Raw genomic sequence first — 144,179 nt, 5'->3', positions numbered from 1 at the left:
CCAGTCTGAACTATTGACACATGGCAGGCATGATGTCATGACAGCAGATGTGAACCCGATGTGCTACAATACTACTGTTTTGGCTTAGAGCTCGATCCGAGGCTGCATCAGGGATTCCCTGGTATTCATGCTGTGACCCACCAATCAGGATCTGGTCTTCACTGCAGGAAACCCTAGACTGTTACCCCAGAAGTTATCTCAATTATGTGATAGCTGAAGTAAACTGCTCATGGTTACCATAATATGGTAGAGGAGGAGCAGACAGAGACATGGTGATATAACAGCCGAGGTCAGGACAAGTAGAATCCTTACACAACAATGAATCAGACCAGGGCTCAGGGAAGGCATAAGAGTAAAGCTGGTCAATAAACAAGCCAAGGTCAGAAAAAGAGAAGTTGGGAGAGTTAAGTGGTACAGACGCGGATCAAAACCAGGAAATAATAAGAATAATATAGTACTTTTGCACAATAGATAGACTAATTGCTTAGGCACCCTCTAGATGGAGAAGGAGTTTTAAGTGGACAAAAACCTGTCAGGATTGGCAAGGGATGGGAAAGCTCAGTGTATGCACACTCTACCAGCACCATGATAAATGCCCTGTGTCAGAGAAGAATCAACATCTGCTGCCAGTGACAGCACAGGAGCCTTGACCACCAGGGGGAGGAGGTTAAGGCAGGCAGTAGCCATGGTACTGACACATAAAAAGTTTATAAAGTCATGTTGCTTCTGCCGAATTCTTACCTTCCCATCAGTACGGTGCAAGAAAAATCTGGATTTATGTGAGGAGGTGATGATTTTCCACTGCTCAGTCACCCAATTTTAGCAAGCTTTTGCCCACTGGAGACTTGCCCTTTGATTTCTCTTTGACAGCAATGGCACTTGAACTAGTTATATGCCATTAGAGCCCATCAGTGCTAAGGTATAGTAAATTATTCACATTCACAGGATCCCATTTCTCTGGAAATCACATCATTCTCAATATACTCTCAACATAGCTGCAACAGAAAACCCCACAAGGTTGGCAGTAAAATCCTGATCCCGGCTAGTCTAGCACTGATGACTAGGCCTTGCTAGAAGTCATTCAGATTGCTTGATTTTTTTCCCATGCTAATATGGATTCATGCTGATACTCATAGAGTTAGGTCTGCTACCCGTGTCTACTGCCCTCTTGCTGTTTCGGCGGACTCGAATGTCACTCTGTTCCTTCTGTATAAGTGTATTTGTTTCTTCTACTTTCTATTAGCACTGCATTAGTTAACCCTGCTCAGTGCTCACAGCACAACTGCAGCTTAACTTGCAATCACCTTTCTATTTAAGGGCCTCATTATTGATGTGTGTTTGCTTCAGACACCCAGCACATCTTCATCGCCATTCTGTATGTTCTTTGCCTTGTGCTTTTGCCTGTAGGTGGTTGACCATTTCCTTTCAGTCTGTGCATACTCCCTGCGGTAAGTCAGTCCTGTTTTGTGTGCCCTATACTCAGTACTTGTGTTCTGTCAGGGATAGTTAGCCCCAAGGTTCCAAAGCGGGGCCATCCTTAATGGGACAATCACCCTGCTTACAGGCAGGGGTCTTCCCATCTTCCTGAGTAGATAAGGGCAAGTTTCCCATCTGAGATTTCCTTGCAGCGGTACATCTGACCACTGGGGTCAGCTGCCAGCCACACCAGTTCTGGTCCAAAAACCAGGCTAGTTGGTGAGCAGTGGGTCCACACTCAGAGTCCCTAAGATATACAAAACTTGCTGACTTGACTTTAGCTGCACTCCGGGGTCACGTATTCGATTTCCATACAAGTAGGCTCCAATTGTGAAATTATAGGTGTTGCTAACAAGGTGGCCATTCAGAGTAGAACTGCCATGATTTCTTTCACTCTGGACTGGTGTCACAACTCATTTATTTGTTGCCTTCCTGTCAATAATATGAAAAATCTAATCAATTAGGTTCCACTGTAAATATGACTTATGTCAATTTTCAAATCTCTAGGGGACACATGTGATTCCGCTGCTGACATCTGTACTTTATGACAAGGAGCATTTTTTGAAAGCCATGTATAATACGATAATGTTAGAAAAATATATGTCACCGCGCTACAAGGTACTTTGTATTATATGAAGACCACTTCTCCTTTAGCGATGAGCATAAAGGTAAGCGATAGCATTAGAAAGACACTTACTGGGGAGGAGGGGGGTGTGTAGGAATAGAAACCCCCTCCTTGAAGTGTAGACTCCAATCACAGAAGATGGTACACGCCGGTGTACTGGGTGAATCCAAGGTCTTTATTATTAATAATCCATCCACCGATTGTGGATAACGTGTTATACAGGCAACGTGTTTCGGTGTCTCAATGACACCTTTCTCAAGCCATATGATACATAAAACATTAAACATGTACTCACATAGTAAAAACGAAAATGAAAGTGTTCATTGCGTCTGCGGGTGGTGCCATTTTGTGGGCGGGGTTTGCTGTAAAGATGCATGACGTAGTGATGGAGGAGGAGGCCAAATGAAAGTAATTGGAGAGTAAAACAAAAAGTAAAATCTAGACATATACAGATGAAAAATGTGCAAATAAGGGGTATGGAGAAGACTCACTCCACTGCAAGCTAAAACGAGCATCTAAATAGTGAGAAAATGAAGTTTTAGTACAGGGGTACGGTGCTGGGGGCGTGTGTAGCGGCACGTTGTGGTCACATGGGGACCGCGTACCGCGTCATAGTAAGGGAGGGGCCGGCGAGTGACGTCATCACGCTGGATCAGCGTGCCGCGTCATAAAGTGCGTCATCTCAGGTCGTAGTCTTCATCTCACATATTCTATCCCGTCCTGTTCTCCAACCCACTGGAGTTTTCTGCATGGACTACAGAAACCAGGATGGAATCAGTGCTGGCTTCACATAACCGTAACGTGAAACCAGACTCACACCAGATTCACAAGAGCGTATGCATATTTGGGCACGCATGAGCATAGCGTTTTTGTGGAATGAATTATGCTTTTTTGTGCCTGCATTGGCGTATTTTACTGTACTTCTTCCATGCGCAATGCATGTGCATTTGCATGCAGCAAAAAAAACATGCACTGATTAAAATGGCCTCGGTCAGACGGGCAATTTTTCACGCGATTTGCGCATGCGATCTGCACATATATACACCCAATGCTTCGCAATGGGATCGGTCACATGTCCGCTTTTTATGCGAATGTGTGATAAATTATAGAACGCAACGATTCGCAGAACGTGCCTATCTGCGTTCTGCGATTCCTTGTGTTCTATATATGCGCTCAATGGGGCCGGCGGCAGCAGTCAATGGAAGCCATCCGTTCTGCGGCCATTCTGCAATGGCTGCAGGAGCCACGTCATCGCCATTGCGACCTCGCGGCGTCCTCTCAATTTCACATGTACTGGTCGTCGCTCTATTCGCAGTAGAGAAGGCTGCGTCATCGCCATAGCGACGTCACGGCTTTGTCTCAACTGCGCATGTGCTGGCTGGTGCTCCATTCATAGCAGAGAAGGCCGTGTCATTGCCATAACGACTGCATGGCATCCTCTGCACTGTGTATGTGCCGAACGGCTCTCCGGTAGGCACATTCACTGTAGAGCAGAACACCGACGGAGCGAAAAGCTGGGGTCACTGGCCAGGGATCGGGTGAAACTTCCCTGCGGGAATCCCGTGTGCGAACGGCCTAAAAAGGGAATGATGATGAGTATATGTTCAGTCGCATCCGACCTTCGGTCACTCTATGGATCAATGTTCTCCACGCATTCCTGTCTTTCACGGCTTCTTTCAGTTCAGCGATTGACATGTTGGTGGTGGCCTTGATTGTATCTAGCCATCTTGTTGGGGAGAGAAGGGAGAGAAAAAAAAAGCTCGGCACCTGGCCGGTCCAATACAAAAATGCTCGAGTCTCCCATTGACTTCAATGGGGTTCGTTACTCGAATAGAACTCTCGAATATTACGAAAAGCTTGACTCGAATAACGAGGACCCGAGTATTTTAGTACTCGCTCATCTCTATTAAAAACACTACGTTTTAACGCTTGTCTGTAAAGCCCCGTTGAAATTAATGGTAGTGATTGAGAGCATTTAGCGCTGCTTTAAAAACACAGCATTAAACGCAGAAAAAAACCTCCTGTGTGAGAGTGGCGTTAGGCCTCCCTCACACGTGCGACGCCGGCATTTAGCATTCCTCATTATTGATAAGAAGCGCTAAATGCTCAAAAATAGGACAGACTCCACTTGAAAATCGTGGTCCTGAAAAGCGAATGGCTGTGAGAGTCTCCATTGAAAACAATGGGAGCCTCTGACAGTGTTTAGAACAGAACGGAACAGGAAAACGGAACCACTGAACGCAGATGTGAAATCGGCTTCATAGCTCTAAGATCAATACAAGAGCAAGTCGCACAAATGCTTTTAGGCCTCATGTCCACAGGGAAAATCAGGCCCGCTACGGATTCTACATGTAGAATCCGTAGCGGGTCCCTCCTGCCCCGCGGACATGAGCGCTTAAAATAGGAATTTAAAAGAATTAACACACCCGCAGCGCCCCGGGAGGGTCTTCTCTTACTCACGGCCGGATCATCTTTTTCGGCCGGCGGATGAACTCGGCACGTCGGCGGCACGTCGTCGGTGTGCCACGCGCATGCGCCGGACACATCCGCCGAGCCGAAGCAAGAAAGAGGATGTGAGGAAGAGAAGACCCTCCCGGCCTGTTGCGGGTGAGTTAATTCTTATTTTAGGTCTCCCGCCGATCTGGACGGCTTCCATAGGCTTCAGTAGAAGTCCGTGGGAGCCGTCCCCGCGGGAGACCCGCCCGAAAATGGAGCATGGTCCAGATTTTTTCATGCTCCATTTTTTTTAAATTCCCTTTTATTGACCATCCGCGGGTATTTATCTACCCGCGGGTGGTCAATGCATCCCTATGGGGTGCGGATCCGCGTGCCGGAGAAGAGTTAAAATCCGCTGCGGATTTTAATTCTTCTTTTGCCCGTGGACATGAGGCCTTAGGCGCACACGTTGTCTGAAACTTGTTTATATGCGAGTCAAGTCACCTAGCAGCCCTAGTCGTAGGCAGGTGTCATGGGACATGAGCACGTTTGGACGCGCATTTGCACAATGGGAATGTTCGTGTTTTATTGTACTATTTGCGAATACACACCTTGCGCATTCATTGAAATGGGCAGTTACGTTAATCAGTTCAATAATTGCACAAATGCGCAGGAATATAGCGCACATGGCATGTTTTTTTGTGATTTTCTTTTTATGAAATGTGAACTTCTGTGAACTAACCTATTGAAATCAATGGGTACTATTCACTATTTTTCTGCGCCCACAAAAGCTGGGCGAATACATTGGTGTGACCCCACTATGCAGCTATCCCACCAGTATATATAAGTGGGCTAGTGCAAGGGTTCACATGAATGATACGGATTCCGCATCCGTCTGTGACAGCGGCTGCCCCCCCCCCCCCCCCCCCCCCCGTGTACCTGCTTGTTTAGGTGAAAATAGAAGATAATAATTAAACTGCCCCCGCATGTAAAAATGGTCTAGCCTCAGCTAATACTGGAATGATGCATGATGGGATTGATTCAAAGTGAAAGTAAAAAGTCTCACCATCAAGATGGTGTCTGATAAATGGTCTGCACGGCATGGAAGTGGCTAGAATACACAGAGGAGACCTCCAGGGTGCGGCAGACAATCAGGGGAGGGGGGCAGGGAGGGAAAAATGGGTTTTCTCTGGAGTGGCCTTTTTTTTAAAAAAACAAACAAACAAAAAAAAACCAGGCAATTTGCTATAATTCGATAGTTCACAGGCGCGTTGCAGTCATACAGGAATTACATTGTGGGTTACCATTACAAAGTCCCGTGTGACTTTCGACCTGTGATGAGAAATTTTACCTCAGCAGTGTAAGAAATAGCAACCAATCACAGCGCAGCTTTCGTTTTACCTCAACAGTATAAGACATGAAAGCTTCGCTGTGATTGGTTGCTATGGGTAACAAGGGCAGATTTTCTCTTAGATGGTTTTCATAACAGTGCGGTGCCAGCCTACTTTTCCGTGGCCGACTCTGTATAATACAAATGGTGATTGGTCCTTGTTGGGTGGCATGATAGGGGTTAGTCAGACATTTTGAACTCACACAGTCAGCTAATCAGAGCTAGGCATGTGGAAGGTAAGTAAAAAAGAAATGACTGGTACAGATTGCCTGAGACAGATCCGAGGCGGGACTGAGAGATTTACCTCACAGAGTGACCATATGAGAGTGACCTCAGAGAATCTCCCTAGAGAGTGACCTCAGAGAATCACCTCAGAGAGTCACCTCAGAGAGTCACCTCAGAGAGTCACCTCAGAGAGTCACCTCAGAGAGTCACCTCAGAGAATTAACTCAGAAAATCACCTCAGAGATTACCTCAGGGCAGTGAGTCAGCCCAGAGAGGGTGACTGGTAGAGATGAGTGAGCGTACTCGGTAAGAGAATCACCTCAGAGAGTCACCTCAGAGAGTCACCTCAGGGAGTCACCTCAGGGAGTCACCTCAGGGAGTCACCTCAGGGAGTCACCTCAGAGAGTCACCTCAGAGAATTAACTCAGAAAATCACCTCAGAGATTACCTCAGGGCAGTGAGTCAGCCCAGAGAGGGTGACTGGTAGAGATGAGTGAGCGTACTCGGTAAGAGAATCACCTCAGAGAGTCACCTCAGAGAGTCACCTCAGGGAGTCACCTCAGAGAGTCACCTCAGGGAGTCACCTCAGGGAGTCACCTCAGGGAGTCACCTCAGGGAGTCACCTCAGGGAGTCACCTCAGAGAGTCACCTCAGAGAATTAACTCAGAAAATCACCTCAGAGATTACCTCAGGGCAGTGAGTCAGCCCAGAGAGGGTGACTGGTAGAGATGAGTGAGCGTACTCGGTAAGAGAATCACCTCAGAGAATCACCTCAGAGAATCACCTCAGAGAGTTACCTCAGAGAATCACCTCAGAGAATCACCTCAGAGAATCACCTCAGAGAGTCACCTCAGAGAATCACCTCAGGGAGTCACCTCAGGGAGTCACCTCAGGGAGTCACCTCAGGGAGTCACCTCAGGGAGTCACCTCAGAGAATTAACTCAGAGATTACCTCAGGGCAGTGAGTCAGCCCAGAGAGGGTGACTGGTAGAGATGAGTGAGCGTACTCGGTAAGAGAATCACCTCAGAGAATCACCTCGGGGAGTCACCTCGGGGAGTCACCTCGGGGAGTCACCTCGGGGAGTCACCTCGGGGAGTCACCTCGGGGAGTCACCTCAGAGAGTCACCTCGGAGAGTTACCCCAGACAATCATCTCAGAGAATTACTTCAGAGATTACCTCAGGGCAGTGAGTCGGTCCAGAGAGGGTGACTGGTAGAGATGAGTGAGCGTACTCGGTAAGGACAGATACTCAAGTGAGTAGCGTCCTTACCGAGTACGCTTGCTCATCTCTAGTGACTGGGGTTGTTGTAGGAGAAGGGTATGGTGTCAGCAGATAAGAGAGGGTTAGTGGAGGTAGGAAGAGAGCAGGGATAACAATCCTCCCAGCGCAGTCTCCCCTCAGACACTGACTGAGTAAGGAGGACACACCGCCACTATCTGATGAACAGACTGCTTCAACTTTTGCTGCAAAGGAACCGGACCTCCATTTTGAATGTAACCACCAAGCGTATTGAACAAGGAAACTTAAGTCCAACCATTTTTCCTCGCTGTCTGAACTATTATTGGGTTTGGCCTGCACCATCATTACACAGCAGAGAACAGAATAGCTCAGCGCTCCTCATCATCACTCCACTTATATATAATATTGTGTGAGTGGAGGGACACTGTGAGGGGAGACAGCCGACACTGTGACTTGTACCGCAGCCCCTCATCTGTCACCCCCACTCCCAGTCACCACACACCATAGGTTTTTGCACATGGAGTATAGGACCAAAGAACATCCCTGCACAAAGCCTTAGGACCCCTGTTCACGGCCGAGGAACGATATCGCTAGCGATATACTGCCATGGGGGACGAGCGGGGAGAGCTGACAGGTCTCAGCGGTGAGCCTATCTAACAGATAGGCTCACTGCGGAGAATCATGACATGCCACGATTTAGATCCCGCAAGCGGAGAATCTCTATCGTTCTCCACTCATAGACGCCAATGCTGCGCTTTCAATAGCAATGCTATGGAAAGCTTCACACAGCCGACGGGTCATCACCCGTGGACATGCAGCCTTAGGGCTCCCACACACTTGTGTTTGCGTTTTTTGTTAATGCGATTGTCAATGGGACTTTCTAATGTTAAAAACGCAACGCAATGCACCAAAAACACAAGTTGCGCTGCGTTGCGTTTTTAACATTAGAAAGTCCCATTGACAACACGTTAACAAAAACGCAAACGCAAGTGTGTGGGAGCCCTTAGGGCTCCCACCCACTTGCGATTGCGTTTTTTGTTAACGCGATTGTCAATGGGACTTTCTAATGTTAAAAACGCAACGCAATGCACCAAAAACGCAGTTGCGTTTTTTACAATAGAAAGTCCCATTAACAATCGCGTTAACAAAAAACGCAATCACAAGTGGGTGGGAGCCCTAAGGCTGCATTCACACAAGTGCAAAACTCGCCCAAATATATGAACTCTATTCATTTGAATGGGGTCAAACACATGAGCAATTTTATTTATTTTTTCATACAGAGAACACACTGCAGCATAAGGGCGCCCACTCACTGGCGTTTGCGATTTTCGTGCGTGAAAAACGCAGCGTTTTTGCGGCGTTTTTCGCGCGTTTTCGCGGCTTTTCCATTAATTTCCATTGACTTTCATGGGTGCATTAGGAGAAAAATAAGGACACATATGCAACTGACAGTTCCTATGTTAAAAAACGCAACGCAACGCAACGCAAAACGCCAGTGGACAGGAGTACATTCAATTCTAATTGCTCTTGAGAAAAAACGCAAAACGCAAAGGAAAAAAAACCGCCAGTGGGTGGGCGCCCTAAGGCTGGCGGAATTGCCGCGGAATGTCAGTGCGGACTTTCTGCATGGAAATTCCGCCCGCGTTTTTAATCCCGGGATTAGCCAGCCAAGTGGACGAGATTTGCAAAAAACTTGTCCACACACTGCGGCCAGTCCGTTGCGGCCAAGCCGGGCTGAAATTGCCATGCAGTGCGCAAAGCAACAGCATGTCAATTATTTCTCTGTTTCTGCAGCAGTCTCTCTCCTCTCCATGGGGAGAGATTGCTGTAGCAGAATGCTAACGGCGAAGCTGCTCCAAAATCCTTGGGTTTTGAAGCTGCGCTTATCCCGTGAAAATCTTGCAGTTTTTCTTGGCAGTCATTCCGCGAGATCTCCACGAGACTTCGGTCCCGTGTGAACCTAGCCTAAATGACATGAAAACTTTTTATTCTTTGGTTCAATGCGACTACAACAATATCAAATTTATATAGTTTTTGGTTGTACTACTTAAAAAAAATAAAATATGTTTTAAAGAATTTACTTTCTGCCGTAATCTTCTCACCACCAATTTTTTGTTAATTTTTCCATTGATGATTATATGTGAGGTCTTCTTTTTTGAAAGTTGACCTGTGGTTTTTAAATATGTCTTTTTGATCCTTTTTATTATATTCTTGGAAGCGGGGTGACCAAAAAAAAATGCCATTCTGGCATTGTGCCTTTTTCATTATGCAGGTTAATTATTTTAAAGGGAATCATGCTATCAGAGTTGTAGGCAGCATGTTATAGCGCAGGAGATTTTTATGGGGAAAGATTCAGTACAACTTGTATTGCATTCACTTATACCTCATTCTGAGCTGAGCAGTCCATTGGGCGGTCCTATCAGTAATTGACAACTATGTGTATGACTGTACATAAAGAGGTAGCTGCCAATCACTGACAGTCCCCACAGGGGACTTGAACTTGCGATCATTTGATCTATATACTACAATGCTTCAGTATTGCAGTATATTGTATTCTCAAGGTATTCTTGCCACCGGCAGAAACACATGGCAGCTTTCACCTGAAAGAAACTCATCACATATGAGGGGCATTCTGGGCATTTAAATGCCTTTATCAGAATTGACAGCAGCACTTAAATGGTTAAGGGTTGTGATCGGAGTTCTATCCAGTCATGGCTGCTGTAGATGGGTTTGCAGCGGGCTCGGCTACTGAGACTTTTCTGTACAACTTGCACGCAGTTCGACTTTACATGTACGGTAGATGTTGCCAAGAGGATATTTGATACATCAAGAATTTTTCTTTTACACCTAGCTGCATTGTCTTGTTTTATATAAATGAAGATTAATTTTCATATAACTTAAAGGCCATTTACACGTAACGATTAGAGATGAGCGAACGTACTCGTTTAGAGTAATTACTCGATCGAGCACCGCGATTTTCGAGTACTTCAGTACTCGGGTGAAAAGATTCGGGGGGCGCCGGGGGGCGGGGGGAGGCGTGGCGGCGCGGGGAGTAGCAGCGGGGAACAGGGGGGAGCCCTCTCTCCCTCTCCCCCCCACTCCCCGCTGCAACCCCCCACTCACCCACGGCGCCCCCCAAATCTTTTCGCCCGAGTACGGAAGTACTCGAAAATCGCGGTACTCGGACGAAAAAGGGGCATGGCCGAGTACGCTTGCTCATTTCTAGTAACGATTCAAATGACCAAAAATGCGTGATAATCGTTATGTCTAAATGTAAAGACATCGTGCGATATTCGCTTACTTTTCGTTTGTTTCAACCAGCATAAAAATCTTTGATTGTGAATGACTGAAAGAATTACGAGCGAATGATTTATAAGGCCAGATTCACACGGGCGTATTTGCTTGTGCGATACGCAGTGAATAGAACCCATTGATTTTAATAGGTTTGCATATATTTCCTGTGAATTCCGGTCCCGCAAAAAGACTCCTCATATCAATCAATGGTGATGGGCAAATGTGCTTGCAATATCCTTGTAGATGCGTGAAACACTCCGTAATTGCGCAGGAAAAAACACCTCTGGAACGCATTAGACTAACTGTGCATTTTAATCAGTGCATTTTTTTTTTTTGACGCATGCAGATGCACATGCATTGTGCACGGAAAAGGTACAGTAAAATACGCCAATGCAGGCACAAAAAAGCATAATTCCTTCCACAAAAACGCTATGCTCATGCGTGCCCAAGTACGCGGACGCTCGTGTGAATCTGGCCTAAGGCTGGTTTCACGTTACGTTTATGTGAAGCCAGCACTGATTCCATCCTGGTTTCTGAAGTCCATGCAGAAAACTCCATTGGGTTGGAGGATAGGATGGGATCACAGAGTTTTACGCATGGAGGACTGCCAAATGCCACATCCCACAACGTCCTCAGGCTCTTCTCTATGGCAGCTGCCACTGTCCATCCAGCTCCCTGTGTCTTCATTCCTTCCACCCAGCTTTTCCATCACCAACCAATCTGGACACTTCTCTGGTTATTTAAGGCATTCTGCCCCATTGCAGGGTGCCTGAGCAATAGATTCTGCAAATGTGCTGTTTGTTCTGTTTGATTTATGAATTGACCCCTGCCTGTATACCCAGTTTTCATGACTTTTGTCCAATCTCAGCTTCTACCTTGACCACAATTTATGTGATTTCCATCTGCCTGGCCCTCTGCCAGTGTCTCCCTTTATGCATGAACTCGGTCAGCCCTGACTTTAACCTGTGATATCGACTACATCTCTGCCTCTTCAAACAATACTGTGCTACAATGCCTCTGAGCTGCCCATGTTAGCTGCCACTGCACCAAGACTACATTTGTGGTAACAGCCTGAGGGCCCCTGCAGCAAAGACCAAATCCCTCAGAGTCTACCTCACCCATACGCATGCATTAGTCCCCACTTATAACTCCTTGTTGCTAGTTCTTTTCATCTGCCGCCCCACGTCGCTCTTTCCTCTTACAGAATATAAATACCACCACGAAAGCTGGCCATACACATTAGACAGAAGTAGGTCGCTAATTGAACAACCATTGAATGAATGATCATCTAGTGTACGTTACTCAGACTCAACTGTATGATTTTAGTCCATATGGGCTGTAACAGTAGTTGTTCAAGCCGGCCATGCATGTTCTACGGCACCAAACGACTATGAAAGATCTTTCTGGGAAAGTTAACGAAAAATAGTTGGTGCATGAAAGATCTTTTCTTGAACAAAAGATTTTTGGACAAAAATTTCAGGTGCCACAAACTTTCCAGACGATGACAGTTTGTCATTGGTTTGTCATTAGCTAAAAAGATTGTTCATTGTTAAGTTTCATGATCGATCGTTTTGATTAAAAGTATCCATTTTCAACAATATGAGGACTCTTTCACTCGAGCGTATATCGACCGCCGTTTTCACGGCCGGCTGATATATGCTGCAATCTGATGCATTGGATTCCAATGCATCAGATAACATGGCTGCATTCCCGCGGCGTAAAAGCACCCAGCTGGGCCAATATAGCGCCGGGTGCTTTTTTTACGCTGGGCCAGAAAAATAGTACTGGAACTATCTTTCCGGCTGGAATACGTTGGCCGCTGCATGGGCTACTATGGGAGACCATCACAGCGGCCGGAGAAGGGGGGTTGGAGGGAATTTAGCAGCGTGAATGCTAAACTCTCTTCCTCTTCTCTCCTCCCCTCCGTCTGTTTTCAGTGGGAAGGGGTGGGATGGGTGCTGCAAACAAGGGGCGGGGTGGGTACTTAGCTCTGCCCTGCCCCACCCACTCCCATTGCAAACAGCCAGAGGGAAAGAGAGAGGAGGTGAGGGGAAGTGGAGGCAACGGCATTGCGGCCTCAGTGTATAAGCCATATAAACGGCACACAAATGTTAGATTTGTGTGCCTACTCATGCGTTCTTACGGCACCGGCAGGCGCGCGTAAAAACGTGTACGCTCGTGGGAAAAAGCCCTTAGTCTGTGTTTGGACACCTTAACTGTTTTGCATTGTTAAGTCATACCACATGTTTCTGCATATTGTATATTATTAGGTCACTTTATACATATAGAATACATACTTTTAGGTGGACATAATGTGAACTGCTCACATCAACTATGTCCTCTGTAGGCAGTGTATAATAGATCAGGAGGAGCTGAGCAGAATGATATATAGTATTGTGGGAGGAGATTCAGTATATCTAGTAATCTAGTTATTTAAGTAGATTGGGGTTACAATGGGTATGTTTCTGAACACAGGACAAACAGGAGTATCTATTTTGGGGTGCAACTCTTTCATATGCATGCTGCAATACCCAGTACACCCCTAGATGAATTCAATTTAAGAGGTCTAGTTTTCTAAATGGGATCATTTGTGGGGGTTCTTCATCGGTTTGGCTGCTCAAGGGCTCTACAAGTGTGCACTGTTGCCTAAATCACCTTCAAGCAAAATGTCTGTTCTGAAAGCAACCAGCTGCTCCTTTTGGTTTGGGCCCCGTTGTGCATACAGACATAAGATTAGGGCCACATTGGGTATGTTTCTTAAACACAAGACATACAGGGCTATCCATTGTGTGGTGAAAGTCTTCATTCATATGTGTGCTATACCAAAAAAAACAGTTTTTAAAATGACACAATTGCCAAAAAAATGAAAATCGTAATTTTTTCCTTCTGTTTTGCTTATATTCATTCATAAACTGTGGGGTCAAAATATGCAGTACACTCCTAGATGAATTCGTTAAGGGGTCTAGTTGTAAAAATTGGTCACTTGTAGGGGTTCTCTGTCATTTTGGAAGCTCAAGGCCTCTATAAGTGGGCTATGGGGCCTAAATCGCCTTCAAGTAAAATGTCTGTTCTGAAAGCCACCGGCTGCTCCTTTCGGTTTGGTCCCCGTGTATTCTGGGACACTACAGCTTCTATTTATTTCTGCCATTTTAAATACCCCTCCCACTCACCGTTTTTGTTATACTTTCCTCCTCCTGCCCTATTTACTTATACCCGCACAGGTAAATACGTGTCCTCGCCTGCGGGCAGGGTGGGATTCAGCTGCAGGCTCCCTCATGCGAAATCCGACCCACCCATTGACATGAAGTCTTAGGCCGGGCTCACACTTGTGGACCGGTTTCCACATGCAGGAGGCCCACAGCAGATTCTGGTTGTGAGCCTGGCCGGTGACTCTGTGTACCGGTTATATTGCCGGATGACTGTGGTGGCTCATCGTTGGTCATGCGCAATACAGCCTTTTCTTTTTAATATTTGTATTTCCCTCGCTGTTGCTTAGCAATTTATTTGCGTATGGGCTGCGGGACGGATGGCCTCCAATGACTTCAATGGAGGCGGTCGCGCACAGTCTGCAGCAAAATCTCCTCCGCTCACAGAATACGCAATTTGTATGCGTGAATTTGAGCAAAAAAATGAATTCACGTTCCTTTGAATGGCTGCGTTTTGCTGCGGATCCTCCACACGGACGCCGATTGTGAATTCCGTAATTGGAATCCCCCCGTATGAGCCCGGCTTAAAGCTTTAGTAATGACAGCCAATAGTCTGAGGTTTGCATTTCTGAGAATGCAGCCTTACACAGGCAGATTTCCGGCCCATAATGAGGGATCAACGGTATAGCAAATCGATTGCCACTTGTGCCTGCAGCCATTATTGTGAATATGGAGATGAATAATTATTAATGCCATCATCCAGCCACATACCGTTTGAACTTTTTTGCAGTCCCTGTTTACAGGAGATTTGCTGCAAAAAAAAAAACAACGTGCTAGGTGGACGGATCTAGATCCCCCTTACTACACACCAGTTTGACTTAAGGCCATTCAAGGAAAGCAGCACATGGAAAGCCCCGGTGTTAATCATTGATCTCTCCAAGTGGGATATGGTTTGGCTGCAGGGTCCCCAAGCTGTTACAAGGATAGTTAGAGTAGTCCGGCTGCTGATGCTGCACTGGGCCAAGCTGCGGTACCTGATGATGTGAACAGGTGCATAGCCAAAGAACTGACTATGATCAGATCTGGTGGCACAGGTGCAATAATGAGGTCCAAGCATATCGTTAAGGCAGATAGTTTTTTTTTAAACAAAAAGTGCCTTGCATCAATGTGAAAAACCTATGTGAATGTGGCCTAAGTTCCCCCTTTGTTTGCTGTTTATCGATGCGGAAAAGGCTTTTGACCATGGGCACTGGGGTTTCCTCAGGGCCTAACTTGAACAAATTGGACTTGGCCCTGGTTTTATTGGTGAAATTTGAACTAACGGGATTACATCAACCTCATTCTCTATTGGCAACAGGATGAGACAGAGTTGCCCTTTTCTCCATTATTGTTTCCTGTGTTCATGGAGCACTTGGCAGTGGCCTTGCGACATTGTCACTGTATGCTGATGATCTTTTATTATATGTTTCTTAGTCACGTATGTCCTTTCCTTGTATTCTCCAGGACTTCTCCACCTCTGGCCACCTCAGTTACTTTAAGGTTAACCCTTTCCAATCCAATTTGTATCCTAGTTTTCCTTACTCTTTTTCTGCTTATACAACGGCGCCATATGCTGGCTAAAGCCAGTACTGCATGAGGTGGCAATATATAGTAACAGAACCCCGACGGACGTCTTCCAACATAGCTGTACAGCCTTAAATCATATTGTCTTTAGACATCAGACAGTGGATTGGAAAGGTTTAACCTCTCTGAAACAGAAGCCTTAGATATATCCTTACCAGGTGAAGAAGTCTCCCAGCTATCTCAGCAGGTGCAGTTGTAACATTAAATATTTATGTTTATTCATTCCTGCAGCCTTGTCCTCATTATATACCTTATATTACCTCCCATTACTACAACATATGGTTAAAGACTTGGATAGACATGATAAAAAATACCTCCTAACATATTAAAAGTGTATGTTTTACCTTATTTCCCGTCTCTAAACCAGGCCCTGCCTATCAAACCTCTTAGGATTTTCCTCAAGCAGCTGCAGTCAGTTTATAGCAAGCTTGTGTAATTGCAGCAGAATCAATTTTCGGACTCTATCACGCTTGAAACTATCTGGTGGTGCTGGTGTTTCTGACTCACTAGCTGTCTTATTGCACCTTCTTGATTGCCATTTTTATAGCGAATCCGAGCAGTGGGTCAGTCTTGAATCTGACATCATTAGCGCTTTTTTGAAATCTTAAGTCAGAGACATTATTAAGATGGGCTGTGACAGATGATGTCGGGGTTTTTCAGGTTTTCCATGGTTGTGCTGATTCCTCCTCTTTGGATTAAAGCAGTCTCACCTGGACATTCCCCTTTTCTGGTTCTCTTATATGCAGTTTGCCCATTTTCTGCTCTCTAATCTATCTAGCTCTAACTTCACGGCTCCACTAATACAGTTCTAATCTCTCTTTACTAATCTCCAGCTGAGGGGTGTAACTTGAAGTTTCTGGGCCCCAATACAAAACGTGTAACAGGGCCCCCAACTATAATGCTTTATTCATAGTACTGGGCTTCCTATATGGAGAAGAGAGGCCTTATGGGCCCCTTGAGGCTCCTGGGCCTGGGTGCAACCGCATCCCCTCTAGTTACACCCCTCCTCTAGCCCATATCCTCTCGCGGATCTACGGCTGGCTTCTGAACAAATCATTTTCATGCTCCTCAATTTGTGGATTCCCGGAAAAAAGACTTTCACATAAGAAGATTGGAACAAGGCCTTTTTTGTCTAACAAGCTGCTCTTGGCCAGTAAAGCTCAGGAAAAGCTTTTGTCCAGGTGGTATGGATGTCCAGCACTCTTACATCGCCTTTACCCCTCTAAATTGTCAGAATTGTGAAGGTCTGGTTTGGAAATTGGTACTATGTTACACTTGTGGTGGGACTGCCCTAAACTTAAGCTTTTCTGGAATGTAGTTTTTTCCATGTACATAAAGGTTAGCTGATGCTCTGTTACAACGACTGCTCAAATCACACTCCTCTCTATGTCAACTGGTCCTATAAAGGCTATTAAAAGGGACCTCCAGTGCCACTTTTTAGTGTTAGCACATGCCGTAATTCCAAGACAGTGGAAATCCAGTCAAATCCACTCAATTGTGGAATAGATGCAGGAGGTTAATAAAATTATGAAAGTGGAGGAGATTGTGCCTGAAGGTGCAAGGGTTTTTCTAACTGTCTGGAATCCTTGGATTTCCTTCCAAAAAAGAGAACTGCAAAGTAAAACCGGGTGAAGCTATCATTTTTTACCTAAAACTGGAATGGTGGACATAAACTTACAATTTGTTTGGCAGAGCTCTTACTGAGGAGTGTAGCCCATTCAAATATTTGCAAAAGAATCCTATTGATGAGTACACTTGTGCTGGCAATAGCGTGGCAGACAGTGGGGTGGTCTTGACAGTGGGACCTCACTAGCTATTCACTAGCAATTGACTATATAACAGCAATATTTAACCCCTTAACACAACTGGGCGCCTGGTACATAGTGCAACGGAACATAAACTTATGCCCTGTGTTTATAGTGTCGCCACAATGACAATGGCACCATGGTAGTGATGGCTACTAACATAGTTGGCAGCCTATCACTACTTGCCAGTGGGGGACCAGTCACAGCGGTCCTGCCCCAGCAATCACTGTGATTTACAACATGAGCTTTCTCTCCAACAAACACAGCATGTTATTAGTGGTTGTAGAGACAGAAAACTGAGGAGAAACTTGTGTGCAAAGAAGAAAAATTATAGCAATCGTCATTAGTGTAGTGTGATCAGTATATTAATGTAGTGAGTGAAGTATGATTAGTGTGCCTGTGTAGTTTTGGTGTTGTGTGATTTAGAGATTTAGTAGTTACTTTTTCACTACTAAATCTTTAACTCTGCTAGCTCTCCCAGAAACATGAACACAGCAGTCTTACACTGCTTCCCCTGCTGCATTGTCTTATAATCGCCTGTTGCTCTTCCACATCCCAAGACCAGAAAAGAGGCGTTTCCCATCATTTGAAGTACATACGCAACGACTTTTCCGTCAACTGCTACTTGCATGGACAGTGATCTACCTCCCCCCAGGTGCTCCCCACCTGTTTCTGGATCACTTTGCCGCCTGGCTTCCCCACTTCCTACCCTGCAAAATCCCAACTTTCATCTTAGGCGACTTTAACATTCCCATAAATGACCCCATCTCCCCATCTGCCTCTCAGCTTCTATCGCTCACCTCCTCCCTTGGTCTCTCACAACTCACAGCCATTCACAAGGATGGCAATACTCTTGATCTGGCCTTTCTCCATCTCTACTCTGCTTCCCACTTCATTAACTCCCCTTTCCTGCTCTTGGACGATAACCTCCTCTCATTCTCTGTCAAACTTCCTAGCATCTCTCCAGACCCACCTACGTATTGTAGATACAGAAAAATTCAGGCCGCTCACACCCAAAACTTTGCTGAGACTCTACAGTTTTCTCTTTCCCCTATCTCTCTCCTATCCTGCCCAACCTGGCTGCCACACATTACAACACCACTTTCAAACATGCTCTGGATGAAGCGGCACCCCTGTGACCCAAGCCATCTGATGCAGACCTTAGGAACCCTGGCTCATGCCTCAAACGCTCTTCATCCAGCTGTGCTCTAGGTGTGCTGAACGCCCGTGGAGAAAGTCACAAATGTCCGTAGACTTTCTCCACTTCAAATTCATGCTCAGAACCTACAACCTTGGCTTCCACCATGCCAAGCAGGTTTACTTCACCTCTCTCATCTCCTCACTATCTCACAATCCTAAATGACTCTGACCCTTTTCACTACCCTCTCAGCCCTAAACTGCAGCCCCCAGTGAAGGATCTCAGTTGTGAAGAACTGGCTGCTTATTAAAAAAATAAAAAAATCGAACACATCTGACAAGAAATAACCTCACAATCTCAGACAACCCTCATCCCTAGTCTCTTTAGTACTGCATCTAGCTCCTGCTCACTTTCTGTACTCTGACTGATAGAGGAAGAAGTCTCCAGATTGCTCTCCTCTGCTTGCCCCACCACCTGCACTAGCGGCCCTCTCCCCTCATACCTCCTCTGGTGCCTCTCCCCAGTAGTTATCTCCCATCTCACCACTATATTTAAGTTCCCTCTGACTTCTGGTATTTTCCCCTCCTCATTCAAACATACTATTATATCCCCGCTGCTAAAGAAACCAACTCTTGATCTGATTGATGCTGCCAACTACTGACCCATCTCCAACCTCCCCTTCATCTCTAAACTTTCAGAAAGCCTGGTTTACTCCCACCTTATAAGCTATCTATCAGAAAACTTTCTTCTTGATCTGCTACAGTTCAGATTCTGCCCTCTACACTTGACAGAAACCGCCCTTACAAAAGTGTCAAATGACCTCCTGACAGCCAAATCGAGAGATGATTACTCCCTACTGATCCTTCTCGATCTCTTTGCAACATTTGACACTGTTGACCATAAACTCCTCCTCAGTATGCTTCGCTCCATTGGAATAAAGGACACTGCTCACTCCTGGTTCTCCTTCTACCTGTCTGACTGCTCCTTCAGTATCTCCTTTGCTGGCTCTACCTCCCCTCCTCTTTCCCTTGCTGTCGGGGTTCCCCAGGGCTCGATCCTCGGCCCCCTCCTCTTCTCTATCTACACAGCCCCTTTTGGACAAACCATTAGGAGTTTTGGCTTTCAGTACCAACTCTATGCTGACGACACCTAGTTATACACCTCCTCCCATGACATCACAGCAACAGTCCTCCAGAACACCACCGACTGTCTGTCTGCTGTCTCTAACACTATGTAATCTCACTTTCTAAAACTAAACCTTTCAAAAACTGACTTGCTGGTGTTTCCGTCCTCTACCAACAAAGCTCATCCTGACATCTTCATTTCAGTGTGTGGCACCACCATAACTCTGAGACAGCACGCCCGATCTCTTCTTTACCCCCTATATCCAATCTCTTGCATGAACATGTCAGCTGCACCTCAAGAACATTGGAAGAATCCGCCCCTTTCTTACCGTGGACACACTAAAAATGCTCACTGTTGCGCTCATCCACTCTTGGCTCGATTATTGCAACTTGCTGCTGATTGGCCTCCCTCGCGCCAGCCTCTCCCCCATCCAATCAATCCTCCAGTCACTACTTGGACGCCTCTGCCCTGTGCCAGTCACCGTGAAATATCGAATTCTATTTAAACTCACTACCTTCATCCATAAGGCTCTCCATAGCACTGCATTGCCCTACATTGCCGCCCTCATCTCAATCCACTACCTAGCCCGTGCCCTCCACTTTGCTAACAAAATCAAATTAAGTGCCCCTTTAATACAAACCTCTCATTCCCGCCTCCAATAATTCTCCAGAGCAGCATTGGTCCACTGGAATATGCTACCCCAAACTATCTAGCAATCTCTGATACACAAAAATTCAGGCGTGCTCTAAAAACGTACCTCTTCAGGGAGGCATCCCCTAAACCAAACCCCTATGTACCCTGCCTGATAATATGCTCCCTGTCCTACTAATTGCAATCCCTGCTAGCCGCAATCAAACGCCCCCTACAGTCATACTGATTCAGCCAGCCCACGACTTGAGTCTGACAATTGTCTATGTGTATAGCAGCCAAACTCTCCACCTTGACATACCTTGCAGTTCTCCAGCCCTTTTACGTTCTGTATCACCCCATTATTTGTAGTAAGCTGGCTGGAGTAGGCCCCTCACTCCTACTGTTTCAATCAATTGACTATTGGATGTAACCAGGATTTTTGTATCTTTGGTTTTCGTATTTATTCTCCCCTGTTTGTAAGCACTGTGGAATACGGTGGCGCTATATATATATATATATATATATATATATATATATATATTAGCTGATATACCCGGCTTCGCCCAAGTTAATTTGGTACTGGTGTTTATCTGGTGTTCACACGGAAAATCTTATGAAGTCGTGGTTACTTTAGAGATACTGAGGAAAAACATATGTTCACCATTTTGCATAGTTCTCTGCGTTACCCAGGAAACACCACGTGGAGGCAACCATGCGACGTTTCTTTATATAAAATGACATCAGGAAGTTAGAGAATTAGATTACGTACATAAAATTTGCACACTAATTCTTTTGTGCTTAGAATGGAATAATCGAGTTGGGACTCATTAACTTTTCATAGTTATGACACAATCAATGCTTGTGCCAAATTTCCCGTTTCTATGACACCGGGAAGTGAGAGATTTAGATTATGTACATAAAATTTGGATGCTAATTCTTTTGCGCATAGAATTAAATAATGGAGTTGGGACCCATTAGCTTTTCCTATTTATGACATAATCAATGCTCTTGCCAAATTTCACATTTCTATGACACCGGAAAGTGAGAAAATTACATTCCGCACGTAAAATTTCAACGCCAATTCTTTTGCGCATAGAATTGAATAATCGAGTTGGGACCCATTAGCTTTTCCTATTTATGACATAATCAATGCTCTTGCCAAATTTCCTGTTTCTATGACACCGGAAAGTGAGAAAATTACATTCCACACATAAAATTTGGACGCAAACTCTTTTGCGCATACAATTGAATATTTGAGTTGGGACCCATTAGCGTTTCCTATTTATGACAATCAATGCTCGTGCGAAATTTCACGTTTCTATGACACCAGAAAGTGAAAAAATTACATTCTGCACGTAAAATTTCGATGCCAATTCTTTTGCGCTAGAATTGAATAATCAAGTTGAGATCTATGAACTTTTCCTATGTATGACATAATCAATGCTCGTGCCAAATTTCCTGTTTCTATGGCACCGGAAAGTGAGAAAATTACATTCCGCATGTAAAATTTGGACGCTAATTCTTTTGCGCATAGAATTGAATAATAGAGTTGGGACCAATTAGCTTTTCCTATTTATGACATAATCAATGCTCTTGCCAAATTTCATGTTTCTATGACATTGGGAAGTGAGAAGTTTGGATTATGTACGTAAAATTTGGACGCTAATTCTTTTGCACATAGAATTGAATAATGGAGTTGGGACCCATTAGCTTTCCCTATTTATGACATAATCAATGCTTGTGCCAAATTTCCCGTTTCTATGACACCGGAAAGTGAGAAAATTACATTCCGCACGTAAAATTTGGACGCTAATTCTTTTGCACATAGAATTGAATAATGGAGTTGGGACCCATTAGCTTTCCCTATTTATGACATAATCAATGCTCATGCGAAATTTCCCGTTTCCATGACACCGGAAAGTGAGAAAATTACATTCCGCACGTATAATTTGGACGCTAATTCTTTTGCGCATAGAATTGAATAATCGAGTTGGGACCCATTAGCTTTTCCTATTTATGACATAATCAATGCTCGTGCCAAATTTCCCATTTCTATGACACCGGAAAGTGAGAAAATTACATTCCGCACGTATAATTTGGACGCTAATTTTTTTGCGCATAGAATTGAATAATCGAGTTGGGACCCATTAGCTCTTCCTATTTTTGACATAATCAATGCTTGTGCCAAATTTCTTGTTTCTATGACACTGGAAAGTGAGAAAATTACATTCCGTACGTAAAATTTTGATGCCAATTCTTTTGCGCTAGAATTGAATAATGGAATTGGGACCTATTAACTTTTCCTATTTATGACATAATCAATGCTCGTGCCAAATTTCCCGTTTCCATGACACCGGAAAGTGAGAAAATTACATTCCGCACGTAAAATTTGGACGCTAATTCTTTTGCGCATAGAATTGAATAATGGAGTTGGGACCCATTAGCTTTTCCTACTTATGACATAATCAATGCTCGTGCCAAATTTCCCGTTTCTATGACACCGGAAAGTGAGAAAATTACATTCCGCACGTAAAATTTGGACACTAATTCTTTTGCGCATAGAATTGAATAATCGAGTTGGGACCCCATTAGCTTTTACTATTTATGACATAATCAATGCTCATGCCAAATTTCCCGTTTCATTGACACCGGAATGTGAGAAAATTAGATTCTGTACGTAAAATTTGGACGCTAATTCTTTTGCGCATAGAATTGAATAATCGAGTTGGGACCCGTTAGCTTTTCCTATTTATGACATAATCAATGCTCGTGCCAAATTTCCCGTTTCTATGACACTGGAAAGTGAGAAAATTAGATTCCGTACGTACAATTTCGACGCCAATTCTTTTGCGCTAGAATTGAATAATCAAGTTGGGATCTATTAACTTTCCTATTTATGACATAATCAATGCTCGTGCCAAATTTCATGTTTCTATGACACCAGAAAGTGAGAAAATTAGATTCCGTACGTAAAATTTGGACGCTAATTCTTTTGCGCATAGAATTGAATAATCGAGTTGGGACCCATTAGCTTTTCCTATTTATGACATAATAAATGCTCGTGCCAAATTTCACGTTTCTATGACACCGGAAAGTGAGAAAATTACATTCCACACGTAAAATTTGGACGCTAATTCTTTTGCGCATAGAATTGAATAATCGAATTGGGACCCATTAGCTTTTCCTTTTTATGACATAATCAATGCTCCTGCCAAATTTCCCGTTTCTATGACATTGGGAAGTAAGAGATTTAGCTTATGTATGTAAAATTTTGATGCCAATTCTTTTGCGCTAGAATTGAATAATCGAGTTGGGACCCAATTTCTTTTCCTATTTTGGAGATAATCTATGCTTGCGCCAAATTTCATGTTTCTACGACATTGGGAAGTTGGAGAACTTTTGGCGAGTCAGTCAGTCAGTGAGTCAGTGAGGGCTTTCAGCTTATATATATATATATATATATATATATATATATATATATATATATATATATATATATATATATATATATATATATATATATATATATATATATATATATATATATATATATGTTCAAATTATAAAAAAAGAATTTAAATAAAAAAAAAAAAGAAAATTCCTGATAAGTTTCTGTCTCCCTGTCTCAAAGTCACCCATTCCATCACCACTGAGTGCAGTGTCAGTGCATCCATTAGTGTAAAAAAAACCCAAACTGCTATGTTCCTATACTGTAATCAGCCATCCCGGGGTCAGTCAGTTCGAGCTGTGTTCCCGACCTCATCACACTGATCACCCAGTGTTCGGTGGTCACTCACCTAATAAAAATTTTTGAGCGCTTTTTTGGATGACTAATAAATGTATATACTAGAGAGGAGCGAGCACCAAAATGCTCGGGTGCTCGTTACTCGGGACGAAATTTCGCGATGCTCGAGGGTTCATTTCAAATAACGAACCCCATTGAAGTCAATGGGCGACTCGAGCATTTTTGTATATCGCCGATGCTCGCTAAGGTTTCCATTTGTGAAAATCTGGGCAATTCAAGAAAGTGATGGGAACGACACAGCAATGGATAGGGCAGGCGAGGGGCTACATGTTGGGCTGCATCTCAAGTTCCCAGGTCCCACTATTAAGCCACAATAGCGGCAAGAGTGGGCCCCCCCCCTCCCAACAATTTTTACTTCTGAAAAGCCCTCATTAGCAATGCATACCTTAGCTAAGCACCACACTACCTCCAACAAAGCACAATCACTGCCTGCATGACACTCCGCTGCCACTTCTCCTGGGTTACATGCTGCCCAACCCCCCCCCTGCACGACCCAGTGTCCACAGCGTACACCAAATTGTCCCTGCGCAGCCTTCAGCTGCCCTCATGCCACACCACCCTCATGTCTATTTATAAGTGCGTCTGCCATGAGGAGGAACCGCAGGCACACACTGCAGAGGGTTGGCACGGCTAGGCAGCGACCCTCTTTAAAAGGGGCGGGGCGATAGCCCACAATGCTGTACAGAAGCAATGAGAAATCCAATCCTGTGCCACCTCCCTCTGGAGCTGCACACGTGGGCATAGCAATGGGGAACCTATGTGCCACATACTATTTATTCTGTCAAGCTGTCTGCATGCCCCAGTCAGACCGTGTTTTTTTATAAATAGTCACAGGCAGGTACAACTCCGCAATGGAAATTCCGTGTACACCCACAGCATGGGTGGCTCCCTGGAACCCACCGGCGATACATAAATATATCCCATTGCATTGCCCATCACAGCTGAGGTAATGTCATGTTAAATGCAGGTGGGCTTCGGCCCACACTGCATGCCCCAGTCAGACTGGGGTTCTTTAGAAGTGGAAACATGCAGTTACAACTCCGTGTGGAGCGACAGCATGGGTGGGTGCCAGGAAGCCACCGGCGGTACATAAATATATCCCATTGCATTGCCCATCACAGCTGAGGTAATGTCATGTTAAATGCAGGTGGGCTTCGGCCCACACCGCATGCCCCAGTCAGACTGGGGTTCTTTAGAAGTAGACACATGCAGTTACAACTCCCTGTGGACCCACAGCATGGAACCCACCAGCGGTACATAAATATATCCCATTGCAGTGCCCAGCACAGCTGATGTAACGTCAGCTTTAATGCAGGTGGGCAAAAAATTAATTGGATTACACTGTAGGCGAGGGCCCCAAAAAATTGGTGTACCAACAGTACTAATGTACCTCAGAAAAATTGCCCATGCCCAACCAAGAGGGCAAGTGAAACCCATTAATCGCTTTGGTTAATGTGGCTTAATTTGTAACTAGGCCTGGAGGCAGCCCAGTTAAAATAAAAATTGGTTCAGGTGAAAGTTTCAGCGCTTTAATGAGCATTGAAACGTATAAAAATTGTTTACAAAAATGATGACTGAGCCTTGTGGGCCTAAGAAAAATTGCCCGTTCGGTGTGATTACGTGAGGTTTCAGGAGGAGCAGCAGGAGGAGGAGGATGAATACAATACACAGATTGATGAAGCTAAAAGGTCCCCGTTTTTGATGGTGATAGAGAACGATGCTTCCATCCGCGGGTGCAGCCTACGTATTGTTTAGGTATCGCTGCTGTCCGCTGGTGGAGAAGAAAAGTCTGGGGAAATCCTTTGTTCATCTTTATGAGTGTAAGCCTGTCGGCACTGTCGGTTGACAGGCGGGTATGCTTATCCGTGATGATTCCCCCAGCCGCACTAAACACCCTCTCTGACAAGACGCTAGCCGCAGGACAAGCAAGCACCTCCAGGGCATAGAGCGCGAGTTCAGGCCACGTGTCCAGCTTCGATACTCAGTAGTTGTAGGGGGCAGAGGCGTCACGGAGGATGGTCGTGCGATCGGCTACGTACTCCCTCACCATCCTTTTACAGTGCTCCCGCCGACTCAGCCTTGACTGGGGTGCGGTGACAGTCTTGCTGGGGAGCCAGAAAGCTGTCAAAGGCCTTAGAGAGTGTTCCCCTGCCTGTGCTGTACATGCTGCCTGATCTCCGCGCCTCCCCTGCCACCTGGCCCTCGGAACTGCGCCTTCTGCCACTAGCGCTGTCGGATGGGAATTTTACCATCAGTTTGTCCGCCAGGGTCCTGTGGTATAGCATCACTCTCGAACTCTCTTCTCCTTATACCGTGGGTCGAGCAGTGTGTACACCCAGTAATCCGTAGTGGCCAGAATGCGTGTAATGTGCGGGTCACGAGAAAGGCATCCTAACATGAAGTCAGCCATGTGTGCCAGGGTACCTGTACGCAACACATGGCTGTCGTCACTAGGAAGATCACTTTCAGGATCCTCCTCCTCCTCAGGCCATACACGCTTAAAGGATGACAGGCAAGCAGCATGGGTACCCTCAGCAGTGGGCCAAGCTGTCCCTTCCCCCTCCTCCTCATGCTCCTCCACCTCCTCCTCCTCAACGCGCTGAGATATAGACAGGAGGGTGCTCTGACTATCCAGCGACATACTGTCTTCCCCCGCCTCCGTTTCCGAGCGCAAAGCGTCTGCCTTTATGCTTTGCAGGGAACTTTTCAAGAGGCATAGCAGAGGAATGGTGACGCTAATGATTGCAGCATCGCCGCTCACCATCTGGGTAGACTCAACAAAGTTTCCAAGGACCTGGCAGATGTCTGCCAACCAGGCCCACTCTTCTGTAAAGAATTGAGGAGGCTGACTCCCACTGCGTCGCCCATGTTGGAGTTGGTATTCCACTATAGCTCTACGCTGCTCATAGAGCCTGGCCAACATGTGGAGCGTAGAGTTCCACCGTGTGGGCACGTCGCACAACAGTCGGTGCACTGGCAGATTAAACCGATGTTGCAGGGTGCGCAGGGTGGCAGCGTCCATGTGGGACTTGTGGAAAAGTACGCAGAGCCGGCGCACCTTTCCGAGCAAGTCTGACAAGCGTGGGTAGCTTTTCAGAAAGCACTGAACCATCAAATTAAAGACGTGGGCCAGGCATGGCACGTGCGTGAGGCTGCCGAGCTGCCGAGCCGCCACCAGGTTACAGCCGTTGTCACACACGACCATGCCCGGTTGGAGGCTCAGCGGCGCAAGCCAGTGGTCGGTCTGCTCTGTCAGACCCTGCAGCAGTTCGTGGGCCGTGTGCCTCTTCTCTCCTAAGCTGAGTAGTTTCAGCACGGCCTGCTGGCGCTTGCCCACCGCTGTGCTGCCACGCCGCGCGACACCGACTGCTGGCGACGTGCTGCTGCTGACACATCTTGATTGCGAGACAGAGGTTACGTAGGAGGAGGAGGAGGAGGGTGGTTTAGTGGAGGAAGCATACACCGCCGCAGATACCACCACCGAGCTGGGGCCCGCAATTCTGGGGGTGGGTAGGACGTGAGCGGTCCCAGGCTGACTCTGTCCCAGCCTCCACTAAATTCACCCAATGTGCCGTCAGGGAGATATAGTGGCCCTGCCCGCCTGTGCTTGTCCACGTGTCCGTTGTTAAGTGGACCTTGGCAGTAACCGCGTTGGTGAGGGCGTGTACAATGTTGCGGGAGACGTGGTCATGCAGGGCTGGGACGGCACATCGGGAAAAGTAGTGGCGACTGGGAACTGAGTAGCGCGGGGCCGCCGCCGCCATCATGCTTTTGAAAGCCTCCGTTTCCACAAGCCTATACGGCAGCATCTCCAGGCTGATCAATTTGGCTATGTGCACATTTAACGCTTCAGCGTGCGGATGCGTGGCGGCGTACTTGCGTTTGCGCTCAAACACTTGCGCTAGCGACGGGTGGACGGTGCGCTGAGAGACATTGGTGGATGGGGCCGAGGACAGAGGAGGTGAGGGTGTGGGTGCAGGCCAGGAGACGGTAGTGCCTGTGTCCTGAGAGGGGGGTTGGATCTCAGTGGCCGGTTGGGGCACAGCGGGAGAGGCAGTGGTGCAAACCGGAGGCGGTGAACGGACTTCGTCCCACCTTGTGGGGTGCTTGGCCATCATATGTCTGCGCATGCTGGTGGTGGTGAGGCTGGTGGTGGTGGCTCCCCGGCTGATCTTGGCTCGACAAAGGTTGCACACCACTGTTCGTCGGTCGTCTGCACTCTCAGTGAAAAACTGCCAGACCTTTGAGCACCTCAGCCTCTGCAGGGTGGCATGGCGCGAGGGGGCGCTTTGGGAAACATTTGGTGGATTATTCGGTCTGGCCCTGCCTCTACCTCTGGCCACCGCACTGGCTCCTGCAACCTGCCCTGCTGCTGCACTTGCCTCCCCCTCTGAAGACCTGTCCTCAGTAGGCTTAGCAAACCAGGTGGGGTCAGTCACCTCATCGCCCAGCTGCTCTTCCTCCTCCCTCGGACTTACTCCAATTACTACTACCTGAGTGATAGACAACTGTGTCTCATCGTCATCGTCCTCCTCACCCACTGAAAGCTCTTGAGACAGTTGCCGGAAGTCCCCAGCCTCATCCCCCGGACCCCGGGAACTTTCCAATGGTTGGGCATCTGTCACGACAAACTCCTCCGGTGGGAGAGGAACCATTGCTGCCCAATCTGGGCAGGGGCCCGAGAACAGTTCCTGGGAGTCTGCCTGCTCCTCAGAATGTGTCATTGTAATGGAGTGAGGAGGCTGGGAGGAAGGAGGAGCAGCAGCCAGAGGATTCAGAGTTGCAGCAGTGGATGGCGCAGAACTCTGGGTGGTCGATAGATTGCTGGATGCACTTTCTGCCATCCACGACAGGACCTGCTCACGCTGCTCATTTTCTAATAAAGGTCTACCGCGTGGACCCATTAATTGTGAGATGAATGTGGGGATGCCAGAAACGTGCCTTTCTTCTAATCCCGCAGCAGTCGGCTGCGATACACCTGGATCAGGAGCTCGGCCTGTGCCCACACCCTGACTTGGGCCTTCGCGTCCTCGCCCGCGTCCATGTCCTCTAGGCCTACCCCTACTCCTCAGCATGGTGTATTACCAGTAGTGCAGAAACAGAACGCTGTAATTAAATGTGCCGCTTATTGGCCTGTGGTTGGAGGCTGACTTCGCTTACGGAATGCACAGCAGAGCCAGGAAAGAATTTTGCGCAAGCCCGCTGTAACACTTAGCTGGCTGCGTATTAATTAGGACTACTACCCCCAGCAGAAACGCAGTACAGTCAGGACGGTCAGAGGCAGCCCAAATATATTTTTTTGTCCCAAATTTTTTTGGAAAAGGCTACTGCCTATATAGACAGTATATGTCTTTCACGTTTTTCACTGTCCCTGCCTCAGCACTACTGGCCCTATACTATGTAAAATTACTGCAGGCTGTTTCCCTCTGGACAGGATGACAGCAATGATGTAACGGGCAACGCAGAGCCAGGAAAGAATTTTGCGCAAGCCTGCTGTAACACTTAGCTGGCTGCGTATTAATTAGGACTACTACCCCCAGCAGAGACGCAGTACAGTCAGGACGGTCACAGGCAGCCCAAATATATTTTTTTGTCCCAAATTTTTTTGGAAAAGCCCACTGCCTATATAGACAGTATATGTCTTTCCCGTTTTTCACTGTCCTTGCCTCAGCACTACTTGCCCTATACTATGTAAAATTACTGCATACTGAGGACGCAATGCTCTGCATGGCCGATATACAAAAAAAAAAAAAAGTGCAACACTGCAAAAAGCAGCCTCAAAAGTACTGCACACGGTAAGATGTGGCCCTAAGAAGGACCGTTGGGGTTCTTGAAGTCTAAAATCACTCCTAACACTCTCCTTATAGCAGCTCCAGCATCAGCAGCACTTTCCCTGAGCTATGTCAGAATGCATCTGTGGCGAGCCACTCACTGCAGGGGGGTGGTATAGGGCTTGAACGTCGCAGGGGGAAGTTGTAATGCCTTCCCTGTCTTTCTATTGGCCAGAAAAGCGTGCTAACGTCTCAGAGATGAAAGTGAATGTAACTCGAACATCGCGTGGTGCTCGTCTCGAGTAACAAGCATCTCGAACGCGCTAATACTCGAACGAGTATCAAGCTTGGACGAGTACGTTCGCTCATCTCTAGTATATACTTATAGTATGGCCCACAGGAGGTTAACTGCAGAGGAGGTGTAACATCCTGCAGCAACTGAGGCACAAGGCACAACACTGAGGAGCTGGCAGGGGTAGAGATGTCACTTGTCACGGTGGCTCTACCAAACTCCTCCCCAGAGGGATGCGTATGGCCTGAGCCAAGGCATAGCTAGGCCTCTTACAGGCAATGCTGGGACAGCGGATACCTGTATAGATGTGTAGTGGACTGAAGAAGTTGTCACTTGTGACGCCACCGTTCCTTCACATCGTTAGTTATCCTGCGGAAGATAATAGAGTCCACACACGGTTATAGTAAATACCTCAATTGCTGGGAATGGGCAGTGACTGGAACTTTACTTCGTTAAAGCAACTTTTACACAACAGTTCAGGAAGAACAATTTCAGCAAGGTCAGTGAGGAGAACACAGGATGACACTGGGCCTACAGTCCTAGTTATCAGTATGACTCCGTCCTGGATAGACAAACACTCCAGGACACAGGATGACACCAGGCCTATAGGCTGAGTTATCTGTAAGGCTCCACTCTTGGACAGACTCACTCAAGGTAGGGGTCCTGGAAAGGGAACGTCAGGATACATCTCCTCGGCCTCCATTCTTCACCACATGAGGGTTGAAGGTACTCCCATGTGGCTGACACTCTCTCTTAAGGAACCCAGAAGAAGATGCACCCAGAAGAAATGGACCCAGACTCACTCCTTGCAATCATATTATATGAGCACATCACGTGACAGGACAATTAGTTACAATTTCCAGACATATCCGAGCCACTCTCAGACATTAACCTCTTACATGTTGCAGCTGTGAAATACACATAACTAAAGACAAGGCAGTTTGCACCATGCATCCACACTGAAGACATGAAATGTATGACAATTATGGAGAGGCCAGATACATAGATTTCGGGCCACTACAGAGGCTTATGCAATTATTGCATCTGAGTCAGACTCAGCTAGTGAGTCTAAACACCCTGTACTTCCAAGAATGCATCCAAAGACTGCCATTTCAGAGGACCCCGGTTAATCTGATTTGCATGGGATTATCCCTGAAAATGTCAGACCCCAGATCTCTGATTTTACCGGGAAATCAGAGATAAAATTTAATACAACAGAGGGGTGGACTTTTAAGTTTTTTTTTTCCAGATGATTTAATTGCACATGGTGTTATCCAAACTAAATTATGTGCCCAGAATTTCATCCAAGAATACCCCAACTCCAGTTTTGGTAAACCTCACAAAGTAACCCCTGTAGATGCATCAGAAATCAAAAAATTTGGGGGCATTGTATTATGTATGGGACTAGTAAAGAAGCTAAGCATTATGGCCTACTGAAGCACAGATATTTTATACCACACCCCACATGGATATCCCAAGGATGCATTTTAAAACAATCAAAATTCCTGACAGTACCCACCCAGCGATGACGACAATTATGATCGCTTATATAAAATCAGGCCAGTAATAGAGCATTTTAATTCTAAGTTTGCGCAGCTATATACCCCTGAGAAAAATATTTCTGTAGTCCTTGGTTCATTGCAAAGTGAGGCTTAAATTCTTCCAGTACCTTCCTAGTAAGATTGCAGGTTGGGCCTAAAAATATACAAGCTGTGTAAGAGTACATGAGGGTACACCCATAAGTTTGGGATTTATGAATGGAAGGACAGCAAAATTGAGCCCCCAGAATGTTCCTCCTTGGTGGGAATTACAAGACAAAATTGTATGGGAATTGGTGCACTCACTGCTGAACCAGGGTTATCACCTGTTCCTGGATAATATTACACCAATGTTTCCCTATTCCTGATCTTTGCTTCCAGAAAAACTGTACACGTGGCACTGTTAGAATAAATCTTAAAAGTCTTCCTAGGTCGCTACTTGGGAAAATAATGAGGATGGATGAGCACAGGGCACTATGCAGCAACAGAGTATTGCGTGTCAAGTAGAAGGACAAGAGGGGTGTCCTTATATTGAGCATAATACACAGCGTTAGCAGTACCCCTTGCCTAGTATGAGTTACAAGTACAGCGACCCCAAGCCAGATTGAGTTCTTGACTACAATATATGAAGGTTACAGGCCTGAATATAAATTTGTCTTGTATATGTGAAGGTCTCAGGCCTAAAGATGATTGTCTACCACTTCTTGACACAGCTAAACAGGATTTTCTGGGCATACTGCTAGCAGTACAACTCAGCAAAATTTACTAATCGCATATCCTATTTAACTGGAACTGCCAACGAAATGTAATATTGGAATGTGAAAAGTTGTACAATCTAAGATAACATCTCTAAGCAACAATGTGTGTTTATGTGAAAAGAAGTTTATTAGGCATAAAGCCCGCCCTGCGTCATGTTACTATATAAGTTGTAACATATGTAATAAAGGTAGATTGCTTTGCACATAGACCAGTCTGTCACTGCTTTCTCACGGCGGCCGCCATAACCACCTCTGATTTGAAGTCTCACAGCATATTGACGGAATGATTGAATTTCCCTAACAAATAGTACATGGGAAGGGTTGACCTGTCCAATCAAGTACTCGGGCTGTACAATGCTATGTAGAAAACAAGGTTGTGGTATAAAAAAAACTCGCTGTGTACATCATACAGGTGGTAGTGTATAATGCATATGTACTATATTGATGTGCAGACCAAAAGGGCAGCTTTTTTGAAATCCAAGAGGTCATTAGGGCCCAAATTTTTGGGAACCAGAAGGGTGGGGAGCCCAGTACTTTTGTGGGACGCAAGGCCACACATATTGTACCTGGGCAACACTTTCCTAGTGAAATTCACTTTACTAGTTAGAAGGGAATGGCCCAAAAAGTTTGCAGAGTCTGTTACAAACGTAAGATAAAGGGAGGACACCAAAAATCACCGTGAAACCTGCCACACACAACCCAGCATGTGTGTAAAAGATTGCTTCAAAATATACTGCATGTCCCAGGAAAATTAATTGCATTATTGCATTGAACTACCGTTTTATGATTTACCCTGATGTACTCAGCACAGCTTATACATAAAGCCACATTCTGATCCTTCCCTTCTAAGCCATGCCATGTGCCCACACAGCAGTTTACATCCATATTTGGGAGAAATAGGGTGACACATAGTAGGGTGTTTTTATTCTGCTTTTGCCTCTGGCAAAAATTAAATATCTGGGCCTAAACCTACATATTGGAAAATGAAAAATTCCAATAACACCTGAGGTGTCAAAATGCTTACTACACCTCTTGATGAATTCCCTGAGCGGTCTAGTTATTAAAATGGGATCAGTTTTTGGGTGTATTAAATGCACTGATACCTCAGGGGCTACAAAGACATCATGGCATCTGAAAATTATTCCAGCAAAATCTGAATTCAAAAAGCCAAATAGCGCTCCTTCCCTTCTCAGCCCTGCCATGTGCCCAAACAGCAGTTTATGTCCATGCATAGGGCATTTCTAAAAACTGAGGAATCTGGGTAATAAATTCTGTGTTTTGTTTCTCTGCTAACTCCTGCGGTGTTATAGAAAAATGGTTCTAAATTGAAAATTTGCAAACAAAAATGAACTGTTCTAAATTCTGATGCATTTTTCTTTAATTCCTGTGAAACATGTAAAAAATTATTAATAGAGATGAGCGAGCATACTCGGTAAGGCGATTAACTCGAGAGAGCATCGCCTTTTTCGAGTAACTGCTGGCTCGTCCCTAAAGATTTGCGGGGGGAGCAGGGGGTGGAGAGTGAGAGAGATCTCTAGAGATCTCTCTCTCTCCCTTCCGATCCCCTCTGCAACCCCCCACTCACCCCCGCGGCCCCCCCGAATCTTCACGGACGAGCCACCAGTTACTCGAAAAAGGCGATGCTCTCTCGAGTAAATCGCCTTATCGAATATGCTCGCTCATCTCTAGTTATTAAACTTCACAAATGCTATTTTTAATATTTTGAGGGGGCAGTTTTTAAAATGGGGTGATTCATGGTGTTCTTGATATATAAGCTGCTAAAATTCATGTCAGAACTGAATTGGTCCTTAGAATAATCAGCTTTTGAGATTTGCTAGTAAATGTGAAAAACTACGAAGTCACAGTGGTATGTAATATCTATATTAGTCCAAAGTTGAGGCCATCACAGATATAGAATTTAAAATTTCACTTTTATTTAGAATTAATATATAAAAAGGGTCAGGGCCTACTAACAAAACAAAACATAGAACATATAACACAAGACAGACAGATCCACGCCAGTGGAGTCCCGGGGAATATAGGGGAAGGAGAGAGGATCTCAACAACTCCCGTATATTCTTTCCCAGAGAAGCACCAAGAGTCTTTATTTAAAAGACTTTTATGTGTAAGAAGTTTAGATGAATGTCTTTTGGTGTATTACACTTTATTAAATGGTGCGTTTCTTGTATTTTTTCCACCATTTCTCACATGAAAACTCTCCAAGACAATAAAGTGAGAGTTTTATTGGTATAGCTCATGTACAAGAAATTTCTGTTATTACGTAGATATAGTTGTTGCTCGAAGGATGAGAGCTTTTTATTTTATTGCTCATATAGAGAACTTCTGCTTTTGCTCAACAATAAGAGCTTTTTTAGAGTTTGTTTTTGCTCGTATAGAAAGCTTCTGCTTTTGCTCGACGCGTTTCTGTATCGGAAATGACCGATAGTTCATCAGGAGCTGGGCAAAAAAATATGCCCTTGAGTGAGCAGAGAGGAGTTTACTAACTGAGAAGGTATAACAGAAGAATAACTCAAATGTGTCTGTCAATATTTCATAAAGGGAGATGCCTTATTATAATATATTGCTTGACCCTAACAATATTCGGGTTCACCAGCATACTCTACCCATCTATAGATCAATACACCTGGATCTAAGTTAGCTCGCAATTAGAAGCTGAAGGTAGACATGGGGGGTGTGTCACTCTGGAGTGAGAAATCTTAAATATGCACTATGTGCATCGTGTGAGGATAATGCACACGATCCGTATAAGTGCTACCTGCATCTGTACGGAATAACCAGGTTTTACTTTGGTATTTAGCATAAAACCATGAACCATACGCTAGGGCTGGTGGCTACTAAATGAACAGCCACCAGGTTAAATACCTATTGGCCCAGCCGGTTAAAGGGATGTGCGCACAACATATGCAGGCACTATCAGAGTAGAATCTATCTTAGGTAGCCCCCAAGGTCTCTGAGAGGTCAATCTAGACCAGTGAGTCGTCTGCCAAGACTAGTAGCTTCACATGAATAGGCTGCCAGATTGTAAATTCATTAATTCAATCTGGGACAATGCCCAAGTCTAGCCTAGCTACTGTTAGTAACTGCCACAATGGCACAAAGCAATTTTAGGCTAGCTATACTAGTCAGCAGAGCGAGAGAGATAGAGTAGAGTAAGGCAAAGAGAGATTTTAGGAGTAATCTCCAGCAGCGCCTGTGGCTCTGATGGTGAGCTTTAGGCATCTAAATGTGAAAAACTACTGCTAAAGTTATATACTTTGTGGAGTCCTAAAAATAAAATAAAATAACATAAAATAAAATAAAAATGATTGCAATATAAAGTAGGCCTATGGTAAATGTTAATTATTAACTATTCTGTGCAGAACAACTTGTGTTTTTCCCCATTTTCAGTAAATTTTGATTATTTTTAAATTAAGAAAGTTAAAATTTATTGATGCAAATTTATCACAAGCACAAACTACAATATGTCCTGAAAAGAACTGTCTCAGAATTGCGTCGATAAGAAAAAGCATTAAAAATTTATTATCACATGCAGTAAACCCTTAAGAGGTTAATTCCCTACTCATCATGGTATTAGGAGTCCAGTAGGGGTCCTATTCAGTGATTGACAGCTATTTCTGCATGCAAATACATAAGATGAAACTTGTCAATCACTGGGTGTGACCACCCACTGGACTCCTAATGATTTATGTTTAGAATTTTCAGTTTTTAATCACCAGTTCTCATTTGCCTTCCAAATGTTCTGATAAGGTTCCTTCACATGGTATGACTGTTGGGTGCATTTGTACCCGTCAGCCATTCCAGTGACTCTTGCTACTGTACTTTTACATGGGACACATAGTTGTTAAGAGAATGGAGGCTGAGAGCACCAGAGATGTCTTTCGATCGCCTGACTCTATTCACTTCAAACAGGCAGTCACTTAAAAGGGTTCTGACACGAATAAGGTTTTTATGTTTTAACATCCATTGTTCCCTGGTCTGCCTAGTGGACACAGGGAACCCACGATTTTTGGCTTGCTTTTGCTTAAAAACCTAATGTTTACCTTTGTTACCAGCATGGGCTGTTGTTGTTGTGCAGCTGGGGGTCATCTCCCAGCAAGCTTTGAGCTTGAACACAGCTTCCTCCTTCCAGGGTTGCCGTGGAGAGAACAGCCAGCCTGCCTGCCCACAAATAGTCATGTGATGCTTGTGGGCGGCAGCTAACAATGTGAAGCTGGGGACAGTTCTATTGCTGTTAGCAGACACAGTGTAAGGTCGCCTGCAGACGGCTGGGTCGGATCTGGCAGCGAGAATTCTCGCCGCAGGACCCGACCCAAGTGCCTGCAAAGAGCAGAGCGTACTCACCCGTGCCCCGCAGCTCCCGATCTTTCATGTGCCGGCTGCCGGGCCGCCGGCGCATGTGCAGAGCGGAGCCGGCGGACAGTGAGTGACATTTCTGCGCGGGGATAGAACATGCTGCCGTTTGTTTTTGCCGCGTGGGATTTTGCGCGGACAAACCGCAGCCGTCTGCCTAGGATTGCGTTTGCTAACGCAATCCTATGGCAGCTTCAAAGGGCGGAAATTCCGCTGAAATACCGCCGCGGAATTTCCGCCCGTCTGCAGTCGGCCTAACTGCAGGCATAGCAGTGCTGCCCCCTGCATCTATCTCTAATCTCTCTCTGTAATCTCTCTCTCTCTGTAATCTCTCTCTCTGTAATCTCTCTCTCTGTAATCTCTCTCTCTCTGTAATCTCTCTCTCTCTCTGTAATCTCTCTCTGTGTAATCTCTCTCTCTGTAATCTCTCTTTCTCTCTCTTTTTCTCTCTCTCTGTAATCTCTCTCTCTGTCTCTGTAATCTCCCTCTCTTTCTGTAATATCTCTCTGTAATCTCTCTCTCTGTAATCTCTCTCTGTAATCTCTCTCTGTAATCTCTCTCTCTGTAATCTCTCTCTCTGTAATCTCTCTCTCTGTAATCTCTCTCTCTGTAATCTCTCTCTGTAATCTCTCTCTCTGTAATCTCTCTCATCTCTGTAATCTCTCTCTCTCTGTAATCTCTCTCTCTGTAATCTCTCTCTGTGTAATCTCTATCTCTGTAATCTCTCTCTCTGTCTCTGAAATCTCTCTCTGTAATCTCTCTCTCTGTAATCTCTCGCTCTCTCTGTAATCTCTCGCTCTCTCTGTAATCTCTCGCGCTCTCTCTGTAATCTCTCGCTCTCTCTGTAATCTCTCGCGCTCTCTCTGTAATCTCTCGCGCTCTCTCTGTAATCTCTCGCGCTCTCTCTGTAATCTCTCGCGCTCTCTCTGTAATCTCTCGCTCTCTCTGTAATCTCTCGCTCTCTCTGTAATCTCTCGCTCTCTCTGTAATCTCTCTCTCTGTCTCTCTGTAATCTTTCTCTCTTTCTATAATCTCTCTCTCTGTAATCTCTCTCTCTGTAATCTCTTTCTCTGTCTCTCTGTAATCTTTCTCTTTCTGTAATCTCTCTCTGTAATGTCTCTCTGTAATCTTTCTCTCTGTAATCTCTCTCTCTCTGTAATCTCTCTCTCTCTCTCTGTAATTTCTCTCTCTGTAATCTCTCTCTCTCTCTCTCTCTATGTGTATATGTATATGTATGTGTATATATATATATATATATATATATATATGTGTGTGTAATCTCTCTTTCTCTAATCTCTCTCTTTGTCTCTCTCTCTATCTCTAATCTCTATCTCTAATTTCTAGCGACGGAGATTAGCGATAATCTCCATCTCTTAATCTCTATCTCTAATCTCTATCTCTAAGGCGGACCAGAACAATTGCCGATCTGCCTTCCCTGTGACTTTACGAAGGAGCGGGCATCGCTGGGGTGACCTGTCAAGCAACTGCGTCCGACAGGTCGTCCCGTGAAAAAGCACCATAAACCCCTAAAGAATTCTTTAAAAATCCCCTCCAATGCACGATGACTCCGTGGTAACATGCCATTTACCCCCCCCCCCCCTACCCCCCACACCTGTCAGTAAAATTGAGGGCGCAGTTCTGCTGTGTATTTGCAGGAATGCCGTATTTATGACGACAGCAACACTAAGGCTGGGTTCACACTGGGCGGATTTACCGCGGAAATTCAGTCCTGAATTTCGCCGCGGCAAATCTGCTTGTGGCCGCTGATCCCGGGATTAGCCAGCCATGCGGGACGGTGAATCGGCAGCAGCAAAGCCGGCATAGGCCGGCGCTGCGACATGGATTCGCCGGCTGCAGCATGTGAATTTTTCTTCTTTTTTCGCTGCGGCCACGCTCTCCGCTATGGGAGCGCTGGCCGCAGCAGAAGAGCGTGCAGCCAGGCCGCTTCAAAACCCGCGGCTAAGTGCCGTGGGTTTTGAAGCAGCGGATTCCGGGCAGAAATCTTGCGGTTTTTCGCTGTGGCCAAACCGCGAGATCTCCGCCCTGAATGCGACCAGTGTGAACCCAGCCTAATAATTACTTCTGTGGCCGTTCACCTGAGTATCTGTGCATATAACTGTACTTTAACCTTTTAAAATCCACAGCACGTGGCCCTCTGCTTGGTTTTGACAAGTGTAGAGAAAGATAGAGAAGGGGGGGTGGAAGAGCCAGAAGCAGGAACTGAGCTCCCTCCCACCCCTCGCCACTATTTGCAATGGGAGAGGCGGGGTGGGGGCGGAGCTAAGATCGGGACGTAGCTCCACCCCCACCCACCCCTCCCATTGTAAATAATGGCAAGGGGTGGAGAGGGGGCGGGAGCTCAGTTCCTGCTCCTGGCTCTTCCATCCTCCTCCACCTGCAGACTAGGGCACCGTATATCGGCTGGGCGTGAAAACCCAGCCGATATACGGTCATCTGAATGACCATCAGCATTGTGCAACTGCCTCAGTCTAAATCAGCCCCATGATCTGTATATAAGCAGCTGCAGACTGACGGCAGTGCCTCTCCTCAGCTGATTTCTGCTGAGCTGTTGGGATTCCCCTGACGTCAGTCAGGACGGGCCGCCCTCCCCTCCGGCATCGCACGCAGGCGCAGAGGAAAGGAGCCCTCAGACGTCAGTCAGGACGGGCCCCCCCCCCCCCACCGGGATCGCGCGCATGCGCAGAAGAAAGAAGCCCTTGGCGCTGAGCCAGGACGGACGGGCCGCCCACAGCAAGCACTGCTTGTGACGTGAGGCCCGTCCGCTGACCTAGGAAGTGGCTCATGGACGGAGCAGAGCCGGAAGCGGTCATTTTGACAGCTCCAGCTCTGCTTTAAGAAGCTGCAAGAAAAGATAAAAGATGCAGAGGACATCACTGATGATCGGCCCTGCCAGGCAAGGTGAGTAATTTTTTTTCCCTCTTCATGTCAGAATCCCTTTAAAGATTAAGCGACTCCTGTTTGGACTGAGCAACAAGCCGCTCAGTAGTTGTACAGTTTCAGTAAACTGAAATAGAACGACTAGTGAGTACTGATCTACTTCTCACATGGACCTACAGTTGCTCAGTTACTTTTTAGGTGAGATCAGTACCTTTACACACAGCACAATGGAAATTTGATAAAAATAGGCTCCATCTTTTTTTCTGGAGAAGACATTGGTGTCATTCTAGATGAGAGGTGTTGTCTAAAACATTGTCCATTTTCAGCTTAGCAGTATGTTAGTGTTAAACCTACTCGGAAAATTTCTGTTGATTGTAAATTAAATCATTTAAAATATAATGACCATAAGATTGGTCTTGCAAGGTTCCCCACTGCATTATTCGACTGATGGATGTTGAGTTGGAGGACATTAGCTTGGAGGATATTATCTTGGATGAGATGTGCTTGGATGACGTTGGCTTGGAAGACATTGTCTCTTCATAACAGAATGTTATGGATATCCTAGATTCATGCAACTGCTCCTCATGCTTCTTCGAAATCTCTTGGCCAGCAAACCAACTAGAAAGAGCCGATTTTTCACACTTTTAGGGGGACATCAAATGTAGTCTGCTTCAAGAGGTTATAAATAGAACGAAAACATAGATATTGTAGACCTTACATATGGATATTCATTCAGGATACAAGTTGATAAGATTGTACGGTCTTGTTCATGGTAACAAGCTTTTCACCTTTGCAAATTTTGTTTTACTACAAACCAATCTAATCAACATAGGTGACACCCATCGGTCACACACGAGGTATAGCACACATCTTATGTGGTAATGGTCCAGTTATGAATCCATCCTCAGGAGTGAGGTCTAATGTAGCCCCAGGAGGAGCCTGAAATGTAAAGTTTTGAAGCAGTCTTGTGAAGAAAATGAATAGTTGCATTTTTGCCAAGTTTTCTCCGACACAACTTCTCTTACCTACAGCAACGGAGTATGACGTGAAGAGTGAAAATTAGTATTTTTCAAGGGGAAAGAAAAAATAAAATACTGTATGCTTTCAAACTGGACTGTTTTAACACTTTCGTGAGGCCAGTGCTCATGGGTGAGTCAGCCTTATTGGAACATTTTCAAAAAGATGCTTCCATATAGTCCCTTAGATGATCCCCCCCAAACACGTCTTTCACAGATGCCTCCATGTCAGTCCCTAATGTATCCCAGGGTGCCTGCCTTAAATGCTTCTGCGTTGAACTGGGAATTTTCTATATCTTTTGTTGTTTAGTTAAAATAACCGTGCCCCAACCAGTCATGTATTGGACATTTATACAATGCTAGTGTGCTAGTTATGATCAAAATTGTTCCCTCAATCAATCTGATGTTTTCAATGGCACCTTGGAGTCACCCGTGATAAATCCTGCACAATGGTAATCATGGCCACTGTCATTAATCTTAACACTTTTTGGAGTACTTCTGTTTAACTTTTAGGGAGGAGGAGGTAACAAAAAAACAGGGGCTGCTCCATTGAGCTCCGGACCCTAAAAGTGTGGTTAAACCAGTTGGGGCCTCAATTTTGACACAATTGAAATATCATTACATTTCTCAATTTGGTGGGGAGGTTTTCTCCTTTCAACTCAATACTCCAGCAACATGGGAAAAGACATCTGAGAAAAACACTCACCAGCTGAAAAGGGCATGAAAGCTTCTTTCTTTACAAAATTTCCACTGGAATCCAAAAAGTGTTCTGGGTAAAACTCATCGGCTTTCACAAAATGGTCCTTGTCATAAAGTACAGAGGTCAGCAGTGGCATCACATATGTCCCCTAGAGATTTGAACATTTACATAAGTCATATTTACAATAGAACTTAATTGATTGGGTTATCATACCACAGGAAGGCAACAAATAAATGTGTTTTGACATCAAAGGAAAAAAGTTCATGGTAATTCTACTTCTAATTCTAATTCGGAATGGCCACTTTGTTAGCAACACCTATAATTGGAGATTCCCTGTATGGAAATCAGATACGTTACTCTGGAGTGCAACATAAAATCAAGTGAGCAAATTTTTCTGTGGATCAGTTTCACTGTGTATCCACATTAGCATGGGAAAATCAAGGGATCTGAGTGACTTCCAATAAGGCCCGGTTATCGATGCTAGACTAGCTACAGTCAGGATTTCACTGCATACTTTCGAAGCCATGGCATGAGAAAATCTCACAAGGTAGGCCTTGTGGGATTTTCTCATGCCATGGCTTCGAAAGTATACTGAGAATAGTGATCAAGGAAAAATCTCCAGCAAAATGGGATCCTGTGGATGTAAACAACTTGCCATCCCTTAGCATGGGTGGGCTATAACAGCATATAACTAGTTTGATTGCCATTGCTGCTTAAGAGAAAAAGAAAGACGAGATTCCAGTGGACCAAAAAGTGCAAAAATTAGGTCACTGAGCAGTGGAAAAATATGTCAGATGGATCCAGATTTTTTATGTACAATGTTGATGGGATGGTAAGAATTTGTCATAAGGAACATGAATTGATAAATCCTCTATGTGCCAGGATTGCGGTTACTGCCTGCCCATACCTCCTCCACCTGGTTGTCACAACCCCTGTGCTGTCACAGGCAGCAGATGTTGATCCTTTTCTGACACAGGGCATTTGTCACTGCTGCCAGTGTAGTGTGCACACACCTAGGTTTCTTCTCCTGTGCAAATCCTGATAGGTTTTAGTCCATTTAAGACTCCTTCTGCCTCCAGAGGGTGCCTAAACAATTAGTCTAGCCAGTGTGCAAAGGTACTATATTATCCTGACAGTTTCCTGGTTTTGCAACTGTAACACTTAACTACCCCAACTTTCCCACTCCTGACCTCGGCTAGTTAGTTGACTAAGTTTACTTAAACTGCTGCCTGCCTTGAGCTCTGGTCTGATTCATCGTCCTGGAAGAATTCTACCTGCCCTGACCTCGGCTCTGTTGTATGACCATGTCTCTGTCTGCTCCTCTTCTAACATGAACAGTTTACTTTAGCTACCTCATGATCAAAACTACTTCTGGGGTAACAGTCTATGGTTCCCTGCAGTGAGGACCAGATCCTGATTAAAGGCTCAGTCACATGGGCATTTTGACGCACACATTTTTGAACGCATTAGTTATGCGTTCAAAAATGTGCGTGATCGAAGCAGGCATCACGGCGGAAAAAACGCTGCCAGCAGTGTTTATCCGCTTAAAAAGACCGCTGCCCGCTATCCCCTGCTGCGGCTGTGACAGCTGCAGCAGGGGATTCCTTGGATGTGAAACCCCTGGATGCTGTCACATCCAGGGGTTTCACCTATGGTCAATGGGGCCGGTGGCAGCTGCGGCAGCCCCATTGACATACAGAGAACATCACAATTTTTTCATCTCTTTGGTGAGTCCCATTGTCACTGGACACTGTGACAGCATTGTCACAGTGTCTAGTGAAAATGAGACTCCCCGCTGAGATGCAAAAATCCTCTGCCACAGCTGTCACAGCTGTGGCAGAGGAGAGCGATGTTCTCCCATTGAATTCAGTGGAGTCGGCAATACAGCCAGCTCCATTAAAAGCAATGGGCTGCCGGGCAGCACTGCAGTGATATTCTGGGAAGGGCTTAAAATATAAGCCTTTCCCTGAAAACCATCCTAAAAATGTGTAAAAAAAAATAAAAAAATCTATACTCGCCTCTTTGCAGCTGCCGGGGCTCAGCCGCGTCCAGCCAGCTCTTCTCCTGTACTGCTCTGCGGAGTATTTAGCAGGCGGGGATTTAAAATCCCTGCCTGCTGAATGGGCTTCCTCTGATTGGCTGAGCACTGTGACCAAAAAAAATCTATACTCACCTCTCTGCAGCCGCGTCCTGCCGGCTATTCTCCTGTACTGCTCTGCGGAGTATTCAGCAGACAGGGATTTAAAGTTGAATGACAGCTGAGAGCTGCCTCTGATTGGTCACAGTGCTCAGCCAATCAGAGGCAGCACTCACCCATTCATGAATCCAGGGGTTTCACATACAAGGAACACCGGTTTGCCGCAGAACGCAGTTACATGCGTTCTGCTAACCGGTATCCTATAATTTTCCACATGTAAAATTCGCACATGTGACCGCTGAAAATTGAAAAGCATTGGTTCTATCTAGTGTGAATTTTTTGACGTGAGGAAAAACGCCCGTTACAAATGCCTGTGTGACGGAGCCCTAATGGATCAAAGCATGAATACCGGGGAATCCCAGGTGTTGCCTTGGATCTAGCCCTATACATATCAGTTTTTTAAGCACAATGGGTCCACATCTGATGTCCTGACATTTTGCCTGCCATGTGTCAATAGTTCTGACTGGTGGAGTATTGACATGAGAATTTTTTTCCTGGCACACAATGCTTTATTGAACACCTGTGGTTGGATGCCACATCGAGTTGCTGCGATTCTGAAAGCCAAAGAATGTTCAGTACAAATGAGTGCTAATAATAAAGTGGCCATTCAGTGTATGTGCATTGAACCAAAAGGCAGTGTATGGGCTGGAATAGAGTATCTAGTCACTTGTTCTTCCATTAGGCAACATATACTCTGAGGAGCAATGGAAGATATAAGCCTATAGAAGCCTCAAATCTTCTTTTTACTTACTTTGGGTAGAAGATATCCCCTGAAGTTAACATCTTGAGTAGTAACATGTGGGAGGTTGGTTGGAATAATATTTCCAAAACGCTGAATCTCATGGATGACGGCATCAGTATACGGCATCTGTTTACGATGAATCACTTGGGGCTCAGCCGACCCAATAACTTTCTCTATTTCACTTTGGACCTTTCCTGTTACCAACAAAAAATCCATAAACCCATATGTGAAAAAGATTTGAGTCATTCATTTTAATAGCATTTAGTCTAGAGTTGCACTCTGGTCATGTGACGGTTGTGATAAAATCATGGTTTAGTGCAAACATCCTGTTACTTTAATGATCAAAACGGTTGCTATTGTCAAAATTTGCTCATGATTTATTCTCCATAAGGGAAAACTGATGTTTTTACCACAAATAAAGAAAGGTCATCTTGGAGTAAGTGCTTATTTGGGCACATGCTTATGCTCAATATTCTAATTCAATATTCTTCAATGGGATTTTTATGAGAACTAAGTGGTTAGCTTTATAGATGAGACTGGTAGATGGTACATTATGTCATGGTGGTAACAGATGGAGACAGAGGAAGCATGTTTTAGCAAAAATAATCTTAGTGAACAAAAACAGTATTTATATAATTTCTCTCCATAGGGGGCTTCTCCTACTAAAAAGTTTCATTTTAACACTCTACATATACCCCCTTTGTAAAAAAAAAAATCAAGCACCAAAAGGAGTTCTCGTTTTGTTGCAAAACTGGGCATGCAAGTATATCTTAGCTATGCAAAGAGTTGTGTCAAGAGTAGATGAATGGTCTTGCCACCTAAGGCCTTAACAGTGGTTCTGCCCATGGCCTGTAAAAAGGCTCTCAGAGGCTATTCGAGCATTATACACCTTTTTTTTCCCGTGCTTTTCTAGAGCTTGCTGACCACTAGACATACCTCTATGATGCAATCGAAGAGATTTCACTCAGTTTACAGAGTTTGAGAGGGAGCATGTTATTGGAATACGAAAAGCTGGCTGGCCACTAGGGCCGTTCTGACCTGAATGTTAGAAGTTGTGGAAATCAGTAGATATGTGAGGGCACACACATAATGCTATTAAGCTCAAGGTGCCCTCAACAGACCACTAGTAGAGAGGGTTGTCTGAACATCTGACAAGGACGAGCAGCTCCAACTATTTCATTGTCCACCATCCATAGACAGGCGACACCATTGTTACAGGCTCATCTGTCTGTTGGAGTGATTTCCAGACACTTGGCTAAAGGACATTTGGTCTCACGACGTCCATTATGTGTACTGCCTTTGACACCCACGTACTGTCTTCTCTGTTTGCAGTGGCTATTTGAATGATAAATCTGGACTGTTTTGGAGTAGAACTGGGCTGTCTTTAGTGATGAATCCATCTTTAGTTTGGGCAATGACCAGGGTAGTGTTTGTGCCTGGAGACTGAGGGTGTTGAGCCTTAATCCTGCCTTTGCTGTGGAGCGGCACACTGCCCCCACTGCTGCTGTGATGGTCTGGGAGGCCATCACATATAACAGTTGGTCTCTTTGCCCGCCCATATCACATCTTATCCAAGCTAGAGGCGGTTCAACAGGGAACTAGAGCCTCCCTTTAAAGGGGCAGTTTTGTGCAATAAAATATCTTTTTGCTCTGATATTGTAATCATTCCCTTATACCAACGTTACAATCACCCATATAAAGTTTGATTCAATTTCAACAAATTCTTACAGGAGCTATATTTTGCATGACCGTGTATTTTCTTAATGTGATAATGACTAAGCATTCACCAAAATCCAAACTCTTATTTCCTACATATGGCATAACACATTGATCCATACATTCCTTTCTGGTCCTTCTAAGTGGCAGCAGCAAGGCACACGTCAGCTGGGTCATCACCAAATATGCCTGATGCTCATTTTATTCAAATGCAGCACAAACAAACGTTAAACTGAGCTTTCAACATGCACAGCCTGACCTCTTATGCCTAGAAGGAGTTGCGACCTTAGACACGTCACCACTGATGTAAACTGGAAGGCAGAACTTCTTCTCTGGCACTCACAACACTTAACCATCTCTCTCAGCTCTAATACATGGCACAAGGTTTATCAGGGCCAAGGCGGCTGCTGTCGGAACAGCTGTCACTGGTGGAGGGAGTTCAGAGTTCTCTCCACCTTGCTACATACACATAATACTAGTCATTCCATTGAAGTAAGCTGATTACTACACTACATATTGGTATGGTTATGTAATAGTGAAAAGTTGTATCATCAGTTTTAATCACTTTTAGATTATAGCCACACAATGGCCTTTGATCACATGATGTATTGTGTACTGTAACATATATGCAGTTTATACCGTGTCTTACTTTGGATTTCTGGATATTTCATCATCAGTAGAAGAGCCCATCTCAGGGTGGTGGAGGTTGTATCCAGGCCAGCAACAAAGAGGTCCGTAACAAGCGCTGTTAGGTTTTCATTGCTAAAGTATAACTGAGTTTTTTTCTAAGATATAAAATACATCACATGCACATTAGTGTTATAATAAAGAGATGGAATGTCCTTATGTAATAAACCAATGTACAAGCCTCAATATAAGCACATTTATCATAGAACTCAGAGCATGCTCAAAGTGCAGAAAACATGTTCTGCCTCTTCATCATTGGCAGGAGCATCTCTGGAGTACATGCTCTGGTTTTTCATCATTACTGGAGTTCACTCCACAGTGCATACTCAGAGTGCTAGCTGTGCTTCATCTAAAAACAGGGTTGAAATTAGAACATCAAAATGGCATTGCCCAGTGCAATGTGACCCCACAGTTTTTGAATGAATCTAAGCAAAGTAGAAAGAAAAAAAATAAAATGTTCATTTTTTTACATTTGTGTCATTTTAAAAACAGTTTTCTTTGTACAACAAACATATGAATGAGGATTTGCATCCCCTCAAAAATACCGCTGTTTGTCCTGTTTTCAGAAACATACTCCATGTGGCTCTAATCTGCCTATTGGACACATGGCTAGACCTGTAATGTAGTGAAAACCCTTTGGCTATCAGGGCACAACTGAATAGAATCCAGGCCCAATTACATACTTGTGCAGAAAAAAAAATTGATAACCCCCCATCCTTTTTGGCATTCCCTTAATCTTAGATGAAGTTATTAATGTAAAACTGTGTGGTATGTCCGAAAACAGGGGTAATCATAGAGGCCTAATTGGGATAGGCACATCGGGCAATAAAACAGAGTATTCCTCTGTAGTAGAAAGGATGGTTAATTAGCGTAAAATTTCTATTGATTTGTATAAACTAGATGTATTACACAGTTGTAGTGATTTAAGTCTGTAGAAGCTGATAGCTGTATAATTTAATTATGGTAATTGCTGGACAATGGCATGGTGAAAGATGTATGCTATAACATTAGCCCAATGTAAAGTTCCAATGCAGCCTCTCTAGGGTTAAATTACATTGCTATACAATAAGACTGAAGGTATATCTATCTTAGGCATCTCGTCATCTCCTCCCCCCCCCCTCAACTTCTGAGACAAAGAAAGTGGTCTTTGCTTGACCACATGTTGAGGAGACAAAGGCTGGCTTGTACATGGGGCTTGAGGGGGGCGGGGGGAAAGGAGGGGATTCTATATGGTTCAACGAATAAAAAAAATATATATATATATTACTGATGTCATATGTTATACGCCCATAAAGGGCAGGTATTATGTGTTTTAATAAATTGGGGCTCTGGCATTGTATCGCTCAGAGCTAGTTGAAATTTGTGTTTGACTGGTTGCTTTCATTGCGTGTGCACGCCATACTACATAATTAGGAAGCTACAGAATACCCCAGAACCTGCTTGAGAAATTGGTGTCCAGATCAGTTGAGTCCCTTGGTGGGTGAGTAGGCTGTGATTAGTCACAGTCTGGAAAATACAGAGATTGGCAGATAACACGCAGAACTCAGGGGCCCCGAAAATCTACAGAGCACGGTAAGATTGCTTTATGTTAATCTACCTGTGTGAACTGACTTCCAACTGTTCATCTGCCTATCCCTAGTGCTGGCTGCAGACAATCACTAAAAGACAGGTAATAGTTTTAGTTCTGCCTACTCCAAATTTCCACCATGTAGCCTGTCTACGGCTATTCTGTATGCTGTGAATGTTGTGTTTGAGATGGGTAAAGACGGTGTACACAAGACCAAGAGACATATTATGTGAGGGTTAATTTGTAGTAGGGCGGACTTGGGCTGTATAGCAGTGTGTTCCTATACGCTTTGAGGGCGCACGCCCGGGGCATACTCTCCTACGTAATAGTGCATGGTTTGCCCTAATACACTTGGAGAGCAGGGCCAGGAAAATTTAAAATACGCGTGTTCACTTGTATGATCGAGCACAATGTATGCTCTTATACTTAAGGAAGGATATGCGGGGATTATAGCCGTGGTGTGTGATGACTGGATACTCCAAATATGAGTCACTGAATATAATCGTCAGTCTTTGTGTATAGCCAAATGCCATGTCCAAACTGTGTGCAGGGTGTGGTACTGGGGATTACTAATAGAGGGTGGGCAGTTGCAAAAGTAGGTGAGATATATACCTTAAGCCACTGTGGGTATTCTCCAGTAATCCCGTCTGTCCCTTTTGTTCGGTGTTATAGAGTTAATGTGCATTGTGATTTGCGGGGAAAGGAGGGGTTATACTCAAAGGATTTGAGACAGGATAGAATTAGTAGGCAGAATAGAGTTGGGCAGATTGAGAAGGTTGGGCATAGATCCAGGTTGTTCAGGGATTCCAGAGAATGGGAAACAAAGCGAGCAAAGAAAAGGGGCACCGAGCATGTGATTTAGTTGTTGAGAGGGAGGGAGCAGAGTTTGCTAAACAATGGGAAAGGATTAGAAAAGTTGTAGGATGGGGAAAGATTACGGGTGGTAGACTACAGCCAGAACAATGGAGGGAAGTTTTGAGTGATAAGAAGGGGGCTCTAGCAGACAGGGGGGTGCTTCAGGCTGCTGAAGGGTGGTATAGAGTAGCAAAAGGGATTCCCGAGCAGAATTGGGTGGAGGATGAGGTGAAAGGGGAGGGTGGATGTGTATTACCTGTATCATGAACAATGTAATGCCTTTGTGTCGACTACACCCCCTCCCTATGATAGCCGCCATCCCTGCTGGACTTTCTGCATTTGCAATGTTCAAAATTCTTCATAGCCTGATGTCTGCAGTAATTGTGGGGCGCCCCGCCCCTACCCTGATGTCACTTCCTCCCATGTGCCCACTTCCGGTGTCTGTGACATCACTCCCAGTCCCTCCCCATCCAGGACAGGACCAAACCCTGCCTCTTTCTCCTCCAGCGGCCATCTTGCCTCACCTTGAAGCTTTGCTGCCCCAAACCCCACCCCTTCCTCCTCCGGTGGCCATCTTGCCTCCCCTGAAAACTTTTCTGCTCCAAACCCCACTTCTTCCTCCTCCGACTGCCATCTTGCCTCACCTGGAAGCTTTGCCGCCCCAAGCCACACCCTTTCCTCCTCCGGCGGTCATCTTGCCTCACCTGGAAGCTCTGCCGCCCAAACCCCACCCCTCCCTCCTCCGGTGGCCATCTTGCCTCAACAGGAAGCTTTGCCGCCCCAAACCCCACCCCTTCCTCCTCCGGCGGCCATCTTGCTACACCCGGAAAGCCTAATCCTCCGACACCCCTGTATCTAGTGCTGTGTGCGGATGGCTCTTTCCATTTGCCATCCACCACTGTGCCTCTGTCCCCAGAAGGCACTGTAGAGCCAGTTAACCAGTCCAATGTCGGCAGTTTTCCCCTGATGATGTTAGGGGAAGATGGTTCCCCCAGCCTTCCCCCTGGCCATGGATTCCACCCATGGGCAGATCTACCCCCTCTAGTGCTAATTTGACCCGTAGCCTTATGGAGGAATTCCAAGGAGTACAGAAAGATATTCAAAGTGCCAAGAATCACCTTGAACATTTTATTAACACGAGTGGTGACCAGCAGGCCCAGATGCCGGGGTCCTCACACTTGGCCCCTACCCAACAGCCCCCTATATCCGCAGGAGTCCAGCCTCCAGCTGACGCTCCTCTGTTGTATGCTTCTTTCACCCCTACTCAAGCATCCAGCCTCCAGACCAGTCTCCCTGACCTGGAGAAGCAGCCGATGCCCTTTTATCGGAGATTAGTGCAAATTCAGAAGAATTTCAGTGCCACCTGGAAGGACCTCCAGCCCCTTCCTGAAGGTAAAGCAGGAGATACCTACTGGCCAGTTATTGAGAAGCACCTCGACCCACAGAAGATGGAAAGCAACATAATTTATTAATCCGGTGTTCGGTTCTGCGAACAGATCAAGGAGTGGGCCCAGGATCGTCTTGCGGATCAAGCTACCACCATCCAGGACGTCACCCAGAATAAGGGGGAGTCTGTGAAGAAGTACTACACTCGCCTGATCCAGTTGTATAATGACCTAGGCTTCTCCACGCAAACCAAACCGCATTCCCAGATGCTTTCATCTGCCTTTGTATCGGGACTTCGTGAACCCATAGAGAAAGGTCTTATCACGTCTTGTCCGGAGTACAAGACTCTGTCCATGGACAAGCTGCTGCCGGTAGCAAAAGGACTAGAAGGAAAAGGACACTCATTGGTTATGCTGGCAGAGGACCCATCCCTGCAGAGGTTCTGGATACCACAGCCTGGACAACCGGATGTGCGAACGTGTTTCAACTGTGGTCGCTCCGGACATTTCCAACGTGACTGTCGCACCCCAAGGAAGCGATGTTCTGGCCTAGGCACCAGAGAGCAACTTCCTCCCCCACCTCCTCCAGCCAATGACCTTATCCAATAGGACAGTGGCAAGCCTGCGTCCCCCATGGCCATGTCTCAGCGGGGTACTGACATCGATATGCCGGATCCACAAGCCCAGGTTACCCTCTCCGTTGCAGGCCGTCCCACTACCTTCCTTCTGGATACAGGTGCAGCCAGAAGTGTGATTAAGGAAGCCGATTTCCCTTTCAAGACCCTGCTGGACAATGTTGAAATCTTGACCATGGGCATAGAAGGACGTCCCACCCCTCAGCGTCTTTCGAAACCGCTGTAGATTGGTTCTCTCCCTAATGTGTTAGCATGGTTTGTGATCCACAAGACAACCCCGCTGAACCTGCTGGGAGCAGACCTGCTATCCAAGCTGCAAGCCACCATCACCTACATCGAGGATGGAGGAATAAAGGTGTCATCGCCTTTGTCAGAGGAAGATACGATGATTCTGGCATCAAAACCTTTACTCCTTGCAGTCAGCACAGAAAACCCTAATACAGTGCCGGCCCATGTCCTCCAGTGAAGTCTTGATAAACTGTGGTCCAAGGGCCCGGAAGACATCGGTAAACTCCGAGTGCCACCTGTGGTAGTCAAACTGAAACCTGAAGCCAACCTCCCATGTCGGGTGCAGTACCCACTCAAGCTTGCGTCTCACAGGCCATTGCAGGGCAAGTGAAGGCACTTCTGGAAAATTGGGAACTCCTACCCTGCGAATCTCCCTGCAATACCTTGTTGTTTCCGGTAAAGAAGAAGACACCCAAGAGGATGCCGGTGAAATACCATATGGTGCAGGACAGAGCAGTGAACTAGGCCACCATTTTGGACACACCCCTTGTGCCTAATCCACACACCCTGTTGGTGGGGGTTCCGCCCACCGCCACATACTTCACAGTCATAGATCTTGCAAATGCCTTCTTCAGCATTCCATTGGACCCGTCCTGTCAATTTCTCTTCGCCTTCACCCATGATGGCCAGCAATATACGTGGACCGTGATGCCTCAGGGGGCTCAGAATTCTCCCAGCCAGTTCGCGAAAGCCATAGCGTCCATCCTCGCACCATGGCAATCCAAATACACTACGGTGGTTCTCCTACAATATCTTGATGACCTCTTGTTGTGCGCTGACGACCTGCCCACAGCTGAGGTGGCATCCGAAAGCCTACTTCACTTCCTGGCCGACCAAGGTTGCAAAGCATCTCTATCCAAGCTCCAGTGGTGCTCCACTTCAGTGGTTTTCCTTGGCCACTGCATCACGCAAGGGGCCAGGCACCTCACCCACGAACGGATACTGGCAGTCCAGAGGATACAAATGCCAAACTCTGCGCGGGCATTACAGGCTTTCCTCGGCCTAATTTCCTACTGCAGATCATGGATCCCAGAAGCCTCTCTACTGATGCAACCGCTATACGATGCTTTAAAGATGGATGCATTTCTTTTAGGACCCGCGGTGCTGGAAAGTTTCTATTTTTTGCAAACAGCCATCTCCACGGCCCCTGCATTGGGCCTGCCGGACTATAACAAGGACTTCCACCTTTTTTTCAGCGAATGGCAGGGACTTGGAACTGGTGTCCTTGCCCAATCTCATGGCCCCAGAATGAGGTCAGTTGGCTACTTCTCCTATCAGCTAGAAACAGTAGCCCGCGGAGGGCCCTCCTGCCTACGGGCCATTTTTGCTCCTCAGGTCCTGTTGGACAAAAATTGGACCTCGTTTTGTGACACCCTCTGATTGTCCAAGCTCTCCATGACATTATGGCCATCCTCAATCAAACGCAACCAAAACATCTTTCTGCAGCAAGACACCTCAAACTGCAATGTTCGGTCCTGAGGCTGGCTTGTACACGGGGCTTGAGGGGGGCGGGGGAAGGGAGGGGATTCTATATCGCTCAACAAATATATATATATATATATATATATATTACTGATGTCCTATGTTATACACCCATAAAGGGCAGGTATAATGTGTTTTAATAAATTGGGGCTCTGGCATTGTACCGCCCAGAGCTGGTTGAGATTCGAGACTAACAGCTTGTGTCTGGCTGGTTGCTTTCATCGCGTGCGCACACCATACTACATAATTAGGAAGCTACAGAATACCCCAGAACCTGCTGGAGAAATTGGTGTCCAGATCACCTCCTCCTCCCATGCTTGCTGCAAACCCGACGCTTTTTTGGGGAGTATTTCCTGACTTCGTAAGTGGTGTTCTCACACAGAAGGTGGTCAACAAGCAAGTACACCATTTTTTGTTTGTTTATATTTTCTGCGCCGTCACTTAACGATGTAATTGCGTATGGGCTGAACGTATATGCACGACCATAGAGCACATTGGACTCGATGTCGTGGATATCCGTGATAAAATAGTACATGCTGTGTTCTTTTTTTCTTCGAGTGGATTATGTAATTCCGACCTGCTAATTTGAGTGAAATCGTGTAATCGAATGCATTTGATTGATCTGCATATTACCATGGATCAAACGCTTGCTTAATCCACAATTCCTATCTGGTCATGTGGGACCGGCCTAAAGTAGATTGCTATCTTTTTATACCATTGCATAATAGTGATCATGTGACCAGGACCACTCAAGGTGGCCTCTGGTCACTGCTCCAGGCTTTCAATTACCGTCAGTAGCCGGGAGCAAGGAGATTTTACATTTCCTGGGCCCTCCTCAGCTTCTGTGCATCTATATGTTATTTTGCCGGTTTGCGTATTCACAGGAGTCGGGGAAGGTCCGGGAAGGATGATCGTGTTGGGGTTTAAATGCGAAGTCCTCCTGTAAGAAGTTTTATCTCCCTTCACCGATGTTTACCTTTTACGTATCCAATGGGTAACGGCGATCACATGACAGGGGACCGCTCACGGTGGCCCTCGGTCACTGCTCCAGGCTCTCAGCTACATTTGCTAACCAGGAGCAAGGAGATTTTAAATTTCCAGACCCCTCCCCAGCTTCTGTGCTTGCGTCCGCCATTTTGCCGATGGGCACATGCGCAGAAGTCGGGGAAAGGTCTGTGGATAAAGATCTTGTTGGGGCCTTAGGTAAGTAATTTCACCTCCCCTCATGGATCCAATCTGTGTACGGAAACTTTAACTTTTGTAACTTTATTTTTAACTTTTATATGAAAGCAATGGATAGCGATGTTCACGTGACCAGGAAACACATACTGTAGCCCCTCATGAAATCTACAGCTTCTTGGCTACGTAACAGGGAGATTTTAAATACTCTGGGCTCTCCTGGCTTCTGCGCATGCCCTCAACATTTTGCCAGTGGAGCGCATTTGTAGAATCTGGTGGCAGGTCCTTGCAGGAGTAGATCATCGCGAGGCCAGAGGTGAGTACTTTCATCTCCCCTTACGGATCAGATTCGTGAGGGGAGAATAAACTTTAACTTTTTTAAAGCTTTTATGAGATCGCCATTATCAAGAGGGAAGTTTAATCTACAACTTGGTTTTCTGTGGAAGTGCAGCGTCCCACAGTGACTAAGATACGAGGCCCACACTGAGGAGCTGGTGGGGGTGGAGGTGTCACTTGTCACACTGGCTCTACCAGACTTCTTCCCGGAGAGACATGCAAAACCTTAGCCAAGGCATTGCTAGGCCTCTTTCAGGCAACACTGGGTGGCAGTTACCTTAATAAGTGTAGTGAACTTGAAATTGTCACGCGTGACGCCACCTTACCTTACCCACTGGAAAATCCTCGGCGGTTAAATAAGAGAGTCCACACACAGTTAATTTTGAATACCTCAATCACTGAGAATGGGCAGTGACTGGAAACTTTACTATGTATTCGCAGAAATACAACTTATCACACGTGCAAGAAAGATAGTGTGTTACCATGCAGGGCGGCACGGGGTCCCGCGGTCGGCGCGCGTCGCTACGGCGTCGGCTTCGGCGGCCTGGAGTTCTGTGTCGGGGTTCTCCCAGCGGCTTGGGGTGGCCGGTGGGTGGCGGTGTAGGCGTGTCCGCCAGTAGGGTGCCGCCCGCACTCCTCCGCTCTTCTTATACAGCAGTGGGTGGAGTTGCCTCCTCCCACTCTCCGCCCCTGGGCGGAGCCGTGTGGTTAAAAGACTAGCAGTGAATTGAGCTCGCTGCCAGTTATTGGTTCTACTTGCATCTAGCCAGTCTGTCTGCAGTTACCCTCAGCCAGTCCCTAGTTGCCGGTCAGCTCCTTCTAATTATCTATTACCCAGTCTTTGTCTTGTTGGTTCTGTTAGCCTCTAGTCTAGTCTGTCTCAGTCAGCACTAGTTGCTATTCAGTTTCTGTCCAGTTTGCCTGTGAGCTCCATCTCCAGCCTTACTCTGCTTTGTAGTTCTGTTGGTTTGTTACACCTGCCTCTTCTGGCACTCTGTCCCCCTTTAGGTAAGTTCCATCTAGGTAGTCGCCAGGTCCCTAGCCAGAGCAGGGACCGCCACCCAGTTGTCCGCCTGGGGCTGGCCAAGGCCGAGGCAAGTAGGCAGGGACAGTGGGGTGCGGGAAGTTCAGGGCACCCCACCTGACGCTCGGGGGGCAGAGTGCCGTAACATGATAACTGGCCCTTAAATACTGGTTTTTTTTTTCCATGGCGGCGATCAGCGCCCTCGCAAACCAGCTGCAAGACCTGGTGCCTGTGATCCGGGATTTATCAGCTCGCATGGTGGCCCAGGAGCAGTGGGTGTTGTCACAGGGGCGGGACGTCTCAACCAGTCCCGAACCCAAGTGCCCTCTTCCCGAGGTGTTCTCTGGGGAGAGGAACAAGTTTTTTGTTTTTCAACAGGCGTGTCGCCTGTTTTTTCGGATGCGTCCCCGTTCTTCCGGCTCGGAGGCCCAGAGGGTCGGGCTTATAATGTCCCTGCTGCGGGGCTCTGCCCTGACCTGGGCCTTTTCCATTCCCAAGGGTTCCCCCTCCATGCAGTCGGTGGACTCCTTTTTTCAGGAACTCGGGGGTATCTTCGATGAACCGGACCGAGTGGGGTTGGCGCTTTCGCGGTTGCTGGCGCTGCATCAGGGGTCGCTTTGTGTGGAGGATTATTGCTCCAATTTCAGACGCCATGCGGGTGATACTGCATGGAACGATAGCGCCCTGAAAGACGTTTTTCTGCAAGGCCTCTCGGACGCGGTAAAAGAACTGTTGATCTCCCATTCCGTTCCCGCTTCCTTAAAGGAGGCTATGGAGCTAGCGGTGAAGGCAGATAGGAGGCTCAGGGCTGGGAAGCAAGATAGACCGACCAGTAGAGTGAGGGAGGTCGTTTGTCCTGTTCCCTCCTCTTCCGTACCAGTCTCTGTTCCCAAGCCTATGGAACTGGACCCGCTGGACCCCAAGGAGCGACGCCGGATTCGTTTATTGCATCATCTCTGCCTCTACTGCGGGAAAGCTGGACATCGGATAACCTGCCCCCTGAGGCCTCAGTGTCCACAGTCTGATTCGGCAGAAAGACTCCAAGTCCTAGGCGATTGCAGGGAGGATCGCCTAGGACTACAGGTACGTCCTAGACTTCTGGTACCCTGCCAGGTTAGATTCCGGAACTTCTCCCGTCCAGGGCAGGCGTTTATTGATTCCGGAGCAGCCGCTAACCTGATAAGCATGCGTCTCGTTGAGCCCCTGATGGCTGAATTTGTGGCGCTGAAGACGCCAATTCGTTTTGCTAGTATTGATGCTACCCCTCTTGCTTCGGGCTTGGTACGATGGAGGACCCCAGTGTTACAGCTCACGGTGGGGGGTCGCCACTCAGAAGATCTATCATTCCTGGTGATGGAGAAAATGTCGGTAGACATGGTACTAGGGATGCCGTGGCTGGCGTTGCACAACCCCCAATTTGATTGGGCCACTGGGGAGCTGACCCAGTGGGGACCGTCCTGCCATAGCCATCTTGCTCCCCTTCCTCTCTGCTCAGTTGATACCGCACTCAGTCCCTGAGGTCTGACTTCCCTTCCCACCCCGTCGGCCTGTCCTGCTGCTGATGTCGCCACCGATGTACTGCAGGGGGGGTGGAAGGAAGTACAAAAGAGGCTAGAAGTGGTGGGGTTTCGTATGCAGTTGCGTAGTGGGAAGAGTCTGTCTGTATCTGAGCCATACAGGGTGGGACAGAAGGGGTACCGGTCCTCTGCAAATCGCAAAAGGAGGGCTCGCAGGGGGTTCCATACGTCGTTATCGAAACCTGTTGTCCCTTCGGTGATGGGGCATGTACATTACTCTTCTCCCCAAAGACAAAAGATATGAGGCAAGGGGAATGAACATCACTTCCTCTGACAAAAGAGAATACAACACTGATGCAGAACTTCAAAATAGAGAAGGGCGACTGGTAGGAAAATAAGAGACAAGTGGAATGAGCATCACTTTCTCTGAAAAAAGCACAAGACTCCACAATGGGTGGTAGCTTAAGTCAATACCCCCCTGTCCGCGATTAAAGAGATAAGGAGAAAAGGATGCCCCGCCTACTGAGACAGACTAGGACGGTGGACAGACACTGGCACTAAAGACACGACATGGGGAACAAAGAATCTCCAGTCATACACATAGATCATTCACGCCATTCATGTGGACTCATTCAAACAGGAGCTCTACTTGTTATACTAAATAATTTTACTTGACTAATGAGAATACTTTATCTACCTCCTGCGCAATGCTTGACTAATAATGTTGCAAAAAAATAAAACATTTTCTATGCAAAACAATAGAAACATTTGTCTATGCAAATAGAGAAAAATAACTTTTCACCCTTAAATGCTTAAGGAGGCATAATGGACAAAAAAAATGTATTTTATGGAAAAAGTCTTTCAAAATTTAAAACACTTCTTTGGCCGGATCACTCTAGAAATAGGAATCACCTCATCTGCTTCTGAATATGTTGTGCAGCTCGTAGGTGTAGGCAGACTGCCCAAGGAGCTGACCCCTAGCAAGGCGATGGATGAGGGGCTATTAGGGTCCCAGACTCATCTTGTGGTCACCTGTTCAGGCATTGCAAAGCTTGCATTACAGCTTGCTAGCTGGGGTTGTGAACTGTTCACTGGCTTAGGCTTCCCCGTGGCAGGCGAGCACAATCTCCTCCACAGGTGTAGGTGCTCACGTGCATAGAAGAGGACTCTCAACCCATGGTCCTCAAATTCCCTGATGAAGGGATGCAACCCTAGGGGAATGGCTGCATGTGCCATCTTGTTTTCCCTGTGAATAATGATTCAGGGAAGGATCAGCGCTCCTTCTTGGTGAGGAAGAACCTGGCGAAGCTCTGGCATGGTAACGTCCTGTTCGTGACATAAAAGGAAGAGCTGCAGCACCCCACCGCGACCAAGACATGAGGCCCACATTGAGGAGCTGGCGGGGGTAGAGGTGTCACTTGTCATTGTGGCTCTACCAGACTCCTCCCCGGACTGACGCACAGAACCTCAGCCAAGGCACTGCTAGGCCTCTTCCAGGCAATGCTGGGTGCGGGTTACCTGAATAAGTGTAGTGGACTTGAAGTTGTCACGCTTGATGCCACCATTTCTTTCACATCGGCAGATCCTCGGAAGTCAAATAAAAGAGTCCACACACAGTTAATTTTGAATAACTCAATCACTGAGAATACGCAGTGACTGGAAACTTTACTCTATACTCGCAGAAATACAGATTATCGCACGTGCAAGAAGGATAGTGTTTTCAATAGATGGTTAGGGAGAAGAACACAGGATGAAACCTGGCCCACAGTCTAAGTTATCTGTGATGCTTCACTCCTGGACACACACACACTCCGGGACTCTGAATAACTCCGGAGGGGAACACAACATTCTGCTGACACTCACTCAGAACTTGCTGCACGGTGGACTTCCTCACTCCTTTCACTCCTCAGAGGTGGTTCCTAGAATGGTGGAAATCTGGATATCTCTAAAAGATATCTCTCGTAAAGAATGGTTTTGCCAAATTTCATGATTGTACGACACCGAGAAGGTAGATAATTGGATTACGTACATTACACAGGGGTGTAATTTACCTAAAGCAATGAAACAGTGCTTTTATGCACTATCATTACTTATTGAGGGGAACCATGACTCTCCAGGGACCAAATCTAAAATATGAAACAGGACTCCTACCTATCATATGCAATTTATAATGGTGGTATCTTCTTGTGTGGCAGAGGAATTAGTAGGCCCTTTCAGGTGCCAGGATGTAGGCGCTATTGCCGTCTCTGTACCCCCTATAACTAAACTCCTGAAGATAGTATAGTAAATTTACTCAGCACAAATAACACATTGTGATGTCCCCCAGAGTGCTCCTTAACTGCAAACCCAACTCTGCTCAGCAGCTTCAGTGTTTCAGTACCTCTTGTTGCTTCACCAGAAAAGAGTTGATAAGATTCCTCTGGTCATTTACATCCAGCTCTTTCCTCTGGTTGGTGAAGGTCTCTTGGATAAACTCATGCAATACATTCATATTCTTGGCCACCTTGTTTTTGATTGTAGAACACCAGCGCATCACAGATGGAAATGCATAATACATCTGCAGTGAAAAAAATACATGAATGGATGTAAAAGAACTTAAACGCTTAAAGGCTTTCTAAATGCAAAATAGCAAACTCTCTAAATAGTTTTCATTAATTTTTTTTTTTTTTTCTCCTGTAAAGTCCATTCAACCCCTGAACATAGCTGACTGTGCAGGCTCTTAGCATTTGGCTGGCATAACCTGGGAATAAGAAATCTGGGTGCACACACTGTTCCTTTCACATGTGGGTTGTGTGCTCACACGTATGTCCGACAGATCTAGGCAGGAGCAGAAAGAATAAAATTTTGACGGACACACATCAAACAGGAAGGTAGAGAATGCCAGCGACAGTCTGAGGTGATATGGGGGGAGGATCTAATAGTCGTGGCCATCACAGAAATACTAATCAACATCTATTAGGCTATGCCTAAGGCACATCTTAATATGGCAGCCATGAGGACCTTTCTTATTCCTCTGGCTGCAATATTTATTTAAGTATCATCCCCTGGGATTGCTGGTGATGTGATAATAAGGGCAGCCCCTTCCATTTGTTTTGATCATTTATATGCTGCAATGTGCTGTGACATCTAATGACCCATTTACACGAAATGATTATTGCTCAAAATTCATTCTAATGAATGAATTTGAGCGATAATTGTTCAGTGTATAAATGTTAAAAATTCGCTCACTCTTTGTTCGCGGTAGTTTAAACTTTAGCTAGATCGCTGGCTTCTCGTTGGGTGTAAATGCTCCCCGCTCATTGCTTCACGGTGAAGCGCTGAGCGAGAAGCCAGCTATGTCTTTTTGTATGAATGCTCTGCAAGAACATCAGCGCTCATGCAGTCATTTAAACAACTGTTGGCCCATATAAAAGGACCATAAAGGGTTGAAAGGAGAAGATCAAGGAGATGTCCAATCTAGGCATCCTGCTGGTGATGGGGCAGGCACATCTTTTATGGCCGCTTCATTACTATACTAAACATCTATAATGTTGGTCCTTAACATGATTAATGGAATTCTACTTTATTATACATGTCTGTAGATGACTAAATGCTGATAAATAAATTCAACTAATATGGTCTTTGATGTGTGACTTTTGAGGGTCTTACCCTGTGGAAGCCCACCTTTCATGTGAGGGCGGAGTCCTAGTAACTATGGTTTTATAGCTCAGCATTTTTCAAGTAAATGTAGCTGAGCTGCAGTACCACATATATCCCCAGTGATAAGTGGCCCTGCATTGCGAACTCTCATTAAGGTAGATGCAATGCTACAATGAACAAGAGCTTAAGGCTCAGACCCTGACTAATCGCATTGCATAGTACGTCAATGTTGCAGTATTTCCCAGAAGACCCCTTTAAAATATAACATGGAGTTGAGCTGCTCACCATAGCCGCTGGGGTTACCGTTAGATTGATATTTTCATGAACGATGTTTAGCAGCTTCACAAGTGTGGGATCTTCATAAGAAAATCGATGACTCAGCACGATGGAGACTATTATGTTCGCTGTAGCAGTATTTAATATCATATAATTATCAAAGGGCTCACCTGGAAATACAAGGGTTAAAATTAGAGATGAGCGAACGTACTCGTCCGAGCTTGATATTCGTGCGAATATTAGGGTGTTCGGGATGCTCGTTACTTGTAACGAGCACCACGCGGTGTTCCGGTTACTTTCAGTTTCCTCTCTGAGACGTTAGCGCGCTTTTCTGGCCAATTGAAAGACAGGGAAGGCATTACAACTTCCCCCTGTGACGTTCAAGCCCTATACCACCCCCCTGCTGTGAGTGGCTGGGGCGATCAGATGTCACCCGAGTATAAAAATCGGCCCCTCCCGCGGCTCGCCACACATGCCTTGTGACTTAGCTGAGGGAAAGTGCTGCTGCTGGTGCTGCTGTAGGGAGAGCGTTAGGAGTCAGTGTAGGGTTCAAGAACCCCAACGGCCCTTCTCAGGGCCACATCTACTAGTGTGCAGTACTGTTAGCACAGTATTTTTTTTTTTTTTTGTCCAAAATTGGATCTGCAGAGCATTGCGCCCTGCAATAGGGACAGAAGTGGGGGTTAGGCAGGGAGAGTCTTAGGAGTTAGTGTAGGCTTCAAGAACCCCAACGGTCCTTTCTAGGGCCACTTCTATCCGTGTGCAGTACTGTCCAGGCTGCTGTTAGCAGTGTTGCATATTTTTTTTTTCTCAAAACCGGCTGTGCAGACCATTGCACCCGGCATTAATACTACAGGGATAGAATTGTGTAGGCAGGGCCAGAAGACATACATTATTCATTGAATACACGCAGTGGGGTCTTCCCTTTGCTAAAAAGGAAAAAAATTATATTTTGCCTGCCTGTGTCAGTCCTAAGGTCTCCGTGTACGTGTGTGCTGCGTATACAACGTACAAAAATCAGACGCAACCAGCTACGCTTTACTGCAGCCTAGCGCCATTGTCTTTCCTGACTGGCAAATACCTGCTCTGCTAGAGTTAATAACTCTGCTACACTATAGTTGTGTGACACTTTTTGAGGGCCACACCACAGATATTAAACTTCTTGTTCATTGAATATACGCAGTGGGGTCTTCCCTTTGCAAAAAAGCGAAAACATTATATTTGGCCTGCAGGCTTGCGCCAATTTATTTCCTGCCTGGGAAATCAAATCACTGGTAATACAGCATGCTGAGGGGTAGGGGTAAGCCTAGAGGACGTGGACGTGGACGTGGCCGAGGACGCGGAGGGCCAAGTGAGGGTGTGGGCACAGGCCGAGCTCCTGATCCAGGTGTGTCGCAGCCGACTGCTGCGCGATTAGGAGAGAGGCACGTTTCTGGCGTCCCCACATTCATTGCCCAATTAATGGGTCCACGCGGGAGACCTTTATTAGAAAATGAGCAGTGTGAGCAGGTCCTGTCGTGGATGGCAGAAAGTGCTTCGAGCAAGCTATCATCCACCCACAGTTCTGCGCCGTCCAGTGCTGCAAATCCGAATCCTCTGTCTGCTGCTCCTCCTTCCTCCCAGCCTCCTCACTCCACTACAATGACACCTGCTCAGGAGCGGGAACACTCCCAGGAACTGTTCTCGGGCCCCTGCTTAGATTGGGCAGCAGTGGTTCCTCTCCCACCAGAGGAGTTTATCGTCACTGATGCCCAACCATTCGAAAGTTCCCGGGGTCCGGGGGAAGAGGCTGGGGACTTCCGCCAACTGTCTCAAGAACTTTCTGTGGGTGAGGAGGACGATGACGATGAGACACAGTTGTCTTGCAGTGAGGTAGTAGTAAGGGCAGTAAGTCCAAGGGAGCAGCGCACAGAGGATTCGGAGGAAGAGCAGCAGGACGATGAGGTGACTGACCCCACCTGGTGTGCAACGCCTACTCAGGACAGGTCTTCAGAGGGGGAGGCAAGGGCATTAGCAGGGCAGGTTGCAAGAGGCAGTGCGGTGGCCAGGGGTAGAGGCAGGGCCAGACTGAATAATCCACCAAGTGTTTCCCAAAGCACACCCTCGCGCCATGCCACCCTGCAGAGGCCGAGGTGCTCTAAGGTCTGGCAGTTTTTCACAGAGACGCCTGACGACCGACGAACAGTGGTGTGCAACCTTTGTCGCGCCAAGATCAGCCGGGGAGCCACCACCAACAGCCTCACCACCACCAGCATGCGCAGACATATGATGGCCAAGCACCCCACAAGGTGGGACGAAGGCCGTTCACCGCCTCCGGTTTGCACCGCTGCCTCTCCCCCTGTGCCCCAACCTGCCACTGAGATCCAACCTCCCTCTCAGGACACAGGCACAACCGTCTCATGGCCTGCACCCACACCCTCACCTCCGCTGTCCTCGGCTCCATCCACCAATGTCTCGCACCGCACAGTCCAGCCGTCGCTAGCGCAAGTGTTGGAGCGCAAGCGCAAGTACGCCACCACGCACCCGCACGCTCAATCGTTAACCGTCCACATAGCCAAATTTATCAGCCTGGAGATGCTGCCGTATAGGGTTGTGGAAACGGAGTCCTTCAAAGCTATGATGGCGGCGGCGGCCCCGCGCTACTCAGTTCCCAGTCGCCACTACTTTTCCCGATGTGCCGTCCCAGCCCTGCACGACCACGTCTCCCGCAACATTGTACGCGCCCTCACCAATGCTGTTAGTGGCAAGGTCCACTTAACTACGGACACGTGGACAAGCACAGGCGGGCAGGGCCACTACATCTCCCTGACGGCACATTGGGTGAATTTAGTGGAGGCTGGGACAGAGTCAGAGCCTGGGACCGCTCACGTCCTACCCACCCCCAGAATTGCGGGCCCCAGCTCGGTGGTGGTATCTGCGGCGGTGTATGCTTCTTCCACTAAAGCACCCTCCTCCTCCTCCTCCTCCTCAACCTCTGTCTCGCAATCTAGATGTGTCAGCAGCAGCAGGACATCGCCAGCAGTCGGTGTCGCGCGGCGTGGCAGCACAGCGGTGGGCAAGCGTCAGCAGGCCGTGCTGAAACTACTCAGCTTAGGAGATAGGAGGCACACGGTCCACGAACTGCTGCAGGGTCTGACAGAGCAGACCGACCGTTGGCTTGCGCCGCTGAGCCTCCAACCGGGCATGGTCGTGTGTGACAACGGCCGTAACCTGGTGGCGGCTCTGCAGCTCGGCAGCCTCACACACGTGCCATGCCTGGCCCACGTCTTTAATTTGGTGGTTCAGCGCTTTCTGAAAAGCTACCCACGCTTGTCAGACCTGCTTGTAAAGGTGCGCCGGCTCTGCGCAGATTTCCGCAAGTCCCACACGGACGCTGCCACCGTGCGCACCCTGCAACATCGCTTTAATCTGCCAGTGCACCGACCGCTGTGCGACGTGCCCACACGGTGGAACTCTACGCTCCACATGTTGGCTAGGCTCTATGAGCAGCGTAGAGCTATAGTGGAATACCAACTCCAACATGGGCGGCGCAGTGGGAGTCAGCCTCCTCAATTCTTTTCAGAAGAGTGGGCCTGGTTGGCAGACATCTGCCAGGTCCTTCGAAACTTTGATCAGTCTACCCAGGTGGTGAGCGGCGATGCTGCAATCATTAGCGTCACCATTCCTCTGCTATGCATCTTGAGAAGTTCCCTGCAAACCATAAAGGCAGCCGCTTTGCGCTCGGAAACAGAGCCAGGGGAAGACAGTATGTTGCTGGATAGTCAGAGCACCCTCCTGTCTATATCTCAGCGCGTTCAGGAGAAGGAGGAGGAGGATGAGGAGGATGAGGAGGAGGGGGAAGAGACAGCTTGGCCCACTGCTGACGGTACCCATGCTGCTTGCCTGTCATCATTTCAGCGTGTATGGCCTGAGGAGGAGGAGGAGGAGGATCCTGAAAGTGATCTTCCTAGTGCGGACAGCCATGTGTTGCGTACAGGTACCCTGGCACACATGGCTGACTTCATGTTAGGATGCCTTTCTCGTGACCCTCGCATTCAACGCATTCTGGCCACTACGGATTACTGGGTGTACACACTGCTCGACCCACGCTATAAGGAGAACCTTCCCAGTCTCATTCCCGAAGAGGAAAGGGGTTCGAGAGTGTTGCTATACCACAGGACCCTGGCGGACAAGCTGATGGTAAAATTCCCATCCGACAGCGCTAGTGGCAGAAGGCGCAGTTCCGAGGGCCATGTAGCAGGGGAGGTGCGTAGATCGAGCAGCATGTACAGCCCAGACAGTGCAACAGTCTTTAAGGGCCTGGCCAGCTTTATGGCTCCCCAGCAAGACTGTGTCACCGCTCCCCAGTCAAGGCTGAGTCGGCGGGAGCACTGTAAAAGGATGGTGAGGGAGTACGTAGCCGATCGCACGACCATCCTCGGTGACGCCTCTGCCCCCTCCAACTACTGGGTGTCGAAGCTGGAAACGTGGCCTGAACTAGCGCTGTATGCCCTGGAGGTGCTTGCTTGTCCTGCGGCTAGCGTCTTGTCGGAGAGGGTGTTTAGTGCGGCTGGGGGAATCATCACAGATAAGCGTACCTGCCTGTCAACCGACAGTGCCGAGAGGCTAACACTCATCAAGATGAACAAAGCCTGGATTTCCCCAGACTTCTCTTCTCCACCAGCGGACAGCAGCGATACGTAAGCAATACGTAGGCTGCACCCGCGGATGGAAGCTACGTTCTCTCTCACGATCCAAAACGGGGACATTTCTGCTTCATCAATCTGTGTCTAATATTCCTCCTCCTCCTCCTGCTCCTCCTCCTGAAACCTCACGTAATCACGCTGAACGGGCAATTTTTCTTAGGGCCACAAGGCTCACTTATTCAATCCCCAATCATTATTATTCGAATTACTTATAACATCACTCAGATCATTCATTTCACCATTCCAAATTAAAATGATGTCATTTATTACTCCATACCCTTCTCTTCCAAAATAAATTTCCTCTTCTCTTTCTACACAAAGGATATGGATATATAAATAAGCTACCCCTCTTATGAGCGCAGAAATTTTTTCCAACTTTTTTTATTTGTTCTGTGTTATGCCCCTGGGAACTCCTCTGGAGTTCTCTGGATTCCGTGCATCTCTCCTTCATTGGATTGGATGATCAAGGCATAAGAGGGCATAAATAAGACATGAAGACCAGGACTTCAGGTATGGCACCTGGTTATCCTATTTATCTCGCTGGCACTATAAGTCTGCATTGAACAAGTACCTCCTCCATATCATAGTATGGCTCTCTGCATTCTACTAGGGTCTACGGTGATTGTGCCTGGCCTGCAGTCTATCAGGTGTTGCATTATTGGCTTCCTTTTCAGTGAATAATGTACTAATTGTAAAGGAATTACACATAAACCCTGATGAGTAAAGGTTGGCATTGGGGATAGACTACAAAGACATAGTGTCTGGAAGAAAATTTCCCTGAAAACCAAATTTTTTTGAGGAAAGCATGAAGGTATCATCAGTAAACTCTGTTGAATGCCTTCTCTGCATCAAGAGATAGAAGCAGGGAAGGGATTCAATCAGATTCAGCTATCTCAATTAGGTTATTAAGGCATCTAGTTGCACCTGAAGAGTGTCTGTTTTGATGAACCCGACTTGGTCATTTTGGATTATGTTGGGTAAAATAATTGAGAGCCTTAATGCTAAGATTTTTACATAAATCTTTGCTTCTGTATTCAGTAATGATATGGGTCTGAAATCCGCAGGGGAGGTATTAGATTTACCTGTTTTGGGAAGTGTAATAATTAAGGCATTTAATATCTCCCGGGGAAAGGAGACATCTTGAATAGTTTGGTTGAGTGTTCTTAGACAGTATGGGGAAAGAACTTTGGCATATTTTTTATAATATTCGTTAATAAGGCTATCGGGACCAGGAGATTTGTTAATTTTTTGGGAAGCAACGGTATTTAGAATTCCTGAAATAGAAAAGTCCTCATTAAGGACTTTATATTGGGATTTCAAAAGAGCTGGAAGGGAAATATATTTTAAAAACCTATCTATAAGTTGTGGATCAAGGTATATAATATTCATATCATCCTTTGTATTGTACAGTGACTTTTAATATTTATTCTTGAGCAATTTGACAAGGATTTATAATTTTGTTATGTGCATCAAGTAAGTATTGGATTCTAGTTTTAGCATCTTTGGTTTTATTTTTGTTTGCTAAAAATTAGAGGCTTTGTTTCCCTGAGAGTGGTTTATGAGTTTAGCTTTACGAAGATAAAATTCGTATTTATTGTCTGTATGATTATATAGCTGGAAATGCACTTTAATTTTTATATATAGCAATATCTTGTCGAAAAATTTAATTTTAAACCCTTTTTAGAAGGGTTTTGTCACAGAGGCACAGAAAGTCTATATAGAAAATTTGCTCCTCACAGACTAGACTTTGTAAAATTAAAATTTATTGGATAACTAGGTTAAAAACATGAACACTAAAGGGCATGGATGCCCCCCCCCCCCCCCCCCCCCGAAATACAGAAGATTCAGATTTCTGGGTTGGGGCTAGCAAAACATACAAGAAGTAATATACATGGATGTACTTACAGACACAGAAAATGACTATTGATTGTCACTTAGAGATGAAACCCCAATAGACAGAGTCAGGGGATGACGAAAGTCCAGTGTCGATATGAAAACTGTGCTTTCAAAGCTAATTAGGGGCTACAAGTCCAAGGAAATGCCCTTACACTGTATCTTTTAATTGCATCACCAAGTACAGATGCCTAAATAGATGAGCAGATGAGAGATCCTTTTATTGTCCCCTAAGGTATTTATACATTGAAGAAGGATGGTTGTTTCTTCCGGGAAGACCTGGTTACTTCTTCTTGAGGAGGGACTAGAGATCACTTGGACAGCAACTTTTCTGCTTCTTTAGGAGAAGAGAAGACTGAGGGGTACAGCAGCACTCACCAACCATATAGGGGGACCCTTCCAAAGGAAATAGCTGCTCGCCTGAAAAAGGGATTGAATCCACAAAAATCCCAATGTGTCAAGTCCAAAAAGAAGCAGGGTCAGGCAGCAGGTTAGGTGCTTAAAGATTTTAATGCATAAGCATCAGTTATAAACACCTCATAGCCATAAAAATAGCGACGTTTCGACCCTAAACAAAACGGGTCTTTGTCAAGCCTACAGCAACTTAAAACAGAGTGCCATATATATACACACCCACCAATCACTGTGAACAGACATTAACATAAGTGATAACATAAATATGCAGCAGGTGTGGGACCCATCATGAGCACTGAATTTCAATCAATGAGAGACCTTGAGAGTAATCATCCCCATCAGCACATGTCAGTAAATAACAGGTAGTAAACAAAAGGGGCTTATTCACATATCATAAATCTAAGCTTACTATATAGTGAATCTGCAATCGGCAGGTCACCCAGCAACCATTGAAACAAACGGCCGTGTATTCCCATATTCTACGCATGAGCGAGAACAGTTAGTCTCGCAAGACTCCCACATCATCAATGACGTAAGTCAGCCAGCGAAAAAAAATTTTTGAACGGAGTTCACAATGCTGTGCAAGCACATAGGCTCCGCAACGGGAATTCCGAGATCCTTGCATAGTATCATCAATGAGCTTATTGCATGCGCGCAATAGGCACATACAAAAAAAACAAGATACCGGTGCGGCTGTAATAACCAAAGAAGGGGCTTTTATTCATAACCATCATACGGATTACAAGTGTATCTATAATGTCTGTGATTCAACAGTGTTGTCTTAAAGGTGCAGTAACATTGCATCAAAAAATGAAATGTTCCCATAACGGAATCTGAGGTATTAGTACACTCTATCCTGATAGAGTAAAAAGCACTGTCCGCATGTGTTTTTAAACTAAATGGTCACATCATGTGTGTCAATAAAGACTAAAAAATGTCTGGGGTTTCGATATAAATATTACCCAGGTAATTGAATGACTCCATAGACTTTTAGAGTAAGTATAAGACACAGCCTCTCAAAGGAAGAAAATATTGGGATACCACAACCACAGCCACTCCAAGCTGAATGCTCAGAAAAACCATTTATTATTTTATTCTTTTACAATTTGGCCCAATAGAGGGAATATTTACGTATATAGTAGCGCAAAATTTATGAATATATGAGAAACTCAAAGAAAGGGGGACATCCCCCAATCAAAATTATATAGGGTCAAACATTGGTAGAAAAATCAGGCTTCAAGGTCCACTTTATATTCAGAAATCCACCTGCAATACAAAACACAGCAATTAGGGTGCTGATCAAGTACAAGCAACATTACAGTGTTATTGGAAAGAGAATGTATTATACTCAAGATTCAAACCACGGGGAGCCAAAGTATCGAGAGTATGTATCCAAAAGGCTTCTTTTTTCTTGAGAGATTTGATGCGGTCTCCACCGCGAATATTGACAGGGACATGATCTATAACCTTAAATTTAAGCTGGCTGATGTTGTGGCCAGCATGTAGGAAGTGTTTCGGAATGGGTAACTGTACGCTTTCCGTGCGTATGGTACTTTTGTGTTTGGTGATTCTCGAACGAATCTCCTGGATTGTTTCACCGACATAATAAAGCCCACAGGGGCATGATATTAAGTATACCACAAAGTTGGATTTGCACGAATACCGATGTCTGATCTGATAGGTTTTTCCAGTCCTGGGGTGGTTGAAAGTGCTGCCCCTGCTCATATTGCCACAACACGTGCAATTAAGACAGGGGAAGTTGCCCATTTTAGTGGGAAAGAAAACACGTTGTGTTAAAGAAGTCGTGTCAGGTAAGTATGACTGGACCAACTGGTCCTTCAAATTCCGATCACGGCGATAGGCCATAAGGGGAAAGTTCTTGAACTCAGGAATATCAGGACTGCCTCTCGATAACAATGGCCAGTGTCTACGAATTATTTTTGCTGTATAATTGCTACAAGGACTATAAGTAGACACAAACGGGATCCTGGATGTAGTAATAGCAGCCCTATCCTTCTCCTGTAATAAATCATTACGTGAAACCTGTCTGGCTTTATCTACCAGTGGTAGTTGTAGTTGTACTTATAGTCCTTGTAGCAATTATACAGCAAAAATAATTCGTAGACACTGGCCATTGTTATCGAGAGGCAGTCCTGATATTCCTGAGTTCAAGAACTTTCCCCTTATGGCCTATCGCCGTGATCGGAATTTGAAGGACCAGTTGGTCCAGTCATACTTACCTGACACGACTTCTTTAACACAACGTGTTTTCTTTCCCACTAAAATGGGCAACTTCCCCTGTCTTAATTGCACGTGTTGTGGCAATATGAGCAGGGGCAGCACTTTCAACCACCCCAGGACTGGAAAAACCTATCAGATCAGACATCGGTATTCGTGCAAATCCAACTTTGTGGTATACTTAATATCATGCCCCTGTGGGCTTTATTATGTCGGTGAAACAATCCAGGAGATTCGTTCGAGAATCACCAAACACAAAAGTACCATACGCACGGAAAGCGTACAGTTACCCATTCCGAAACACTTCCCACATGCTGGCCACAACATCAGCCAGCTTAAATTTAAGGTTATAGATCATGTCCCTGTCAATATTCGCGGTGGAGACCGCATCAAATCTCTCAAGAAAAAAGAAGCCTTTTGGATACATACTCTCGATACTTTGGCTCCCCGTGGTTTGAATCTTGAGTATAATACATTCTCTTTCCAATAACACTGTAATGTTGCTTGTACTTGATCAGCACCCTAATTGCTGTGTTTTGTATTGCAGGTGGATTTCTGAATATAAAGTGGACCTTGAAGCCTGATTTTTCTACCAATGTTTGACCCTATATAATTTTGATTGGGGGATGTCCCCCTTTCTTTGAGTTTCTCATATATTCATAAATTTTGCGCTACTATATACGTAAATATTCCCTCTATTGGGCCAAATTGTAAAAGAATAAAATAATAAATGGTTTTTCTGAGCATTCAACTTGGAGTGGCTGTGGTTGTGGTATCCCAATATTTTCTTCCTTTGAGAGGCTGTGTCTTATACTTACTCTAAAAGTCTATGGAGTCATTCAATTACCTGGGTAATATTTATATTGAAACCCCAGACATTTTTTAGTCTTTATTGACACACATGATGTGACCATTTAGTTTAAAAACACATGCGGACAGTGCTTTTTACTCTATCAGGATAGAGTGTACTAATACCTCAGATTCCGTTATGGGAACATTTCATTTTTTGATGCAATGTTACTGCACCTTTAAGACAACACTGTTGAATCACAGACATTATAGATACACTTGTAATCCGTATGATGGTTATGAATAAAAGCCCCTTCTTTGGTTATTACAGCCGCACCGGTATCTTGTTTTTTTTGTATGTGCCTATTGCGCGCATGCAATAAGCTCATTGATGATACTATGCAAGGATCTCGGAATTCCCGTTGCGGAGCCTATGTGCTTGCACAGCATTGTGAACTCCGTTCAAAAATTTTTTTTCGCTGGCTGACTTACGTCATTGATGATGTGGGAGTCTTGCGAGACTAACTGTTCTCGCTCATGCGTAGAATATGGGAATACACGGCCGTTTGTTTCAATGGTTGCTGGGTGACCTGCCGATTGCAGATTCACTATATAGTAAGCTTAGATTTATGATATGTGAATAAGCCCCTTTTGTTTACTACCTGTTATTTACTGACATGTGCTGATGGGGATGATTACTCTCAAGGTCTCTCACTGATTGAAATTCAGTGCTCATGATGGGTCCCACACCTGCTGCATATTTATGTTATCACTTATGTTAATGTCTGTTCACAGTGATTGGTGGGTGTGTATATATATGGCACTCTGTTTTAAGTTGCTGTAGGCTTGACAAAGACCCGTTTTGTTTAGGGTCGAAACGTCGCTATTTTTATGGCTATGAGGTGTTTATAACTGATGCTTATGCATTAAAATCTTTAAGCACCTAACCTGCTGCCTGACCCTGCTTCTCTTTAGGAGAAGAGACATTGTGAGTAATTCCATTCTTGAAAATTATGAGCAGGAAATCCCCACTTATATGAGATTTTTTTGTCTCTTTTCGTATATTTTGTGAATTCTCTTCTTCTAATCAATGTGATGGGAAACAGTTCAGAAAAGAGAGAAACTTGCTGAAAACATTTGGGAGGAGGAATAGATTGTGTTGAAGCCTTCAGGAGAGATTCTTAAAAGTGGAAGCAGTGTAATCTGGCCAGGACATCTCTGAGGACTCTTGCAGAGATATTTTGGGATTTGGACACACTGTGGGTCTGTCGATCAGAAGATCTCTTGCCTTTGCTTCAGGGACAATAGCAACAAAGAGGTCGGTGAGAAATATTATTAGTTGGGAATTCCTGATATTATCTGCAACATTTCTGAATTTGATGTTATTTCTTTGAGACCTGTCCTCCAAGTCAGCAAGTTTTAGATTTATTGCTGTGATATCATCTTCAGCCTCATTATGGGCATCCATTAAGGTGTTATGTGCTACAACAAATTCTTCAATTTTTTTTTCCAAATATGCAGTATGGTCGCCTATAGCAGTGATATCTGCATGAATTGATGAAACAGCATTTTTTACATCTTTTTAAAGGGTGTCTTTGAGATCCTGGAACATTGCTTTTAAATCAGAAGACATAATATGATCTGTTTCTTTATTGGATGATAGCAAGGGTTTAGGTGCCTGGGTAACATTTGGATTGATCCCAGCTGAAGGAGAAGCTTGTGGGGTGAACTTGTGTTCTGGAGAGTGATGTTGATTGTGTCTGCTAGTCGTCAGTGAGTGTTGAGGTAGCTGGTATGCAACTCCTGGATCAGTAGAGGAGGAGTCGTCCTCGCTTTGAATTGTAGGAGTTGCAGACATAAAGAAAGCTGTAAGTTTAGGAGGGCTAACACCTTTCTTCTTGACTCTCACCATGTTTTATTATAGAGGAAAAGGCGAAATGGCAGAAAAGAAGGAACAATTGGTTGAAAAATTAAATTGTGTATCTCCACTTGAGCTGCTGTAGTGCCCGATGTTCTCAATTATCTATTCTAGAACATGGTGAAAATGGCTTGGAGAGGTATTGGGTTGCTGACCCTAGGTATGGTGACCCTTTAAGAAATGCAGAACTTTAAAGATGGTTGAAGGGTAAAGTGGAGATCTTCATTAAGATCTGTAGGAAACTTAGGAACTTCTGCAGTCCTGGCTGTTTTTTCCAGAAATGTGTCTTTACAGGATTATTATGCTTTATTATCTTTTAACTGTATTTAGGTTGTAGGTATGCCTGTATATACAAGCTTGATATCAATATCCACTTATTACTGAGTGGTGGTAGAGTCTATTTGTGTTGGGGTTCTTTCCCACTTTTCTTTCCTTCTTTTCCCTTTCTTTGGGGGGGGGGGAGGAGTTTTCGTTATTATAAGTTGGTTAAGTCGGCCTTACAAGGGTTGTCTATATGACAGAATGCTTCTAGTTTGAGAAATAAAGATTGCGGGTCTGAGGCAGAATGAAAAGCCAAGCATCTTACTTGTTATTTTCTATTTCTTTCTCTTATTCCTCCCCTTTCTTCATTTTTTGATTCCTTATCTTTCACTTCCTTTCCTTTCCCTCTCCTTTTTTTTACCCTTTTGTTTTTTTTCTCTATCCCTCCGTTTTTCTCCCCTTCGCCTTATCTTTCCTCTTCTCTCTTTTTCCTCAGCTTCATCTTTTACTCTCCCCTCCCTCGTAGGCTCTGCACTATGTGCAGTGAATGTGAGTACCTGTGGGAGAATGATTTCTCCCCTTGTCCTCACGGCTGTCTGCAGAAAGGAGCAGATCCAGGCTTTCCACAGTGCCTCTCGGTCCGAGGAGGCAGGAAATGTTAGGTCCCTGTAGCAACTGCCGGCAGGTCCATCCTGCAATGGTGACAGGTAGTGCCGCACTTCAGAGCATGCCAGACCAGGAGGCAACATGTGGCAGCCGCAACTGCTGGGAACCCAGCGATCCACCCCAATCTTTACTGGGGAGACCGAGGTAGCAGGCACCGCAGCGGTATTTCCAATGGCAGTGGCCGATACTTTTGGCCTGTGTAGGCTGCAACAGGCCACGGCCTAACTTCGTTGATCGATGGGCCATAAAAGCCTCTAGATGTTCCCCGGAGATATGGAAGGCTGCTTGAGGGGCAGGATGAACCTCCCGATGCCAGTATGGAGCAGGATGGTGAGTGTTTTAACGATGGATTCACTGAGCTCCAGTGAGCCACGTCTTTACGCTCCAAGCACTGAGCCATGCCCCCAATATTAGAAAATTTTTACCTGAAATGCAGCAATAGTCTAAATTTATGATCTTAACCAAAGGGCTTTTTTCAGGGAACCTATCAAGGACAGTTGCTCTGCAGCACAGAAGCAAATTATTGTTTGAAATTGGATACAAACTATTCCTACAGGTGTCTAAACTTTTGTAGATTATTTTCAAACCCTTTGACTTTATATAAGCCTCTTGGGTAGGATATGGACAGTGCTGCTCTTTGGGACAGAGTGCATTGCTATCGCAATTACAAGAAAAAGCAATTAAACAAAGAGGACAAGCATAAATTATAACCCTTAGATGTGTAGGTCTGTCCTACAGAGAAATTGCCAAGAAAAGACAAGGTGGCAGTCAGTACAGTTTCCTATACCATCAAAAGGCATTTGGAAACTGGAGGAAACTCTGACATGAGGAGGCTTTGCAGACTTAAGACCACTGCAAAATCAAATGACAAGTTTTTGAGAGTCAACAGTTTGTGTGATTGGTGCCTCGCTGCAAAAAATAAACAAGTTTCCATTTCAACTATGAAGAGAAGACTTCTGTCTGCAGGTTTAACAGATAGAGTATCAGTCAGATGCTAGATAGTAGAGCAATCCTTGATGGTAAAGTGCTCGCTTCACATGTGAGAAGTAGTGGTATAAATTTCTGCATCATCCAAGGTTTTTATCACCTGCCAGAAATGCAAACTTGTGTCTCTATTGCAGGAAAAGGTGCAAAGTCTTCAGGGACGAATAGCTACAATGAAACTCATTAAAAAAGGTTGAGGATTTCCTTGACAGAGCAGGAGTAACTCTTTAGAATGTTGAAGGAAAATAGTTTTTTAGTGTACTTGCAGAATTAGAGGAATGGAAGCATGCGACCCAAAGAAGCCAGAGGATTAGGAGTCAGTCAGCACCCATAATGCTGAGGAACCAGTACCAGGCTCTCACACAGGAAAACAACGGAGAGGAACATCAAGAAATGACTTTGCCCACAAAGAAATGTGTAGTAGGGACTCAAAATCTACTTGGATGGAAAAAAAGAAGTGTTGCTGTGAAGAACTAAAGGAAAGTGGTGGCTTTGGGGGATGTCTTATTGAAAGGAACAGAGGCAGCTGTCTGCAGACCTGATAAAACCTCAGAAATGTGCTCTCTTCCAGGTGCACAAATCAAATATGTGCCTGATGGGCTATCTAGACTCTTCAGTCCTACCGACCACTACCCATTCCTACTAATACATGTGCAGACAAATGACACAGAAAGAACAAAACCAAAAATTCTGAAGTAAATTATAAGATTAAGAGGCACCAATCAAAAACTAAAAAATGTAAGCTATCTTTAAGCAGAGAGATGGTGAGGGAACACTTTGTTAACTTAAATAAATTCAAGTCTCAAGGTCTAGATGAACTACATTCTAGGATACTGAAGGAAGCAGCAGAGGTAATTGCTAAAACCACTCGCCATAATCTTTGAAAATTCCTGGAGAACTGGAAAAGTCTCAGAAAATTGGAGAAGGGCAAATGTCACTATGTTCAAAAAAGGGAAGAAGGTGGACCCAGGAAACTACAGGCCTGTGAGTCTGTCCTCTATACCGGGGAAGATCTTTAAACAAATTATTAAACAGCATGTATGAAAGTACTTGGATGAAAATGGAATAATTAACCAGAATCAGCATGGGTTTTTAACAAATAAATTATGCCTGACTAATCTAATTTCTTTCTATGATAGAATTACGGACTGGGTTGATCAAGAAAATGTAGTATGGTATATCTTGAGTTAAGTAAAGCATTTGACAAAGTATCTCATATCATCGTTATAGAAAAAAAATGACTAAATATTGGATTGGTAAGGCAACTTTTAGGTAGATTCCCAATTGACTGCATGGTCCTAAATAGCTGCACATCCAACTGGAAGAATGCCTTGAGTGGGGTACCACAAGGTTCTGTCCAAGAATCGAACTTTGATATGGCTGTGGTATAAGGAGATGAAACAGGATTTTAGAAGTAAACAACTGGCTATTTTGATTGTGCAGTCAGCAAAGATTTGGATTTCTAGACCACAAAGTGAATTACCTATATGATGGACTCTTTGCTAGACATGGGTTACATCTTACAAAGAAAGGAAAGCATATATTTGGCAGACACCTTGCTTCACTCATTAGGAGAGCTTAAACTATAACAGTATGGGAAGGGAAGTGAAAGTCCAAGTAAAAATATACAGCTAATCAATTCAATTGAGAACCTTCCGATTAGAAGCAGAAAGAAAGAACAAAAAAAATTCTGAAGGAAAGTAGAAGTGTAAGAGGCACCAATCACAAACTAAAATCTTTCTGCACAAATACACAGAGCATAGGAAACTAACAAGGAGAATTGAGGCTCCTAACACAGAAGGAGAAATATGATGTCATAGGCATCATGGAAACTTGGTGGGATGATACACACGGATGGACAAGCAGAAGAAATGGATGCATTCTTTCTACATCAGATAGCCAAGTTCTCAAAAAAATACAGCCCAATGATCATGGGAGATTTTAACTATCTAGGCATTTGTTGGGAATCTCTCAGGCAAAAGTAATGAGTCTAACAAATTCTTATCTGCTCTTTCTGACAAATTTATCTTCCAAAATGTAGAAGAGAAAGCGAGGGGATCTGCCATCTTGGACCTAATTCTTACCAACACGGAGGAATTAGTTGAGGAAGTAAGGGTGGCTGGGACCTTAGGAGGCAGTGATCATGCTATCCTTGAATTTTGGATAACAATGGGAGGAAGACCTGACGGGACTCAGACCTCAAGGTTGGATTTCAGAAAGGCAGATTTTAATGGACTCAGGAAAAGAGTAGTAAGAACCTAATGGCTGGATATTCTCAAGGGCAGAAATGTCTAAGGACAATGGGAAATATTGCAAAATGAGATTATTAAAACACAATCATTAACAATCCTTAAAAGAAGGAAGAATGGGAAACATTTAAACAGACCAAAATGGATGAATAAACACAAAACTTGCACACATGCTAAAGAGGAAGAAAAATGTTTAGCAAATGGAAAGAGGGGGATATCTAAAGAAGAATATAATGCAGTCTGCAGAAACTGTAGGGCAAGTGTCAGAATAGCTTAGGCTGATAATGAATTGAGACTTGCAAAAGAGGTCAAAGGCAATTAAAAAGGCTTTGGGGGTATGTCAAAAGCAAAAGAAAAGTCAAAGATATATGACTAGAGATCAGCGAACGTACTTGTCCGAGCTTGATACTCGTTCGAGTATTAGCGTGTTCGAGATGCTCGTTACTAGAGGCGAGTACCACGCGATGTTCGAGTTACTTTCACTTTCATCTCTGAGACGTTAGCACGCTTTTCTGGCCAATAGAAAGACAGGGAAGGCATTACAACTTCCCCCTGCGACGTTCAAGCCCTATACCACCCCTCTGCAGTGAGTGGCTGGCGAGATCAGGTGTCACCCGAATATATAAATCGGCCCCTCCCGCGGCTCGCCACAGATGCATTCTGACATAGTTCAGGGACAGTGCTGATGGTGCCGGAGCTGCTATAGGGAGAGCGTTAGGAGTTATTTTAGGCTTCAAGAACCCCAACGGTCCTTCTTAGGGCCACATCTGACCGTGTGCAGTACTGTTGAGGCTGCTTTTAGCAGTGTTGCACAATTTTTTTTTTTTGTATATCGGCCATGCAGAGCATTGCGTCCGCAGTCTGCAGTCATTGTACAGAGTATAGGGCCAGTACTGGTGAGGCAGGGAAAGAGATATTCAGGCTATATAGGCAGTGGGCTTTTTCCAAAAAATTGGGGAAAAATACTATATTTGGGCTGCCTGTGACCGTCTTCAGTTTACTGCGTGTCTGCTGGGGGTAGTAGTCCTAATTAATACGCAGCTAAGCGTTACAGCAGGCTTGCGCAAAATTGTTTCCTGGATCTGCTGTCTCTGTTACATGATCGGCGTCATCCCGCCAGAGGGAAAGAGTATACATAATATTATACGCTGCCTACAGTATCTATCTGCTGGGGGTAGTAGTTCTAATTAATACGCAGCTAAGCGTTACAGCAGGCTTGCTCAAAATTGTTTCCTGGATCTGCTGTCTCTGTTACATGATCGCCGTCATCCCGCCAGAGGGAAAGAGTATACATAATATTATACGCTGCCTACAGTATCTATCTGCTGGGGGTAGTAGTCCTAATTAATACGCAGCTAAGCATTACAGCAGGCTTGCGCAAAATTGTTTCCTGGATCTGCTGTCTCTGTTACATGATCGCCGTCATCCCGCCAGAGGGAAAGAGTATACATAATATTATACGCTGCCTACAGTATCTATCTGCTGGGGGTAGCAGTCCTAATTAATATGCAGCTAAGCGTTACAGCAGGCTTGCGCAAAATTGTTTCCTGGATCTGCTGTCTCTGTTACATGATCGCCGTCATCCCACCAGAGGGAAAGAGTATACCAAATATTATACGCTGCCTACAGTATCTGTCTGCTGTATCAGCTCAGTATTTAAAAAAAATAGAAGCAAAATACTTAAGGCCTACTACTGGCCTTTGGCCACTTGACTGCTTCTGCGCTGTGAATTCCACTAGCTCAGTCATACGCACCTACGTCTCACTACAGGCGTTCGCAAAATTGTTTCCTGGCTCTGCTGTGCGTTCCGTAAGGGAAGTCAGTCTCCAACCACAGGCCAATAAGCGGCACATTTAATTACAGCGTTCTGTTTCTGCACTACTGGTAATACAGCAAGCTGAGGGGTAGGGGTAGGGCTAAAGGATGTGGACGCGGGCGAGGACGCGGAGGCCCAAGTCAGGGTGTGGGCACAGGCCGAGCTCCTGATCCAGGTGTATCGCAGCCGACTGCTGCGGGATTAGGAGAGAGGCACGTTTCTGGCGTCCCCACATTCATCTCACAATTAATGGGTCCACGCGGTAGACCTTTATTAGAAAATGAGCAGTGTGAGCTGGTCCTGTCGTGGATGGAAGAAAGTGCATCCAGCAATCTATCAACCACCCAGAGTTCTACGCCGTCCACTGCTGCAACTCTGAATCCTCTAGCTGCTGTTCCTCCTTCCTCCCAGCCTCCTCACTCCATTACAATGACACATTCTGAGGAGCAGGCAGAATCCCAGGAACTGTTCTCGGGCCCCTGCCCAGAATGGGCAGCAATGGTTCCGAATCCTCTCCCACTGGAGGAGTTTGTCGCGACTGATGCCCAACCTTTGGAAAGTTCCCGGGGTCCGGGGGATGAGGCTGGAGACTTCCGGCAACTGTCTCAAGAGCTTTCAGTGGGTGAGGAGGACGATGACGATGAGACACAGTTGTCTATCACTCAGGTAGTAGTAATTGGAGTCAGTACGAGGGAGGAGCGCACAGAGGATTCGGAGGAAGAGCAGCAGGACGATGAGGTGACTGACCCCACCTGGTTTGCTACGCCTACTGAGGACAGGTCTTCAGAGGGGGAGGCAAGTGCAGCAGCAGGGCAGGTTGGAAGAGGCAGTGCGGTGGCCAGGGGTAGATGCAGGGCCAGACCGAATAATCCACCAACTGTTTCCCAAAGCACCCCCTCGCGCCATGCCACCCTGCAGAGGCCGAGGTGCTCAAAGGTCTGGCAGTTCTTCACTGAGAGTGCAGACGACCGACGAACAGTGGTGTGCAACCTTTGTCGCGCCAAGATCAGCCGGGGAGCCACCACCACCAGCCTCACCACCACCAGCATGCGCAGACATATGATGGCCAAGCACCCCACAAGGTGGGACGAAGGCCGTTCACCGCCTCCGGTTTGCACCGCTGCCTCTCCCCCTGTGCCCCAACCTGCCACTGAGATCCAACCCCCCTCTCAGGACACAGGCACTACCATCTCCTGGCCTGCACCCACACCCTCACCTCCGCTGTGCTCGGCACCATCCACCAATGTCTCTCAGCGCACCGTCCAACCGTCGCTAGCGCAAGTGTTGGAGCGCAAGCGCAAGTACGCCGCCACGCACCCGCACGCTCAAGCGTTAAACGTGCACATAGCCAAATTTATCAGCCTGGAGATGCTGCCGTATAGGGTTGTGGAAACGGAGGCTTTCAAAGGTATGATGGCGGCGGCGGCCCCGCGCTACTCAGTTCCCAGTTGCCACTACTTTTCCCGATGTGCCGTCCCAGCCCTGCATGACCACGTCTCCCGCAACATTGTACGCGCCCTCACCAACGCGGTTACTGCCAAGGTCCACTTAACAACGGACACGTGGACAAGCACAGGCAGGCAGGGCCACTATATCTCCCTGACGGCACATTGGGTGAATTTAGTGGAGGCTGGGACAGAGTCAGAGCCTGGGACTGCTCACGTCCTACCCACCCCCAGAATTGCGGGCCCCAGCTCGGTGGTGGTATCTGCGGCGGTGTATGCTTCCTCCACTAAACCACCCTCCTCCTCCTCCTCCTCCTACGCAACCTCTGTCTCGCAATCAAGATGTGTCAGCAGCAGCACATCACCAGCAGTCGGTGTCGCGCGGCACGGCAGCACAGTGGTGGGCAAGCGTCAGCAGGCTGTGCTGAAACTGCTCAGCCTAGGAGAGAAGAGGCACACGGCCCACGAACTTCTGCAGGGTCTGACAGAGCAGACCGACCCCTGGCTTGCGCCGCTGAGCCTCCAACCGGGCATGGTCGTGTGTGACAACGGCCGTAACCTGGTGGCGGCTCTGCAGCACGGCAGCCTCACGCACGTGCCATGCCTGGCCCACGTCTTTAATTTGGTGGTTCAGCGCTTTCTGAAAAGCTACCCACGCTTGTCAAACCTGCTTGGAAAGGTGTGCCAGCTCTGCGCACATTTCCGCAAGTCCCACAGGGACGCTGCCACCCTGCGCACCCTGCAACATCGGTTTCATCTGCCAGTGCACCGACTGCTGTGCGACGTGCCCACACAGTGGAACTCTACGCTCCACATGTTGGCCAGGCTCTATGAGCAGCGTAGAGTTATAGTGGAATACCAACTCCAACATGGGCGGCGCAGTGGGAGTCAGCCTCCTCAATTCTTTACAGAAGAGTGGGCCTGGTTGGCAGACATCTGCCAGGTCCTTGGAAACTTTGAGGAGTCTAACCAGATGGTGAGCAGCGATGCTGCAATCATTAACGTCACCATTCCTCTGCTATGCCTCTTGAGAAGTTCCCTGCAAAGCATAAAGGCAGACATTTTGCGCTCGGAAACAGAGGCGGGGGAAGACAGTATGTTGCTGGATAGTCAGAGCACCCTCCTGTCTATATCTCAGCGCGTTGAGGAGGAGGAGGAGGAGCATGAGGAGGATGAGGAGGAGGGGTAAGAGACAGCTTGGCCCACTGCTGAGGGTACCCATGCTGCTTGCCTGTCATCCTTTCAGCGTGTATGGCCTGAGGAGGAGGAGGAGGATCCTGAAAGTGATCTTCCTAGTGAGGACAGCCATGTGTTGCGTATAGGTACCCTGGCACACATGGCTGACTTCATGTTAGGATGGCTTTCTCGTGACCCTCGCGTTACACACATTCTGGCCACTACGGATTACTGGGTGTACACACTGCTCGACCCACGGTATAAGGAGAACCTTTCCACTCTCATACCCGAAGAGGAAAGGGGTTCGAGAGTGATGCTATACCACAGGACCCTGGCGGACAAACTGATGGTAAAATTCCCATCCGACAGCGCTAGTGGCCGAAGACGCAGTTCCGAGGGCCAGGTAGCAGGGGAGGCGCAGAGATCAGGCAGCATGTACAGCACAGGCAGGGGAACACTCTCTAAGGCCTTTGACAGCTTTCTGGCTCCCCAGCAAGACTGTGTCACCGCTCCACAGTCAAGGCTGAGTCGGCGGGAGCACTGTAAAAGGATGGTGAGGGAGTACGTAGCCGATCGCACGACCGTCCTCCGTGACGCCTCTGCCCCCTACAACTACTGGGTGTCGAAGCTGGACACGTGGCCTGAACTCGCGCTGTATGCCCTGGAGGTGCTTGCTTGTCCTGCGGCTAGCGTCTTGTCAGAGAGGGTGTTTAGTGCGGCTGGGGGAATCATCACGGATAAGCGTACCCGCCTGTCAACCGACAGTGCCGACAGGCTTACACTCATCAAGATGAACAAAGCCTGGATTTCCCCAGACTTCTCTTCTCCACCAGCGGACAGCAGCGATACCTAAACAATACGTAGGCTGCACCCGCAGATGGAAGCATTGTTCTCTATCACCATCAAAAACGTGGACCTTTGAGCTTCATCAATCTGTGTATAATATTCATCCTCCTCCTGCTCCTCCTCCTGAAACCTGACGTAATCACGCCGAACGGGCAATTTTTCTTAGGCCCTCAAGGCTCAGTCATATAATTTTTGTAAACAATTTTTAGACGTTTCAATGCTCATTAAAGCGTTGAAACTTTCACCTGAACCAATTTTTATTTTAACTGGGCTGCCTCCAGGCCTAGTTACAAATTAAGCCACATTAACCAAAGCGATTAATGGGTTTCACCTGCCCTCTTGGTTGGGCATGGGCAATTTTTCTGACGTACATTAGTACTGTTGGTACACCAATTTTTTGGGGCCCTCGCCTACAGTGTAATCCAATTAATTTTTTGCCCACCTGCATTAAAGCTGACATTACATCAGCTGTGCTGGGCACTGCAATGGGATATATTTATGTACCGCCGGTGGGTTCCAGGGAGCCACCCATGGTGTGGGTCTACAGGGAGTTGTAACTGCATGTGTCCACTTCTTAAGAACCCCAGTCTGACTGAGGCATGCAGTGTGGGCCGAAGCCCACCTGCATTTAATCGGACGTTACCTCAGCTATGATGGGCACTGCAATGGGATACATTTATGTACAGCCGGTGGGTTCCAGGGAGCCACCCATACTGTGGGTCCACAGGGAGTTGTAACTGCATGTGTCCACGTCTAAAGAACCCCAGTCTGACTGGCCAAGCAGTGTGGGCCGAAGCCCACCTGCATTAAACATGACATTACCTCAGCTGTGATGGGCAATGCAATGGGATATATTTATGTACCGCCGGTGGCTTCCTGGCACCCACCCATGCTGTGGGTCCACAGGGACTTCACAATAGGGAGTTGTACCTGCCTGTGTCTATGAATTAAAAACCCCGGTCAGGTTGGGGAATGCAGTGTGGGCCGAAGCCCACCTGCATTTAATCGGACGTTACCTCAGCTGTGATGGGCACTGCAATGGGATACATTAATGTACAGCCGGTGGGTTCCAGGGAGCCACCCATGCTGTGGGTGCACACGGAATTCCCATTGCGGAGTTGTACCTGCCTGTGACTATTTATAAAAAACTGCGGTCTGACTGGGGCATGCAGACACCTTGACAGAATGAATAGTGTGTGGCACATAGGTTCCCCATTGCTATGCCCACGTGTGCAGCTCCTGATGGCGGTGGCACAGGATTATATTTCTCATTGCTTCTGTACAGCATTGTGGGCTATCGCCCCGCCCCTTTTAAAGAGGGTCGCTGCCTAGCCGTGCCAACCCTCTGCAGTGTGTGCCTGCGGTTCCTCCTCATGGCAGACGCACTTATAAATAGACATGAGGGTGGAGTGGCATGAGTGCAGCTGAAGGCTGCGCAGGGACACTTTGGTGTGCGCTGTGGACACTGCGTTGTGCGGGGGGGGGGGGGGGGGGGGGGGGTTGGGCAGCATGTAACCCAGGAGAAGTGGCAGCGGAGTGTCATGCAGGCAGTGATTGTGCTTTGTTGGAGGTAGTGTGGTGCTTAGCTAAGGTATGCATTGCTAATGAGGGCTTTTCAGAAATAAAAGTTGTTGGGAGGGGGGGGGGGGCACTCTTGCCGCTATTGTGGCTTAATAGTGGGACCTGGGAACTTGAGATGCAGCCCAACATGTAGCCCCTCGCCTGCCCTATCCGTTTCTGTGTCGTTCCCATCACTTTCTTGAATTACCCAGATTTTCACAAATGGAAACCTTAGCGAGCATCGGCGATATACAAAAATGCTCGGGTCGCCCATTGACTTCAATGGGGTTTGTTACTCGAAACGAACCCTCGAGCATCGCGATAATTTCATCCCGAGTAACGAGCACCCGAGCATTTTGGTGCTCGCTCATCTCTATATATGACGTTTACAGAATGAAAATGGTAAATTTAGTTAAAAATCATGTTGAGAAGCCCAAACTTTTAAATTCCTATCCCATATCTATTTCCTCAGAAAGTCAGTGCAATGTCAACGGATCTTCCCTGTGCTATTCAAGGAATCCTCTTGGATGGAGAAAAAGAAGTGTTGCTGTGAAGAAGAAAAGTAGAGTGGTGGCTTTAGGAGATTCCCTAATGAAAGGCACAGAGGCAGCTGTCTGCAGACCTGATAAAACCTCAGAAATGTGCTCTCTTCCTGGTGCACAAATCAAATATGTGCCTGATGGGCTATCTAGACTCTTCAGTCCTACAGACCACTACCCATTCCTACTAATACATGTGCAGACAAATGACACAGAAAGAACAAAACCAACAATTCAGAAGGAAAGTAGAAGAGTAAGAGGCACCAATCACAAATTTAAAAATGCAAGCTATCTTTAAGCAGAGAGATGACAATGGAACACTTAGTTAACTTAAATGAATTCAAGTCTTCAGGTCCAGATGAATTACATTCTGAACCACTTGCCATAATCTTTGAGATTGGAGAAGGGCAAATGTTGTCCCTATATTCAAAAAAGGGAAGAAGGTAGACCCAGGATACTACAGGCCAGTGAGTCTGACCTCTATACATGAAAGATCTTTGAACAAGTTATTAAACAGTATGTATGCAAATATTTGGATGAGAATGGAATAATTAACCAGAGCCAGAATGGGGTTGTAACAAATAGGCTATGCCAGACTAATCTAATTTCCTTTTATGACATAATCACAGACTGGGTTAATCAAGGAAATGCAGTAGATATAGTAGATCTTGAGTTAAGTGAAGTATTTGACAAAGTATCTCAGACTATCCTTGTAGAAAAAATGACTAAATATGGGACAACTTTTAAGTGGATTCACAATTGATTGAGTAGTCATAAATAGCTGCACATTCAACTGAAAGAATGTCTCGAGTGGTTTACCACAAGGCTCTGTCCAAGAATCAAAATTTGATATCTTTGGTACATCATGCAGGGTTTTTGTACGCTGTTGAGTCGATCAAAGGGTGGTTACTGAGTGTGCAACACCAATTGTCAAACATGGAAGAGGAAACATCATGGTCTGGGGCTCTTTTGTTGGATCCAGAGTTGGCAACTTGCACAGGGTGACTGGCACACTGAATCAAAAGGACTACCACAGCAATACGTTCTGGTATCTACCTTTCAGAAAGACAGTGATGCACAATACACTTCTAGGTTATGTCAGAACTACTTAAGAAGACAAGAAGAAGATGGCAGGCTTCTTCTTCTAAGGAATGGCCTGCAGAGTCTCCCATCTTCAACCCCATTGAGCTCATTTGGGATTACCTGGACAGAAGTATGAAAGCAAAGCAACCTATAAGTGCAGCACATTTGTGGGAACTTCTGCAACAATGTTGGGAAGACATTTCTGAACAATATCTGAATACAGTTATAGAAAGAATACCTCAATTGTGTAGAGCTGTCATAACAGCTAGAGGTGGCTACTGTGAAGATTTGAAGAGTCAAAATTTTAGATTTCAATTGGTGAAACAAAGTGAATCCATTATTTTTATTCATCTTAATTTGTACTTTGAAATGAAATCATAGAACAAATAAACATCTGAGATTGAAACAGTGTAACTATCAATAAAAACTAGAAAACTTGGTGTTCTAAAACTCTTGACTGGTTTTGTAAAAGTCCCGCCCCATGGGAGACTTTTTTTTTTTTTTTAAACACATCTTATGAAGTAGAGTGACACTATCTAGGATTGCAGCTCAGCCACGTTTAAGCAAAAGCAGGATATTTTTCTAACTCTGGCAAATTCTTTTAAGCATACTGGCCTTATTTAAAGGTGGTCTTCAGTGTAAATCCAACTAGAACAACATCACTTTCAAGTTCACTTTGAGAAATCCTTGCTGAGTAAATATACTGAAAGGCTACTAACAAGGTTGCACTGATTATCCAAGTGTTGAAAGTACTAATGTGATAACAGAAACCTGCCATAACAAGGCCAGTTAGAAAACATAGTCATCTGAAAGTGACTATACAGTACATCACGGAGATCTTAGATGGATGATGGACCTTCAGAATAATCTCATTTGCTGAGCCCATTGTACCCCAGATAAAATTAGCTACTACTATTTATTTACATACATTAATGCCATTGGATACTCTCCGTGGCATACTTTCTTGTAACACCGGGTAAACTTCAGCTGGTATTTTCTTCCATTCATCCTGCAAACATCTGTCAGGTTCTCTCAAAGAACATGGACGCTGTTCGTATTTCCTGAAACAATGTTCCAGTTTGTTACAAAGGTGTTCAGTAGAGTTTAGTCAGGACTTTGTGCAGGCCTGTCCAATCGTGAAAGATCCATATTCTCAACTGACCATTCCCAGGGTATTTCCACATTATCAGCAGCACATTATTGTTTATAATGCCAAGGTATACCTCTGAGTTTATGATTCTTGTCACTACAACCAACATCCCCAGACCATAAAGGGACCTCTGCTGTAGTTTACTGTCAGCACAACATACTCAGAATATAGGCGTTCCCTAGGCATTCTCTACACCTAGGTACGTCCATATGATCTGAAGATGAAGTAGAGTTGTTTGTCACTCCATGGAACGTTCTTACATTGCTCATCTCTCCTAAGATGACACTTGTTGCACCATTGTAAACCGTCTGATGCATATTCTTTGAGAGAATTTAGCAGATCAATGGAGAGGAATTTCAGCTAAATTGTATCAACCGTTAGTAAAAATTTTGTCACAGAGACTATCCAATGTCATTAGGGCCAAAGGAAGCCCCACGAAGTATTAACATATGTAAAAAAAATATTAATTTTGATTTTAGCCCAGGTGTCCAAATATTTTTGGTTGGATAGTGTAGTAATTGTAATTGTAATTCAAGATGCACCACACACAATAAAATATAATGGAACCGTTCACCAACCTTTGTAAGATCTGACCTTCTTCACCAAAAAACCACATTCATCAGTAATCTTATTTTCAATGGTTTCCTTCCCCATTCCAAAATCTCGGAGTGTTGCCAGAGTGAATCGTCTCACCAATTTCCAATTATCATTGTTAGCGAAAATAACGCCTGAGGACACAAGGAATAAATGATAGACATACAAGATGGTGACCAACATTTTCCCTACAGATCCAATAGTCAAAAATTGTCTTCTTAGCATTTAGATATGTTAGAAGAAAGCCACACTGGTGTTCCTGGTGTAGGAATTCATAAATGTTACCACAATGGCTCTCATCATTCCTGTTGTAGGATTATAGATTTTCAATTTCCTTACACTAATCCCAGGTTAGCAAGTGCATGCTATCTGCTAGAAGTACTATCATGTCCTATTGCAGCAAGAACATCATAGTAGGACATCATGGTATATCCATTGATGGAAAGGGATTAAGGATGTTTGTCCATTGAATAATATTTACGCTAAAAATGTAATCTTATAATTCTCCTGTGCAGAATGATGCCAAATATATACACATTGTGTTATAACATGGGAAGTCACATCTGTAACACTAAGATCAGGTGTTCCTGCTTCCCACAACAGAGGGCGCCACAAATCTAATCTAGACAACTGGGGAAGGAGTTTTAGCCTGGACAGATAAAGTGTTGTGAAGTAAGAGAGTGTCCAGAAGTGAGACGTGAAGGTGTTAGAAGAGCGAGAGTTTGCCGTGTGCGGCCACCAACGATCACTTGCAGTATTCCGGTAGTAGTACTGCCAGAGTTGGCTTAAGGAACAGAAACCAACCATTTACTAGAGTGGTGACACAGATTAGGAGCCGCAAAACAAAGCAGCAACATAAGAGAAAATCCGACTTTATATTGGACGTTTCATCAGTGATAAAAGACAGCATGAATCTAACGGAGCAAGGAACTGGTGTAAGAAGTGACGGATGCTGACATTATATTTATACAGCCAAGTGAACTTACGAGAAACTTTGCCAAATACGGAGTTGCGTTGTACTGTACAGAGACTGTTACATTCTATCTGCAATCTGTATAAATAATTCCAAATAGTTGTGCAAATATTGCTGCCATACTTGTTGCTACCTAATCTACAGTTAGGGCTCATTCTCATCAGTAAATTAGAGTAGCAGCAAAACGACACTCAGTGGCTGAATGGAAACGTCCTATGACGAATGTGAATGGTACTGAATGTCCATAGTGGATTTGTTCAGTTTCTGTCTACCTGACAATCATTTTACAAAATGATTTTGCACAGCATCATGTGAACAGGTCCTTTTAAAGGGGTATTCTGGTTGTGAAGCAAATTTTCAAAACTTATAGACATGTATGCATGTTTGCGCCATTTTATACACAGTTATTTGTGGGCACAAATCATGCAGCAATTACCTTCTTATCCTGTCCTACATTTCAGATGTTCCTTGCATCACTATTTTCTATTAGGCCTCCTAAGCATCAGACACTCAGAGGTAGTGCTTCCAGGAGGTGGGGATTTTTCAATCCCCAGCCAGAAGAGGTGAAGAAAAACAGTTTGGGGTGCACTATCCTTGCTGGGGCTACTGTGTGGGGGGCACTATAATTGCTAAGGCCACTATATCGGGGGCATTATCATTGGTAGGGCTACTATGTAGCAGGCACTATCATTGCTGGGGTTACTGTGTGAGGGGCACTATCATTGCTGGGGCCACTGTGTGTGGGGGCACTATGATTGCTGGGACTACTGTGTGGGGGACACTATCATTACTGGGGCTACTGTGTGGGGGGGCACCATCATTGCTGGGGCTACTGTGCGGGAGGCACTATCATTGCTGGGGCTACTGTGTGTGTGTGTGTGGGGGGGGGGGCTGTGATTGCTAAGGCTACTCTGTGGGGAGCACTATCATTGCTGGGGCTATTGTCTGGGGCACTATCATTCCTCGGGCTACTGTGTGGGGGGCACTATCATTGGTGAACATGTTAGTAGAATGACATGCCTATTTGCTGATATCTTGGCATGCATGCACGCCTAATACATGCCAAGATTCTGTATGCCAAGGGGCAAGATCATGTATGAAAATTTGTTTTGCAGCTGTACACAGCATGGTTTAGATATGGGTATAGGTACAGATGACTGCAGGCTGTATGGTTTAGGTATGGGTACAGATGACTACAGGCTGTATGGTTTAGGTATGGGTACAGATGACTACAGGCTGTATGGTTTAGGTATGTGTGCAAGTGCAGATTACTGCAGGCTGTATGGTTTACGTATGCGTACAGGTACAGATGTCTGCATACTATATGGTTTAGTGGTGCATCGGGCGTTAATACAACAGGGTAGCAGTGGTCTGCAGTTCTTATGTTACGTGCCAGGGTGGCTTCACTAACCTGAGTGTCCCAGGCTCGACACCATACCCTTTTGTCAAGGGAGCTGCTTCAGTTATACGGAGTGCAGGATTCACTTCTGACACTGAGATTTCGTGAAACAACTTTAAACTTTACTCCAATTGGTTATGTACATTCCAGGTTACCACAGTCCGTTATAGCATAATGTGAGTTATTACAAACAACAGTAGATGAATGATCATTTGGTTATCGTGACTATAAAGGTGACTGCTTTACCAAAGTTACTAAAATGACTGCCTACAATGTTCTTTGGAATGTCTCTTACTCGGTTGGTAGCAGGAATATCTTTGCTAACAGATTCAATTCTTAACATGCACAGTCCAATTTGAATTAGTCTCTGCTGTGGGGCTCCACTCAAATCACATCACAATATCCACTTGTTACTCACAATTCAGTTCTGTAAGCGATACCTGGAAGGACGCATGTGTGGATGATTTGTAAGCGTAGTAGCTGACTAACATTGTTTCCGCTGAAGGTTAGAAAACAGCAGATGCAGAGAGGTCCTTGTACATCTTATCCTCTCTGTCTAGCTTCAGCCCTCTTCCTCAGAGCTCATGATATAGTAATTCCCTTCACAGCGTCGACTGGCACAAAATCAGCATAGCCTGAAAATGGCAGGGTGGGTTAAGATTCCAGGATCCCTCCCTCTGTGGTCTTTGTTCTGAGCTCACATGTTACTCTTCTCCCTTTCCCCTTCAAGAGACAACTCACTCTTCCTGCTGTCGGGTCCCTTCAACATTCCTGAGGGATTGTGAAACTTTGCAAAATCTGCTGAGGGTCTTCTTGATAACCAAAATCACACTTAATCTGTACAATTTAACCCTTATATCTCTGCATAGCCTGAGCTTATGCAAGGTTGTGCAAATATAAGGCAGTGCAATGCATGATTCAAGCAATATTAATTATGCATGTGAAAAATTTGCTTTATGCAACCGTACAACAACTTGGCACTGGGGTATAACAGGGACTCTGGTTCTGGGACACTACAGCTTAGGTATGAATACAGGCACAGATAACTGCAGGTTGCATGGTTTAGGTATGGATACAGATGCAGAGGTATACATACTGTATGGTTTAGGTATACGTGCAGGCACAGATGGCTGCATTCTGTATGGTTTAGGTAAAGATACAGATGCAGAAGACTGCATACTGTATGGTTTAGGTATGGATGCAGACACGGATGACTGCAGGCTGTATGGTTTAGGTATGAGTGCAAACACAGATGCCTGCAGGCTGTATGGTTTAGGTCTTGGAGGATAACTTTGAGATGGATACTGATATGAAAAATAATAGAAAGATGTCACCTATGATCACTGGAGGTAAGAGAAGTTTTACACAAGATAGCTGTCAGTTCCCCCCACCCTCCCAAAAAAACAAACAATCAAATGAGCGATTTTCAGAGATAGTTGTCTTGTGCAAACATGGAATCCAACAAGGTATTGAGCAAGAAATTGCTCTGTAGTTGCTAGTCACTTTGTTTTGGCTCATTGAAACTAAATGACTATTGGGTGACTTGCTGTCGGTGCAAACAATCAGTTATTTATCTTTGAATCACTGGCTGTTCACAGTTCATACTCCGCCACCATTTACTGAATGGCTATCACTGCTGTATGAAAGGAACAATAGTCATTGGGACAGCTGTCATGTGTTTATGGTCCCCACAGTCGTCCTTTGTAAAGTAACCCTAAATGCAGTGTAATCACTATCACTGTGTAGAGCCGCTGTCTGACTATTATATGGTGACTGCATTATTTTGAGGTATTCTAGACCCTAGAGCTAAACTGCTGGATGTAACTAAGCCCACTGTTAAAAAAGTTGTCTTGTAGATATGGTGCCTGTGAGATCATAGATAGATGAATATGGGTGCATATTTTTTTTACTAGTGTAGGAGGGAGGATGTTGAGTTTTGGAGCTCATGCCCCTATTCATTTCGTACTTTAGCAACTTTCCTGCTTGATAGTGTTGCATGGATGGGCCTCCTGAGAGACCCAGTGATGCTACTGAAAGCTACGAGCAGACTATGGCCAGCAATTATCAAGTGTGGTAAGAGGGTAGGGGTAGAGCATACATTTTGCACCTGGGCCCCTGAGCCTTAAGCTCCACCCCTGCTGAGAAAGTATGACTTGTAGTGCTGGAATGCCGACAGGTTTTATTGAGGGCAACCTGTGAATAAACACTTCTCAAGTGTCAGCAGAAGGTAATGGCTTTTACAGCTAGAGTCAGAAAAGTTCCAAAGCAGACCCACATTGCAAACTTATCATTATCATTCATTCGACATGAGCATTGCATAACTGGAATACCCCTTTAAGAAACAGTACAACCAATGCTGTAGTGATTTGCGATTTAAGATTTGTTGTCAACAAGCTTGTTATATGAACTAGTAGGTGAGGTTGAGCATACAGAGTAAGGGGGTGGGTGTTCCCAAATCAAGACTCTGAGCGCTACTTTTTTCAGTAATACAAGTTTTTGTTGGAGTATTATAAATTGGAACCCCCACCCTCCCCACAATTCGAGGTTTTCGAAATCGGACAACCTTTCAGGACTGAAAAGAGCAAGAAGGATAAATCAATTTACCAATCAGTGTTAATAACAAGATATTTACCGTATCCCTTTGTTACTTCATCCATAAGTGGCACTTTTGCTCTTCCTGAAAATTCATTTGCATGATTGACAAGGGCATCTTTCACTGCCTCGTATCCGCACAGTACAACAGCTTCCATTTCCCATAGTTTTATCGTGTATACCGGTCCATACTTCTTAGAGAGCTGCAAAGTAAAGTGGGATAAAGCTATCATTCTGGGTTTAAGGCTGGGATGGTGCACATAAACATATAGTACGTTTGGCAGTGCTCTTAGTGAGCAGTGGAGCCCATTAAGAGTTTTGCTAAAGAAAACTATAATTCATGAGTACATTTGGGCCACCAATAGCAGCTGATCTTGTGGTGGTCTTGAAAGTGGGACTTCCATGAACAGTTGCTCGCTAGGAGAGTCTCCTTTATTCAGCAATTGACTATATGAATTTACAATATTCGAAACAAATCTACATCTTTCTCATCCAAACCCTGTGCGTTATTATCAGCACAAGTAAGTACATGTGATTATGATGCCTGTATGTAGCAACTAGTGATTTTTAATAGGGATCCCATTGTAAATGTTAGATGAAGCACCCACCCCAGAGGGTGTTGTACAGCTATAATCGACGTAAAACATATACTTGAAGATAACCGTAACATAGTAACATAGTATGTTAGGCTGAACGAAGACAATGTCCATCTAGTTCAGCTTATTTCCACCCTCTAGTTGATCCAGAGGAAGGCAAAAACCACAAGAGGCAGAAGCCAATTAGCCCATTTGGGGGAAAATTCCTTTCTGCCTCCATAATGGCAATCAGAATAATCCCTGGATCAACCTTGATAGTTCCTACCTGACTGTAGACCCGGAACTACAAACCCGCTGATCACCTAATGTCTATATTCTGTAATATCCTTCTGCTCTAGAAAGGCATCTAGTCCCCTCTTAAACTCCTCTATGGATTTTGCCATCACCACATCCTCAGGTAGAAAGTTCCACAGTTTCACTGCTCTTACAGTAAAGAACCCTTTTCTGTGTAGGCTTTAATCAGAATTTTTTCATAAAAACAAACCCCTCCCCCTTTCTGGTTTTTACGATTCCTTCTGAACAGACTGTAAACCTGTAAATTACAGTGCCCAATTAAAATGGAAAGCATAAAAATACATACTGTACAGGTGAATCTCTTACTAGGAAACTCAAGTATTCCTCAATAACTTTGTAATGTTTGTCTAGTTCCCTCTGAGAATTGACCTGGATGAAGATTGTGGAGCAATTTCAGGAAAACTCATCATAACAACCAATCACAGATCAGCTTTCATCTTTCAAGAAGATTATAAAGAATTAAAGCCATGGGCAACAAAGTTATTTTGCTTGAGACAGTTTTATAAATCTTTCCCTATGTTTGTTGTACTATCACACCTTACAGCAAAGTAGACTTCACCAATGACATTGAGATGCAACCCCCACATAGGTGATTGACTCAGTGTGCCAGAAACATATTCAGCTGAACAGCGTATGTTTCCTGTTCGTCAATACTGGAGAACAGTTCATTTACACAATGTCCAAACTGGTGAAGAGTCCAATAACAGATGACAAATTAACAGGCCATGTGAAGGTACTGCTGGTTATGTGTCAAAGGAGCAAAAGCCTGTTCATATTTTTTATGCTGCGCAAACAATTATTGTTGTTAGTACAACATCTCCTACTGTAAAACGGGGATGTCAAGGATGATAAAACTCTATGAAGGACAAATGTTCATTTGTTCCCTTATAAAACCTGAATTGGCTTGTGTGAAGGTCCGGTAGATGAGCACCATGCTTGTTGATTGACACTCTTCATTGCCAACAATTCCATGTATGTAAAAGAGCCCTAAAAATGGCTACAAAGTATTTCTTGCTCTGGAGGACCCACCATGTACATCCGATACATGGAGGTACATTTCACTAAAAATTGTGTAATGCTCCATTTTCCATCTGGTGGAGCTGCAAGGAAATGAAGCACTTGTTATCAGGTTCCATTATTATTACAGCTGGGAGACCCTTTGATCAGCTTGCTGTTGTCTGACCCTTTTATTAAAAGGAATTGTACTGTATATAGTGGATAATCCCTATAAATACTTACTCTCTATACTGTATGCAGCTTATTATATTCTCCTGCCTCCCGAACCCTTCAGGATATAATAGTCATACAATCTGAATGTTACCTGATGAAGTGTTTGATACGGTTTCTTTAGGTCCAGAATGTGCAGATTTCCAATGATGGGTAACGGTCTGGGTCCGGGGGGCAGATTATATTTAGTACTTCTTTTCTGCCCATAGAAAAATAGGCCAACAAAAAAGCACAGAAGGACAGACAGAACCAACGTGGTGGAATCAGAGAGGTTCATGGTGCCGGGAAAGGTTACTATGGAAAGACAGATATAAATGTGATTGCATACTTCATCTTGCTTGGCTCAAAAATTGACCAGGCTGGAGAATCTATGCTTTGAAAATCTGCTTCATATACCCTGGATGGCAAGAGTAACAGAGAAGTCCTGACTCATATAAGACCTGACAAGGGGGCTATATCCCTGGAAAGCAAGATGACCGGGCTCACATATTTCGGCCATGTAATGCAAGCAGAGTTGCTAGAAAAATCTATAATGCTTGGACAGATCAGTGGGAAAAGTAGACCGGGCCACCAAATGACACGATGGCCAATACTGGCAGAGCAGATACTGGCATGGATATCACAGAACTGAAAGAAGCAGTGCAAAACCGAAAAACATGGAGGGAGCTCCCCTTTAAGGTCGCCGAGGGTCGTAAAGGACTTAACGGCTAACAACAACAACAGGTGACAAACAACATCTGATGCATGTAGAGTAACAGAGCTAGGTTCGTCATTAGGTAGAACCCATAACAAAAGCATTGCATTCTATATAGAATTGCAGATTAACCGACTACATTACCTCAGTGAGTTATTGCTATGCACTAACAATAGTCTGACATGACAAATTCTGTTCATCGACATCATCTATCGATCTATTTATCTATCTATCCATCTCTCATCTCTCTATCTCACTTCTCTTATGTCTCTTTCTCTCTGTCTTACCTTAGCTCCTGCAATGGTCCCAATAAGAGTTCTCTTTTAGCCTCTGGTAGTGTTTAGATTGTGACTGGAAAGTAGTCTGGATCCAGCTAGTTAGGTTTATTTACCAGTTCTAATTTACATAGTATAAACCCGATAGGTGTATGCTATCCAGATACTCAGCCCATGAAGTCCTCCAGGGATGAGGGTTTAGCAGTGTGTCACCATCAAGTACAAACAGGATAAAGAAAATTAAACCTTTATTGAAATATAACTCATATGTAATTGAAGAGGAATACCAGGCATTTACTACTGACAATCTAACTTCAGGATAGTAGATCAATAATTTATCAGCCATATCCCTATTAATAAGCTGATCCTCAGGCCCACTATCAGTACAGCAGAGCTGGATATCTGCATCAGTGGCCAGGGCCAAAAGTGTAATCAGGGATGGCTTTAGAGAAAGTGGGCCCAGAAAAATGTTGCTTAATTCTTTAGATTTTTTTCCTTTGTACAAACTCTCAAAATTTAATTTTGAAAGAAAATGTAATGTTCAAAAAATGAGGCCCTATTCATAGTGCATTTATAGATCAAGGTCACTAGTCCCAATGCAGACTGTATCACCCCATCACACACAAAAATATTATATCCATTGATCACAGGTGATGTTCTCTCCAACTGAAGTCATTCAGTTTCCCTTTTCTCCATCTGTTCCAGACCCCCATATTAATTTCTCCTGACTATAAATTGTCTCTACAGAATATGACACACAGAGATCTTTGGCTGGTCACTTTTCCAGTACCCTCCTTTTTTTCACAGCTGCAAAGACTTTTTCCATTTATAATTCCCCAGATAGTAATAATGTCACCCATAGTGCCCGATGTGATTGTTCCCAGCAATAGAAACCAAGTAATCTTGTAGATATGATACCTTTTGATGGCTAACAAATATACATTATGTTATAGCGAGCTTTCGAGCCTCTCAGGATTCTTCCTCAAACATAATGAACTAGATCCAAGGAGGCATGCATATAAATACACACATACCTATTACAAGGCACAGACATGGATGTGATTAATTTGCACTTAAAAGAATACCACAGCAGGATGAGTAGAGAAATAAATAAATACTTAAATAGTCCACTGATAAAGGTGTGAGGGTTTTATGCTCTTTGAATTAGTGTTAGAGGGTCACCAGGCCAGAGTGGTATCTCTGTTACTGATTTCTCATACTTTCAAGTCACACATGAATCCTCTTGAAGACTTTATCACTCTGTTAAAAGGGTCAAAAGTTGTTAGAACTTTGTACTCCCAAATTCTTCTATGGCTTTGTGACTTGAAATGTCCTTTTAATATGGTGACTTTCATGTGTTCTATGTTTTGTCTGGGACTAGAAAAGTGCTTGGCCAAAGGTAATTTTGTCTTTCTTTAATTGTGTGGTGGTTAGACCTCATTCTCACTTACCGTTTTTGTCCTGTTTCTCCAACAAAAAGGCCCTCCAACAGAACATTTACCGGATAGGATCATGTACACAACATTGGACGTGGAACATGTGAATGTCCCAGGGATCTTGATTTTGGTACGGTGTTGACCATTAGAGCAAAGTGTGATCGTTCTCAGTAAGAGAAACCTAGTAATCGTGTAGATATGATACTGTTTAATGGCTAACAAAAATATATGATGGTAATGCTAACTTCCGAACCTACTCAGTGTTCTTCGTCAAGGCAATATTTATTGCATTAGCATCATGTATTTTTGTTAGCCATTAGGAGGTATCATATTTACAAGATTACTTGGTTACTCTTGCTGAGAACAATCACAGAGAGATCTTATAGTCCTGCTGTGCGTTGGGGATTTGTATACTGTCCGCAATCAGTACATTTGAGCATTTCTTACAGCTTCTTACATTGCAGGGATAAGTTCCTTTTTGTGTGTCAGAGAGCAATGCACTCCTGATTATAAAGTTCCTCAAATTTGGAGGTTTATTGTAATAGAGAAAGGGAGGGTCCTGGAATATGGTTTTCAGACGATCATCCTTGTGTAGGGTATGATGGAGTTTCTTTGGGGTTTTCCTTAGCACCTCTAGCTGTGAATTGTAGGTCGCTACATGGTCGTTTTCCTCCTTCTCTGTGTATTGAATTAGTTGATTTCTGGATATCCTGGTGCTCTGGTCATTTGGTCATCAATTGAGGGGGGCTGGTAGCCCTGATCTAAACATGTACTTTTAAGATGGTATATATGTTCATGTTGGGTTGGAGCAGATCTGGTTGTATCTGATGGGCTGGCTGTAGACAATGACTTTTTGATTTGTTTAGGATGGAAACTGTCCCATCTCAGGTATGTGGGCCAGTCAATTGGTTTTCAGTATAGGGATGTGTGTACTGAGTTGTTTGAAATTTTTGTGGTGGTGTCCAAAAAGTTGATTTTAGTATATGAGTAGCTTAATGTCAGGTTTATGGTGCGATGGAAGGCATTAAATATCTCATGGAATTTTATTAGCTCTTGTTGGTCCAGATGACTATGATTTCATCAATGTAGTGGAAGTAGGCCAATGGTTTGCTGGAGCAGGAGGCCAGTAAGTCACTCTCCAGTTTTGCCATGAAAAGGTTGGCTTTTAGCATTGCCATTTTATTGCCCATAGTGATTCTGGTGAGTTGCAGGAAAATCTCATTGCTAAAGGAGAAATAATTGTGTGTGAGAATGAATCTCGTAAGTTGCAACATGCATTCAGGGGCAAACCCATTGGCCTCAAGGTGTGCCTGGCAGGTGGTCAGTCCATCTTCGTGTGGGTTTTTGGAATATAAGAATTCAACTTCCATGGTGGCCAGGATGGCGCCATTGGGGAAGGGACCAATGATTGACAGTTTGTTCAGTAGGTCCGTGATGTCTTGCAAATAGCCAGTTGTGTTTCTCATGAGTGGTTTGAGGACATCTTCTACCCATTATGAAATTCCTTCAGCAAGGATTCCCACACCTGAGATAATTGGTCTTCCTTGGTTGCCAGCTTTGTGTAGTTTTGGAAGCATATAGAATGTTCCAACCCTGGAGTTCTCTGGTATCATGTCCAGAAGTTTTGTGGAGCTCACAGACAGCTTTCTGATGACCCATCTCAATTCCCTCACATATTTTTGAGTTGAGTCTTGATCCATTGTGGTGTAATATCTGGTATCTGCCAGCTTTCTGTCTGCTTCTTTCTTGTAGCCTGATGTGTTAATGAGGACTATAGCACCACCCTTATCTGTAGGCCTAATAGTGAACTCCTTGTTGTTTTTGAGTGCATATATGGCCCTTCTTTCCTGTATATTGATATTAAATGCTTCCTTTTTCTGCTTGTCCAGTACACCATAGTAGATTGGACGGAGTCCCCAAGTTTCCTTCCATCAGCTTCAATTTATTTCTACCATTTTAAACCACCTCCCACTTACGCTTTTTTTAAATTCTTCCCTCCTCCTGCCCATTTTACCTATACTCTTCTTCTGGTTCTGTCCTTGCAATCACTGCCATCTTACTGGGCAATTTTCCTTCTCAATATCTTTGAATAATTTTCATGTTGAATAGTTTGCGTATTTTGGCCTTAAGATCGCTTGGCTGATATCTCAATCGACTACTTTATAAAAAGGATGTACCCCTGGACCAAGGAGCTTGAGTAGGTGCTATCGTACTGTCTTGAGGCTTTATTGACTGTCTTATATAGCAAAGCTGTGTTGTATAAATGAAGAAATTTTTAAAAATGCCGGAGATGATCAGAAACATGCTAAAGCGGATACTAAAGCTTTAGTAATAACAGCCAATAGTCTGGAGTCTGTATTTGTGAGAATTTAGTCTTACACAGGCAGATTTCCTGCCCACAATGAGGGATCAACGGTATAGCAAATGGATCGGCACTTGTTTATCTCCCATTTGCATCCAGCAATCATTGTGAATATGGAAACAAATGATTTAATGCCATCTTCCAGCTACATATAGTTTGCACTACTTCGCAGCTCCTGTTTACATGAGATGTGCTGCTTAAACAACAACATGTCAGGCAGACGGATCTAGATCCGCCTTGCCACACATCAGTTAGACTTAAGGCCATTCAAGGAAGCAGCACTTGGAAAACCTCGGTGTTAACCCTTGATCTCTCCAAGCGGGAAATGGTTTTGGCTGCAGGGTCCCCAAGCTGTTACTCAGAAGGATAGTCACTGTAGTGCGATTATTGATGTTGCACTGGGCAAAGTCACGGTAACTGATGATGTGAACAGGTGGATATCCAAAGAACTGGCTATGGTCAGAACTGGTGGCACAGGTGCAATAATGAGGTCCAGGCAAATAGTCAGGGCAGGCAGCAGGCAGTAACAAGTCCAGTACTTAGAGCCAAGGTTAGGGTGCACAGAATAAAGTTAACGTCATTAATATTGCACAGAAAATACTGTAAAAACAACCCAAAAAAACCTATATGCGTATATTTACCATGGTTTGATTGTTATCTAAGTCACAATTATGGACAGACATAATGTAAAAAGTAACCCATAAACATTTAAAGCATAATGGAGAGGACATCATGTTTCGGGACTCCTGTGCTGCCTCAGGGCATGGACGTCTTCTGCTCATTGACAGTGCAATTAATTATCAGGTGGATCAAAACATTTAGCAGGGGAATGTAAAGGTACCACATGGACGGCTAATGAATGAAACTTGCTCTTTCAAGTAAGTTTAAGTGATAGTTGCTCAGTGTAAGTATGGCCACTGACAGTGTGAAAAGTGATAACTTACTCACTAGTTGCAAGTCATTTTTTTTTCAGTTTACCAAAAGAATAGTCACTGGTTGATCAAAAGTAGAGATGAGCGAGCACACTCATCTGAGCTTGATGCTCAGACGAGCATTAGGGTGTTCGAGATGCTCGTTACTCGAGACGAGCACCACGCGGTACTCAAGTCAATTCCATTTCCTTCCCTGCATGTTTAGCGCCATTTTTTAGCCAATAGACATGCAGGGAAGGCATTACCACTTCCTTCTGTGACGTGCCAGCCCTATCCCACACCCCTGCAGTGAGTGGCTGGTAAGATCAAGTGACCGCCGAGTACTTAAAGCGGTCCCGCCCGCGGCTCGCCTCAGCCACACACTGGGAGAGCATAGGGAAAGTGCTGCTGCTGCTGCTATAGGGGGAGTGTTAGTGTAGGATCCTGTCTACAAGAACCCCAACAGTCCTTCAGAGGGCCACCTCTGACAGTGTGCATTACTGTTGTGGCTGCTGGGAGCAGTTTTGCACCAATTTTTTTTTTTTCATCTAGGGCTGTGCAGGCCATTTCAGCTATAGCGTTCTCAGTCTGCAGTCTATTATACAGAGTATAGGGAAAGTGGTGCTGAGATAGGGACAACGATAGTGTAGGATCCTGTCTACAAGAGCCCCAACGGTCCTTCTTAGGGCTACCTTTGACCGTGTGCATTTTACAGGTTGTCTGGTGGGAGTTGTAGTGCTTCACTATTGCACAGCCAAACCTTTTTGCAGCCTTCCATATAATTTTTTTCTGTCTGGAGTTAGCGTTACAATACCGCTGTCAGCCTCCAACTGTACGCCAATCATTCCATAATTTTTTACACCGGTCTGTGTCTGCCATGAACTTCACGCACAGCGTACGGCCGCAGCCACTGATAGAGGGAAAGTCATATACACGCTATATAGCCTGTATTCTTTTTCAAAAAATTTTTAAAAAGCTCCTTCTCAGGGCTACCTCTGACCGTCTGCATTTTACAGGTTGTCTGGTGGGCGTTGTAGTGCATCACTATTGCACAGCCAGACCTTTTTGCAGCCTTCTGTATAATTTTTTTCTGGCTGCAGTTAGCGTTACAATACCGCTGTCAGTCTCTAACTGTACGTCAATAATTCCATAATTTCTTATGCCGGTCTGTGTCTGCCGTGAACTTCACGCACAGTGTACGGCCACAGTCACATGATAGAGGGAAAGTCATATATACGCTATATAGCTTGTATTCTTTTTCAAAAACATTTTGAAAAAAGCTCCTTCTTAGGGCTACCTCAGACCATCTGCATTTTACAGGTTGTCTTGTGGGAGTTGCAGTGCATCACTATTGCACAGCTAGGCCTGTTTGCAGCCTTCCGTATTCTTTGTTTCTGCCTGGAGTTAGCGTTACAATACGACTCTCAGCTTCAAACTGTCCGCCAATAATTCCATAATTTCTTACACCAGTCTGTGTCTGCAGTGAACTTCACGCACAGCGTACGGCCACAGTCACTGATAGAGGGAAAGTCATATACACGCTATATAGCCTGTATTCTTTTTTTTTTTTTAAATAAATAAATAAAAGCTCCTACGTTGGGCTACCTTTGACCGTCTGAAATTTACTGGGTGTCTGGTGGGAGTTGCAGCGCATCACTATTGCACAGCTAGGCCTGTTTGCAGCCTTCCGTATTCTTTGTTTCTGCCTGGAGTTAGCATTACAATACGACTCTCAGCTTCAAACTGTCCGACAATAATTCCATAATTTCTTACACCAGTCTGTGTCTGCAGTGAACTTCACGCACAGCGTACGGCCACAGTCACTGATAGAGGGAAAGTCATATACATGCTATATAGCCTGTATTCTTTTTCCAAAAAATTTTTTAAAAAAGCTCCTTCTTAGGGCTACCTCAGACCGTGTGCATTTTACAGGTTGTCTGGTGGGAGTTGTAGTGCACCACTATTGCACAGCTAGGCCTGTGCAATAGTGGTGCACTACAACGTAGCCTTCCGTATTCTTTGTTTCTGCCTGGAGTTAGCAATACAATACAGCTCTCAGCTTCAAACTGTCCGCCAATAATTCCATAATTATTTACACCGCTCTGTGCCTGCCGTCAACTTCACGGACAGCGTACGGCCACAGTCACATGATAGAGGGAAAGTCATATATAGGCTATATAGCCTGTAATCTTTTTCAAAAACATTACAAGAAAAGCTCCTTCGTTAGGCTACCCCTGACCGTGTGCATTTTACAGGTTGTCTGGTGGGAGTTGTAGTGCATCACTATTGCACAGCCAGACCTTTTTGCAGCCTTCCGTATAATTTTTTCTGGCTGCAGTTAGCGTTACAATACCGCTGTCAGCCTCCAAATGTCCGCCAATAATTCCATAAATTTTTACACCGGTCTGTGTCTACCGTGAACTTCATGCACAGCGTACGGCCACAGCCACTGATAGAGGGAAAGTCATATACACGCTATGTAGCCTGTATTTTTTTCAAAAATTTTTTTTAAAAAAGCTCCTTCTTATAGCTACCTCAGACCGTCTGCATTTTACAGGTTGTCTGGTGGGAGTTGTAGTGCATCACTATTGCACAGCTAGGACTGTTTGCAGCGTTCTGTATTCTTTGTTTCTGCCTGGAGTTAGCGTTACAATACGGCTCTCAGCTTCAAACTGTTCGCCAACAATTCCGTAATTTCTTACACCGGTCTGTGTCTGCCATGAAACTTCACGCGCAGTGTACGGCCACAGCCACTGATAGAGGTAAAGTCATATACACGCTATATAGCCTGTATTCTTTTTTTTTTTTTTAATTTAAAAAAAGCTCATCGTTGGGCTACCTCTGACCGTCTGAAATTTACTGGGTGTCTGGTGGGATTTGCAGGTCATCACTATTGCACACCTAGGCCTGTTTGCGGCCTTCCATATTCTTTGTTAATGCCTGGAGTTAGCGTTACAATACCGCTGCGAGCGTGAAAGTGTACACAAATAATTCCATAATTATTTATACCGCTCTGTGTCTGCTCTGTTCGTAATCCACCATGCTGAGGGGTAGGGCTAGAGGACGTGGACATGGGCGAGGACGCAGAGGTCCAAGTGAAGGTATGGGCACAGGCCGAGTTGCTGGTCCAGGTGAATCGCAGCCGGCTGCTGCGGGATTAGGAGAGAGGCAAGTTTCTGGGGTCCCCAGCTTCATATCACAATTTATGGGTCCACGTGGTAGACCTTTATTACAAACAGAGCAGTGTGAGCAGGTCCTGTCATGGATGGCAGAAAATGCATCCAGCAATGTATCGACCACCCAGTCTACTACGCCGTCCACTCCTGCAACTTTGAATCCACTCGCTGCTGCTCCTCCTTCCTCCCATCCTCCTCAATCCATTCTGATGAGCAGGCAGACTCCCAGGAACTGTTCTCGGGCCCCTGCCTTGATTGGGAAAAAATGGTTCCTTTCTTACCTGAGGAGTTTGTCGTGACCGATGCCCAACCTTTGGAAAGTTCCCGGGGTCCGGGTGATGAGGCTGGGGACTTCTGGCAACTGTCTCAAGAGCTTTCAGTGGGTGAGGAGGATGATAATGATGAGACACAGTTGTCTATCAGTGAGGTAGTAGTAAGGGCAGTAAGTCCGAGGGAGGAGCGCACAGAGGATTCGGAGGAAGAGCCGCTGGACGATGAGGTGACTGACCCAACCTGGTTTGCTAAGCCAACTGAGAAGAGGTCTTCAGAGGGGGAGGCAAGTGCAGCAGCAGGACAGGTTGGAAGAGGCAGTGGGGTGGCCAGGGGTAGAGGCAGGGCCAGAGCGAAGAATCCCCCAACTGTTTCCCAAAGCACCCCCTCACGCCAAGCCACCATGCAGAGGCCTAGGTGTTCAAAGGTGTGGATGTATTTCAGTGAGAGCGTGGACGACCAACGAACAGCTGTGAGAAACCTGTGTCGCGCCAAGATCAGCCGGGGAGCCACCCCTACCAGCCTCACAGCCACCAGCATGTGCAGGCATATGATGGCCAAGCACCCCACAAGGTGGGATGAAGGCCATTCACCGCCTCAGGGTCGCACCACTGCCTCTCCACCTGTGCCCCAACCTGCCACTCAGATCCAACCCCCCTCTCAGGACACAGGCACAAGCATCTCCCGGCCTGCACCCACACCCTCACCTCCTCTGTCCTCAACTCCATCCAGCAATGTCACTTAGCGCAGCGTCCAGCTGTCGCTAGCGCAAGTGTTGGAGCGAAAGCGCAAATACGCCGCCATGCACCCGCACGCTCAAGCTTTAAATGTGCACATTGCCAAATTGATCAGCCTGGAGATGCAGCCGTACAGGCTTGTGGAAAAGGAGGCTTTCAAAAACATGATGGCGGCGGCGGTTCCACGCTACTCGGTCCCCAGTCGCCACAATTTTTTCCAGTGTGCCGTCCCAGCCCTACACCAGCACGTCTCCCGCAACATCAATCGAGCCTTCACCAACGCGGTTACAGGGAAGATCCACTTAACCACGGACACATGGGCAAGTACTGGCGTGCAGGGCCACTATATCTCCCTGGCAGCACATTGGGTGAATTTGGTGGAGGCTGGGACCGAGTCAGAGCCTGGGACCGCACACGTCCTACCCACACTCAAAATAGCGGGTCCTTCCTCGGTTCTGGTATCTGCGGCAGTCTATGCCACCTCCTCTAAACCCTCCCCCTCCTCCTCCTCCTACCCAACCTCTACCTCTGAATTAAGAAATGTGAGCAGCACATCGCCAGCAGTCGGTGTGGCGTGGCGTGGCAGCACAGCGGTGAGCAAGCGTCAGCAGGCCGTGCTGAAACTACTCAGCCTAGGTGACAAGAGGCACACAGCCCCCGAACTGTTGCAGGGTCTGACAGAGCAGACCGACCTCTGGCTTTCGCCGCTGAGCCTCCAACCGGGCATGGTCGTGTGTGATAACGGCCGTAATCTGGTGCTAGCTCTGCAGCTCGGCAGCCTCACGCACGTGCCATGCCTGGCCCACGTCTTCAATCTGGTGGTTCAGCGGTTGCTGAAAAACTACCCGCACTGATCTGACCTGCTCGGCAAGGTGCGCCGTGTCTGCGCACGTTTCCGCAAGTCCAGCACGGATGCTACCACCCTGAGGACCCTGCAACATCGGTTTAAGCTGCCAGAGCACCGACTGCTGTGCGACGTGCCCACACGGTGGAATTCTACGCTGCATATGTTGGCCAGGCTCTATGAGCAGCGTAGAGCAGTAGTAGAATACCAACTCCAACATGGGCCGCGTTGTGGTAGTCAGCCTCCCCAATTCTTTACCGAGGAGTGGGCCTGGATGGTAGATATCTGCCAGGTCCTCGGAAACTTTGAGGAGTCTACCCAGATGGTGAGCGGCGACGCTGCAATCATTAGCGTTACCAGCCCATTGCTATGCCTGCTGAGAAGTTCGCTGCAAGGCATAAAGGCCAACGCTTAGCGGTTGGAACAGGAGACGGGGGATGAGAGTATGTCGCTTGATAGCCAGACCACCTTCATGTCTATATCTCAGCGCATTTTGGAGGAGGAGGAGGGGGAAGAGACAGCTGGGCACACTGCAGAGGGTACCCATGCTGCTTGCCTCTCATCTGTTCAGCGTGTATGGCCTGTGGACGAGGAGGAGGAGGATCCTGAAAGTCATCTTGCTAGTGAGGACAGCCATGTCTTGCGTACTGGCACCCTGGCACACATGGCTGACTTCATGTTGGGCTGCCTTTCTCGTGACCCTCATGTTAGACGCATTCTGGCTAACACGGATTACTAGGTGTACACCCTTCTCGACCCACGGTACAAGGAGAACCTTTCCACTCTCATTCCTGAAGAGGAAAGAGGTACGAGAGTGATACAATACCACAGGGCCCTGGTGGACAAAGTGATGCTAAACTTTCCATCTGACAGCGCTAGCAGCAGAAGGCGCAGTTCCGAGGGCCAAGTAGCAGGGGAGGCGCGGAGATCAGGCAGCATGTTAAGCGCAGGCAGGGGAACACTCTCTAAGGCCTTTGCCAGCTGTATGGCTCCCCAGCAAGACTGCGTAACCAGTCCCCAGTCAAGGCTGAGTCGGAGGGAGCACTGTAAAAAGATGGTGAGGGAGTATGTAGCCGATCGTACCACTGTCCTCCGTGATGCCTCAGATGAACAAAGCCTGGATTTCCCCAGACTTCTCTTCACCACCGGCGGAGAGCAGCGGAACCTAAAGATTCTTTTCGCTGCAACCTTAGATAAAAGCACTTTTCTGTATCACCGGGAAAACGGGGCATTTCTCTTTGTCAATCTGTCTCTGACATTTGTCCTCCTCCTGCTACTCCTCCTCCAGAAACAACATGTCATGGCGCTGAACGGCCAATTTTTCTGCGGCCCAAAAGGCTCATCTAACAATTTTTTTAAGTTTCAAAAGTATTGATACTTTAACATGACCCAATTTTTTTAAACAGGTCTGCCTCCAGGCTCTGTTACAAATTAAGCAATAGCGAGCTGTATCTTTCAAAAAATATTTATGGGTTTCACGTGCCCTCTTGGTTGATACATTTTTCAGAGGTACACTTGTACTCTTGGTACACTAATTTTTCGGGCCCACGCCTACACTCTTATCCAACTAATTTTTCCGGCCTTCTCCTACAGTCATGGTACCCCAATTTTCAGACGTTCGCCTATACTCTTGCTACAGAAATGTTACAGGGGTCTGCCTTTACTGTTGCTACATAAATGTTACTGGGGTCTGCCTAAACGTCTGCTACATACATATTACTGGGGTCTGCCTAAACTTCTGCTACATACATGTTACTAGGGTCTGCCTAAACTTCGGCTACATAAATGTTACAGGGGTCTGCCTATTAGTACAAATGTTGATGAAGTAGTGGAAACAGCAGATCAAGGTGCAAAGCAATGACGTTTCTTTATTTCTTTCCTCCCAGACAGAAAACCACGACGTTTTGACTACAAGAGTCTTTGTCAAGTATGGACAACAAGTGAACAACATACAGATATATAGTGTGTCTAATATCACATTAAACCAATCACAGTAGATTACATGATAAAATTCACCTGCATTCATTGATGTCATTATGGCACACACATGCTGCGGAGTTTGTAGCTATGGTGGAGCGTTGTAGCAACCTTTCACTTCCTCTTGTGGCTATGTCGCCATGGAGACGTGTTATGCAAGGCTCCTACTGGCTGGAATCTGTATGAGTCTCCTCCCGTCCACCGTGACATCATCACATCACGTCTGTATAGCGTGGTCACACGACTGGAGCGTGCAGCGTCATTGGGCACATATCCTGTTCACATCCTGCTCCATAGAGCTACTACTAGACATAAATGTCAGTGTTTCTTAGTAATCACCATGACGCAATCAAGCCGCGCCAGTGAGACGTGGTCACGTGCCCGAGATGAGCCGCATCATCGGGCGCGTCATAGACGCGCAGCCAAGTCCCACTATGTGATCCTACATAGATAAATCCACATCTATAGTGGACACAAAGACAAGTATATGAGGCATTGCTGCGTGCATAACGCACAAAAAGGAATACCGCATATCTGTACATCGGAATATATTATATAATTGCAATGTCATAGCCGCACGTGTGGGCTCCTCCCCAAGGGGTGTGGCCTCCACGTGAAAAATACCATTGCATATTCTTTAACTTTTAACGCACAGAAAAGAGTATCGCATATCTATACATCAGAATATATTGTATAGTTGCAGTGTTATAGCCGCACATGTGGGCTCCTCCCCAAGGGGTGTGGCCTCCACGTGAAAAATACCATTGCATATTCTTTAACGTTTAAATATCAATATCCAGAAAAAAGAATAGATATTTGGAGGGCATCATGAATTGGCATGAGATAATCAGGTAAAAAAAATCAGATATAGCATATCGTGCATATATAATCATGTTAATAGGCCAGTAATGATATTCATAATACACATGGATGTCAAAGTGGCTCATCATGCATTCATCAATATTCACATGATGCTATAACCTCCATACAAGACTACCACCAGTAATCGCATATAAATAATACACAAAAATTGGCTATTTGTTCGCATAACACTAAGAGGCAGTATAGATTTCTTTAGTGCCATAACGACATCATAAATGCACTGTGAAGACATAAAAATACAAATAAGTGAGTGAATTAAAATCCATATAAATGGCATAACCAATGCAGAGAAAGCAGAATAACTACAGGAACATATGGGTATCGTATTCGTGATTTAGACCCTTTGGGGTCATTGTATCAAGTGTAAAAATCCAATATAATTCTTTCTTTAATAACATTCGTGTTCTATCACCCCCCTTAGATGTTTCGGGTACAGAATCAATGATGCAGAATTTTAATTGGCATACCGAGTGTCCACTGTCATGAAAATGGCGTGGTACTGGCTGATCTAATTTTTTGGTGCGTATCACGTTCTTGTGGCTCGAAATTCTACTCCTCACCTCCTGTGTTGTTTGGCCGACATATTGTAGGCCACACGGGCAGGTGAGTAAGTAGATGACATATGTCGATGAACATGTGTGACGTCCCTTGATATGAAAACATTTCCCAGTCTGTGAATGAAAAAATTTGACTACCCTTGATCATGTTTGAGCAACTGGAACAACCCAAACATGGATAACTGCCTGTCCCGACCGATAAAAAGGTTCTAGATGTCCGAGAGATACTTTTTTCATAAGTTGACCGTACCAATTTGTCGCGCAGACTAGTGCAGCTACTTCTGCCACAAAAATGTTACAGGGGTCTGCCTATACTTCTGCTACAGAAATGTTACAGGAGTCTGCCTGTACTGCTGCTACAAAACTGTTACAGGGGTCTGCCTATACTGCTGCTACAGAAATGTTACTGGGGTCTGCCTATACTTCTGCTACAGAAATGTTACTGGGGTCTGCCTAAATTTCAGCTAAATAAATATTACAGGGGTCTGCTTATACTTCTGCTACAGAAATGTTACTGGGGTCTGCCTATACTTCTGCTACAGAAATGTTACTGGGGTCTGCCTATACTTCTGCTACAGAAATGTTACAGGGGTCTGCCTGTACTGCTGCTACAAAATTGTTACAGGGGTCTGCCTATACTTCTGCTACAGAAATGTTATTGGGGTCTGCCTAAATTTCAGCTAAATAAATATTACAGGGGTCTGCCTAAATTTCAGCTAAATAAATATTACAGGGGTCTGCCTATACTTGTGCTACAGAAATGTTACAGGGGTCTGCCTATACTGCTGCTACAAAACTGTTACTGGGGTCTGCCTATACTTCTGCTACAGAAATGTTACTGGGGTCTGTTTATACCTTTGCTACAGGAATGTTACAGGGGTCTGTCTATACTATGAGTGCACTAAGTCTTCCCATCGCGGTGTTTTACCTATCTGGCACAAATAATACAGTAACGGACTAGGCCAGAATTGTGGGTTGAGACCAAGTTACTAGGCGGGGTGAAACTCTCCCATGGTTGGGCACTCTGATTTCTTCCTGTGTAATACCATCTTTGTGCACCTACAGTGTAGGCGAGCTTAAGGAACTCAAAGACTTCCCCTTGCAGTGTTGAGTTATCTGTGTTGGGACATATGGATTTACCATTGCTATATTAGTCAGGGTACCTTGGGTCACACAAGGTGGAGGCTGCGACCGAGCCCGACCCTGGGCCCGCTACGTGCTTCCCTCACAGACCATAGCGGGTCCTGGTAATGGTGTCTTGGCCTTGTAATGCCACCTTCTGCTCCTGCTTGGGGTCAGGGGATCTGCACTGGGCATCATGTATTTTCTCTCGTGTTACCACAGTTATCTGAGACACTGGTTTGGGCCAAAGAAGAGCAGTGTTACTGCATTAATGAGACGTTCACAGCTGTACTAGCATCGGAGTCCGCTCTATGCCCACGTTTGCTGAGGCCTATGTTCTCGGTGCAGTGCACGTCTGCCATGTTTGGGCACTGTCATCTCTACATGTTTATTACTGTCTTTGGGTTCCTTCAGCTCGCCTATGCTGTGGGTGCACAAAGACTTCCCATAGCGGTGTTTGACCTGTCTACCACAAATACACTGACTGACTTGGGTAGGGTGCAAAGTGCAGATGGCTTTCCCCTTGCGGTGTCGAGTGAGCTATCTGACACCTACACAAAATGAATAGTGTGTGGACACATGGATTTTCCCATTGCTATGTCAGTCGCGGCACCTTGGGTCACACAAGGTGTTTGCTGGGGCCGAGCCTGGCCAAGGACCCGCTCACATACTTCCCACACAGGCTACAGCGGGTCCTGGTCATGGTTTCTTGGCCTTGTAAGGCCACCTCCTGCTCCTACTTGGGGTCAGGGGTTCAGCACTGGGCATCATGTATTTTCTCTCGTGTTAACACAGTTATCTGAGAAACTCGTTTGCGCCAAAGGAGAGGAGCGTCGCTGCATAAATGAGACGTTCACAGCTGTACTAGCATCGGAGTTCGCTTCATGCTCGCGATTGCTGAGGGTGTGGGCTGAGGCCTATGTCCTCGGCGCAGTGAAAGTCAGCCATGTTTGGCCACTCTGATTCTGTATGGTTCATGTCTTGGATCACCCAAGACCCACCTATGTTGTGGGTGCAATCAGACTCCCCATAGCGGTGTTTTACCAGTCTGGCACAAAGTCACTGACTGACTGACTTGGGTAGGGTGCAGAGTTCAGATGGCTTTCCCCTTTGCGTTGTCGATGAGGTATCCGGCACCCAAACAGAATGACTAGTGTGTGGACACAGTTATCTGAGAAACTCGTTTGGGCCAAAGGAGAGGAGCGATACTGCATTCATGAGACGTTCACAGCTGTACTAGCATTGGGGCCTGCTTCATGCCGCTTCATGCCCGCGTTTGCTGAGGGTGTGGGCTGAGGCCTATGTCCCGGGGGAACTGCAACTGCATCAGGTTGGGCCTGTGGAACTTGTTCCAGGTTAATCCAGTCTTTGGATCGGTGAAAGTAAGCGTAACTGATTTAATGAGACCTTCACAGATGGACTAGCATCGGAGTCCGCTTCATGCCCGCGTTTGCTGAGGGTATGTGCAGTGGCCTATGTCCTCGGCGGAGTGAAAGTCTGCCATGTTTGGGCACTCTGATTTCTTCATGTTTAATACTGTCTTTGTGTTCCTTGGACCCGCCTATGCTGTGGGTGCACAAAGACGTTCCATCGCGGTGTTTTACCTGTCTGGCACAAAGACACTGACTGACTTGGATAGGGTGCAGAGTGCAGATGGCTTTCCCCTTGCGGCGTCGATTGAGCTATCCGACACCTACACAGAATGAATAGTGTGTGGGCACATACATTTTCCCAGTGCTATGTCAGTCGTGGCACCTTGGATCCCACAAGGTGTTTGCTGGGACCGAGCCTGGCCAAGGACCCACTCACATACTTCCCACACAGGCTACAGCGGGTCCTGGTCATGGTTTCTTGGCCTTGTAATGCCACCTCCTCCTGCTTGGGGGTCAGGGGATCAGCACTGGGCATCATGTATTTTCTCTCGTGTTACCACAGTTATCTGAGACACTGGTTTGGGCCAAAGAAGACGTGTGCCTTGCTAAAGAGGGTTTGTCCGAAGTAAAAAAGTGTTGGGGGGGGGCAGACTTTTGCCCCTATTGTGGATTAATAGTGGGACCTAGGAGCATGAGATGCAGCCATGCATGCTGCCCCTGCCCTATCCTTTTCTGTGGTGTTTCCATGACTTTCTGATGTTTTCCAGAGTTTCACAAGTGAAGACCAATCCGAGCATCGGTCATATCCAAAAATGCTTGAGTCCCCCATTGACTTCAATGGGGTTCGTTACTTGAAACGAACTCTTGAGCATTGTGGGAAGTTCTACTCGAGCAATGAGCACCCGAGCATTTTGGTGCTCACTCATCTCTAATAAGGTACAAATAAACCAGTTGGTGTCCCCCCCAAAAAATGGTTTTGTATGGTTTTTCAATGCAGACAATGGAAGGGGAAAAAAACACATTGATCAATCCTAATCTGCTTTACTCAAGAAGGAGGATGGGTAATGTTGCATTGTGAAAAAAAAAAAACAATTGACACAAAAAATGTGTGGATAGGGATTAGAGATGAGCGAAATACTCATTTCGAGTAATTACTCGATCGAGCACCGCGATTTTCGAGTACTTCGGTACTCGGGTGAAAAGATTCGGGGGGTGACGGGGGGTGGGGGAGGCGTGGCAGCGCGGGGGGTAGCAGCGGGGAACAGGGGGATCCCTCTCTCCCTCTCCCCCCCCACTCCCCGCTGCAACCCCCCACTCACCCACGGCGCCCCCCGAATCTTTTCGCCCGAGTACAGAAGTACTCGAAAATCGCGGTACTCGGGCGAAAAAGGGGCATGGCCGAGTAGGTTCGCTCATCTCTAATAGGGATGCATTGCTGACTTGAGCTAAAGGGCTTATTGCTATAATGTTCGCTAAAATCGCATATATCTCCCAAGCTAAAACACAGTGAATGACAAATTGTGTTTGGTGCAAATAACACAAACACTACGCCGGAACAATAGGGGCAAACGGGCCATTAAAGTAAAATGGCTGAAAAAAAAAAAGGGGAAAGCATGTCCATGTGTTCACAATTACCAATAGTCTCTGTAGTGGGAAATTAGTTTCAATAAACCCTAGATGAGAAAAAGAGAAAAAAAATAAAAGGGTTACAAATAGCAACAAAAGATACATAAAAGCAAAAAAAATAAAAATTGAGGTTTAGAATAGAAAAAAATAAAAAAACGAGTAAAGGAAGAAACGTAGTAATTAGAGATGAGCGAACGTACTCATCCGAGCTTGATACTCGTTCGAGTATTAGCGTGTTCGAGATGCTCGTTACTCGTAACGAGTACCACGCGATGTTCGAGTTACTTTCACTTTCATCTCTGAGACGTTAGCGCGCTTTTCTGGCCAATTGAAAGACAGGGAAGGCATTACAACTTCCCCCTGCGACGTTCAAGCCCTATACCACCCCCCTGCAGTGAGTGGCTGGGGAGATCAGGTGTCACCCGAGTATAAAAATCGGCCCCTCCCGCGGCTCGCCTCAGATGCGTTGTGAGATAGCTGAGGGACAGTGCTGTTGGTGCCGGAGCTGCTATAGGGAGAGTGTTAGGAGTTAGTGTAGGCTTCAAGAACCCCAACGGTCCTTCTTAGGGCCACATCTAACCGTGTGCAGTACTGTGGAGGCTGCTTTTAGCAGTGTTGCACTTTTTTTTTTTTTTGGTATATCGGCCGTGCAGAGCATTGCGCCCTGCAGTAATACTCCAGGGATAGAATTGTGTAGGCAGGGCCAGAAGACATATATTATTGATTGAATATACGCAGTGGTCCTTTTGAAAAAAATATTTGAAAAAAATCTATTTGGCCTGCCTGTCACTGTGTTCAGTGTTCTGGGTCCGTGTCTGCTGGGGGTAGTAGTTCTCCAAATATATACGCAGCCAGCTAAGTGTTACAGCAGGCTTGCGCCAAATTATTTCCTGGCTCTGAAATCACCGGTCTGTTGCAGTTAATAACAGTGCAACACTGCAGTTCCGTGACACACTGCAGGGACAGAATTGTGTAGGCAGGGCCAGAAGACATATATTATTGATTGAATATACGCAGTGGTCCTTTTGAAAAAAATATTTGAAAAAAATCTATTTGGCCTGCCTGTCACTGTGCTCAGTGTTCTGGGTCCGTGTCTGCTGGGGGTAGTAGTTCTCCAAATAAATACGCAGCCAGCTAATTGTTACAGCAGGCTTGCGCCAAATTATTTCCTGGGGTTCCGTAAACGAAGTCAGCCTCCAACCACAGGCCAATAAGCGGCACATTTAATTACAGCGTTGTGTTTCTGCATTTCTGGTAATACAGCATGCTGAGGGGTAGGGGTAGGCCTAGAGGACGTGGGCGTGGCCGAGGACGCGGAGGCCCTAGTCCGGGTGTGGGCACAGGCCGAGCTCCTGATCCAGGTGTATCGCAGCCGACTGCTGCGGGATTAGGAGAGAGGCACGTTTCTGGCGTCCCCACATTCATAGCACATTTAATGGGTCCACGCGGTAGACCTTTATTAGAAAATGAGCAGTGTGAGCAGGTCCTGTCGTGGATGGCAGAAAGTGCTTCCAGCAACCTATCGTCCACCCAGAGTTCTGCGCCGTCCACTGCTGCAACTCAGAATCCTCTGGCTGCTGCTCCTCCTTCCTCCCAGCCTCCTCACTCCATGAAAATGAGACATTCTGAGGAGCGGGCAGACTCCCAGGAACTGTTCTCGGGCCCCTGCTCAGATTGGGCAGCAGTGGTTCCTCTCCCACCAGAGGAGTTTATCGTGACTGATGCCCAACCATTGCAAAGTTCCCGGGGTCCGGGGGATGAGGCTGGGGACTTCCGGCAACTGTCTCAAGACCTTTCAGTGGGTGAGGAGGCCGATGACGATGAGACACAGTTGTCTATCAGTGAGGTAGTAGTAAGGGCATTAAGTCCGAGGGAGGAGCGCACCGAGGATTCTGAGGAAGAGCAGCAATGAGGTTACTGACCCCACCTGGTTTGCTACGCCTACTGAGGACAGGTCTTCAGAGGGGGAGGCAAGGGCAGCAGCAGGGCAGGTTGCAAGAGGCAGTGCGGTGGCCAGGGGTAGAGGCAGGGCCAGACCGAATAATCCACCAACTGTTTCCCAAAGCGCCCCCTCGCGCCATGCCACCCTGCAGAGGCCGAGGTGCTCAAAGGTCTGGCAGTTTTTCACTGAGAGTGCAGACGACCGATGAACAGTGGTGTGCAACCTTTGTCGCGCCAAGATCAGCCGGGGAGCCACCACCACCAGCCTCACCACCACCAGCATGCGCAGACATATGATGGCCAAGCACCCCACAAGGTGGGACGAAGGCCGTTCACCGCCTCCGGTTTGCACCGCTGCCTCTCCCCCTGTGCCCCAACCTGCCACTGAGATCCAAGCCCGCTCTGAGGACACAGGCACTACCGTCTCCTGGCCTGCACCCACACCCTCACCTCCGCTGTCCTCGGCCCCATCCACCAATGTCTCTCAGCGCAGCATCCAGCCGTAGCTAGCGCAAATGTTTGAGCGCAAGCGCAAGTACGCCGCCACGCACCCGCACGCTCAAGCGTTAAACGTGCACGTAGCCAAATTTATCAGCCTGGAGATGCTGCCGTATAGGGTTGTGGAAACGGAGTCCTTCAAAAGTATGATGGTGGTGGCGGCCCCGCGCTACTCAGTTCCCAGTCGCCACTACTTTTCCCGATGTGCCGTCCCAGCCCTGCACGACCACGTCTCCCGCAACATTGTACGCGCCCTCACCAACGCGGTTACTGCCAAGGTCCACTTAACAACGGACACGTGGACAAGCACAGGCGGGCAGGGCCACTATATCTCCCTGACGGCACATTGGGTGAATTTAGTGGAGGCTGGGACCGAGTCAGAGCCTGGGACCGCTCACGTCCTACCCACCCCCAGAATTGCGGGCCACAGCTCGGTGGTGGTATCTGCGGCGGTGTATGCTTCCTCCACTAAAGCACCCTCCTCCTTCTCCTCCTCCTCCAACGCAACCTCTGTCTCGCAATCAAGATGTGTCAGCAGCAGCACGTCGCCAGCAGTCGGTGTCGCGCGGCGTGGCAGCACAGCGGTGGGCAAGCGTCAGCAGGCCGTGCTGAAACTACTCAGCTTAGGAGATAAGAGGCACATGGCCCACGAACTGCTGCAGGGTCTGACAGAGCAGACCGACCGCTGGCTTGCGTCGCTGAGCCTCCAACCGGGCATGGTCGTGTGTGACAACGGCCGTAACCTGGTGGCGGCTCTGCAGCTCGGCAGCCTCACGCACGTGCCATGCCTGGCCCACGTCTTTAATTTGGTGGTTCAGCGCTTTCTGAAAAGCTACCCACGCCTGTCAGACCTGCTCGGAAAGGTGCGCCGGCTCTGCGCACATTTCCGCAAGTCCCACACGGACGCTGCCACCCTGCGCACCCTGCAACATCGGTTTAATCTGCCAGTGCACCGACTGCTGTGCGACGTGCCCATATGGTGGAACTCTACGCTCCACATGTTGGCCAGGCTCTATGAGCAGCGTAGAGCTATAGTGGAATACCAACTCCAACATGGGCGGCGCAGTGGGAGTCAGCCTCCTGAATTATTTTCAGAAGAGTGGGCCTGGTTGGCAGACATCTGCCAGGTCCTTGGAAAGTTTGAGGAGTCTACCCAGGTGGTGAGCGGCGATGCTGCAATCATTAGCATCACCATTCCTCTGCTATGCCTCTTGAGAAGTTCCCTGCAAAGCATAAGGCAGACGCTTTGCGCTCGGAAACAGAGCCGGGGGAAGACAGTATGTCGCTGGATAGTCAGAGCACCCTCCTGTCTATATCTCAACGCGGTGAGGAGGAGGAGGAGGAGGAGGAAGATGAGGAGGAGGGGGAAGAGACAGCTTGGCCCACTGTTGAGGGTACACATGCTGCTGGGCTGTCATCCTTTCAGCGTGTATGGCCTGAGGAGGAGGAGGAGGAGGAGAATCCTGAAAGTGATCTTCCTAGTGAGGACAGCCATGTGTTGCGTACAGGTACCCTGGCACACATGGCTGACTTCATGTTGGGATGCCTTTCTCGTGACCCTCGTGTTACATGCATTCTGGCCACTACGGATTACTGGGTGTACACACTGCTCGACCCACGGTATAAGGAGAACCTTTCCACTCTCATACCCGAAGAGGAAAGGGGTTCGAGAGTGTTGCTATACCAAAGGACCCTGGCGGACAAACTGATGGTAAAATTCCTATACGACAGCGCTAGTGGCCAAAGGCGCAGTTCCGAGGGCCAGGTAGCAGGGGAGGCGCGGAGATCAGGCAGCATGTACAGCACAGGCAGGGCAACACTCTTTAAGGCCCTTGACTGCTTTATGGCTCCCCAGCAAGACTGTCACCGCTCCCCAGTCACGGCTGAGTCGGCGGGAGCACTGTAAAAGGATGGTGAGGGAGTACGTAGCCGATCGCACGACCGTCCTCCGTGACGCCTCTGCCCCCTACAACTACTGGGTGTCGAAGCTGGACACGTGGCCTGAACTCGCGCTGTATGCCCTGGAGGTGCTTGCTTGTCCTGCGGCTAGCGTCTTGTCAGAGAGGGTGTTTAGTGCGGCTCGGGGAATCATCACAGATAAGCGTACCCGCCTGTCAACCGACAGTGCCGACAGGCTAACACTCATCAAGATGAACAAAGCCTGGATTTCCCCAGACTTCTCTTCTCCACCAGCGGACAGCAGCGATACCTAAACAATACGTAGGCTGCACCCGCGGATGGAAGCATCGTTCTGTATCCCCATCAAAAACGGGGACCTTTTCGCTTCATCAATCTGTGTATAATATTCCTCCTCCTCCTCCTGCTCCTCCTCCTGAAACCTCACATAATCACGCCGAATGGGCAATTTTTCTTAGGCCCACAAGGCTCAGTCATATAATTTTTCTAAATAATTTTTATACGTTTCAATGCTCATTAAAGCGTTGAAACTTTCACCTCAACCAATTTTTATTTTAACTGGGCTGCCTCCTGGCCTAGTTACCAATTAAGCCACATTAACCAAAGCGATTAATGGGTTTCACCTGCCCTCTTGGTTGGGCACGGGCAATTTTTCTGAGGTACTTTAGTACTGTTGATACAGCAATTTTTGTGGGCCCTCGCCTACAGTGTAATCAAATTAATTTTTAGCCCACCTGCATTACAGCTGACGGTACATCAGCTGTGTTGGGCACTGCAATGGGATATATTCATGTACCGCCGGTGGGTTCCAGGGAGCCACCCATGCTGTGGGTCCACAGGGAGTTGTAACTACATGTGTCCACTTCTAAAGAACCCCAGTCTGACTGGGGCATGCAGTGTGGGCCGAAGCCCACCTGCATTAAGCACGACATTACATCCGCTGTGTTGGGCACTGCAATGGGATATTTTTATGTACCGCCGGTGGGTTCCAGGGAGCCACCCATGCTGTGGGTCCACAGGGAGTTGTAACTACATGTGTCCACTTCTAAAGAACCCCAGTCTGACTGGGGCATGCAGTGTGGGCCGAAGCCCACCTGCATTAAGCACGACATTACATCAGCTGTGATGGGCACTGCAATGGGTTATATTTATGTACCGCCGGTGGGTTCCAGGGAGCCACCCATGCTGTGGGTCCACAGGGAGTTGTAAATGCATCTGTTTCCACTTCTAAAGAACCCCAGTCTGACTGGGGCATGCAGTGTGGGCCGAAGCCCACCTGCATTAAACATGACAATACTACCTCAGCTGTGTTGGGCAATGCAATGGGATATATTTATGTACCGCCGGTGGCTTCCTGGCACCCACCCATGCTGTGGGTCCACAGGGAGTTGTAAATGCATCTGTTTCCACTTCTAAAGAACCCCAGTCTGACTGGGGCATGCAGTGTGGGCCGAAGCCCACCTGCATTAAACATGACATTACTACCTCAGCTGTGTTGGGCAATGCAATGGGATATATTTATGTACCGCCGGTGGCTTCCTGGCACCCACCCATGCTGTGGGTCCACAGGGAGTTGTAAATGCATCTGTTTCCACTTCTAAAGAACCCCAGTCTGACTGGGGCATGCAGTGTGGGCCGAAGCCCACCTGCATTAAACATGACATTACTACCTCAGCTGTGTTGGGCAATGCAATGGGATATATTTATGTACCGCCGGTGGGATCCAGGGAGCCACCCATGCTGTGGGTCCACAGGGAGTTGTAAATGCATCTGTTTCTACATCTAAAGAACCCCAGTCTGACTGGGGCATGCAGTGTGGGCCGAAGCCCACCTGCATTAAACATGACATTACTACCTCAGCTGTGATGGGCACTGCAATGGGATACATTTATGTACCGCCGGTGGGTTCCAGGGAGCCACCCATGCTGTGGGTCCACAGAGAGTTGTAAATGCATCTGTTTCCACTTCTAAAGAACCCCAGTCTGACTGGGGCATGCAGTGTGGGCCGAAGCCCACCTGCATTAAACATGACATTACTACCTCAGCTGTGTTGGGCAATGCAATGGGATATATTTATGTACCGCCGGTGGGTTCCAGGGAGCCACCCATGCTGTGGGTCCACAGGGAGTTGTAACTACATGTGTCCACTTCTAAAGAACCCCAGTCTGACTGGGGCATGCAGTGTGGGCCGAAGCCCACCTGCATTAAGCACGACATTACATCAGCTGTGATGGGCACTGCAATGGGATATATTTATGTACCGCCGGTGGGTTCCAGGGAGCCACCCATGCTGTGGGTGCACACGGAATTCCCATTGCGGAGTTGTACGTGCCTGTGACTATATATAAAAAAAACGCGGTCTGACTGGGACATGCAGACACCTTGACAGAATGAATAGTGTGTGGCACATAGGTTCCCCATTGCTATGCCCACGTGTGCAGCTCCAGATGGAGGTGGCACAGGATTGGATTTCTCATTGCTTCTGTACAGCATTGTGGGCTATCGCCCCGCCCCTTTTAAAGAGGGTCGCTGCCTAGCCGTGCCAACCCTCTGCAGTGTATGCCTGCTTTTCCTGTGGCAGACGCACTTATAAATAGACATGAGGGTGGCGTGGCATGAGGGCAGCTGAAGGCTGGGCAGGGACAGTTTGGTGTGCGCTGTGGACACTGGGTCGTGGGGGGGGGGGATTTGGCAGCATGTAACCCAGGAGAAGTGGCAACGGAGTGTCATGCAGGCAGTGATTGTGCTTTGTTGGAGGTAGTGTGGTGCTTAGCTAAGGTATGCATTGCTAATGAGGGCTTTTCAGATGTAAAAGTTGTTGGGGGGGGCACTCTTGCTGCTATTGTGGCTTAAGGGCGCCCACCCACTGGCGTTTGCGATTTTCGTGCGTGAAAAACGCAGCGTTTTCGGCGCGTTTTTGCCGCGTTTTCCGTGCGTTTTTTGTGGCGTTTTTTGCGGCGTTTTCGCGGCTTTTTCGCGCCTTTTCCATTAATTTCCATTGACATTCATGGGTGCATTAGGAGAAAAATAAGGACACATATGCAACTGACAGTTCCTATGTTAAAAATCGCAACGCACCGCAAAAAAAAACGCCAGTGGACAGGAGTACATTCAATTCTAATTGCTCTTGAGAAAAAACGCAAAACGCAAAGAAAAAAAAATCGCCAGTGGGTGGGCGCCCTAATAGTGGGACCTGTGAACTTGAGATGCAGCCCAACATGTAGCCCCTCACCTGCCCTATCCGTTGCTGTGTCGTTCCCATTACTTTCTTGAATTGCCCCGATTTTCACAGATGAAAACCTTAGCGAGCATCGCGATATACAAAAGTGCTCGAGTCGCCCATTGACTTCAATGGGGTTCGTTACTCGAAACGAACCCTCGAGCATCGCGAAAAATTCGTCTCGAGTAACGAGCACCCGAGTATTTTGGTGCTCGCTCATCTCTAGTAGTAATCAAAAGTTCGCTGGGGCGCCAAAAAAATCATGTGAGTCACAACTATCAATGCCTAATATGGGCGCCGTGCATATTTCCTGGTATGCTGATACAGCACAACGTATGGAGTGCATCTATGTGCGCTCCACGCAGCCAAATTCAAAAGTTCTTGCACGCATATAACAAGCACGGACCTTCGCTCATGCGCATTTTTGTACGCGCGTATTAGCACATACGCTCATCTGAATGGACCCATAGTCTGTGTCAATGTTTTGTACTTTTCCTTTAACAAGACTTGCTAAAAAGTATTGAAGAATAAAAAGGGACCTTAATGACTGGAACATTCCAAGGCTCTAGATTGAATGTCTCGGGTCACATAGTAACATAATATGTAAGGCTGAATGAAGACAATATCCATCTAGTTCAGCCTGTTTCAACCTCCCTGTTGAAACAGAGGAAGGCAAAAAAACCAAGAGGCTGAAGCCAATTAGTCCTTTCGGGGGAAAAATTCCTTCCCGACTCCCTAATGGCAGTCGGACTAATCCCTGGATCAACCTCTAATAGTTCCTACCTGTCTGTAAAACCCGGATCAACAACCCGCTGGTCGCATAAAATTTATATCCTGTAATATACTTCTGCTCTAGAAAGACATCTAGTCCCCTGTCAAACTCCTCTATGGATTTTGCCATCACCACGTCCTCAGGCAGAGAGTTCCACAGTCTCACGGCTCTTACAGTAAAGAACCCTTTTCTGTGTTGGTGATGAAACCTGCGGATGCCCTCTTGTTACCGACGCAGTCCTAGGTATAAACAGATCATGGGAGAGATCCTTGTATTGTCCCCTCATGTATTTATACATAATTATTTGATCACTCCTTAGCAGTCTTTTTTCCAGGGTAAATAATCCCAAATTTGATAGCCTCTCTGGGTATTCCAGTCCTCCCATTCCATTTATTAGTTTAGTTGCCCTTGTTTGAACCCCCTCAAGCACTGCAACATCTTATCTGAGCACCGGTGACCAGAACTGTGCGCAGTATTCCATGTGAGGCCTGACAAGTGCCTTATATAATGGGAGGATAATGTTCTCATCCTTTGCCCCTATACCTCTTTTAATGCACTACAAGACTTAATTTGCTTTTGCAGCAGCTGACTGGCATTGGTTACTCCAGTTAAATCTACAATCCACTAGTACCCCCAGGTCTTTTTCCATCTCACTTTTCCCTAGCAGTACCATAGCAGTATATTGGTGACATCCGTTTCTCCTGCCCATGTGCAGAACCTTACATTTATCAACATTGAACTTCATTTGCCAGTTTTCTGCCCAAGCCCCCAGCTTATCTACGTCCATTTGTAGCCGTACATTGTCGTCCGTTGCATTGGTTATTTTGAAAAATTTTGTGTCATCTGCAAATATTGATATTCTACTGTGCAGCCCCTCTATCAGATCGTTGATAAATATATTGAACAGAAGGGGACTCAATACTGAACCCTGTGGCACCCCGCTAGCGACAGTGGCCCAATCAGAGTATGTAGATCACCGATGGGAATCACTAATAAATTAAAATGTAACTTTTATTGTATTTATTAAAAAATGCGTGATCCAAACAACTAAAAATAGTGCCTCTTATTTTTATTTTTTTTAAACTGTTTTTATTGGTTGAATCAGGACAAACTTTGACATTGCAGTTGAATTTGCTGTTTTAGCTTCTCAAGTATAAATGTCATCCTAATTCACTTTTACATAACATTTTTATATAACTGGGGGAGTTAGGGAGGGGCATGAGGGGTCAGGGAGTCGAGACGAAAGGAAGGGAAGGAAAAGCACACACAGAAAGAAAAAAAAAAAAAAAAAAGGGGGGGGGGGAGAGGGGGGGGTCGGTCTGACAAGAAGGGACGGGGGGGGGGGGGGGGGAGGGGAGAAAACATTTGCATTAAACCAAACTTTTGACCCAATTTGGTATTTACACACTTAGTCTTTTGAACTTCGTGCTGGAGATCTTCGAAAGGTATAGAGGCCCCGCGCGGCCACGGCACGACCAGTGATTTACCCTATATTGGTGTGTCCCCCACTGCCGCTTGCTCCTGGAACCAATAGGTGTGGTGAAAGCAATTTTTTAGTTTTTCTTTTACTCTCTGTGGCATTAATTGGATGAAACTTCCCCATGTTTCGAAGAAAGTTTGTACCATTTTCTCCTTAAATAATGAAGTTTCCGCCCAGTCCATTTGAAATAAGAATGCAAGTTTTTCCAGGAACAATCTGAATGGGGGGCCTGTTGGTTGCACCCAGGTCTGTAGAATGGCTTTTAGGCCTGCTGCTGCTATAAAGTGTAGCAACTTTCTTACTCCCCTGGCGCAGTGATATGTCTTGGGGTCTAGATACCCAAATATTGCCCATGCTGGTTCTTGTGGGCAGAAGTTTGTCAGGTGTGTTGTAGTGTATTCGCGTATTCGGGACCAGAAGTTTTTTATCAGAGGACATGTCCACAGGCTGTGGTATAGATTAGTGTTTGGTTCCTGGCATTTGAAACAGTTTGGGGTGTCGTAAATTCCCATGTAAAATCCCTTAATTGGGGTGAGGTATGATCTGTGGACTATCTGTAGTCTCATCTCCAGAAACCTGGCCGATGGCAGGCATTTATGAGCTGACACTAGGGATTCCTTAATTAATGTGGGTGTGAGGTCTGGGTTGTCCAGAGACCATTTCCCAACCCCTGGATCGATATCCTCTTCTTCCCTCATATTCCTTATTGCTCTGTATAGTTTAGATATCATTCCCCGTGTTCCCGTTTTCTTAGAGATCCAAGTGTCTCCTGTCTGTGTCCAGTCATATTCTTGGAACTGCGGTGTAAGACCTGTGATATAGTGTCTGGCCTGTAGGTATGAGAACAGTGGAATAGGGATTTCGGGGTATTTTTGTTTTGTTTCTGCATGAGTTAGGACTCTTCTTTCCCTTTTGTGCAGTAATTTATCTATTGAGTCCAACCCGTGTGCTTTCCATTCAAAAAAGATGTTGTGGGGTTTTCCGTCCTGAAAATTGGGGTTGTTTATGAATGACAGGTGTGGGGATATGTGTGGTGACGTTTGACTGTCTCTATGTAGTTTGTTCCATGCTTTCCATGCCGCTAGTATCAGGGGGTTATGTTTGATTTGTTTTGGCAATTCTGAGTATGGTTGGTGGAGTATATTTTGTAATTGTGTTGGCTTAGCCATTATTTGTTCGAGTGGTGTGTTTGTAAAGTGTGACTTGGAATAAATCCAGTCATGGATAATTCGCGCTTGTGCTGCTAGGTTATAGTCCCGTATATTTGGTAGATTGGCGCCGCCGTTGTCCTTATGCTTATGTAGGGTTTTAAGGGCAATGCGTGGTCGTCCCCCCCCCCCCCAGATAAATTTTCTATATAGATAGTTGATCTTCTTTATGTCTTTCAATTTTAGAAATATGGGGAGTGAGTGCAGGATATATAGTAATCGTGGGAATTCTACCATTTTTAAAAGGTTGATTCTCCCCAAAAAGGAGACCGTAAAGTTCTTCCATACATTTAGGGTCGTTTCTAGTTTTTTGACATATGGTTCAATGTTTGTGTTGTAGAGTGCAGAAGGGTTTTTTGTAAGTTGAATCCCCAAGTATTGTATGGAATGTTTTTCCCATTTGAATGGGTGTTGGTTTGCCCATGTGGGTTTCGCTGGCCCTCTAAGTAGCAGTGCTTCTGTTTTATCCAAATTCAGGGTGTAGCCTGAGAGTTTGCCTATTCTTTCTATTTCCCGTAATAGGGGTGATAGTGTTTCCCTGGGGTTGTTGACTATAAGTAAGAGGTCGTCAGCAAATGCTTCTACCTTTATCCTTGTTTCTCCATAACTCGCCCCTGTAAAGAGCGTGGTGTGCGTTAGGAATCTAAGTAGCGGGTCAATTGATATGTTAAAGAGTAATGGCGAAAGGGGACAGCCCTGTCGAGCTCCTCTGAAAAGGTCGATGTGGGGGGTGTTGTGGCCATTGACTGTGAGGATTGTGGTGGCGTTTGTTTGTGTTGTGTTAATATAGTTTGTAAAGGTCTGTCCAAACCCTCTTTTTTTCAGCAGTACGTTTAGGAATGGCCAGGCCATTTTATCGAAAGCTTTCTCAGCGTCTATGCTGAGGAGCATTGTTATGGGATTCTCAGGGTTTTGTGCTGCCACGGTCGCCGCTATGGCGGCTCTGATGTTTTTTAGGGCACTACGTCCTTGCGTGAAGCCTTTTTGCGATGTATCTAGTATGGACGGTAGAATGGTTTGAAGTCTGTCGGCTAATATTTTGGATAAGAATTTATAGTCGCAATTTAGTAGTGCGATCGGTCTGTATGATCGCGGATCTGTCGGGTCTTTATTTTGTTTGGGGAGTAGGATTGTTCTAGAAGTGCCGAAGTCCTCTATTTGGGTATCTTCCATGTATATTGCATTGTATAGTTGGGTCAGCACTGGTACTATGTCCGTTGTTAGTATTTTGTAATATTCTGTCGTGAAACCGTCCGGTCCCGGCGTCTTCCCCCCTGCTGCCGCCGCGATTACTTCCCGAACCTCCTCTTCTCGTATGTCAGCATTCAGTACTGTTTTTTGTTCCTCTGTGAGTCTCGGCAAGCTCATTGTTTCTAAAAAATTGTGGATGTCTTGTATGTTGGCTGGTTCTGCCCGGTATAGGTTTTCAAAATATTCGTATAGTGTTTGGGTTATCTCTTCCTGTTTTGTCGTCAGGGTATTATCGTTGGTGAGCCTTAGGGTTAATATTGGTTTGTGTGGCTGTCTTTGTTTAGTTAGGTTTGCTAACAGTCGCCCCGTCTTGTTGCCCCACCTATAAAATTTATTTTTTGTTAGTTGTGTTTGCCAATGTGCATGTGTGTGTACGAATTCGTTTAGCAGGTGTTTTGCTGTGAGGAATATTTGGTATGAGTTATCGTCTTGAGCGTCTATGTGTTCTTTTTGTGTTGCCAAGAGGGAGCTATGTAAGGCCTCGAATTCTGTTTGAAATTTTTTTCTTTTGTGGGACACGTAGTTTATGATGTGACCTCTCATCACTGCCTTCGAGGCCTGCCAGAAGAGTGCTATGTTGTCTATGTGTTCACTGTTATCGTCTGCGTAGTTATTCCAGTGTAGTTTTATGTACTCTCTGAATTCTTCCGATTCCCGTAGATAGGAGGGGAAGCGCCATAGCCATGACAGCCTCCGAGAGGGGACCAATTGTAGTGTTGTTGCGATCGGTGCGTGATCGCTTAGAGATATCGGATGGATTATAGATTGCTGGTGGCAATCAAATATTTTGTTCGATATTAGGAAAAAGTCTATCCGAGAAAACGAGTGATGGGCGTTGGAGCAGCATGTATATTCTCTGCTAGTTGGGTTTGAAAGTCGCCACGGGTCGCACACGTGGAGTTGGTCTATTAGTGTGATTAGCGCGTGTGTGGTTGGGGTTGGTTGGGTGGAAGGTCCTGTTCTGTCTAGTGAGTCGTCTTGTATGCCATTAAAGTCTCCCCCCAGGATTATGTGGTCGTTTAAATAAGGTTGTAGTTGTTCTGTTAATGTTGCATAGAATTTTGGTTGGCCTGTGTTGGGGGCGTATACATTCACCAAGCAATACGTTTGTGAGTCTATGCTGACCCTCAACACCAGGTATCTCCCTTGTGGGTCTGCTATGGTTTGTCTCGTCGTGTGTGGTATGTTTTTCCTTATTAGGATGGCTACTCCTCGTGATGCTGATGTATGTGAGGCTGTGTAACATGTTTCTATCCACGGTGCTCTCAGCTCACCCTTCCCCTCTTTTTTCCAATGTGTTTCCTGTAGGAATACAATGTCTGGTTTGTGTCGCTTCAAGTGTGTTAGTACTTTTTTTCGTTTAATAGGTGTGTTAAGACCATCTACGTTCCAAGATAGAATTTGTAGTGTTTTGGGTGTGTGGTATTCTGTTGTCTCTGAGTCTATAGGCATGTTGATGTATGTGTTTTGGTCATATTTACTGTTATGATTGCCTTTCTGTTGTCGCGTCCCCCGGTCCCAGCGAGCCGTGGGTGCAACTGAATGGTGGTCGTGCCGTGTCGGCGGGGCCCTTCGATCTCCCTGTTAGATTCCCTCCTAGAATTCAAATGGGTCATAGTGAAAAACATGGAAAAACTTATATAAACATAAAACATGAATGTAGTCTTTTCTTTTGCATTAGTGCTGCCACATCCGCGTTATTTGGATCAGGGTCGTGTTGGGGGATCAGGGACCCAGTTCCCTCTTTCTTTCTGTCTCATCCTTGTCCGTCTTCTTCTTCCAATTGTAAGTGTCTCCTTGCGTCTTCCGGAGTGTTAAATATCAAGGATCTGTTGCCTTCTTGGACCCGAAGTTTTGCGGGATATAGCAGTTGGAAACGTGTGTTTTGTTCGTGTAGGGCTTGACAGATTGGAGTGAATAATTTGCGTTTTTGAGAGACTGCAGCTGAGAAGTCCTGAAATATGAGGATTTTTGTTCCTTGAATTATCAGTTCTTTTCGTCGTCTGTAGGCCTGTACAACATCCTCTTTCGTTGCCCAATGCATGTATTTGGCTATTACTGGTCGTGGTCGGGTTCTGTTGTTGCGTCCATCTCCTGGCGGGCCAACTCTGTGGGCCCTTTCAATTATTAAGGGGTCATTTGGCATGTTGAGTTGAAGGGCTTGTGGTAGGTCTGTGGTTAGATATGTTGAGAGTTGGGCGTTGGTTACCGATTCCGGGATTCCCACAAAACGTAGATTATTGCGTCGGTGTCTGTTCTCTAGGTCATCTATTTTTTCCCATAGTGTTTCGGTCTCCAGTCGGCTTCTTTGTAATGAGGCTTCTAAGGTGGCTATGGATTGGTCTGTGTTTTGGGACTTTGCTTCTAGCTCTGTCAGTCTTTGGGTGTTGTCTGTAATTTGCGATAGAGCTGAGTTTATAGATTTGTGCAATGTCTCTAGTCTGTTGTCAAATAATGGTAGTAATATTTTTGAGACCTCTTGCGCCACCATTGTGGCCTGTGTCATTTCTGCACTGTTATCCATCGGTGATGCAGTGGTTTGTGGAGGTGGAGTTTCAGGGTTTTGGTCCGATGTTGTTGTAGCTCGGGGTGAGGCGTTTCTTGGGGAGGGTATGGGTTGTTGAGTGTTCTTGCTCTCTTTTTCTTTTGTACTTTTGGTCGGTCTGTTTTTCTGCTTTCCCCCTGAGTTTGTTTTGTCTATATCTATCTGGCGTGTTGCTCGCGTTGAAGTGTTTGAATTACGTTCGTTTAGATATTTGTCCATATTTCGGTTTTCGGTTCTGGTGAGTATGCAGACTTTGTGTACAAGGAGCTGCTTTTTCCCTGTATCCAAGTTCGCTTTTGTTTTGTTGCTGGTTTTTTGGTGCGGATGCGGCTTCTCGTTTAGTTATTATTCTTGCATTTTTGCTTGTGTGGTTCTATTGGGTTTTTCTGGTGGATTTTGTTCTTGTTATGTTTACTTCTGTCTCCTTTCTCGCCTCCACTCTATTCCGCAGGGTTGGGGGGTCACTGTTTTGCAGGTGTTTTTCTCCTCCAGTTCGTTTTCTTCCCCTTTTCTACCTCCCCCCCCCCTCTTGGGGTATTCTCCTTTTCTTTAGGTGTGTTACCCTTCTGTGTTCCTCCTTACTTTTTCTCCCCCTCCCCTCAGGCCTTGTTTATGCCTTTGTTGTTTTGTTGGGGCACTGCCCAGGGCCACGGCCGGGTGGGGTTTGTTTACTGTTCGTGTGGGGGCTTATATATGGTGTGGCTTTTGTTTTCCCCTTGCTGCTTTCCCTGTGGCCTGTTTCTAGGGTGGTGTGTGGGTGGGGGCTACCCAGTCTTCTGTGGGGGGGTTCTGTATCCTTCCCCTTACTTACTGGTTCGCTGGTACCACCACCAGGGCCCCGTGCCGCAGCCCCTGGGTCTCGTCGGGTCACGGCCTACCGGCAGCCCCCTCTCCGTCGGGGCCGGTGATTCGGGCGCCGCTGGGCCGCGGCGCGCTTCAGTCAGAAAGGCCGGTCTCCCAAGCGCCGCTCCTGCGGCCACCGTAGTGGGCGGGGTTTGTCGCGGGTGTCGCGGCCAGGAATTTAGGCCGCGGCTTCTGGCACTGCTAGGCCGCGGCGTTCCGGTCGCTCCGCGGGTGGCAGCAGCGCTCTGGAGGGGCTCCCCGGGTCGTCCGGATACCTTAGGGGGTTCCTCCCCTCGCGCCGCTCTGTGTGCCGGTTGTCGCGGCCGGGTGGCTGGATCGCGGCTCCCGCCGCCGTTTAGCCTCCGCTTCTCCGCCTTCTCCCCGTAGGCTTATGGCTCTCAGCGGGTCCTCCGGGCTCCCCCTGGGGTCTCTCGGGGTCCTCTCCGACCGGGGGATTTCGCGGCCTTCGCGACCGGAAGTCTAGGTCGCGGTCTCGGATGTCTCCCAGGCCGTGGCACCTCGGGGGATCCTCGGCGTGTCTCCGGCAGCGGTCGGCGATCCGGTAGGTCCCTCCGCAGGTTAGATCTCGGTGTGCCACGGGCCCCGTGTCTTCTCTCTCCTCCCGCCCGTGCCCCGGTTTGGCGGTTCCGCGTGCCGCGTTGCGGGGTCTCCCGGGGACTTCCCGGGTGTCTTTAGGGTGTGGGGGGCTTCTGCCTCGCAAGCAGGGGAGGTGTTCGTCCCCGGCAGCTGCTTTTGTCAGTGCCTCTTATTTAATAGAACAGCACTGATATATTTCTTGCCTAAGGTGTTAATTATTATGTCCTCATAACACCATACACACTGGGGATCGTCTTGTTGACACTTGAGTTCTATATAAAGATCATCTAGTGTTTTGGTGTAGAATACAATTTGTCTAGGTGATCTCAAAAATGGATCCCAAATCTATCACCAGAAAATTTTGTTTCGTTTGATCAATACCCAGTAGTTTGTGAAATAATATAATTCAAACCAACTGCAATCAAACACCAAGGCGGTTCCCTCCCAGGTCATGTTTGAAATTATTGGACATTGAAGACAGGACACTCAATATCATGGAGTTGCGCTATTGTTTGGGGATATGGCGCTACTTACTCCAATTTGAAATGATTGTCCAATATTCGTTCACTTAGTCCTTCACGGACATGTACACTCAACTAATCCATATATGATGGTAGATCATATGGTAGATATAGGGTAATTATAGGGTTATTATAGATCCACAATTTTTTTTGTTATTCAGCGGGATTCTCTATCTCTATATACCCACTACAAGAGTGTTTCACACTACTTTAGTAAGGAGGCTTCATATGGATTATCATGCTCTATATATATCCACAAACGGATTCCTCCATGTCCCTTGTCTGGCTCCCACTGCATTATCAAGGTCACCTGATATAACTCTTAAAGCGACCTCTATAATGCAATGGCAGCTGGCCCCAGATTTGTTCACTGGAAATGCTCAGCTCTTGTTCAATCTTGCTATACTGTCCTCTCATAGATGCGGGTATGTTAATAGCCCAAACTAGACTGCTGATTTTCAGTAAGGCTACAACAACCCCTTTAAGAGCATAGCACTGCACTACCAACGCGTTTCTGCAGCTAACACTCAGTTAGCTGTGTCATCAGGGTAGTATATTTAAGTTGGTTAGAGCCACGAGTAGTGAGCAGCATGACGGGCTGCAGTTAAATGAACATAGACGGTCTGACACCGCTCTTTAGGGCTTTAAATAGTAAAGACCCCGCCTCCCTTAGCAAGGGGCTCGTCCAGCTGCTCCATTGAGCTCGTCCTGTCACTTCACACCGCTCCGAGGTATCGCGGTGGATTGGCGATCTCGCGCATGCGCAGTGCCTCCGGGAGAACGGCTGCCATCCACGCCAACCAGCGCGACCCAGAAGAGCGTGGTAACGAGCCGTTACCTTGGCAACGCAGACGCCGGCCTCCAGAGGTGGATCAAAGGGACCTGACGCTGAACCTAAATTAACCCTTGATAGGACAGTAGACAGTCTTTCAGACTGTTAGATAGCATTTGCAAGGAAACCAGAAGAATGCACTATCAGATTGACCGAGAGATTTATCCTTGATCAAGTACCCATATGCTTGAGTGGTTTTATTGAGTGGCTTATTTTAAATGAATCTACTTTATCACCCATTAGGCCAGTGTGCTATATTCCTATGAGTTACTCACAGTTATTCAGTCAACTCATGGTATTATTAACAACATGAATGTATATGCAATCACTCTCAACTTAACCCTATCTGGGAAATATTGGGTGTAGTAGTTCATATTCAATTTGCATATATTATTATCGACAGTCACCTATTATTTGTTTTACGTGTGTTTATACTGTGCTGTGTTCCTATGGGTTACTTCCAATTACTAGGTGCACTTGTGATGTTTATTCAAACATGAATATATATGCAATCACTCACAACTTAACCCTATCGGGGCCATAGTAGTTCAACATGCACTGATATCATATTAAAATTGAATATATCATAAACTGTCACATATTGATTGCCTACATGTGTATTATACTATGTGTTCATATAGCACATTGGTACTTAGGCGTTTATAATGGGCTTATAAGATAGATGGAGAGGGAGATGTTCATTTAAAGGAGATGTCTCGAGGAAGCAGTGATTTTTTTTTTTTGCCCAGTCCCCCTAATTAAACATACATTACTAATTACCCCTGTAAATTACTTTCCTAGCTGGTTTCTACTTACCGTTCCAGCGTTTCAGCAACTTATAAAACTTTTTCCCTGCATTCTTCTGGTTTCCTTGCAAATGCTATCTAACAGTCTGAAAGACTGTCTACTGAGCCTCGTGTGGTGCAGAGTGTAAGCTCTCACCTACAACCTGAAGGTTGCAAGTTCGATCCCCACAAGCGTCAGGGTAGCCGGCTCAAGGTTGACTCATCCTTCCGAGGTCGGTAAAATGAGAACCCAGCTTGGTGGGGGGTAATTAAGTAATAATAATTACCTGAAAGCGCTGCGTAATAAGTTGGCGCTATACAAATACCAAGATGTATTTATTTTTTACTGTCCCATCAAGGGTTAATTTAGGTTCAGCGTCAGGTCCCTTTGATCCACCTCTGGAGCCCAGCGTCTGCGTTGCCAAGGTAACGGCGCGCTACCACGCTCTTCTGGGTCGCGCTGGTTGGCGTGGATGGCAGCCGTTCTCCCGGAGGCACTGCGCATGCGCGAGATCGCCAATCCACCGCGATACCTCGGAGCGGTGTGAAGTGACAGGACGAGCTCATTGGAGCAGCTGGACGAGCCCCTTGCTAAGGGAGGCGGGGTCTTTACTATTTAAAGCCCTAAAGAGCGGTGTCAGACCGTCTATGTTCATTTAACTGCAGCCCGTCATGCTGCTCACTACTCGTGGCTCTAACCAACTTAAATATACTACCCTGATGACACAGCTAACTGAGTGTTAGCTGCAGAAACGCATTGGTAGTGCTGTGCTATGCTCGTAAAGGGGTTGTTGTAGCCTTACTGAAAATCAGCAGTCTAGTTTGGGCTATTAACATACCCGCATCTATGAGAGGACAGTATAGCAAGATTGAACAAGAGCTGAGCATTTCCAGTGAACAAAACTGGGGCCAGCTGCCATTGCATTATAGAGGTCGCTTTAAGAGTTATATCAGGTGACCTTGATAATGCAGTGGGAGCCAGACAAGGGACATGGAGGAATCCGTTTGTGGATATATATAGAGCATGATAATCCATATGAAGCCTCCTTACTAAAGTAGTGTGAAACACTCTTGTAGTGGGTATATAGAGATAGAGAATCCCGCTGAATAACAAAAAAAAGTGTGGATCTATAATAACCCTATAATTACCCTATATCTACCATATGATCTACCATCATATATGGATTAGTTGAGTGTACATGTCCGTAAAGGACTAAGTGAACGAATATTGGACAATCATTTCAAATTGGAGTAAGTAGCGCCATATCCCCAAACAATAGCGCAACTCCATGATATTGAGTGTCCTGTCTTCAATGTCCAATAATTTCAAACATGACCTGGGGGGGAACCGCCTTGGTGTTTGATTGCAGTTGGTTTGAATTATATTATTTCACAAACTACTGGGTATTGATCAAACAAAACAAAATTTTCTGGTGATAGATTTGGGATCCATTTTTGAGATCACCTAGACAAATTGTATTCTACACCAAAACACTAGATGATTCTTATATAGAACTCAGTGTCAACAAGACGATCCCCAGTGTGTATGGTGTTATGAGGACATAATAATTAACACCTTAGGCAAGAAATATATCAGTGCTGTTCTATTAAATAAGAGGCACTATTTTTAGTTGTTTTGATCGCACATTTTTTAATAAATACAATAAAAGTTACATTTTAATTTATTAGTGATTCCCATCGGTGATCTAGCTATTCCACAATTATTGAGATATTCTCCTGTCACGGTGACAAACCCAATCAGAGTATGAACTGTTTATTACCACCCTCTGCTTTCTATCTCTGAACCAATTCTTTACCCAGATACACACGTTTTCACCCAATCTGAGCTGTCTCATTTTATATATCAGCCTATTATGCGGCACGGTGTCAAATGCTTTAGAGAAGTCCAGATATACAAGATCAATAGACTCTCCCAGGTCCAGCCTAGAACTTACTTCATCGTAGAAGCTGATCAGATTGGTCTGACATTGTGTCCTGTTCTCCTATTGTGCTCTGAACAGTTTATGGATTATGCCTACTGTACTGTTGTATTCTAAAAAGTTAATCATATATGATTAACCTCGCTGGCGTGTGTCTTTGCCTTTAATTTTAGATGTTAAATTCCCTATCTTGCATATTCATATTTTGTTTGTTTCTTTGACCAATGGTAATGAATGAATTAAAATAGATTTGAATTATTGTAATTGAAGCATGAGCCCCTATAAAAACTCCTGCCTGTCAATCAACATACAGATAACTTTGGATCACATCCCTAGCTGTGTGGTTTGATGTTAATCTCCCAAGCTCGGCTTAACTCTAAGAATTTGAAACCCAAAATCATATCATATAGCAAATAGTTTTGTTTGCACTAACATTTTTGGCACCCAACGTGGGAGACTTTAATTACCAGAAAATAATATGGGAGGATGAAACCTGCAAATTTCAAAAGGGTGATACTTTCTTGAGAACAATTAAAGATAACTACCTTACCTAACTTGTGCAGGAGCAAAGTATAGGGCAGGCCACTCTGAACTTCTTAATAGAGATGAGCGAGCACCAAAATGCTTGGGTGCTCGGTACTCGAGTCCAACTTTCCGCAATGCTCGAGAGCTCTTTCCAAGTAATGAACCCCATTGAAGTCAATGGGCAACTCGAGCATTTTTGTATGGGACCAATGCTCCGCATAGCTGATGACTTCTCAAACACCAGAAAACATCAGAAAGTCATGAAAACACCACAGAAACTGATAGGGAAGGGCAGGGGCAGCATGTATGACTGCATCTGAGACTCCCAGGTCCCACTATTAAGCCAAAATAGGGGCAAGAGTCTGGCATCACCCCCCTAACAATTTACTTCGGACAAACCCTCATTAGCAAGGCACACCTTTGCTAAGCACCACACTACCTGCAACCAAGGACAATCACTGCTTGCGGGTGACCCCGCTGCCCAGTGCTGATCCCCTGACCCCAAGCAGGAGGGGAAGGTAGCATTACAAGGCCAAGAAACCATGACCAGGACCCGCTATAGTCTGTGTGGGAAGTATATGAGCGGTCCCTGGGTCAGGCTCCACCTTGTGTGACCCAAGGTGGCACGAATTACATAACAATGGGAAATCCATGTGTCCCCACACAGATAGCTCAAGACCGCAAGGGGAAGTCTTTGAGTTCCTTGGGCTTGCCTATCCTGTCAGTGCACAAAGATGGTATTACACAGGAAGAAATCAGAGTGCCCAAACATGGGAGAGTTTCACACCGCCAAGGACCTTGGCCTCGGCCCACATTTCTGCCATAGTCAGTCACTGTATTTGTGCCAGATAGGTAAAACACCGCGATGGGAAGTCTTTGTGCATCAATAGTATAGGCAGACCCCTGTAACATTCCTGTAGCAAAGGAATAGGCTCACCTCAGTAAAATTGGTGTACCAGAAGTATAGGCAGACCCCTGTAACATTCCTGTAGCAGAAGTATAGGCAGACCCCTGTAACATTCCTGTAGCAGAAGTATAGGCAGACCCCTGTAACATTCCTGTAGCAGAAGTATAGGCAGACCCAAGTAACATTTCTGTAGCAGAAGTATAGGCAGACCCCAGTAACATTTCTGTAGTAAAAGTATAGGTAGACACTAGTAACATTTCTGTAGCAGAAGTATAGGCAGACCCCAGTAACATTTCTGTAGTAAATGTATAGTCAGAGCCCTGTAACATTCCTGTAGCAAAGGTATAGGCAGACCCCTGTAATATTTCTGTAGCAAAAGTATAGGCAGACCCAGTAACATTTCTGTAGTGAAAGTATAGGCAGACTCCAGTAACATTTCTGTAGTAAAAGTATAGGCAGACCCCTGTAACATTTCTGTAGTAAAAGTATAGGCAGACCCCAGTAACATTTATGTAGCAGAAGTATAGGCAGAACCCAGTAACATTTCTGTAGTAAAAGTATAGGTAGACCCCTGTAACATTTCTGTAGCAGAAGTATAGACAGACCCCAGTAACATTTATGTAGCAGAAGTATAGGCAGACCCCTGTAACATTTCTGTAGCATAAGTATAGGCAGACCCCAGTAACATTTATGTAGCAGAAGTATAGGCAGACCCCTGTAACATTTCTGTACCAGAAGTATAGGCAGACCCCAGTAACATTTCTGTAGTAGCAGTATAGACAGACCCCAGTAACATTTATGTAACAGAAGTATAGGCAGACCCCTGTAACATTTCTGTAGCAAGACACTGAAGTTGTTGCAGCACACTAAAAATAGGAGATAGATACTCACTAGAGCTCATCCAGTGCTGTGATGCAAAGCTAGATGTGGATGTGGACCCGTCATCCAAGGAAAATTGCCAACATAAGAATCAATGTACTGGCAGCATCCGGGGTGTATACCAAAGAGGATGTTGCAATTTCTTGGTTAAAACTCCAGCTTTATTTCATCATGCATAAAAAGCGACGTTTCGACCGGGAAATCCCAGTCTTTCTCAAGCCAATAAATGAAATGCTAAATACAAGTGTGTCCCTAATATATCACAAATCAAGCCATCACCACACCAATAACAAGTGATTTAAAACAAAATCGAACCTGCTCATATGTTAGCTTGCCCCCCCATAGGGTATCAATTTGATCCATGTCAGCTGAGTTCAACATGTCACTGGTCTCCACATGTACAGCCATAGCAGTGCGGTATGCATCCAAACTCCGCCTCCAGCGCGCCACGTTGATACATGTCACGTCATCAAAGTGAAGCCAAGACAGCCGGCGCTCAAACTAGACGGCACGGCGTTCTGCTAGGCCACGCCCCCAGCGTCACAGCTTGCCACGTCATTACAGGCCATGCCCCCAACGTGCAGCGTCACAGATTACCACGTCATTGCAGGAGCCAGCAATCCTCCTGATGCCCACTGTGGCTGCGCGGACTGTCAGGAGCCCTATACACTTAACCCCCGCGTGTCTGGAATGTTGTATATTAACGGAAGCATACGTCCACTTGTTTAATAAATGATCAAACTCTGTAATCTTCATTGCTATGTGTACTATCACCAGGTTTACTGAATACAGAAAACCAGCATATACACTACATTATCGATCCAGCATCGTGTAAAGATGCTTACCACCAATGCTGGTGTTAATGCCTCATTTATTTCAATTAGCACTTCATACAGAATCAACTATGCCATCGTACACTCTGAGGAATTTAACCCAACAGCTCCCCTTGCTGTCTTACTCACAGTCCAACCACAAGGCAAAGAATATAATCAATAGACTTTATTATCAATACATATCATCAGGTATACAGAAGGAAAGAAAAAGAAAAACTTTTGAAAAATTGTTTTTAAATTTTGCAATTAACTGTTCTAAACTACATATACATAACCGCAAAAAAAATTTGGGGAAAAAACTCTGTGTAAGCTTGGACTCAGCTTCAGGATCTGGTGTAGATTCCATAACCTTAAAATACGAAAAATACAAGAAAATATCAGTTAAAATCAAAGGTCAATAATAGACAAGTTATTATGCATACTATCAAGGATGTTACCACCACCCATCAATGTATAGCACAGGGTTATATTCAATGTTTAATCCCTTGGGATGAACAGTACCCAGCTCGAAAATCCATTTAACCTCCAGGGATTTTAGTTGCCTCTCGCGATCCCCGCCCCTGATGTTTGATTCCACCGAGTCGATCACCCTATATCTCAGTTGACTTATAGAGTGCCCAACACCAAGGAAATGTTTAGGAACCGGCAGATCTGTCTTCACCGTCCTAATTGTACTTTTATAGGCTGAAATGTGGTTTTTCACTTCGTTGGTAGTTTCACCTACATAGTAAAGGCCACAAGGGCACGAGATGACATACACTACGTAGGTGGACCGACAAGAATAGTGTCTTTTGATGTTGTATACTTTACCTGTGTGCGGGTGCGTGAAACTATCACCCCTGACAAGATTATTACAATTAATGCAATTGTGACAAGGGAAGTTGCCTTTTCTAAGGGGGGCTAGTCTACGCTATTGCATATCAACCTTATCAGAACGACTGGTATGCACTAGTTCGTCCTTGAGACTGCGCCCCCGTCGATAGGACATCAAGGGTGGCTTCTGGAATTCCCCAATATCCGGGTACTATGTGCCACAATGTGCCAATGCTTGTGTAAAATACCTCTGATAGTGCCACTCATTGGTCCAAAGGTCATCACAAATGGAATGCGATCTAATTTGTCAGAGGTAGTGGCACCTTTAAGCAGTTCATCATCCCTATTGCTATCAAGAGCTCTGCCCTTATATTGCTCTAACAATGCTCTAGGGTAACCTCTCCGTGTGAATTTCTCACACATCTCGGTCAGACGGGCCTCGGCTAGATCATTTTCCACTATACGCCACACCCGGAGGCACTGACTCCAGGGAAGGGATTGTATCATACCCGGAGGATATGAAAATGGAGTATGTTATTGCGATCAGTTTCCTTGGTGTAAAGATTGGTTTTAAATGTTTGTCCCGTTTTCTGTATCGACACATCCAAGAATTGAATAGTATCCTGAGAATAGGTCAATGTGAATTTTAATTTGGGAACCACATTATTAATTTCCTGATAGAACGCTTCCAATTCAACAGATGTGCCCCTCCAAACAAAGAAAACATCATCTATATACCTCCACCACACCTGGACAAGAGCCCAGGTGGAGGAAGTATATAGATGATGTTCCTCCACATAACTCAAAGAGATTGGCGTATGCGGGGGCCACGTTGGACCCCATGGCAGTCCCTTGTTTCTGCCCGTAGAAGTTACCGTTGTACAAAAAGAAATTGCGCTCAAGTACCATTGTGAGCAATTGGATTATGAACTCACCAGGTGTTCTCTAACCGCCTGTATGCCATAAGTGTGTTCAATATTGGTGTATAAAGAAGACACGTCGAATGACCCAATCAGAGTGTTCTCATCAGGAATAATCCCTTCCAATTTCTGTAGGAAATCCAAGGTGTCTCGTATGTAGGATCGGGCATTCATAGCAAACTTCCGTAAGACTCTGTCAAGTAAATGAGAGATGTTATTATATAGGGAACCCCTCCCTGAGACAATGGGCCGCCCCGGAGGTGATCTCAGGCTCTTTTGTATTTTCGGCAAAGTGTAAAACACCGGGACAATCGGATGAGAGGGCAAGAGGAAATGATACAATTTTTTGTCAATTATACCCAAATCCAAACCTTCATTCAAAAATGTACTCAATTCAAGTAGGCATTCTTTAGTCGGATCCTCCCTGAGAGGTTTATAAACCGAAGGGTCTGACAACTGTGTCATGATCTCATCATGGTACTGTGAGGTATCCATGATGACAACAGCGCCACCTTTGTCAGCGGTGTGTATCATGATCTTTGTATCAGCGCTCAATGATCTCATAGCTTTTATCTCATTGCTATTTAAATTACTGTTCCCTCTTCTCTTGACATGTTTAACTCTCAACCTAGCAATATCCCTTAGGACTAGCTTAGAGAATGTAGTTATAGCATGGTCACTTTCCGGCGGTTGATAACGGCTGATGTTACTTAATCCCACTCCCGCCGATGTAAAACTGTTAGTGGGATCAAATTGTGTCACACTATTATAAGTAGACCCACTAGAAGATGAAAAATGAGTCCTCAGGCACATCCTTCTGAAGAATGCCCTGCAGTCCACATCCAAATTGAAGCAGTCTATATCCCGTGATGAGCAAAAGGACAGACCTTTGGTTAGTACCTGTGTCTGAGCTTCAGTCAATGTCACAGATGAAATGTTGACCACTAGGTCCTCCCGTGGGTTTGTGATCGAGTTGTCGCCCGTGTCTCTATTTGCCGAGGACCTCTTACGTGCTCTCTGGTGCCACCTACCCCCACTCCTCTTGTGCGTCGATGGGGGTGCGGTAGGCGTACTCGTGGACGTTGCTCTAAAAAAATCCAAGCCGTCTGGTACTTCGCAGTCCTCAAAAGAACCACTCGTGGAATTAGAAGCAGCTGATGACCACCCAAATCGGGAGGCACTGCATTCGTGCACCTCTTTCTTGCCTCTATGTGGATTTCGACGTCGTCCTCTCGGTTGTCTTGATTCTGTGGAGGCCTGCCAGTTGAAAACTTGACCTGTTTGATAATCCTCCGTGTCCCGTATCCACGTACTTCTTTTGACACTCTCTACGTTCTCTTTGTGTGTCTTTAACGACTTATCCAATCGTTCCAAAAACTGTTTCAACTCATCCATGGATAGCTGACTCCGTATTTCCTGTTCAACCGCTTGCGTGATTTTCAATTTTGCTGCGATTTCTTCTTGCAGAAATTCCAAATTAGGTAAAATCAAATCAAAAGAATATTTGTTGGAAATTTGGATAAACTTGTCACAAAAATCTTTGTTCTTAGACATCAAATTGGGTTGAATGTGTGACCGTAGGCCTCTGGGTATTCTCTGGACCGTATAATACTCGCCCAGTGTGTTGACGCGTGCAGTTTAAGTGAAATTAGTTGTTTATTCAGTACTTCATATTGTCTCAAAACTGCTTTCCCATCAGGTACACTTAAATAGACCACATCACTTCTTAATCCAGATAGTATGCGTGAAGCATCATCATTGGAATATGCAAAGATTTCTGTAGCAAGTGTATAGGCGAACCCCTGAAACATTGGTGTACCATAAGTGTAGGCAAATGCTGGAAACATTAGTTAGATAACAGTATAGGCAAGGGCCAGAAAAATTGGTGTACCAAGAGTACAAGTGTACCCATGACAAATTGCTTAACCGCGAGGGCAGGTGAAACCCAGAAACATTTTTTAAAGATACAGCTCGCTGTTACTTAATTTGTAACAGAGCCCGGAGCCAGCCCTGTGAAAAATATTGATTTCTGTTAAAGTATCAATACTTTTGAAACTTTGAAAAATTGTAAATGAATTATAAGTAGAGCCTTTTGGGCCGCAGAAAAATCGGCATGCTGTTTTAGGAGGAGGAGTAGGAGGAGTAATAATATCCGAGAGTGATGGACAAAGCTAATTCTCCCTTTTTTTCAGTGATAGAGGATGCTTTTTTCTCCGGTTGCAGCGAAAAGAATCTTTAGGTTGCGCTGCTCTCCGCCGGTGGAGAAGAGAAGTCTGGGGAAATCCAGCCTTTGTTCATCTTTATGAGTGTAAGTATGTCGGCACTGGGGAGCGGTGACACAGTCTTACTGGGGAGCCATAAAGCTGGCAAAGGCCTTGGAGAGTGTTCCCCTGCCTGCTCTGGACATGCTGCCTGATCTCGGCGCCTCCCCTGCTACTTGGCCCTCGGAACTGCGTCTTCTGCCACTAGCGCTGTCAGATGGGAACTTCAGCATCACTTTTTCCACCAGGGTCCTGTGGTATTGCATCACTCTCGTACCCCTTTCCTCTGGAAGTGGAAAGGTTCTCTTTATACTGTGGGTCGAGAAGGGTGTACACCCAGTAAACAGTGTTGGCCTGAATGCGTCTAACGCGAGGGTCACGAGAAAGGCAGCCCAACATGAAGTCAGCCATGTGTGCCAGGGTACCAGTAAGCAACACATCACTGTCCTCACTAGGAAGATGACTTTCAGGATCCTCCTCCTCTTCAGCCCATACATGCTGAACAGATGAGAGGCAAGCAGCATGGGTACCCTCTGCAGTGTGCCCAGCTGTCTCTTCCCCCTTCTCCTGCTCCTCCCCCTCCTCCTCCAAAATGCGCTGAGATATAGACATGAGGGTGGTCTGGCGATTAAGCAACATACTGTCACCCCTGTCTCCTGTTCCAACCGCAAAGCATCGGCCTTTATGCTTAGCAGTGAACTTGTCAGCAGGCAAAGCAGTGGGATGGTAATACTAATGATTGCCGCATCACCGCTCACCATCTGGGTTGACTCCTCAAAGTTTCCGAGGACCTGGCAGATATCTGCCATCCATGCCCACTCCTCAGTAAAGAATTGGGGAGGTTGACTACCACTCCGCCGCCCATATTGCAGCTGGTATTCCACTATTGCTCTACGCTGCTCGTACAGCCTGGCCAACATGTGCAGCATAGAATTCCAGCCTGTGGGCACGTCGCACAGCAGTTGGTGCTCTGGCAGCTGAAACCGATGTTGCAGTGTCCTCAGGGTGGCAACGTCCGTGGTGGACTTGCGGAAATGTGCGCAGACGCAATGCACCTTGCCGAGCAGGTTAGGGAAGTAGGGGTAGTTTTTCAGAAACCCCTGAACCACCAGATTGAAGACGTGGGTCAGGCACGGCACGTGTGTGAGGCTGCTGAGCCGGCACCAGGTTACGGCCGTTGTCACACATGACCATGCCCGGTTGGAGGCTCAGCGGCGAAAGCCTGAGGTCAGTCTGCTCTGTCAGACCCTGCAACAGTTCGGGGGCCATGTGCCTCTTGTCACCTAAGCTGATTAGTTTCAGCACAGTCTGTTGACGCTTGCCCACCGCTGTGCTGCCACGCCGCGTGCTACCGACTGCTGGCAACGTGCTTATACTTCTTAATTGAGAGGTAGAGGTGGTGGAGGAGGGGGAGGGTTTAGAGGAGGTGGCATAAAACGCCACAGATACCAGCACCGTGGTAGGATACGCTGTTCTGAGTGTGGGTACGACATGAGTGGTCCCAGCCTACACCAAATTCACCCAATGTGCCGTCAGGGAGATATAGTGGCCCTGCCCGCCAGCACTTGTCCACGTGTCAGTGGTTAAGTGGACCTTCCCAGTAACCGCGTTGGTGAGGGCACGATTGATGTTGCAGGAGACGTGTTGGTGTAGGGCTGGGACGGCACACCAGGAAAAATTGTGGCGACTGGGGACCGAGTAGCGCAGGATTTCCACAGCCATCATGTTTTTGAAAGCCTCCATTTCTACAAGCCTGCACGGCAGCATCTCCAGGCTGATTAATTTTGCAACGTGCACGTTTAAAGCTTGTGCGTGCGTGGCGGCATATTTGCCCTTTCACTCAAACGCTTGTGTTAACGACAGCTGAATGCAGCGCTGAGAGACATTGCTGGATGGAGTGGAGGACAGTGGAGGTGAGGGTGCAGGCCGGGAGGCGCTCGTGCCTGTGTTCTGGGAGGGGGATTGGATCTGAGTGGCAGGTTGGGGCACAGGGGAAGAGGCAGTGGTGTGACCCGGAGCTGGTGCTTTGGGAAACAGTTGGGAGATTCTTGGCTCTGGCCCTGCCTCTTCCAACCTGTCCCGCTGCTGCACTTGCCTCCTCCTTTGAAGCCCTGTCCTCATTAGGCTTAGCAAACCTGGTGGGGTCAGTCACCTCATCGTCCAACTGCTCTTATTTCGAATCCTCTGTGCGCTCCTCCCTTGGAATTACTGTCCTTACTACTACCTCACAGACAACTTGTCTCATCATCATCATCCTCGCACACAAAAAGCTCTTCAGATAATTGCCAGAAGTCCCCAGCCTCATCACCCGGACTCCAGGAACTTTCCAAAGGTTGGGCATCGGTCACGACAAACTCCTCAGGTAAGAAAGGAACCATTTTTCCCCACTCATCGCAGGGACCCGAGAACAGTTCCTGAGAGTCTGCCTGCTCATCAGAATATGTCATTGTCATGGAGTGAGGAGGCTGGGAGGAAGGAGGAGCAGCAGCCAAAGGATTCAGAGTTGCAGTCCCTAGGCCGGGAGTAGTGGACTGCGTAGTAGACTGGGTGGCTGATACATTTTCTACCATCCACAACAGGACCTGCTTACACTGCTCTGTTTGTAATAAAGGTCTACCACACGGACCCATAAATTGTAATATGAAGCTTGGTACCCCAGAAACTTGCCTCTCTCCTAATCCCGCAGCAGCCGGCTATGATTCACCTGGACCTGTGCCCACACCCTCGCTTGGATGCCCGAGTCCACGTCCTCGACCCTTACCCCTACTCCTCATCATGGCAGATTAACAATTGAGCAGGGCCCAAATAAATTACCCCACTGTACAGCACTGACAAATGGGCCTTAATTCACTGCACACAGACTTGTAGATAGCGGAGGCTTGATGCTGTGACTTGAAAAAAGTAACCTGCTGTCTTGCGCTGATACCTAGGGGTAATTTACTGCTCGCAGAGACTTGTAGATAATAGAGGCTGTGTGGAGTGGGAGAAGACTCTAAAGCCAGTAGATAGTGCTGGTAACTGCGGCTATCTCAACCCTACCAAGGAAAGGGTATTGTGAGGCGCTCTGCACAGCGGCAGAGCTTAAATACTTTGCAGTGGCCCCGGTAATACAGTACTGTTTAGCAGTGAGACCTCTGTCTAATGCACTGCAGACACAGAATGGTATAAATGAAGTAGTTCGCAGCAGGCTAGGAAAAGTTAGAGTGCAGTTTCATGGTGAGAGCTGGTTGTATGGCACTGCAGCCTGAAAATAACTATTACTGAAAGGCTGCAAACAGGCCTAGCTGCGTAATACAAAAATGGAAGCACTACAACTCCCAGCCAGCCACAAGTATAATGCACACGGTCAGATGTAGCCCTAAGAAGGATTGTTGGGGTTCTTGAAGACAGGACCTACGCTAACACTATCCCTGAATGAGCAGCAGTACTTTCCCTAACCTCTGCCAGTGTGCGTCTGAGGCGAGCCGCAGGCAGGAACGCTTTAAGTACTCAGCGGTCACCTGATCTCACTAGCCACTCACTGCTGTGGGGTGGGATAGGGCTGACACATCACAGGAGGAAGTGGTAATGCCTTCCCCGCATGTCTATTGGCTAGAAAATGGCGCTAAACATGCGGGGAAGGAAATGGAATTGACTTGAATACCGCGTGGTGTTCGACTCAAGTAACGAGCATCTCGAACGAGCATCAAGTTCGGACGAGTGTGCTGGCTCATCTCTACTTATTAACTAACAAACAGGACAGAATCACAGTGGTGCAGTTTGAGGGACACTTGGGAAATAGTGACCACAATATAATTAATTTCCAGCTGTCATTCAATAGGAGGGAGTGACAAAAAAAACCCTAAACTTTAGATAATCAATTTTTTTTTTTTTGTTCAATCGCTTTTTATTGAAAACAGTAGTATAACCAATCACCAGATAGGAGAATCTATTACAAAACTACTTGGCAAACTACATTTCTCTATTGAGAAAATGTGTTGTGATGGAATTTATAAAGGATACCCGATATAAGACTTCAATAGTTAATTTAAATCAAACAGACTTAAAATAAAGAGGGGAGGTGGGAGAAGTGCAGGGAGTGGAAGGGGTAATTACAGAGGGAGATAAAAATAGTGACCACAATTATTATTGGGTCATTCCATGTCAGTTCAACCAACGCTCCCAGTCGACCATCTCAGATTTCAATGAAACTTTGCACAAAGATAGACCCTGACCCTAAACTAAGATAGCCAAA

At 46.0% G+C, this 144,179-nt stretch overlaps 1 protein-coding gene across 2 annotated transcripts; it reads right to left on the bottom strand.

Annotated features, from left to right (window-relative positions):
* Nucleotides 1-39,058: 39,058 nt before the first annotated feature.
* On the bottom strand, nucleotides 39,059-95,256 carry LOC136620953 (cytochrome P450 2K6-like). Of its 2 annotated transcripts, XM_066596071.1 has the most exons (10): nucleotides 95,197-95,256; nucleotides 94,310-94,509; nucleotides 92,139-92,301; nucleotides 87,119-87,268; nucleotides 60,838-60,998; nucleotides 59,294-59,470; nucleotides 46,608-46,743; nucleotides 44,252-44,436; nucleotides 41,310-41,451; nucleotides 39,059-40,612 (listed from the first exon to the last, which is right to left on the bottom strand). In XM_066596071.1, the coding sequence occupies exons 2-10, from the start codon at nucleotides 94,490-94,492 to the stop codon at nucleotides 40,434-40,436; spliced, it is 1,476 nt and encodes a 491-aa protein (XP_066452168.1). In that variant the 5' UTR covers nucleotides 94,493-94,509; nucleotides 95,197-95,256; the 3' UTR covers nucleotides 39,059-40,433. The 2 variants fall into 2 exon arrangements, with proteins under 2 accessions (XP_066452168.1, XP_066452178.1); XM_066596081.1 differs by lacking the exons at nucleotides 94,310-94,509; nucleotides 95,197-95,256 and adding an exon at nucleotides 92,997-93,102.
* Nucleotides 95,257-144,179: the final 48,923 nt, after the last annotated feature.

This window comes from Eleutherodactylus coqui, chromosome 1 (genome assembly GCF_035609145.1).
Source record: "Eleutherodactylus coqui strain aEleCoq1 chromosome 1, aEleCoq1.hap1, whole genome shotgun sequence".
Taxonomy (NCBI): domain Eukaryota; kingdom Metazoa; phylum Chordata; class Amphibia; order Anura; family Eleutherodactylidae; genus Eleutherodactylus; species Eleutherodactylus coqui.
This window is presented reverse-complemented; position numbering and strand designations above follow the sequence as displayed.

Bases quoted from the DNA above. Each gene is read 5' to 3' on its own strand.
- LOC136620953 (XM_066596071.1), bottom strand. From the start codon at position 94,492: ATGAACCTCTCTGATTCCACCACGTTGGTTCTGTCTGTCCTTCTGTGC. The intron at 87,269-92,138 runs GTAAATATCTTG...TTGTGTCCTCAG, and splicing joins TGAAGTAACAAAGGGATACG to GCGTTATTTTCGCTAACAAT. The intron at 60,999-87,118 runs GTTGGTGAACGG...TTGTATTTCCAG, and splicing joins GAAGGTCAGATCTTACAAAG to GTGAGCCCTTTGATAATTAT.